We start from the raw sequence: 144179 nt of genomic DNA, 5'->3' as shown, positions 1-144179 counted from the left end.
TTCATGTGCATACAATGCTAGGGCACCCTTTATGTGTGGTACATCTTAATAACACCTCCCAGCTACTCCACTGAGCTAGTGTTAACATTTCCACTTACAAATGAAGAAATTGGGCTTGAAGAAGTCAAGCAGCTTACCCAAGTAAGTGGCCAGTTGGAACTTGAACCCAGGTTTGCTGATTCTCTGCCCCCGCTAATACCATTCTCCCAACTGCATATATCAGTAGGGTTTATTTTTTTAACTAATGATTTTTTTTTGCATGTAAAAATGATTGATGATCATTTTAAAGGATTTAAACAATATAGAGAGGTCCAAAAAAAAAAAGAAAAGAAAAGAAAAAGAAAGGAAAAACTCACTCTATATGCTCCTGTGCTCATACAACCATTAACATTGGAAAAACACCATTCCAGACACTTTTCTATGCATATATTCAGAGAGAAGGATAGATGTATTGATTTTCCCTTATTGAGCACTTACCGTGTGCCAGGAACTTAAACCCTGGGGAGACAGAGGATCAAAACAGTGTCTCCTTTTGTGGAGCTTGTTCTAAACATGGATATAGATTTTTAAGACTAGTTATATATGTATAATTTCAGACTGGAAAAAAGCTATGAAGAAAAATGAAAATTGCTAAGATAACAGAGTGGTGGTAGGAGAAATTTTAGATTGATTGGTCAGCAAAAGCTTCTCTGTAGGAGTCTTTTGTGCAGAAACCCAAGTGAAGTGAGGGAGAGAACCGTGAGAACATAAAGGGGAGGAGCCGTCCAGGCAGAGGGGAGATAATTGCAAAGCTGTGAGGTAGGAATGGGCTTGGAGGATTTGAGACGCTGCCAACTTCCCCCTCATCCTAGAAGGCAGAACCTTCCCCTAGCCCAGGGAGCGCTTACTCTTTTTTTTTTTTTTTAATAGATCTTTATTGGAGCATAATTGCTTCACAATACTGTGTTAGTTTCTGTTGTACACCAAAGTGAATCAGCTATATGTATACATATATCCCCATATCCCCTCCCTCTTGAGCCTCCCTCCCACCCTCCCTACCCCACCCCTCTAGGTCATCTCAAAGCACCGAGCTGATCTCCCTGTGCTATGCAGCAGCTTCCCACCCGCCAACTCCTTTACATTCGGTAGTGTATGTATGTCGACGCTACTCTCACTTTGCCCCAGCTTTGCCCTCCCACCCCGTGTCCTCAAGTCCATTCTCAATGTCTACCTCTTTATTCCTGCCCTGCAACTAGGTTCATCAGTACCATTTTTTTTTTAGATTCCATATATATGTGTTAGCATATGGTATTTGTTTTTCTCTTTCTGACTTACTTCACTCTGTATGACAGACTCTAGGTCCATCCAGCTCACTACAAATAACTCCATTTCGTTTCTTTTTATGGCTGAGTAATATTGTTAACACTAGCATTGATAGGATTGTTACAGTATCACTAGTTCACTTTAAGATGCTTTTGTTTATCAGATGGTATTATGTATGTGCCAGCCAGTTTATGCTTTAGCTGGGCGGGTGGTGTTCTAACATGCCATCAACATCGCCCAGTCTAGGGCTGGGTGGCCCAAAGCACTCTCCTTCTCGGGAGCTACTGCAAGCCTTCTGTTAACCGTATCGCCATCCATACGTGACATTATTTTACTGTGCTGAGTGTTAGGAAATCTAGTGACTTATTTCCATGATGACTGTTAAAGCTCTCATTGATGAAATTAAATGTATTGATGGTAAGTGGAGTCACCGAAAGAATTTAGAGTCACTCTCTACTCTAGCATGAAGAGCTGGCAAGTGTGCAGCTAAGTTTCTAACCTGTGCTTTCAAGCATGGTGCCCTAGACCTACTCTTTAATGATCCTCTACTTGGCCATTGGTTTAGGATGGGTTTTGACTGCAGCATGCAGACAAAAAAGGGCAGAGAACCTTGTTTCAGATGGTTGCCCTGTCTTCCTGAAATGGAAATTTCAAAACTTCTCTGACCTTACAGAACATTTGTAGGGATATTTTGTGTCTGCTTTGCTAATGAGTGTCTTGGTGAATAAATGTGGTTGAATTTGGTCTGAGGCTTTCTTTCTTTATAACCTGGTAGCAAGGGTATGAGGGAGTGGCTGACCCCCACCATCTCAGACTTCTTGGGTGGCTACGTTTGTCCACCAAAAAGAACCTAAGAGTTCAGTGCATGACTGAACTGAAGTCCATTTGCAATAAACGCTTAACTCAGATTTCACTGCCTCCAGGAAGCCCACCCTGACATCGCTTCATGCCTCTACCTATCAACCTTAGGCACCCTTTCCTCATGTTCCTGTAATACTCTGTGGATGTGTCTGTCAATGTACTTAGTTTTCTCCACTATACTGTGAGTTCCTTGAGGAAAAGTATTGTTATCTTATTCATCTTTGTATCCTCAGCACAGGGAACTATAAATAATATTGAAAGGGACAATATTTATTAGCTCTTATACTATGTGCCATGTACTGCAGTATACTCTGAAGATAACAAAACGAAAAGACATAGTTACCATTCTCCTGGAACCACAGTTTAGTGACAAGGCTAAAATCCAAAACTTTACAAGAGAAATTATTTAAATTAATGAAGTGTTAAGAAACAGATAATGCAGGTCACCAAGAGAGTATATAGCAGGTGGATAACTGAATAAAGAAATGAAAAGGAAAATTTACTAACAAAACATAAATTAAGGTATAGTTATTAATTATTATGTTTAATATCTAAGAGTCCCAGTCTCTGGAAAGTAGGCCAAAGAGCTGAACATCTTGTCTAAAATATAAGATAAAGGTCTGAAGAGCTTTGTCTTTTTAGTCATTAAGATATATCTCTTTATAATGCCTCAACAAAAGACTTAAAAAGTGACCAGTCTAGGCAGTGCTTACATGAAATCAAACCAAATAGACAGGAAGTACTTGCAGTCAGGCTTCTGGTATCATGCAGAGAGATTCTGTCCATCAAGTGTGTGTTTAGTCTGCAGATGCCGGGGAACCAATGTGAGAGAACATAAGTTGATATCAAAGTTATTGATGGACGAGGAGACAGAATAATAGAATGTCCCTTCTTGGGAAGGGATCCCAAGAATATGAATGACTTGGCCAACTTTAAACTTTTCTTATGTAAGTTTCTTAGGTTTCCTGACCAGGACTTTCCACCCTGTAGTTATCTCTCACCAGCACGTTGGAAGCCATAGCCATGAGATGGAGGAGAAGAAGTGCAACCCAGGATACAAAGAAGGATAGCAATACACACGGCTGGGCCTTGACAATGGTCACTGCCATCTTGGACAAAGGACCACAAAGCTGTATCTGTGCTGATCTATAGACATAGAACTACATGTGACTTTTTCCTCTATCTGTTTTCTATGTCTCCCAAGTTTTCTATAATGACAACATCATAATGATAACAGCTAAAGTTTCTTAAGGTTTCACAGTAGGCCAATACTGTGTTATTCATTTAATCCTCAAAACAGCCATATAAGATAAAATGATGTTATTGACCCAATTTAACAGATAAATCTTGCTGAAAGTTACGAAAGAGGAAAGCCCCATGCTATAGAACTCTTGAATAATAGAACTTGAATCTGAATCCATGTCTGTATTTAACCTTGAGCCACAACTACTATGTATTATTCTAAAAAATAAAATTAATTTAATTTTAAAATATTTGCATTACATTTTTTTTTAGCTAATAAAATTTACTTCAAACATAATTGTGGCACAGGTTTGGTCTCATTCAGTAGAATGACATCATAAGTTGTCACCACATTAGGCAAATGTTAGCACTATCCAAATTCAGTTGTTTAATCTTTTAAAGACAGAAGAGTTATATGATGCTAGAAATGAAGGAGAAATTGTAGAATTTCATCACGTTTAAAGTTATCAGCATAATAGAAAACACATCTGCATCTTAGGAAGCTATCAGATTCAAAGGGCTTTAGATTTAGACAGAAAATACCTGTATGTATCTTAAGAAACAAAGAAATGTAAAATGGAATCAAGTAATCTATCTAGTGGGAGTTAAAGACTGAGTTGAATGAGAATAGCTCATATGAGCAACAAGAATAATCTCCTTTCCAGATTGGAAGCCATGATGTAATAGCTATAAAAGGAAGCTCCATAAAGTTTCCCAGTCTGAAAAGACCCATGTATCTTTACTCATCCCATGAAATAATATTACCAGCAGCACAAACATCTCTCATGTCCCTTTCCAATCACTATCCCACCATAGATTAGTTTTGCCTGTTTTTGTACTTTATGTAAATAGAGTCATACAATATGTACTATTTTAATACTGACTATTTTCAATCAACATTATGATTGTGAGATTCATCCATGTTGTGGATGACTTTTCGTTCTCATTGCCTGAATTCCATTGTTAATATTCCACAGTTTATTTATTTATTCTATGGCCGATGGGCATTGCAGCAGTACTGATATGAACATTCTAACACTTGTCTTTCAGTGAATGTACATATGCGTTTCTGTTGACTATACATCAAATAGTGGACATGCCAAGTCATAGGATATGTACACAATTTATCTTTAATAGAAACTGCCAAACGCCTTTCCAAACTCCTGTACCAACTTACATTCCCACCAGCAATGTATGAGGGTTCCAATTCCTCCACTTACATTTTTGGCGTCGTCCATCTTTTTCTTTTTAATGATGCTGGTAGGTTTATTGCAGCACCCTGGAGCATTTGATTTACATATTTCTGAAGCCTAAGATTTTGAGCGTCTTTGAATATTTTTATTGATCATTTGGATATTCTCTTGTGTGAGGTGTCTGTTCAAGTCTTTTACCCATTTTAAGATTTTATTTTTTGACATTTAAAATCAGTCTCTCTCTCTTTCTTTCTCTCTCTCTCTCCCCCTCTTCCCCTATGTAGTCTGGGATACATTCTCTGTATATCCCTTTGCTGAGTATGTATATTGCAAAATATCTTTCCCCACTTTGTAGATTCCCTTCTCTCTTTGCTATTACATCTTTTAAGAACACAAATTCTTACCTTAGTTTTAATGTTTTCCATTGTATCAATATTTTTAGCATGTTTTGTGTCAATTTTGTATTATAAAAGTAAAAACTATTCCTCTTTAAAATGTGCAAGATTTAGAAAAAGTACAAAGAAGGAAATAAAAGTCAACAGCAATCTCACAACCAGGAAGATAGTTACTACTATCATTTTATATCACTTTAGTTTTAGTTTTGTGTGTGTGTGTGTGTGTGTGTGTGTGTGTGTGTTTTACATAATGGGGATCATGGTATGTATACACTTGTCTCATGCTTGTTTTTTTTTTCACCCATTTGCTCATATTACTTAAAATTCTTCAAAAGCCTCTTTTTTTCAGGATTATATGTCCTCCGAAAATCACATAACATATAAAGAGTCCTTATAAATACTGTATACATCAAGTATAATTCTTTATTATTATAATGAGATGAATATTTATGTACATGTATTTTAAACTACATAATAAATATTTATAACAAAATTACTAAGTCTGAAGTCTAAATATTTGTTCAGTTCCTTGATATCTATTTTAAAATGCATTTTAGAAAAGTTTTACCAATTTGCTATTCCGTCATTGTTATTAGAGCACCCACCTCACTATAATCTTGGCAATATTCGTATAACAGACCTGTGACAATTTGATGCCAAAAATAGTAACTTATTTTAATTTTTATTTTAAAAAGGTTGGCTATTTTTCATATGTTTATTCGTCATTTGTACTTCTTTTTTTGTGACTTATGTCCATACACTTTTTTCATTAACCTTTCAGAGCTACAGTTTGGTTTTATAAGACTCCAACTAATGTATGATAATAATGTACATTTCTTTGTGTATAAATGGATATATTTAGATACATAGAAAAAGACCCGGAAAAATAAGAAGCTGCTGAGATTACAGCGGTGGCTAAAGTGATTTCTAACCTCATGGGAAATATTTTAATTACCTATGTATTTAATTAATTAAAAAATTGATTTCTTAGAAAGAATATTCTAGTTCCTTGTATGACCTCAGCTGCTGACTTTGCTTCCATAAGATGTGAGCAGCTCTTTGTTCTTTGATGGCAACCCTTTCTGTGTATAATTGAAATGCTGTAGCTCAGGGAGGTCTGCACAGATGATACTTGTGGGTCGTTCACAAGATTTGTAGTGCCTGCCTATAAAGCAGAATCGACCAAGATTCTGCGGCTGATTGCTCAGTTATGCCCATCGTGGAGGTGGGAGGTGCACGAAGCAGATGGACAGCATGCATTTCAACCAGTGATCACCTCTGCGTTAGAAACTTAGATTTCATCATTGTGCTATAATATTTTACAGGAGCCCAGGAGGCAGGGAGAGTAGGGTGAAACACAGCAAATAAATTAGCACACAGGCACATTTTAAAATAAGAAACCCATTTAATGTTACCAAAAACAAAATAGGAAATATATGCATGGGTCCATAGCTATTTAATAATATTCATATTTGTCACTTGATTTAAGCAAACGGTTTTCGACTTTGTCTGAGTCATCCTGAGATATTCTCTCCTAGTTAAGTCAGTCTCTCCCTGAAACCCAAGATGACATTATTTTGTTATATGATGACAGTTGCTAAATTGTTTCTGTCAGTTAATGTGCCATTAGCTGAACTACTTCACAAGGGTGTTCTTTCTAAGATGAAGAGGGCGTATTTTACATGAGGATAGTCTTTTAAATCACTTCAAGGCTAACGCCTCTACCCAACCATGTAGGTGATAAGGAGACATCTGGAGACACAGGTCCTGAGCACTGGTGATTTGGATTTGCTCTTGAACTTCATTATGCATCTTGAGAGGCTGCCAGGGGATAGTGACCTTGAAGAATCAGGTAAGATGCTAGCAGTGGTCTTGAAGTTCTAAGGGGTAGGAAGAGTAGGGTAAGATACAGCAAATTTAGCTGTATCTAAAGATACAGGGCAAATTTTCCTTGGCTTTAACTGGAGCAAATGCCCTGTGGGTAGTTTGTAATGATTATTACTAAGATCACCACAGGCTCCAGTGCTTTGCTATATTAATCCTTTGGTTTCGGGACTTCCCTGGCTGTCCAATGGTTAAGACTTCGCTTTCCAATGCAAGGGATGCGGGTTCGATCCCTGGTCGGGGAGCTAAGATCCCACATGCCTCACAGCCAAAAAACCAAAACATAAAACAGAAGCAATATTGTAACAAATTCAATAAAGACTTTAAAAATGGTCCACATCAAAAAAAAAAATCCTTTGGTTTCATTCCCACTTGTTAGACTGCTGACTCGCCAAACTTCAGCTCAGACTGATTTTTTTCATCATCATCATCGTCATCATCATCAAAATAATACCTGCAATTTTACTGAGCACTTAGTAAGAGCTCAAAAATAGTAGGTACTATGACTGTTATTCTGATGTTTCAGGCTCTGTTGTTAGGGTACCGTTACTAAGGTACTTTACAGATGATAGAACTGAGCTCGTAGATGTGAAGTGACCTGCTGAATCCCATATGGCTGCAAGCAGTGAGGCTGAGATCTGAACTCAGTTCCCCCAGAGTGCAGAGGCCACGTGCTCAGTCGAGATGCAACACTCTCCATCCTTGCCCTGTTACCCACTCCTCATGACTCTATCCATCTATAGGACCACGTTCATGCTCTTCTATGGTAGGCAGAATAGAGGATGCCCAAAGATGTCCACATCCAAATCCCCAGAATCTGTGAATATAATAGGTTACATGGCAAAGGGGAATTAAGGCTGCAGATGGAAATCAGGTTGCTAATCAACTGACCTTAAGATACAGAGATTATCCTGGATTATCAGGGTTGGTCCAATGTGATCACAAGTGAGAGGGAGGCAGATGTGATGAGATGCAGCTTAGAGGGATGCAATGTGAGAAAACTCAACTGGCCATTGCTGGCTTTGAAGTAGGAGGGTGAGACCACAAGCCAAGGAGTACAGGCAGCCTCTAGAAACTAGAAAAGGCAAGGAAGTGGATTCTCCATGTGAAGGTTACTTTTATGGTCAATGTAACTGGTCCATGGGGTGCATAGATTAAACATTATTTCTAGGTATGCCCGTGAAGGTGTGTCCAGACGAGATTGAACTGATGGACTCAGTAAAGCATTTGAATTGAATTGATGGACTCAGTAAAGTAGGTCACCCTCCTTGAAACTGTGGGTGGGCATCAATCCACCCACATTGGTGGGTGAGGGTCTGAATGGAACAAAAACCACAGGAAGAGAGATTTTTTTTTTCTCTCTATTTGATTGCTTGAGCTCGGACATCAGTCTTTTCCTGCCCTTGGACTGAAGTTTTGCTTCCCTGGTTCTCAGGCCTTTGGACTCAGACTGAATTACACCTCCAGATTTCCTGGGTCGGCTTGTGGACAGCAGATTGTGAGACTTCTTAGCTGCCGTGATTGTGAGCCATAATAATCTTCATAATAAATCTCACCTATATCTACGTCTATATTTATATCTATATCTGTATACTACTGGTTCTGTTTCCCTGGAGAATCCTAACTAATACCCTCCCCTTGAGCATCCAAAAAAAAAAAAAAAAAAGGAACACAGGCTTTTTGATTCCTTAAATTTAGCCTAATGAAACCCATTTTTGAATTTCTGACCCCCAGTACTGAATGATAATAAATTTACATTGCTTAAGTGACTAAGCGCTTGGGAATTTCTACAGCAGCCATAGAAAATTATTACACCTGCCAATGACAGAATGAGGACCAACTAAGTTAGTAGTGACCTTGAACCTAACCAGGGAAGACTGGACATAGGAGCCGAGCAAGACACATGAGAAACAGACAAAGCCTGCAGCTAAACACAGGTGTAAAACCAGAGAGGACCTATTCCCACCCATGGACCGAGCTCTGTGGGGCTGGCAGTGTTTAAACACATTTAAGCATAAAAAAGGCTAAACAGGGGCACAGTGAGGGGTGAGACAGTCTGGCACATGCAGTGTAGAATAAAAAGCATATCTGTTATTTTGTCTCAATTATAAAAATGTTGGATGATATCTTTTCTTGACTTAATATTAACTTTTAGATATTTTTACAATTAACTAACTCAGAATTAATGAACAGCTTTGATAATTAGATATAGCCATAGTGATTAATTGATTGTTTTGCCATTATGACTCATTCATTCATCATCACAATTTTTCCAAACTCAGTTTTATTTCTTTCCAATTATATTCAAAGTGTTTCCTAATTTAGAAGGAGAGACAAGGATATACATTCAAATATATAGTGATGGGGTCACTCCTTATCCATGTGGATTTTTAAGACTAGATCATAAGAAGCCTATTAAAGAGACTTAAGTGAGAATTCTTGTTTTGCTCCTTAATATGTAAAGGAGCCAAGGTGAGTTACTTCTCAATGAAACTCAATTATTTTTAGCCATAAAATAAAAATAACAATGCCTGGTCTAGAGTGTTGTGAGGATTTAATGAGACAATATGTATATACAGAGCACAGAGAATTGGGTTATATTAAGTGGAGATAAGGAAGGCAACTTTGCAGTGTTGTTCAGGGATGAGGGATGTTGTTTGTGAAATGCCTGACATAATACCTGGCGCATAATTGGGTCTTAGCAGGTGCTTCTCTATCACCAGTAGGGCCATCTCCACTGTTGGTACTATCCAGCTCTGGGGGTCATTCAGGGCCAAATAGAGGCAAGATGGAGACACGTAGGGCCACTCTTTCGGGAGTAGAGTTTTTGAGAGAGAAGCTGAGGACTCAAGTTTTTTCTACTCCTTTGAGATCACTTTTGTCTCTTTATGCTGGGGTGTAAAATTGGGTTGGGTTTACTCTTTGATTGGAAGATGATCTTGCCCTTGAAGGACTGAGGTTTTAGGAGAAAGAGAGCAAACTTAAAGCTAATTACTTAGGCTTGATTTTCAGAGAAAATAAAGGGAGATCTGCGGGTTCACCAGGATTGGGAATAGAAGTAGGACATTCTCATAATTACTTCTCTTTCTAAGCACTGTGCCTGAGATGTGAAGTTTCCAACAGATCATGGGGATTCCTGGGCTATTGGCCTTATGGTTCAGCGGTGGTTTTCACGGGGAATCAGTTCACTAAGTGCTGGCTCAGTGTGCTTCCTGTAACTTTTAAAACATGGCATAGACATAAATTAGATTGGAAACAATGACTTAAGGGGATGGAAATTTTTAGATTAAAATATAAAGCAATTCACACCTTTCTCCTTATTCCTTCACTGTGAAAAGCTCTACTTCATCTGCCAGGGTCTTTCTCTGGCTTTGAGTAAAACAAATGCAAACCCTCCACCGCCCCAAATCATTCTTGGTTTTCTGGGGATGGTGTCTCTCATTGAGGCCTTAAGGCATCTCCACCAGCCCTTTTTCTGTTGCAGAATTTAGCCAAGAGTCCTTGGGTAGTGTGGGTTTTCTCAGTTTGAAGACCGACGCATCATGATTACTCACCTGCTCTAACCTCATATCTGTCTGCAGGGAGAGAGTGGACTCCTCCATGTGATTTGTCTTTAGAGAGAAATGATCAGCATAGTTAATTTTTTTTCCATCCTGAAGAAATTATATTCCATCACCAGTAGGCTTTTGGCTGTTGTTTGCTAATCCATTACTTGCATCTATATAAAATTGATCTTTTTACTAATAGTGCTAAAAGAAATCCCAGCCTAATCTCAAACCTGCTTTTAATGTTTTTAAAGTAACTTTATATGACATATTTCATTTATTGTTTCTCAATTATCTTTAAATGTTAATGTTTCCCAGGGTTTCATCCTTGGTCCACAGCAACTGACAGCAACTGAGCATTTTCTTAGTCATGCATTAGGTTATTTAAGAGAGGTCAACAGCCATATCACTCTCCTTGGGCAATTCCATGTGTTCTTCTAGTCTGAACTCCTACGTGTAACAGATCATTGACATACTATTCTTGTAGCCTCTATTTCAGACTCATATATCTATCTGCCTATCGGATTTCTCTACTGGAATGTTCCTCAGGCATTTGACATTTCTGTACCACTCAGGTTAGACTAAGTTATGCTCAGTGGCTTAAAAGGAGATGTGATTCTCTCTCGTGCTATATGTGCACCATGGATTGGTGTGACTCTGTTCCACATGGCCCTCACTTAGAGATCCAGGTTGACAGAGCGGGCACCGTACGGAGGATTGTCAGTTGTCAAGGCAGGGAGAGAGCGAGCTCCGAGGATCCCACACTGGCAGTTAAGTGACATGATTTTTTTTCACAATTTATTAGCCAGAGCTAGTCACATGTCCCCATTCAACCAGAAGTCAGTATAATCCCTCCATGTGCCTGGAAAATGGAAAACTGAACATATTTAGAAAAAAGCATTAATGACTACCACAATAGTCAAAACTAAATTCAGCCTAATTTTCCCCAGATGTATTTTTCTTCTCTTTTTAACATCTCAGAAGATGGTACTGCCATCTACCTAGTCACCCAATGACGGAAGCCTGGACTTGAGGAAAAGAACTAACAAACATCCATATTACTGGGACATTATGCCATAGTCACCTTTCTATATGCTATTGATATATTTGCAAATCCAATTAAAAATGAACTATAACATGATGAATCCTAGCGCATTCTGGAAATGTGATTACTTCTAAGTGTAAATATGATTGTTTTAACATTCATGAAGAAACCCTTAATAAACAAAATACTCAATTATATGTACATTTAAAAATGCCCGAACACAGCATGTGTTCTATATCACTTAGGTCATCATTTTCATTTATTTATTTATTTATTTAATTTATTTCTTTTTGGCTGCGTTGGGTCTTCGTTTCTTCGTGCAGGCTTTCTCTGGTTGCGGTGAGTGGGGTCTACTCTTCGTTGCGGTGTGCGGGCTTCTCATTGTCGTGGCTTCTCTTGTTGCAGAGCACACGGGCTCTAGGTGTGCAGGCTTCAGTTATTGTGGCCCATGGGCTCAGTAGTTGTGGCTCCTGGGCCCTAGAGCGCAGGCTCAGCAGTTGTGGTGCACAGGCTTAGTTGCTCCTCGGCATGTGGGATCTTCCCGGACCAGGGCTCGAACCCGTGTCCCCAGCACTGGCATGCGGACTCTTAACCACTGCACCACCAGCGAAGCCCTAGGTCATCTTTTCTAATTTAAGAACCCATGGTGGAAAAAATACTATTGCCAAGGTTAAATGAGACATTCCTTCCTTGGCTTGTATAGACATCAACTAAGGTCCATGAGCCTGAAGACCCTCCTATTCCAGATGCTACTTTAGCAAAGTCTTTGCCTATGGGTGGAGAATCTTCTTTGTGTACGAACTGCTAAAAGTTCTTCATTCACTCATTTATTTCCCCAAAATGATCACTTGGCAGGCACTGAGCTGAGCGTTGGAATCTCAGAAGGGAATTCCTTCTGTGTGCTCAAGGAGCTCACAGCTGCTGGGCAAGACACATGGCAGGATGACAAATGTCATACTGATACCCTCTTAGGACACACATAAATCTATAGGGACACAGAGGGAAGAGAGATGATCTCCTCCTGGAGGAACCTGGGAAAGCTTTACAAGGAGGTAACATTTAAATTGGGTCTTGAAGTTGGAGTAAGAGTTTGATGGACAGGAATCTCAGAAAAGTCACTCCAGGTAGAAGAAGAACACAAACAGAGGCTCTGCATCCAGGAAAGGCCAGCTCTGGTGGAGATACACTTTGAGGAGTCAGAACAATGATGATGAATGATGAGACAAAATTGGAATACTAGGAGGAGTTGGATTTTAAAGGACTCTGTATGTTATGCCAAGAAGTGTACACTTTCATCCTGCAGACATTTTGGGGAAATCAAAATGTCATAGGGGATCACAATTAAACTCAAAAGATGATGAAGTATGGGAAACCCATGATGGAAACCCTCATATGACTATTTGCTTGATAGATATTCATGGGAACTGAGAAGACTCCTGAGAAAAGATCTTAAATAGTATCAAAAGTTGGGTATTAGACATCTACAGGAATGCCTAACACACAAGAGGGAACCAAAAAGTTAACCATCAGAAAGGACAGATTCATCTGAGAGACAATTCGCCCCAAGGGAAGAAAGAACTTGGTTCTCTGAGTCCAGCTAACCATAGAATGAGACAATAAGAGAGGAGAAGTGGTTCCAGGTCCATTATAAAATGTATACCTGCTCTGGCCACTCTAAAGGGGTATGCATGCCCCTCTGGAGGTAGGAGATGGAGGAGAAAGAATTTATGAAAAACCAAAAGAATGCTAAGCCATCAGAAAACAAACAGTCTACTCTAGGATGCTATGAGAGAGCCCAACATGCATCATGGGAATTCATTTTCCAGTCCATCTCATAGGGAAGAAATGCACAAGTTATCCTGAGCAAGGGAGGGTAGCAGACCAGGCAATATGGCTGGTGGCCCAAGTTGGATGATGGAACAATGCCCAGATGATGGCCTGGGCACAGAGGGGGTCCGAGGCAGCAGAGGTAGGGCTGGGATTGTGAAGAAGTCCGGTGTTAAGTAGGCAGTAACACACAAAGTAAACCACACGACACATGCCTATAGTGTAACACCCCAGGGACCCTCCGAAAAATCAGAAGAGGAAGGGGCTTTTTAAACTTACAGAATTTGGGTGTATATTTTTGATCCAGCTTCCAACGGTTCAATAGATTGCTATGGTGGCAGGGAGATTACATCTTTTTATAAGAAAGGAAGTGACATGCTCAGATTTATATTTTAGAAGTGTCATTCCAATGGATGGAATAAAAGATGCCTCAAAGAGGGGAGAAATAATGGAAAATCACTTAGAAGATTGAAGCAAAAGTCCATATGAAAGATAATAAAGGATGGACTAATTAAAGGATTAACTAATAGCTGAAAGGGAAAGTGAATGGATGTAGAGAGAGGTTTTTGAGGCAGGATTCATAGAAATTGCTGACACAGAGGAAGTGAGAAGAGAGAGGTTGAAGAAATGCCCAGCCTGGCTGGAGATGCTGTTATCTGTCGACACGGAGTTCGGGAGAGGCAGCAGGTTCCCAGGGAGGTCTTGTCTCCCCAGAGATGGTGAGCCGTGAGCAGGCAGGGACAGGCCAGCATGAGGCCACATTTGAGGAGACGCTACCTGGAGCTGCTGACTTGGGCACCAAGCCCTCTTTTGTCTCAGTGGCTTAAGGATGCAGAGCGTACTCAAGCATTGTGGTGTATCTTTCACTGTGAAACCTTGAGAGACTCTCTTAACAGCTTTGTGTCTTAGTTCTTCCACCTTTGATAGCATAATGATGTTCTTGGGTAAAGATTTATGAGCTGAGGCTTGCAAAGCCCTTTGAAAACATTGGCTGAAGGCTCAATATAAATTACTTTATTAAGTATTAATGAAGGCTTCCAGTTTGCTGGTTAGCCTGAAGAGGAAGAAAGAGATAAAAAAAGTTCTTTGAAAGGCTATCTCCCTCATGTAATTTTTTTGGCGTGATTGGTGGGCAAGGAGATTGCGAGAGAAAAGGAGAAAAGAAGTAAGAGGAAATGAGCGTTGGTGGAAATGCTACAGGGGTGGGTGTCTCTTCAGGTGTGGGCTGCGGTTAGTGTAACGCAAAGACATCATCTGGGCTTGTTCTAGGGAAGCAGGGTTTAATTCCTCACCATCAAAGTGATTTATGGTTTCTGTGGGCTCTTGTCTATTTACTTCAAAGGGTTAAAGCAGGACCTTAGGATGGTAAGTTGATGAGGCCCAGGTTTTCAGCACCTTGTAGAGCTCACTCTCCTCTGCCAGGGCTGGCGTGCTAGGTAGTCATTGGAAGCCACGGCTAACTGTTTCTGGAGACAGAAGCAGGCAAACTCAGGCCACTGGAAGTGGCAGGCAATGGGGCTTCTTGTGCTGAGCACTTCTGAAAATGAGGTAAGAAGTGGATCAATGAATTGTTAAAGAATGGCACACACAAACATGGACAATTGGGGACCTGTAAGCCAAGGACTGGACCATTTACACCTCAAGCTGTTTAAACCTGCATGCTGTCGAGGCTTCATTTCTCTGCCATCAGTAACTCTAACAATGGCTAGGTCTGGTCCCCATGCATTTCAGCCTTTTCCCTTCATCTAGTGATAGCTCCTGGGGTTTTACAAGTAGGAACATCTCCCCAATACCGCCACCAAGTGTTTTGAAGGATACACAGTATCAAATGTATACTGACCTGGATTTAGGATCCCTGTAAGAAAGTTAACTCTGTGAGGTCATGCCAGGCCCCAGTGAGTCCCCACAGAGACCACCAGTTCCAACACACTGTTCGCTCTGCCATGTGGATAACGGGCTCCGCTCTCAGGGGTATGGGAAAGTGTGAATGGCAATCAAAGCACAGAGCAGGCTGTCAAGATTGCTCTAAATACAGGCCAGTCTATATGGGGCGCAAGGACAGCGAGATTTTTGCCATTTCTACTCTATATTTCTTTCCAAACAGCAGTGCTGATGTGTAAAACAGGTGAGACAATGTAGAACAGTGCCTTTGCCATTTATTGCTATACTAATGGCCAGAGTCAGTAGAAAATCTAATGTCAGCAGCACCCAGAAGCCCTGTAACAAGGTCTAACTGACCTGCACAGTTTCTCCTAGAACATACTAACCTAATTCCTCTTATTTCTACAGACAGCCCTTAGTAACTTTCTCTCTATCCAGTGAGCTTCCAAAATGGGCTACCGAATTTCAGGGGTACCGGAAGAAATTTTTAACACTTGTATTTATTTTTTAGCTGATTATTTTTAAAATTTTCTTTTACAGAACTTTTATAAAGTGCTTAAATATATAGCATAGCAGTACATACATACTGCTTATAAATAAATATACATTAATTGGGATGCGTGAACTCAATTTTTTAACTGATAGTGATGTGTGATCAAAAGCTGAAAAGTCATGGCTTTTTTTTTTTTTTAATTTTGTTTATTTATTTATTTTTGGCTGTGTTGGGTCTTCGTTTCTGTGCGAGGGCTTTCTCTAGTTGCGGCAAGCGGGGGCCACTCTTCATCGCAGTGCGCGGGCCTCTCACTGTCGCGGCCTCTCTTGTTGCGGAGCACAGGCTCCAGACGCGCAGGCTCAGCAATTGTGGCTCACGGGCCTAGTCGCTCCGCGGCATGTGGGATCTTCCCAGACCAGGGCTCGAACCCGTGTCCCCTGCATTAGCAGGCAGATTCTCACCCACTGCGCCACCAGGGAAGCCCCCAAGCCATGGCTTTAATCAGTCAACTCAATGTGTAGTCATTGTTTCTAAATTTTCGGAGCAGCATAATTTATTTTTAGTTTAAAAAAATGGTAATACAATCATGTTTCTTCTACCTATTGACTGAAAAAATATAATGAACAAAAAAAGTTATTATGAATTCAGCAACGCTTTAAACTGGCAATGCTTTTTATCACAGTAGCCCATACATATCTGGAAATTAATAGTACATATCTGTGTGTGAAATATATATTTTGTATGTATTATATTTTTAGATCCTTTGCAATTATCTTACGAATCCCCCAGGGACTGCGTAGCAATGGTTGGGAAGTACTACCCTCCTGGTTTTTTTGTGTGCCTTATAAGGTCTTAGGTTCCCAGCCTTAACTATACCTGGCAACTTATTTATCTAAAAACAGGTAGAGTAACTGTCTAAAAGGAAGTGGTGAGAGCTGATAAGACTGAATCCCTGTAGAGAACAAATACACTTTCAGAAAGTTCTCTTTAGTAGACCATTCATTAACCAAGGAATATCTCTCTGGTTTATGTGTTACTCCACCCTTTAGAAGATGAACTGTGCATTATAACTAGCTCAAGTACAGGACAATCATGTCTGTTGAGTTTTCTGGAATAGGGAAGTGCCTTTTAAATCTCCTACACTGAAAATACATACATTAACTTTGTGCTGCCTTTCTTGTACAAATAATAGCATGGATCTCTCTAAGTTAACCTTTAAATTGAAGATGTGACATTTATAATAATCACCTTAAATTAAGTGATGATAAGAAAACCATGACATCACCAGAGCTCCCCCTGGGCAATGATTAAATAGAATGAAGTTGACCACCAAAGGTTTTCATTTCATTTCCTTAGTTAAGGTGAGGAATGGGAATGAATACACAAATGAATCACCAGCTCTTTCTGGTTGTGAAGATTTGAAAGTGATCATGTGTGTGGTTCACCAGTAGTCTGAAGATATATTTATTGAATGGATGGATTTTTTTTCCTACATAATCTTAATAACCTATTTTAAAACATCGGAAATGAAATATACAAAATCATCCTTAATAGCTTTATTACAAAGTTATTACTCACTGTTATTCTCAAAGAGAAGCTAAAAACTTGCAATTACTTCAAGGTATTTGGGTTGAAATATCTCTTTCAAGATATTCTGTACATGATGGTCTGGTTTCCTAAAGGGTTAATATACATGGAGGGGAATTGGAGTTCACATCCTTGGTTTGGGAAAGAAAACACTTTAAAGCTGGATCACAGTCAAGGCTGAGGTGGTCACGGTATATCAGTAGTCTTTCCTCCAAGATTCTATTAAATAATAATGGGAGTACAGAAGTTGTTTTTAATATTTAAAAGAAACTCCCCGAAGCACCATACATTTATCCTCAGTAAGACTGCCCAGGATAACTGAAATGTCATATTCTTTCGATTTTCATTAGAATTAGATTAATCAAACATGATTACTCATGCTGATCAGTTACATTTTTTGGCTGAGAGCAAATGTTATACGAAATCAATTAAAAAATAGAAATTTATTTATTACTTTATAAATATAGCTCATTTGCTAGACAGTATCTTTCAAATATGTAAGGACTAGTGGGAAAATATTATACAAGGATCCCTGATGGTAAAGAATTTAGGAACCTTATAATCAACAGTTGCGAGGAGAGAGATGGACGTCTAGCTTTGCCAAATAACATGACAGTTTTCTTGCCGGAGAGCAGCATAAATTAGGAAATAAAGGATGAAAATTAGCACTTACAGTTGGCCTATTAAAAAACCTTAATTACTAACAGTTCCCGGGATGTCCTAAGGGTATGACATATGTTCCATAGAAATATAGAGTAAGAACTTCCAGGCAGCCTAGGAAATTAATTATTTTCCCTAATTCCCAGCAAATGCTCTTTCTCTCTGCTTTACAGAAAAATTAGGTATCATTAAATAGGAACTTCCTTAGCTTCCCTGCACCATATCTGCAAACTGGCACGCATCTAGCTGGCAGGGATGAGGGGCCCCTCCACTGTTTAAGGCTGATTCACTATCTGAACTCTGGACCCCATTCCCATGACCATATCTTAGAATTATCCTTCTTTTTCCTTATCTTCAGTCTTCATTTTCTAGCTCTCAGGCGTTCTGAGCTCACTGACTTTTTCTCATCAGCACTTAAACATTGTCAAATTGCTCAGATCTTAAAAAAATAAACATAAAAAAATGCTTTGGGGCTTCCCTGGTGGCGCAGTGGTTGAGAATCTGCCTACCAATGCAGGGGACCCGGGTTCGAGCCCTGGTCTGGGAAGATCCCACATGCCGTGGAGCAACTGGGCCCGTGAGCCACAATTACTGAGCCTGCGCGTCTGGAGCCTGTGCTCCGCAACAAGAGAGGCCACGATAGTGAGAGGCCCGCGCACCGCGATGAAGAGTGGCCCCCGCTTGCCACAACTAGAGAAAGCCCTCGCACAGAAACGAAGACCCAACACAGCCATAAATAAATAAATAAACAAATACTTTAAAAAAAAAAAAAAAAATGCTTTGATCTCACAATATCTTCCAGATACTGTTCTTTCTCTCTTTTCTCCAACTGAAAAAGTTCTCTACACTTTTCATCTTCACTGTGGCACTATTCTCTACCCCTCAACACACCTGCCGGCTGGACTCAACACCTGCCTTTCCACAGGAACAATTCCTGCCAAAGACACCAGAGAATTCAATGTACTTTTCTTAGTCCTCATCTTACTTGGCCTCTAGGAAGCCTCCAAAAACAGTGAGTCCTTTCTTCATTCACTCGTTTAACAAGTGTACCTTGATCACTTACTAATGTGCTGGGGATACAACACTGCAGAAAACAAAGTCTCCCCCCTCCCCTGCCCCAGCTTTATTGAGATATAGTTGACATATAACTCTGTGTAAGTTTAAGGTGTGCAACTTGATGATTTGATGCACATATATGTTGCAAAATAATTACCATAATAATGTTAGTAAAGACCTCTGTCACCTCACATAATTACCATTTCTTTGTGTGTGGTCAGAACATTTAACTCTCTCTCGGTAACTTTCAAGTGTATAATACAGTATTATTAACTAAAATCACCTTGCTGAATACTACGTCCCCAAAACTAATCAATCTCAGAACTGAAAGTTTGCACCCTTTGACCAACATCTCCCCATTTTACCCACCCCCTACCCCAAATACCATTATACTCTCTGTGTCGATGAGTTCAGCTTTTTTATATTCCACATATAAGTGAGATTATACAGTATTTATCTTTCTTTGTCTGACTTATTTTACTTAGCATAATAATGCCCTCAAAATCCATCCATGTTGTCACAGATGGCAGGATTTCCTTCTTTTTATGGTCAAATAATATTCTTTTTTATATATATATATATATAATATATATTATTATTATATATACGCCTTGGCTATTGTGAATGATGTTGCAATGAACATGGAAGTGCAGCTATCTCTTCAAGATAGTTATTGTATTTCCTTCGAGTATATAACCATAAGTGGGATTGCTGGATCACATGGTAGCTCTACTTTCAGTTTTTGAGAAAACTCTGTACTCTTTTCCATAGTGATTTACATTCACACCAACAGTGCGCTAAGGTTCCCTTTTCTCCACATTCTCAAAAACACTTGTTATCTCTTGTCTTCTTAATTTTAGCCATTCTAAGAAGGGTGAGGTGATATCTCATTATGGTTTTGGTTTGCATGTTCCTCATGATTAGTGATGTTAAGCATCTTTTCATGTGCTTGTTGACTATTTATATATCTTCTCTGGAAAAATGTCTGTTCTGTTATTTGTTTTTTGTTTGTTTTTTTCTGGCTTTTGAGTTGTATGAGCTCTTTATATACTTTGGATATTAACCCCTCATCAGAAATATGGTTTGCAAATATTATCTCCTGTTCTGTAGGTTGCCTTTTCATTTTGTTGACTATTTCTTTTGCTCTGCAGGGCTGTTTAGTTTAATGTAGTCTCTCACCTGTTGATTTTTATGCTTATCGCTGTGCTTTTGGTGTAATATCCAAAAAATTATTGCCAAGACATTGCATTTTTTATTTCATTCATTGTATTTTTTCCATTCCAGAATTTCTCTTTGGTTCTTTTGTATGATTTTTATCTCTTTGCTAAATGTCTTGTTTTGTTAGTGTATTGTTTTCCTGATATCACTGTATTGTCTCTCTGTGTTTTTTTTGTACCTCAATGGGCTGCCTTAAAACAACTGTTTTGGATTCTTTATTGGGAAAATCAAATAACTTCAATTCTTTGCCCTCGATACTGGAAAATGATTGTGTTTCTTTGGTGGTGTCATGTTTTCTGGATTTTTCATTATTCCTTGAAGTCTTGCATTGCTATCTTCACATTTGAAGAAGCAATCTCCTCCTCCAGTCTAAACTAACTGGCTTCAGGAAGAAATACTTTCTGTCAGCCCTGTTAGGGATGCTGAGACTTTCTCAGATCTTTTCTATGGATACACCTGTTCCACACTTCTTGTTTCCTCTTGGAGAGGAATTGTCAAGATTGTATGCCTTCTCTTGGTCCTGCAGAGCCAAGTCTGCAGGTGTCAGCCTCTTGTTTGCTTTCGCTATGGCAGTACGGACGGCTCAAGTTAGTGTGCTTCCTCCCAATCCCACAGAACTGGGCCAGTGCTCTGCACATTCTCACCAGGCATATGCTCTCCCTGCCCTCAGGGTGTGCACAGGGAGGTGGGGGTGTGAGTAAGGTGTGCAGAGTGCTGGGTGTGCCCGAGTACCAGTTGGGCAGATATACAGGTGAGGCATCCGCAGCGACTCATGGGTGGGCTTCCTGGTGGACCCTGCAAAGCAGTTAGTACGATAGGATCTGTATCACTTTGATGTCCTCCAAGAACCCCAGAGGCTATTCTCCCAGCTGCTCCCCACCCCCAATTATGCAGCACACCTCGGTATTCTGGATGGGGCAGGAAATAAGTGGGTTTCTTTGGCAATGTCCTGCACAGCTGGAGAAATTAGGCTCTTACACACTCTCACTTTCCCCCATGGGAGAAATCACAGGCTGTGAAGGTTTCTCTTTGCACTGAGCTCTGCCACCTTGGGGGAAGAGTGATGTGGGTAAACTGTTCCCTTTCCCCTCTTCACTGTGTCCCATCTTGGATTTTTTTTTCTCCCTCCAACAGTGTGCTGGAACTTCTCCACTGGACTCCTTGACTTCTACAAAGGCATTCTCACTCACAGATGATTATCATAATGAGGGGGGCAGGGAGAGCAGTAGAAAACTCTTATTTCCCCATTTTGATGATATCACTTATATTGAAAACAAAGCTTTAAAGCAATTTTTTCTGTTGGCTTCAGTTACATGAACTTTCTTGATTTGCTCCTATCCTTCTGACTGCCCAGTTTTTATATTATATACCAACAATGTTTTTAATGTCCATCTTGCAAAATCCATTTCTTGGAACTGTTTCTTGGTCTGTCCTAAGCCCATTTACTGTCCACTGTGTTGATCTTATTCACTTCCCTGACTTCAGTTACCATCTGTACCCAGTTATTCCCAGTATGGATTTGGGGGCCCACATCTCTCTTCTGAGCTGCTGGTCCATATATCAAGCTTTTCTCTAAGATGTCCTCGTAGAAGTCCTACAAGATGCTCTCGTTCAATGTAAGCTGAACTGGATTCCGATCTTTCTTACCACCGTTTACTTCACCGCCTGTGCCAGAAACCTGATCAGTGCTTGGGATTCCCCCCTTACTTCACTCGCTGTATCCAATCAACTCTACCTTCTATACAACTTGCCAATGTGTCTCCTCCCCTTTTGCCTCACTCCCACAGCCCACTTGAAGACCACCGGCATTTCTCACCTACCTTCTCAGAACACTCCTTATCTTTAATCTTGCCCCCTCTAATCCTTTCTCTATCTCTCAGCCCAGTGGCTTTTTCTAAAATGATAAATATTATTATTTGCATCCTCCTTAATACCCTTCAAGTGGATCTCGTTGTTTTTAGTACTACACTTACATTCTCTGGTATGACTTAGATGATTCTTTTATAAACTGGCACCTCTCTTTCTCTCCAGTCCAGTCAGCTACCCCTCTCTACCCTACTCCATGCACTCCAGCCATGAAGGATGAACTTCATTTTCTCTGGTTCTGTTCCTTTATAAATTCTGTTCTCTTTCCCAAAGATTTTGGTTATAGATGACTATATAAATACTGTTAATTTGCATAATCTCTGATTAACCTTAATAAACATTCTTAAATATTACTTCAGATAGTTATGCTATAGATTCTATTGGCTTTTATATTGGAGAATTGTAGCATTCTTAATTTTTCTTATCTTCCAATCCTTCTACCTTCTCTTTCTTAAAGATGGTTACCCCTAAAGAATGACAATTCAGCTGACAGAAAATTTCTCATCAGCAACAATAGATGCTCCCCAAAAGTAAAGTAATACCTTAATAGTGTTGAAGGAAAATAATTGTCCACCTAGATTTATGTAACTGATATTACTGTCGTTCAAGAACGAAGGTAAAACAAAGATATATTTATACAATTCAGCACCCAGAGAAATTATTGTTCACAGGCTTTCACCAAAGTAACTATTAAAGAATATGATTTAAGAAGAAGGCAGTTAAACCTAGAAAGAAGTGGTGGAATACGTAAGCAATAATAAGCTAAGCACAGTTTTTTCTAAGAACATTTTATTTTATTTTATTTTTTATTTTTTTTTGCACTGAAAAGTGCATTGGTTGTAAGCATACAACAATAAAAATGAGAGGTTTTGATGGCTTTTTAAAAAGCAAAATGAAAACAATAACTAAAAATAGCATGGAAGATGGAAATGTAAGATCACAGTTTAAAAATTCTAAGATCCCTGTACTATTTGAAAAAATAATGAGGAACTTTAAATAATGACTCTCTCTTACATATGACACCTCTTTCCCAGACCAACTCTGGGGGGGAGGCTGATCCCAAAGGCCTGAGCTGTCAGCAGAAGCCAATCATCTTCATCCCCTTAGATCTGTAGGTGGGAGTCAGACATCAGTCTACTTTGTCCCTCTAAGTTTAGATGATGCATAGCAAGCTCCACGACTGATCCTGTTGAACTCTTTCCACTAGTTTTAAAGAGAAGAGCAGAACTGTCCCAAACAGTTCCTCAGCTTGAAATAGAAAAGGGCAATCCTTCTTCTAGGTGAAGACCCTCCTGCTTCAGAACACACAGGCAAAACCCTTGGTGAGCACAGGGGATTTGGGGTCCTATGCATTCCCTCTGCCGTGTGTCCTTATGTGCTGAACAATAAGCACAGACTTATGCAGAAACCCTCTCCCAACACCACCCCTTGGGGTGATAGTAGGGGGTGGGTGGATGGCTCACACTACAACTTTTTACAGAAAAATGCTCTTCTAAATCCCCTTTTGAAACTCTGCCTCCAGAATCCCTTATACCCTTGATATAGGTGAAAGTTTTAATCATCTAACAAGCCTGCAGTCACCTCTTTTCCAAATTCTCCAGAGTAGTCTGTTTCAAGTTCACTGCTGTGTCTGATGGCTGTCATTTTAGAGTCTCAACCAGAACTTCCAGTTTTTCAGGCCTGTTGAAATAGCAAAGCAATTCCTGCTGTCAACTAATCAAATAAATCAAGCAACTAACAAACAGGACTACCTAGGGCTTATCCACGATGCAATGGCTGTTTGACCAAAAAAAATATGATTTTAATTCACTATCATAATTAACAGAGGAAAAAAACATGTGGTTATTTCATTAGATGTAGAAAAAACATTCAAAGATGTTCAAAATTCCTTTACGATTAAAAACTTCCAGCAATTTAGAATTGAAGGATACTTCATTTGCCTGATAAAGTATGTTTTCCCAAAACATACAATAAACATAATTCTTAATGATGGAACAATAGAAAGATTCTCACTTAAATAAGGAATGAGATGAGGATGTCCACTGTCATCCTTGTCATTCAACATTATACAGATGAGCCTAGTCAGTGTGAAAATACCAGGAAAAACAGAAGCTGTGTAGTGCTTGAAAGGGAGAGACAAAATTGACATTTTCTTCTGACAATATGATTGTGCACATAGAAAACCCAAGAGAATTTACAAACAATTAAAGCTAATGAAAGATTTCATTGAGGCCGGTTGATATATGATCAACATAAAAATTAACAACCCTGTACGCAGACAGTAAACAATAAGAAAATGTATTGGGTGGGCCAAAAAGTGTCTTCAGTTTTTTAAGTAAAAATAAAAGACACATTTTTCATTTTCACCAAGAACTTTATTGAACAACATATTCACCCTTTTGTTCCACTACCTTCTGCCATTTTTTAGGCAACTTCATAATTCCATCTTCCCAAAACTTTTTACGTTTTTGAGCAAAGAAGAGTTCCAGGTGCTTTGTACAGTCTTCCAGGGAATTGGAAATTTTTTCCATGAAGAGAATTTTGTAAAGGCTGAAATAAATGGAAATCTAAAGGTGCAATGTCTGGTGAATATAGTGGATGAATCGGAACTTCCCAGCCAAGCTGTAACAGTTTTTGCCTGGTCATCAAAGAAACATGCGGTCTTATGTTATCCTGATGGAAGATTATGCGTTTTCTGTTGACTAATTCTGGATGCTTTTCGTCGAGTGCTGCTTTCAGTTGGTCTAATTAGGAGCGGTACTTGTTGAAATTAATCATTTGGTTTTCCAGAAGGAGCTCATAATAGAGGACTCCCTTCCAATCCCACCATATACACAACATCACCTTCTTTGGATGAAGACCAGCTTTTGGTGTGGTTGGTGGTAGTTCATTTCACTTGCCCCACGATCTTTTCCATTCCACATTATTGTACCGTATCCACTTTTCATTGCCCATCAAAATTTGTTTTAAAAACGGAACGTTTTCATTACGTTTGAGTAGAGAGTTGCATGCAGAAATATGGTCAAGAAGGTTTTTTTCGCTTAACTTATGTGGAACCCAAGCATCAAAGCGATTCACATAACCTAGCTGGTGCAAATGATTTTCAGCGTTTGATTTGGATATTTTGAGCATGTCGGCTATCTCCCGCATGGTATAACGCTGATTGTTCTCAATTATTGTTTCAGTTTGATCGCTATCAACTGCAATTGGTCTACCCAACTACGGAGCATCGTCCAGCGACAAATCTCCAGCATGAAACTTCGCAAACCGCTTTTGACACGTTCGATCAGTCACAGCACCTTCTCCATACACTGCACAAATCTTTTTGTGCATTTCCGTTGCGTTTTTACCTTTCTCGAAATAATGAAGCATAATATGCTGAAAATGTTGCTTTCTTTCTTCCATCTTCAATATTAAAATGGCTACACAAAAATTCACCAATTTTGATGTCTTTTTTTAAATGCACGCTGATATGACAGCTATCACATACAATCTAACAAAATAGTTTCGAATGAAGTTAAAGACAGCTAAGTGCTACTAGAGCCATCTTATGGAAAAAACTGAATGAACCTTTTGGCTCACCCAGTAATAAGAAATACAAAAAATTTAACTATGAATAACTTTGTACTAGACGTACCAATTGTTTATAGAGAAAATTACAAGACATTATTGAAGGGCATAAAAGTAAATAAGAGATTTAAATAAGTAAAAGAATACACCACGTTCACAAAGAAGATTCAGTAATATACAGATAATTCTCCCCAACTTAATTGACAAAATAAATGCAATTCCAATAAAAATTCCCAATAGGTTTTTCATGGAATTGAACAAATTAAGATTCATATGAAAGAATAAAAGTCCAATGATAGCCAAGACAATTCCTTTTTTTTTTTAGTTTATTTATATTTATTTTGACTGCGCCTGGTCTTAGTTGCGGCATGCAGGATCTTTTTAGTTGCGGCATGCAGGCTTCTTAGTTGTGGCATGCATGGGGGATCTAGTTCCCCGACCAGGGATCGAACCTCGGCCTCCTGCTTTGGGAGTGTGGAGTCTTACCCACTGGACCACCAGGGAAGTCCCCAAGACAATTCTTTAAAAATGAGAGGCTTCTCCCATGGGCTAGTGGGAGGACTCCAAAATGCCGCTTGCCACCACCAGTGTTCTGGTGGAAGAAGGAGCTCCCCAAAATGGCCGCTGCCAATGTCTCTGTCCCAGAAGGAGTCCCAGTTGCCTCCTGCCTCTCCAGAAGGCTCTCCAAGATCAACAACTGGGTCTGACCCAGGCACCTTTCAAATTACTGCATCTGCGTTGGGTCTTGGAGCATGTGAGATTTTGCAGGTGCCTTTTAAGAGCAGAGTCTCTCTTCCCTACAGCCCTCCAGCTATCCCATATCCCACTGGCCTTCAAAACCAGGCATTCTGGGGACCTGTCTTCCCAATGAAGGACCCTCAGGCTGGAAAGCCTTATGTGAGGCTCAAACCCCTTTCTCCTCGGGGAGAACCTCTGCAGTTGTGATTATCCTCTTATTTGTGGGTTGCCTGTCTGAGGGTGTTGATCTTGACTATACTGCCTCTCCACCCCTTTTACCCTTGTCGTTGTGGTTCCTTCTTTACATATTTAGTTGTGGAAAATCTTCTCTGCTAGTCTTCATGTCATTCTCATCAATAGTTGCTCTATAAATAGTTATAATTTTGGTGTATCTGTGAGAGGAGGTGAGCTCAGGGTCTTCCTACTACACCATCTTGGTCACATCCTCACTTCTGCTCCATCTTGAAAGAGGAATTCTTCCGTACTTAGTTCTGGAGGATGGAAGTCTGAGATCAGAGTGCAGCAGATTTTGTTTCTGGTGAGAACTCTATCCCTGGCTTGCGGATGGTCACCTTCCAGCTGTGTTCTTACATGGTGGAGAGCAAAGTTATTATTTTTAATGATAGGAGACATATGAGTATACTTATGGCCAAGAGAAGGAGTAGTGGAAAGGAAAAAAAACTCCATAAATATTTTGTGAATAGAGTAGTATCCTGGAGTAAGAAACAGTGTATGAGATCAAGAAGCAGCTAAGAATTTGAGAGAAAAACCATGCTCTCTTCAGAAATAAGAACAAAGCAAGAAAAAGCAAGTGAAGATGCCCATAAATTTTGAGCTGGAGATGCAGAAATGCTAAAGTCCTGATATATGTTCTCAATTATTCAAAATGAGGAAAGGTCATCTCTTGAGAATGAGGAATGTGGAGGTGGGGCTGCAGTCTCAGAGAGGGTGGGGAAAATGTAGCATATTTGTTGGGGCAAATCCTAGGCAGACTGAAAGTTCTACATGGCTGTTGACATTTCTACTGGAGCTGAGATCCAAATGTTGAAAAAGAGTGGACACAAAATTATCTCAAGTGGAATCTCAATCACTTTAATTACCTAGGGATAAAAAGCACAAGTTGCTCTGTGAGAGTTTATCTCCCAAGAAAAGTTGGATTCCAAAAAGGCATTTATCCAAGGAAATATTTAGTCATCTAAGAAATATTAATATGTTAAAAGCATTCTAGTAATTTAGGCTAACATCCACCAATACTAATAACAAAAAAGAATGCTGATTTCTGAGCACTTGCAAAGTAACTAATGAGCCCAACAGTGTTCCTTTATAAGATCCAAAGGATGCCAGTATGGAAAAGACTAAAGGCACTGATGAAAATGTGGTTTCTGTTAAATAGGTTATGGAAGAAGCCCAAAAATATTGAAGTGGTAAACATCTCAAAGAGAAACAGTGGAGGGAGTCCAGATTCCCAGTAATTCCACTGGAGTAAGTCCAGTAAGTCCTGTGTGAGGTTTAACCCCCTCATGCCCTAAAATAAGTCACCAGGATATAACAACAAATGTTGTCAAGTTTCAATTAAGTTAGAAAAAGAACTCTTTAAAATTAGATTCCATGAGTGTTAAATTACTGAAGCTAAATCGCATGCAACGAAATCAGGGATCTTCCAACTATTGCCAGTGGGGCAGTTTCAGCTCTCTGCTTGTTTCTTTCTTTCTCTTTCTCCTTTCCTTCCCCCTCCCTCCCTCCCTCCTTTCTTTCTTCTTTCTTTCTCTCTCTCTTTATCTCTTTCTCTCTTCTCCCTTTCTCTCTTTCTCTCTTTCTTTCTTTCTCTTTAATAGCCCACAGACTAAGAATGCTTTTAATGGTTTCACTTTAAATTGTTACATAATTACCTTCATGAAATCTTTGCTTTTGCCTCTTGGCCAGCAAACCCTAAAATATTTACTACTTGGCCATTTACAGTAGAGGTTTGCCAACCCCTGAACTAAATGATCATAGTCTGGAGAAGAAAGGAAGTAAGCCTCAAGGGGGAGATAGAGTCGGAATATGATGATGCTGTTTATCTGCTCATTCTGGTCCGTTTGCACTAATTTTCCTCTAATAGTGAGGAGTTTGCCCCGCTTTTTATCACTTATCACTTGATTTTAAAAAAAAGCCATCCTATGCATTTGCAAATGGCTGGCATGGGCGCACATATTCTCTTTGTGACACTCTCTTGCTTGTAGTACAGATCACTGGTATTGACTGTGGCTAAGGTAATTGTAAAATGGATCTATCGAACACATGGTGGGTGGCAAGATCTATCAAGATCTATCAAACACATGGCCTTAAGGGGCATACCTGTGTTTGTGGAGTGACTGTGATTTACTGAAGGTGGCAGGTTATGGAGCTAAATTAACCATCTGTTGAAGGGACTATAGGTGAGTATGATGACTAACCCAGGGGGAGAGCAAAGATGGTGGGTCCTCTTGAGCTCACAAAGCCTTTTTGGATTAGCCATCCAAAGACATGCGGTGGCAATCCAAAGTCTGTGAAAGCAGAGACGCATGGGGCCATCTTGCCCCACGACTTAACAAAAAGGCAGGATGGGGGCGGGTGGGGAGCAGAACTTCCACCCAGCAAGATTCCTTGAACAAAGCACACCTGAAGATGCCAGAACCATAGTTCCTTATTTTACCTCCGAACAGGGTTTGACCACGTGAGCATTTCTGTAAGCAACGTTTGCCGATGAATGAACACCTCAGCATCTGGGTGGGTGGGTGTGGACGGTTAGTTCGACTATGGGAACTGTTGTTTCCATGACTATCCTTGGGCTGATTCACTTCTGTGTAACAAGAGTCCTGACAACAAAAGCACAATGCTAACAGGTGCTTTTTTCTCAATTTCTCTCATTTATGTGGTTAATAATCTCATTAGTTATTATTTTTAGATAATAGAGCAGTTGAGCAACTTGACCAAGGCCACCCACCTAGTAAAGGCAAGACAGGACCTAGAGTCAGACCAACTTCCCTCCAGCCAAGAACACTTTATCATTAAGCTTCTCTAAAGGCTTACCCACCATTAGTGAGCTCTTGAGTACGAGTCTTAACCAATTGAGTTAACCAGTAAGTCCATACTCTGAAATGCCCAGAGGCTTTCTGCCTGGTCCCTATACAAACTACACAAATTTAGGCATTAAAAAAATCATTTTGGCACTGAATTTTGAACGATGGGATTTTTTTTTATTGTTGGTTTGTTTGGTAATTTTTAAATTTAAATTTATTTTTAATAGTTTTATTGCAGTACAATTGATATAAAATGAGCTGCATATATTTAAAGTGTAGATTTGATGAATTTTTATATATGTACATAACTGTGAACCCCACCACCAGTCAAAATTATGAAAATATCCATCACCCCCAAAAGTTTCCTCCTGCCCCTTTCCTTATTCCCCTCCCCTGCACTGCCCTGGCCCTTATCCTATCTCCAAATCTGTTTTCTCTCACTATAGATTAATTTGCATTTACTAGAACTTTATATAAATGCGCTTATAATGAATGTGTTATTTCTTGTTTGGCTTTTTCCACTCAGAATTCAGATTTTTGCTTAAAAGTCACCTCTTCTGAGAGGCTTTCCCCATCCTACCTAAAATAGCAAATCCCTCCCAGTCCCATCATGGTACTACACGTACATGCTGTGCTCCATGCTCTCTATTTTATGTCAAAGTCACCCTTTGATGCAGGTATATTTTTTTCTCTCATGTGACAGATGAAGAAACTGCAATGCAGAAAGGGTAAGTAATACAAGGGTTGTACTGCTAATGAATGCAGAATTGGACTTCTGACACCAGCGCCCGATGAGCTCTTAACAGCTATAGTATATACAGCATAGTTCTTACTACTGTTGCATCATGAAGAGAGGCAATGGAAGAGACACATTTAAAACTGAGCAAAAGCAGGTTAGGAATGGTTATCACGTTGTAGAATTAAGAATGATTAATCACCCCCCCACAAGTTGTCCACTAAAATATGACATTATTAATCATCCTGATGTTATTTTTACTCACTTTGATATATGGCTAGAGTCTTGGGTTTCAGAGCAGGAGCATTAGATGCGCATTTCAATGTTATATAGGAATGGGCTTTGTTTGTGCCTCTCCTTGCACATGTTACCACCAGAAGTATGAAGACAGATTCACGTGTTGTCATTCCTTCCTTCTGTTGCAACCTTTATCATGATAATATGGCACAGTATTGGAATTTTAATGGCTCATAGATTCTGTGAAACATGATGGTAATAAACTGTAACGCTTTGACCTCAGCTTCTTACTATTTGATGCATTGTCCATTCCCTACCAACCTAGCTCCCTCCTTTCCTCATGCTATTTCAATGCGGATGAGGTGGCATGGACCATCACTCAAAGCAGGAAACATTTACCAACTGGAATACACCTGTGTATAAACCTCTTAAAAGTGTCTAGCCCTTTATGTTCTATTTCGAAAAGAACAAATCATCATTTCTCCTCATGACAGAGGATGTAAACTAGAAAAACATGAATCAGCTCTTATTAGAGAGGTTATAGCAATCACAGAAAATAACACATTCAGCATCCATTCTTGGGACAGTGGGTAAACCAAGAGCTTGGAAACACTGCAAATGTGCCTTCCTTCTTCCTGCAGTTGGCTGCATACACCTGTAGACAAAGTGAAAAATATTAGAAGGTGAATCCAAGACAAATTCAACATTAAAGAACAGCCTCATTATTTACTTAGAACCCACACCATGACTCAGGTATGACCCGGGAATAGGAGCCTTCATGGAACTAGACAAGAAACACCACTGCTAAAAGGAATCATTGAATTATATACTTCACTGCTTGATCTATCACTTGAGATCTCTCTACCTCTTTATCACAGGGCTCAAAAAGCAAAAACTACAATTATTCTTGCTGCAGCTTTCCATGAAAAATGAAGTGCTATGTTCTTCTGATACCAATTATGTGTCTGTCACTTATCTACAAAGTGGTGGTATCAAAATGAAAAAGCTTGACCCCCAAAAGTTGTTAAAGTTTAAAGGAAAGTCTGCAGGGAAGTAGAGGGGTCTGGCAGAGGAAAGTGTGTTGAATTACCTTGGAGTATTGACCATGCATTATGGCTTAACCCTCAGTTTACATAAATCCAGAAACTCAATTTTCAATCCTCCAGAGTTCATCAGGCTCAAGTTGACTTAATCATGCAAGATATGTCATGCTCCAGTATAAGCGGAATGCTAATTTATTAATTTATAAAGAGAAATATCGCTACATGCTGACTTCAAAGTTAATTAATGGGATAGCCTGAAGATGCATCCATCCCTACAGCAGGGAATTCCTTCCAGAGATTACCTAGGGAAAGTCCATGGGGAGGTCATCCTATTCTTTGCCTTAAGAATATTATTAACCATTATTATTTCATCTATGTTTCTATGCTTTATTGTTGACCAATGTGCTTCTCTTGATATAAATCTTTTTTTATGTTTGTTACTGCCATGTACACTGGGTAGATGTTCCTTGATTCTTTCTTTTTTCTTTTTAGTCCCAATATACATCTTGTATTTAAAATACTTTTGCAAATGTTTAATCTGTGGTTTCCAGTTGGTATTACAGAACATTTGTTCCAGAGGTATTCTGAAAAAAGTGGCCCATTGTTCAATAGGTTTTGGAAATGCAGCACACTATATGCCACTGAGGCAGGGGATAGATGGACCCCAGGCTGCACAGTTTCTCTCCTGTGGATGGATACTCCAAAATAGCAGGAAGGAGAAGAGCTGAGCCCTGCCCAGATAAGAGATAAAAGACCACATATTCCTCATTCTAGAAGTCAAGGAGACCTTCCCAACTACACATGCACAGAAAGGCTCCTTGGAGGTCAAAATGGGAGGGGGCACCACCCCATAGTAAGTGATGTCAACTTACCCATAGGCCTCTTCACTAGAATCCATCTTGGGTAAGAGATGCACGCGCACACAGGGGAGGACCCTGAGATATACCAAATTCACACTCAGAACCAGCCAAAGCAAGATGATTTGTCAAAGGAAACCCAGAAGAAATGCCCCATAAAAGTAATTCAAACTACCACGAGGACTTGACTCTCTCTCTCTCTGAGCCCGCCCATGTGTCTATCCACACACACTCTTTCCCTCCTAAAAAACACTTTCCTTGCTTCACTACTTTCCACCTCTTTTTGGAAATTCATTTCTACACAGCTGACGGGCCAGGGCCTTGTCACTGGTCACTGGTCCTGGTGGTCTAGTGGCTAGGATTCAGCACTCTCATTGCCGCGGCCCGACCTCAATCTCTGGCTGGAAACCTAAGCCTTGCTTCAAGCTGCTGCAGGCTGAGGCCACCTGAGATCACCGCTACTAGTGACTCACCGTTCACTTTAGTATATTAGACACTCTGAGAAACTCTATCCCATAAATATACCTATAGAAGCCTGTTAACCCGGAGTTTCCCAAACCTCCTGTCCAGGGAAATCTTTCATCTTGTACCATCAATTAACATATCATAGGAAACATTAATCTAATCGCATCTATTGTGAATCTCTGTAATCACTTAACTCCCAACTCAGTTCTCAGCATGATGTTCTGGAATTTTGATGTGTCTCCTATACAGATAGGTCCTTATAAGATAATTTAGAACAACAGTCCTGATAAATATCTACCCTTCCTCCCAAACTCCAAATCCATATATCCAACTTCAGAGTAGCATTTGTCATTATGTCTTATATATTTTTCATTTAAGTATGTCTTGAATTCAGTTCTTCCTCATGCTGCAGACACTGCTTCTTTTTAAACCTTCCTACTCTGTGATATAATTCACTCCTTGTTATGCACTGAAGGTCTGTGTTGTCCCAAAATTCATATGTAGAAGCTCTAATCCCCAATATGATGGTATTAGGAGGTGGGGTTTCGGGGAAGCAACTTTGACCTTCGGGGAAGGTCAAAAGGGAGGAACCCTCATGGTGGGATTAGTGTCCTTATAGGAAGAGGCACTAGAGAGATGATCTCTCTCTTGGGCAAGCGAGGATCCAAGAAAGCACCATCTCAAACCAAGAAGGGGATCCTCACCAAGAACTTGATCTTGGTCCAGACTTCGAGGTTCCAGAGCAGTGAGAAATAAGTTTCTGTTGTTTAAGCCACCCAGTCTGTGGTATTCTGTTACAACACCTTCATCTGACTCTCCTATAATTCATCCACATTTTTACTAGAGGATCTTTTAAATTATTTTCTTTACCATTACCAAATAATTTTAAAAGTAATATATAATCATTTCAAATAATTTGGAAAAGTGCAGATATAGATACAGAGAAAGTAAAAAATAACCCATTAATCCACCATATGGAGAAAACCATGGTTAATGTTTTCTTTTGTGAATTGTTAATATGTGTCCTTTGCCCACTATTGGAATGCTAGTGGTTTTCTTAACTGATTTTAAGAACTAATTATATACTAAGAATATTAAATCTATGTATTTTATTTGTTATAAATATTACCCTTACTTTTTACTTGCTTATCCAATATTTTAATCTCTCCCTTTAGGTAAATTATTATTACTGTATTTTATAGTTAGCTCTTTTATAGTAAAATAATATGCAACTGTGATCATGTCACCCCCTTAGCGATAAACCTTCAGTGGCTTCCCAAGTGACTCAGCATGGATTTGTCTTCCTTTCCAACCCTCTTGACAGCCTTTCCCTCTATATGTGTGGGTCATTAGCCTTTCCTAGCTACATGTAATTCTCTTTAAAAAGGCTGTCTCTGTTCAGACTGATTCCTCCCTATCAAAAAATGTCCATCCATGTCCCAACTGGGAAACACTCATTCATTCTTTAAGACTCAGTCAGAATGGATAGTCCCTATTCTCTTTGTTCAGCATCCTTTGCTTCCTCTGTCAAAGAAATTATGGCACTATATATATATATATTTTTTTTTAAATCTTTATTGGAGGTTAATTGCTTCACAATACTGTGTTAGTTTCTGTTGCACAACAAAGCGAATCAGCCACATGCATACATATGTCCCCATATCCCCTCCCTCTTGAGCCTCCCTCCCACCCTCCCTATCCCACCCCTCTAGGTCATCGCAAAGCACCGAGCCGATCTCCCTGTGCTATGCAGCTGCTTCCCACCATCCTACTATTTTACATTGAGTAGTGTATATATGTCGATGCTACTCTCACTTTGCCCCAGCTTCCCCCTCCCACTCCATGTCCTCAAGTCCTTTCTCTATGTCTACCTCTTTATACCTGTGTGGCACTATATTATAGTCACTGTTTATTTCTTTCTCTCTTTTACTGGTCCAAGAAAGCAGGGATTTTCCTATATCTATTTTCTGAATTCAGTACAATTTTTGACATGTAGTAGAGAGATAAAGAAAAGTTTTACAAGAGAAGGGAATATTTGCAATTCAAGGTATTGAAGCATGAGTTGAAAGTTGTTAAAAAGATAAAGAAAAGGCATTTAAAATATAGGCAAAAGTCAGAATCTACTACTTACTTTTTCACTAAATTGGAAGGAACATGGAAGAAAATTCTCTTAGGATAAATTTTTTTAATGCAGATATTTGTGCCATGGTGCCATTCCATGATGAGAACAGTTTTTTTTTTTTTTAAAGAGGCAGAAAACTCAAAAACTCCCTGCCCCCCCCCAAATGGGAAACTTATCCATACAGGTCAGAGGGTCTGAAGGAACTCATTGGAGGTAAGTTTAAAAGAATGAGAGACTTGACAGCCTGACTGAGTGATCTGATCAAGATTCTTTCTCATCCTTCTAAATAACCGCATGTAGTCTTTCAAGAACGCAGTTTACTATTAACATCAAAGGAAATTTCCCCTTGAAGCAAGATGAGATGAATCAAGCAAGACTGGAAACTGGTCCAAGATAAATATTTTAAGATGACATGAAAATAGTTGGGACATTTGGGTAGGAGAAAAAGAAATTAATGGATTGCTGCTGAACTAAAGGAAAGTCGGTAAAGATATTAAAGAAAATGTCCTCAAGGAGTTGATTCTAAAAGTGATGTGATAAAATATTCTTGAGCATGCTCAGAGAGCAACTGTACAATACCAAGGTACAACATCGAGTAATTTAAAGCAGTGACTACATATATGTGTATGACCTCTCATTGGCTGGCAGAAAATAAAGCACATTTTTCTGGTCTCTGTTTGATTTAGTTACATGGGGTGCCATGATCTGGGACGACCTGATCATGCAAAGAATGCATGACCTCATTGCTTCTTCTCACCCTCTCCTGAAAATTCCTTAGCTTCCCATTGTCATGATTTCAGCTCCCATCACCTTCTCCAATCCAGAGCCATCCAGACTCTGTAATAGAAATTGTAATGCATCACCCAGATCTTCACTACAGAAGTAATTCTGGGATTCATCCACCAAAACTTTTGGTAGTATTGGCTTCTGCAGTCCTCTCTGGTTTTCCCTCTGGGAGATGCTTCACCCAAGGTTATGCCCTCTGCTTGTGTTAATGCAAGAGTCAAAGACCTAGCTTACTATCTGAATTTGGGACCATTATAAATGGCTATCCCAGCTGTAGACTACCTCATGTTATTTGCCAAGGTCTAATTTGAATCTGTATCACAGTTCGACTTCTACCTTTACCCAATTTTGGCTCCATCATTTCCTTATATGTGTTATTTCTGAGTGCCATCCCCCATAAATACCCTGTACACAAATTCTCTTCTCAGACAATGCCCATCTCCAGAAACCTGTGACAAAAGGTGGTGGAGAGGTCCTAGAAAGCAGAATTTAAAGTGAGATTTTTTTGATGACAACGAAGGCCCCTTTACTAGTGGTAGGTGGTGTCCTCATAGCCCTTGGCATGCTATGTGCTATGGTTGTACAATTTGTTAAGACTTTCCTCAAAGCAGAACTGGGAAGAGATATCAGTGGAAAAGAAGATGCCAGCTGGTATAATATCTCACATGTTTGAAAGCTATAAGGGAATTAATAATTATAAAGACTACGAAACTGTATAGCAGTTACTAGGTGCTACCAGTGCACTACAGAAAGACAACAGACTGTTGCAAGTGATTGTCGTGGTATCTATTGCTCTGCAACAAGCCAACTTAAAACTTAGTGGCTTCCTTGATGGAGTAAATGTTAGTTCGTTTCCTTGGCCACTGATGTGGAAGGAGAAATCTAATAGTATCTTGAATCTGAGCCAAAGATATCATTTTTGCTCAAATGATGAGAAAATTACAAAATGGAAAAACATAGACTTTGGAACCAGGCGACCCTATTAGCTTTTTTGACCTTGAGTCAGTTTCCTCATCCATAAAATGAGGATCATTAAGATGCCTATTTTGCATGATTATTGGGAGAACCTGGGGTAATACATATAATCAAATCACATAGTAGTAACCACACAAAGTGCACAGAAGGCAATAAATAATGGTTCTTGTTATGGTCCAGATTAGGGCATTACGGTGACTTCCCTTCCTCGTTGGAACCACCTTTGTCTTTCAGGTTGTATCTTCATGTGCATAAAACATTTTCCAGTGTTTGGAGGGAAATCATTTAATAAATGTCTGGGGTCAAGAAGCAAAAAAAGAAAACAACTTAGTGTCAACAATGACAATATTTATTTTGTTCACAAATCCGCGGTTGGGCAGGACCCAGAGAAGATAGCATATCTTTCTTACTCTCAGCATCAGAGGGAGTGGCTGAAATGCTAGAGGCTGGAATCATCCAAGGGCTTGCTGAGTCTTAGGTCTTGCAGTTGATGCCAGCTGTCAGTGGAACAGCTACATGCGGCCCTTCCTTCCATTCAGCTTCTTGACTCTCTCACAGCGTGGTAGCTGGATTCCCAGGGCAAAAGCGCCAAGAGGGGAAACAGTAGGAGGAAGCTGTATTGCTTTTATGGCTTGGCTTCAGAGGTCATGCAGCGTCAGTTCGACCACATTTTATTTGTTAGAAGTGAGTCACAAAGACTGGCTGATATGTCAAAATTTGCTGATGTGTTTAAAACCACCAGAGTGATTAATCACTAATATAAGGTGAATTGTAAAAGTCAGAGGGCCTCATTTATTGCATATAAATAGACTCTCATCTCCTCTACAGCTAGAACACAGACAAAAAAAAAAAAAACCTGAGGAACAGTCTCAGGACTCCAGAGACTATTAAATTCCCAACCCCAGCAAGCCTGCTATGCCAAGGACAGGGTCCTGATTAGGAAGGAAGAGGAGGCTAAAATTTGGGATGGGGACGTCTGGGTCAATACACTCAAGAACCTGAAACCTCAGGCCATCGTGGACCCTCTGGGCCCGCAGAAGTGGCCCGTTCCCTGCTGTTAAAGGGTAGCACTCCTCCTCACCCTTTGAAGACAATGCAGAGACATCAGCCTTGCAGCACCCACCCAGCTAGCTAAGTGCTGATCCTCATAAGAGAGAAAACAGGCTATCCCTGAAGAAGCTCTAGGACCTAGTGAACAGAGACTACAGGTGCAGAGAGAGCACCGTGGGACTAGATCCCAGGAAGGCAGAATGTCAAATCGTGTAAGAGAGAGTTTATCAGTGTGGGCCTACTCTCCTGAGACACAGAATATGACACTCTGGCAAAGACCTCATGAGACAATGCTATTATGCTAGTAGGATGGCTCTTGAAAGCCTAGGATAAGTGATGGCTTCCGCTAAATGAAGTAGAAGTGCCAGAGTGGCTTTGGCAAATGGTGGAAGAAATGAAAAGGCTCACGAAAGTGGGTATGCTAGAGAGAATATACCACATGAGAGTGGAAACCCACAACTGACTATGGAGAGTGGGAGGGCCTGGAGGAAACCTGCCTCACTGAGAAGCTCAGTGGTGTCTTTCCCCTATAGGCCTGGCTGATGGTAGGAGATGCTGTTACAGAACTGTGTCTGTGACAGCAGTGAGAACGATAAGATGCTGATAATGGAGGCAGGTTGGTGGTGCTTAACATCCAAAAACAAGTGAATAAATTTACCATAATAAGTGCTCGGGTCAAGTGGCAACTAGGGATTCATGACCCACAGAGAGCTACAGAGTTGGTTAATAGGAAATGGAATCTCGAAGGACAAGATGGATGGACAACCAACAAATTTACTGCTCAAGCTATAAAACCAAAAGAAATCAAGGAGAAAGATCAAGAGGCTGAGGCAGCTGCCTCAATAAAAAGTTATGAGCCCTTGCCCAGTTTCTGGACATGAGCCAGAGCCAGAGGGTAGGAGTCAGAGCGCCGTGACCCCTGTGTCATTCCCTACTATTACATCACTGCCTCTCTTTCAATGTGCATCTATTGCTGCATATATGCGGCCCCAGCTGACAAAGGAGGAAGAAGGGCCAGGCTTGCTTTAAGAATGGGTAGTTTTGAGGGACTTCCTTGGTGGTTCAGTGGGTAAGACTCCACACTCCCAATACAGGGGCCCTGGGTTTAATCCCTGGTCGGGGAACTAAATCCCACATACATGCCCCAACTAAGAAGTCCGCATGCTGCCACTAAGATCTGGTGCAGCCAAAACAGAGAAAGGAAGAAAGGAAGGAAAGAAGGAAGGAAAGAAGGAAGGAGGGAAGGAAGGAAGGAAGAAAAGAAGAAGGGAAGAAAGGAAGAAAGAAAGAAAGGAAGGAAGAAAGGAAGGAAGGAAGGAAAGAAGGAAGGAAGGAAGAAAGAAAGAAAGAGAATGGGTAGTCTTGGTATGCAGGTGCAAGCCAAAAATAAACCTTTGGTCTCATATAACTCCACTCTCAAGTGGTGCTAAAAGACACAGGTGAAAGAAAATCTTTCCAGTTACCAGAGGTATATGGGAAGTATCCCTGATCACCTACTTTATAAATAAAGACAAATGATCTGCCATAAATACGTACTACAGTGGTGAATGGCTTGGCTTGTAAGTCAGTAGTCTAGAAGGAGAAAGGTAGAAAGGGGTCTGGGAAGAGGTACGTGGATGCACCTAAAAGTGGGCACAAAATATGAAGACCTGTGCATCGCAGGTTAGTATCCACCTGAGAGCATGCACTGCGGAAGGGGCACTAAACAACCAACTAGACAAACGGCTCAGTTGGTTGCTGTCATCCAGCCTCTGTCATCAGCCGTCCCAGCTCTGGCACAATACAGCCATGATGTCAGAGGAGAAGGCTATACATGGTTGCAATAGCATGAGCTCCCACACATAAGGTTGATCTATTTCTGCCACTCTGAACATCCAAACAGCCAGCAACATAAATCAACACTCAGTCCCTGATATCCTATCCCTAGAAGAAACTATCCCCTAGATAGAACCATCCCTAGAAGGAACAAATCAGCCATTTGGCAAACTGGCTACACTGAACCTCTTTCATCCTAGAGGGAAGCAGTGGTTCATTTTGACTGGAAGAGTAACATACTCAAGGTAAGAGTTTGCCTTTCCTCTTCTCGGAGCCCCAGTCAGCACCAGTCCCTGAAAGCTTACAGAATATTCGATCCACTCCTATGGTATCATGCATAGCAGCACGTCAGACCAAGAGACCCACTTTCTGCCAAAAGAGGTGCAGCTGTGGGCACAGGGTATCGACGGATGAAATCACAAACCACACCACCCAGAATCTCCCAAGTGGACAAGAATGATGGAATTCAATTATAAGTCAATAAAGATGTTAAAAAAAAAAAGCTGAAACGAACACACCATTGTAAAGCAATTATGCTCCATAAAAGATGTTAAAAAAAAAAAAAGAATGATGGAATTACCTTTCAAAGATAAAGATAAAGCACCAATTTGGAGGTGATACCCTGCAAGAATTGAGTGCTAGCCTTCTGGAAGATGAATATGCACTCAGTTAAAAGACCATTCTACAGTGCTCCATCCTCAATAAGTAGAAAATTGGGCCCAAGATCCAAGGAAGTTGAAGTGGGAGTGGGCTTGCCTATCAACAAGCCCCCTTTGGGACTTTGTGTTTACAATGTCCAGTGGATGAGGGAAGAATAGCTTTGCTCTCGGGAAGGTGTCTTGGAACACTCCCGTCCGCTTTTAACAGTACATGGACAAGTTCAGTAGTCCTGGCTTGAGAAGGGCAAGGTGACTGGGAGTTCAAACCCCTCAGGGAGGAAGATAAGAATCATGCTTTAAGGAAAACCACCTAGACCAGCAGAGCCACTAGCCAAGGATGAAAAGCATATTGAATGGGTAGTAGAAAAAGAGATGATGAGAATTAGTTGTGACCTTGAAGCCAGTTAGGGTGGTGGGGTCTGCAGCTCATCCCACTAACCTTCCTCTTGTGGGTTTACCCAGGAAATGAGACCAATTAGAGTCCCAGAGAAGCCGGTCCCAGATGGGGGTGAACTTACTATAAGAAGTGGTGCAAGGGATACATACCTCGGTGTGTTGCCCAGATTGGCCCCTTCAGACCAATGCGATAGTTTGTCCAGCTGCCAAGAGTGTTGACTGCTGATGTCTCATAGCTGGATCCATCTCTTGAGGTTGCTCTCCACAAAGGGAGCATCTTATCCAAATCTGTATCCTTCCCTAGGGCAGCTCACATCTAATGAACGATTGCTGCAGGGTACGGAGGCCTGGGCCCCCTGCTGCAATTTGGGACAACTCTGAAGGACCATCCAAGCTCAAGAACTCCCCGTAGCACTGACTGCCTCTGCTAAAACAGCATCACCATCCTGCCCAGCCCTGCTCCCCTCTCTTCCTTGCTGGTGACGATCCTAAGCACATCCCCTGGTAAAACTCCTACACAAAAATCTCCATCTCAGAACATGTCTCCAGGGAACCCACCTTAAGACAATTCTAAACTTCTTCACCCCTTAGTCAGAATGAAATGCTGGAGAGAAATAAACTAATTCACTGTACTCTTTGCAGACTCTAGGGTGGTTCCGGTTTAGTTCAGTGTAATATTTCCAGCCCCCAGTTCCTTGCCTGTTCTAGACCCAAGGCACACAGCCCTCCCTATTTTCATTTCTATATCCAAACAGGTCTTCCTGCTCCACACTCATATCTTTTTTGTTTACTTACAGTTATTAATTTTTTATTGAGAGGTAGTGCATAAGGTGAATTTATAATAAGAGTACAGGTTTAAGATTTTTACACATGCATGTATTTCTATGATCACCATGCAAATCAAGATATAGAACATGTCCAGCCCCCGATGACTTTCCCTCGTGCCCCTTTGCACTCTAGATCCATCTCCTACTTCCACAGAGAACCACAATTCTGAATTTTATTATCATTGGTTAGTTTTGACCCTTCTTGAACCTCGAGTGAATGGATGGCGTGTAGGAGGTAGTTTCTTTGTGTCTGGCTTTTTCCAATGAACCTAATTTCTGTGAGATACGTTCCTGCTGTTGTGTATTTCAGTACTTTGTTCTCTTGATCACTATGTAGTTTTCCAGTGTATGAATATGCTCCTATTAATTTTTCAGTGGGTGGGCACCCGGGTTATTTCTAATTTGAGTTTATTATGTATAAAACTGCTCTGAATATTCTCATGCATGCATTTTTGTGGACATACACATTTCTTTATCTCTGTGTGAATTGCTGGATCATAAGATGGGCCTGTGTTAGTTTTAGCAGAAATTGTCAAAGAGTTTTCCACCGTGTTTGTGTTATTTGACATTCTAGCCGGCAACATACGAGAGTTCCGGTTGCTTCACATCCCTGCTCATGCTTGGACTTGTTAGACTTTTAAATTTTTGCCATTCTGCTTTTGTGCAGAGATAATTCATTCTGGTTTTAGCTTGCATTCCCCTGATGACTAAAGAAGGTGTGCATCTTTTCTTACACTTAATGGCATTTGCATAATCTCTCTTTTTTTTTAATTTATTTATTGTCAAGGGCTGACTTTCAATAGAACGCAGCTGCACATAGTCTCTTTGGAGAGCTGTATTTGCCCACTTTTGTCATGCACTATTGTTCCCAGCTTGTTCCACATTCTGGTTGGAAGAAAAGGATTTAAATAATAATGAAAAGAATCAAGAAGAGGCAGGCTTTATCTCAACTAAAGAAGGAATTTTATAATGATTAGAGCCACCAGCAATGAATGGGTTATCTTGGAAAGCTATGGAGGTGGCCGAGGTATCAGACAGATGGAAAGAGAAATATGGCCCTTGCAGCATTGTAATCCTGTGACTTGAAAAGATCCAATAAATAGTAGGATCCCCAAATTTTATAATTTGACTTACTCTATGAGTATTTGTGTGTAAGTTTCCCAAGAGAAGTCTGTATTTCCACTTTCTCTTCTGCTTAGAAATGCCTTAAATGCTTCTCCATTCACTAACCTCTCACTTTACCCCCTCTTCATCTACAACTTCTTGGAGGAAAAAACTTATTATACGTGGATACTCCAACCCCGCTCATCCTGTGATGAAGAAGCTGAATCACAGTGTAAGTCTTCCAATTATTTCCGAGACAGCCACGACTAGAATGCATATTTCCTGCCTCCCAGCCTAGGTCCTCCCAAATAACCATGGGCTGGCATGGGCATGAACGTGTGTTTATGTGTGCCTGAAAGATGTATGTGTGAATGCGTATGTGAGTTTGGTTTAAGGGTGTGAAAATGGACTTGTACCACTTTATTCATGAATACGTGTGCCCAGGAAGAGGAGGGAATGGGCCAGGCTAAACTGGCACATCGTGGGGACTGCTTGTAGTAAGAATTGGGTAAATAAGTGAATAATATGTTTGCATAACAACTACTTACATGTCATCAAATCTATAAAAGAGACAGAGAAAGCTCCTGAAACCTGTTCTTTAATTCCTAGTATTCCCAGAACAAATCTCGATGATTCTTGATGATATTAAGAAAATAAATATTTCTTTTATACTTTCCCAAATCCAAGAAGTTTCTGGCTTACGATATTCCCAGAGTTGACTCTGAGATCATATGTTATGCTGATCCATTTATTCTTATATATTTCTATGTATTTCCATGTCTTCCAGATCCCACTGGCCACAGGAGTCAAGGATCTTGGGTCACAATCAGAGACACATTTAGCTGGAACCTCTAGCTTATTTTATTGGAGGTTTCACAGCATGGGTCCACCAATGGTTGCTTTGCTAACATGTGCCACCACCACGTCCTTGTCACAGGTACAATGATCTCCTCATTCCCTCCGAGAATCGGTGGCCCATTTCTTAATATTGTGCAGGAAAGCTAGGTGTCCTCAGATTGCAGGGTCTTTTTAAGTGCAGGTCTCACATCTCGGCTTCCATGAAAGGCAGTTTTTTCCTTTCAGGTTCAGAAACCTGGATCCAGTCTGTGTCCAGAAAGTTCCCCAGGATAACAGAGCTTCATCCTATATTCACAGGTCTCTTTTACCACCCCAGATCTTGTGTTCCAAAGTTAGGAGGATCCCCTGACTTCTCCCAATCTTGGAGTGACTGGCACCTTTGCAATTCGCCCTCCGCAAGCGGGTGGAACACAGCCTCTTTTTCTTCTTTTTGTCTGGATGCCTTTCACAGTGTATGTCAGGATCTTTCATGCAGATGCACTTCTAGATGTCCATAGGGTGGAGATGGGGAAACAGATTTCCATATCACTGCCTCAGGGAAGAAGTTAGAAAGCTAAATACAACAGGTTTAAAATCACCCCGCAATTCTCAAACTACTAGCTACAGGTAAAATACTACGGAGATATCAGATACAAGCACTGGCTTGAGCAGTGTTTTCCTAACAATGTATTAAAATATCTTTTTAAGATTTGGAGTTCTAGAAGAATCTGAGAGGGAGAACCTGCTTATTCTAGGCTGGAGCCTTATATTCCCTGGCACCCCCATTACACACGCAGGTCTTGCCTTTCTTAAGCTTCCTGTCAGCTTCTACTGTTTATTTCTGTTTACAAAAGCAGCCAGCTCCTTTTCCCCAAATGTTGGCAGGACAGAGGGAAATCATATCTGCAGCCATTGGCAGCCCAGGCCAGCATTGGCATGCCCCCATCCCCCTACTCTAATTCACGTTTGCTTCCCAGTATTCTCTGAAACTTTTGAGAGCTGACATTTCTTCCAAAATCTGTGCTCCAGATCCAATTTGAAATTTAACAAGTCAGCCTTGTCTTTTGACAGAAAAAGAAAAAAAAAAAAAAAAAAAAACAAAAGACCCTTAACTATTTACATTCATTTGCCATATCTCTCCTCCTCAGAGGAAAATTTAGAATGAAGGCAGATTCTTAAATCTCTTCCTAAGAGCAGATATGTCCAAATGTCTTTCTGGCATACACTGAAAAAAAAATCAAGTAAAAGGTTTGATGATTTTTTAAAAAGTGATCTATTTAGGTTCAAGAAATTCTCTTGCTTTTAAACTGATCGTCGCCCTGTTTTGACATCTACCAACCTGTCCAGCCAGAGAAATGAATGTTGTATTTCCAAAGTACATATCACTTGGGATGAAAACACCCAATGTTAATGCATCAATCTCTCCCTGCGTTGCTCTACCCTATCCCCACCCACACACCTCCTCATTCACAAGGGAAAACCCTGTAATTAGACAGATGTGCCTTGTGCAAGACATAATAATAGCTAACACTGAAGCTTGGCCGTGCGCCAGGTACTTTACATAGACTATTTCACTTAATGGATGGGGTAGGATCGTCGTTATTTCCATGTGATGGAGACAGTTGATCCAGAGTGGTTAGGTCACTCGTCCGAGGTTAGCCAGCTGTGAAGGGGTGAAGCTGATATTTAAACCCAAACAACCTACTTCTAAAAGCAGCACAAACACCCCCTTAGCTCTCCTGTTTCTTACCAATCAGTGTCAGTTAGCAGAGAGTGTTTTGTAATGCAACTCAGGGCAAAAACGGGGTAAGCATATTTTATTTATTTATTTATTTTTGGCTTAAAAAAATTTTTTTTTATTGAAGTATAGTTGATTTAAAATGGGTTAGTTTCTGCTGTACAGCAAAGTGAATCAGATATATATATATCTATCCACTCTTTTTTAGATTCTTTTCCCATATAGGTCATTACAGAGTATTGAATAGAGTTCCCTGTGCTATACAGTAGGTCCTTATTAGTGCAAGCATATTTCAGTATAATAAGTCCCAACTATTTAGTACTGGTTGTAAAAAAAAAAAAGGAGGGGTCAAAATGACATGATAGGCAGAATATGAATTTTTCTGCACGCTAGATGTTTTGGGCAGGAAATCAACGTGCACCGTGGTGAGATGTTTGACTGGATACCATAGGAGAGAAGTAGCTGCAGTCCAGGGTGAAAGCCTTCTCCTCGTAGCCCCATAAGCCTCCTACCCTCTGTCGGACTAAAACTCACTTTACTATTTTCCCCAGGCGTAGGAAATCACGTCAGCCAGAAACCACTCACACCTCTTTGTGGCACAGCTGTAATTGGATGGAGGAGAAACGTAACTGCAGTTCAACACACTAGGTAGTAAGATTTATTAAACATGAAGAGACTGTTGAATCAGGGGGACCCAGGTTAAAGAGGGAGGGGAGGGGATGCAGAGGTGGACAAAGGAGGGAACACAGGAGGGAGAACAGGTTAAAGGAGGAGTGATTTGCAAGATAAAGAAAGCAGAGAGTAAGGAATGAGAGAGGCAGGAGATCTAGAAGTATCCACGTGGGACTCTTGGCAAAAAGCCTAGACAGCAAACATTGTAGTTGTGCTACAAGAAAGCTAGACCAAGGGCACAAAACCCACATCCTCTCTCCTTGGACCTGCCACTCATTTCCCCCTCCGCAACGCTTTCAATAAACAGCTGCCAACCCTCAGGAGGGGCATTGGTACTCACTTAGGGAGAGGCATGTAAGGAAGCTGTCTCCAACACAACTCCAGGAGGGCGTCTACAAATACGCCCCGTGGGACAGAAAAAGTAAGCACTAACACACAGCTCAAAAATATGGTCATTCTTTCGAATACCACCACCACCATTCCCATTGCCTAATTAGCACTTCAATTTTTTTACTTGTGAAATTTAGGACACATTCCAAAGAGTGAATAAGCTTATGTGTATATATTAAAGGTAACACTAAAATGAACATCCATATAATCTCCAGACAACTCTTGAAAAATAAAAGACAACCGGTACTTTGGATGCTGTATTTGTGGTCCCCATGAATTCCTTTCCTCTCCTTTCCCATTCAAGCAACATTCTGAATTTTACTTAATCAGTGTGTTGTTCTTTTTTGTAGTTTAATCACTTGGATTATCCTTAACAATATATTGCTGAGTTTTTGAACTTTATATAAATAGAGTATATTGTAGCTTTTCATCTAGAATTACTTCTTTTATTCATTACCGTGTTTTGAGGGCCATGAATGATGATATGAGTAACCGCACGTCATTGATTTTTTTCACTAATATATAGTATTCCACTCCTACTGTTAATAAACATTTGGCTATTTGCAATTTACACCACAAACAACGTTGCTATATACTTACTAGGTCTTATCCCCATAAGCAACAGTTTCTTTGTGTTATATAGCCCTAGGTTCTGTCTAGCCCAGAACCCACATATTTGTTGAACTTTACTAACAAAAACCAAACTGTTTTCTAAAAGATTTACTTCCATTAAGGCTAACACCAGCAGCGTATGAGAAATCTTTGTTTTTACATCCTTACAAATACTCATTCTGGTCAGACTTTAATTTTTGCTAATTCGATGAATACAAAATTGTATCTTAATTTTTTTTTAATTTCCATTTTCCTTATTATATATAATATTAAAGATTTGTCATGTCTATAAGCTTTTAAAGTTTCTGTGAAATTCTTGCTATGTTTGCTCATTTCTCTATTTCTTCTTATGGATTCAGAGGAATGTGTTATGTATTCCAAATAAAAACCCTCTGTTGAATACACATGAAGTAAATATCTTCTTGTGGCTTTTGACTTGTTTTGAAATCTCTTGATGATGGTTTTTGATGAACAGAATCCTTGATTTTAATGTAGTTGAATGTATGCAATATAGTCTATCAATTCATGTGTTTGGTTGTGGTAGCTGTTTGTCATTTATTTTCGCTGTACAGCATCTGACATACCTGCCCTTGAATTTAACTTGGGAAGTAGAGATTCAGAAAGGCAAAGGGTTTTCTCACACAGTGATGAAAGTTAAAGTAAATGAAGTTTGCAGGGTAGCAGTGGCATAAGTACTCATAATGGTGTCCTCTGGCCACTGGTCAATCTCCAAGGCCAACAACATTGGTAGTACAAGCTGTATAGGCTAGCAACAAGCTTAGACGTGTGTTTGGGGACTTTTCTGTGTGTAGCTGAGTAGCCTCCAAGCCACATTCTCCAGCCTTGTTACTATCCTGTGAACTACCCAGTGTCTTTTTAATAAATTTCATTTGTGCTTGAATCAATCAGAGTAGATCTCTTTTGCTTGTAACAAAGAACTCTGGCTAACATGGTCAATATAGGACTATTTTGCATTATAAGGCATTTTTCTGTTTGGTATTCCCTTGCTCTATTCTCTGCAAAAGCTTAGGTACAACAGGCTCAGTGAATGAGATAAAATAACTAGGAAAGTGATCAATAAAAATTGCCATTCTCATTCTTGCTATCTAGTCTAGCCATTTTGTGCAGAAGCTTGGTTTCCTTCTTTACTTCTGAACGACTAAATGTTTTCCTTATTCTGTCCCCTGCAGTCTCTTAATCCTGCCACATGCCTGTCTGCATGGTGTTCTCAACAGGTCCCAACTTGGAGGCCTTCATGAGACCCACTCATCCTCACAGTTTTCCTCTCTCCCCAGGGGATCTTCAGGTTTCTGATAAGCATCGTTATCATATGTTTATCAACATTCATTCATTCAACAAAATCACTGTGTGAGTTCCATGACAATAATATTGGTACATGTGGGAACGGCTAGTGAAAATATTTTAAGGTGACAGATTGATGGCAGCTCTGCAGATAGATTCAGAAATTCTCTCTCAGACAGATTTCTCATGAAATGATCATGTTAAAGAACTTCAGCCACAGCTTTATTTCAATTCAAGCCTTATAAAGAACAGGCGTACAGAATATGGCATGGAATGAAAGGATTTTCATGGAGAGCTGTTTATGATCAGTTTAATGGATACAACAAATACGCTCAAAAATGAGGTGATCTTGAGATAAATCGAATCACTTTAGGTCATGATTTAAAGCAACTGTCAGCAAGCTTGAGTTAATCAATTTTACTGTTCAGAATATTGCTTAATACAATCAGCTATCCATTGAACAGACACTATGATAAGTACTGAAAGGGGCCAGGTATAGGATGCAAGACAGCGCCTGGAAGGGCATGGAGTCTTCCCAGAAGTGTAAATAAAGACAGGGAAGACGGTAAAAAAGTTTGAGAGGATGGAGAGAGTTTTCTTATGTAGAGGGAAAAGTGCTGAAAGGAGAGAAAATGGTGCCTTGGGTAGGTCAGTATAGCTGGAGTGTAGAGTGGCTATAAAGGGAAAGATGCAGGTGACAAGATACTGAAAGAGATAAGAAGAAAAAGAACTTAAAGGGCATTGTGTGATTAGTGTCATGTAACTCCTGGGTTAGGGTTAGTGTTTAGGCATCCTTAGGGTCAGATCTACAGGTGACTGTACCGCTGACTCAGAACCCATAGTCTCTGATCGTGCCTCTCTACTTGCTTGTTCTACTGAAGTCCCAGTATATCTTGAGGCCCAGCCCATTATCATTCTGCAGCAATAAGGTGCCTTAAAATTTAGTTTCTAGGAGTTTAGAGCAAGTAATTATATCGGTACTGTGTGAAATTAGAGTGACATCAGAATCACACATTCGCTGACTAGGTAACTTGGATACAATAGCTAGATCTATGGTGGTGCTGGAGAATCTGTATTTTTTAAAGTGCCATAGGTGAGCTCTCTGATGCGTACCCCAGCTTACACATCATTGTTTTTGGTGTGAGTTCTATGGACCAGCAGTTACAGAAGTAAAGTTGATTTAGGGCAAGAAGTCGGGGACCCAGGTTTCAGGCGAGCTAACCATTTGAAGGAAGCAATTTTTTTTATAAAATAAAAGCAATGAGCTTGGGATCATCAAAGTCCTTTCCGCCTTGGAAATTCTCAGGTGCAAGGTAGAACGCAGAGTTTTTCAAAAGCATCGGGATTCATGGTGAGGCAGGGAAAAACACAACTTTGGGGCCAGACAGGTATAAGTGTGAACTCTGTCTTAGTTATTTATTATCTGCGGGACCATGGCCAGATTATAAACTTCTCTGAAACACAGTGTCTCGTTTGAAAAATAAGGATAATATTGACTCTCTCTTACATTTGTTATAAGATTGAAAGCAATAATAACATTGGGATAAAAATGGTACTTACTCCTTGGGGTTGATGTGACATGTAAAGCAGTTAGAATTGTCCATACACAAGCGTTTGTTGTTATTATTATTTTATTTTATGATTATCTTAAAGACTGCACAATGTCAGGCACATATTCGATGCCCATAAATGTTAGTTCCTTTCTCTTTGCCAGCCCTCTGGATATTTAATCTACTGAAGGACTTTATGTAGAAAGGTCCTAAACTCAGTGAAGGTACTAAATTGGTTTTAACTGGCTGAGCGATTTTGAATTCTTCCTTTATCGCTTCCGGTTTATTTAAATGACTTATTTCTTCTCTCTGTTGCAAGTCCTCTTGACCTTGATAGGGAGAGCAATGAACTTCACGCCCCATTTAGTACATAAAGCTCATTCCCTGAGCCTTGTTCATCTGCTACCTTACAAGCTGGGTGCTCGCTGCTGCTTTTGTGGGTAGGATAATCAGCTCGCCTGTGGGAAGTGGCAGTCGTGGAAGACCAATGAGTATAATGTGGGATCTGAATTAATATCAGCTACTGCCAAATTAAGAGTAAAACCACAGAAACATTTTTCTAAGCACAAACAGGTTAGAGTCTTGACAATGGTGTTGGTAATTAACTCGTGGAGAGTTACAGATGGCCGATGACATTGATTTGAGCTGACTCAATTACCTCTAGGAATGTGCTACCCTGAACCTTAGAGCATATGAATGGATTTTCACCATCATTTCCTAGAGGACTGATTGCATGCTACTTCAGCAAAAATGAGGATATAACCGACAGATGTCAAATAGAAAAACCTGGATATAACTGACAGATGTAAAATAGAAAATCTTGACACTGGAAACCCATCTGGTCCAACACCCATTTTAAAGATGAGGAGACTGAGGTCCACAGAAGTTGGATGTTCTCATGCCAACGAATCATGGGTATAAACATTTTATTTGCACAAAGGTAGATAATGGAAAGTATAGAATAGTTTTTGCTGGAACATTTAAAATCAGAACATTTGGGAATTGGAAATTCTACATCCATACACAAATATATACAAACATTTGTTGTGTGTGACCGAAAATATCTGGGATACTGGAATTTATGCGGGTGCAATGAGCAGACTATTTGAAAACAGAATGCCCCAGAAAATCTAGAGTGTACTGTCATGATTGTCAAAGACTACACATCTTACACGTACTGAGAAGTAGGATAAGTAAGTAGTCAGGCAAGTGAACTTGGGATCCGTACCACTTGGGTTCAATTAGTAGGTCTGCCTCTTACCAGCTGTGTGTCCTTGAGCATGTTACTTTTGTACCCCCACACCTCAGTGTCCATATTTGTGTAATGGGATAATAAAAGTTGACATCTACCTCGTATAAGTAACATTAAATGAATTAATATAAAGTATTTAGAAGTGTGTCTATACACAATAAGCACTACAGAATACTAGCATTCTACTTATATTTCAGACCCACACAGTGGTGTTAACTGGGAGGCCCCAGTTTTCAGTTTCAAAGCACTCAACATCTTATGAGCTGGTGGAATGGAATTTCAGGGAATGGGGCTGCAGAGGCCGAGCCCAGTGATATGGCTTTCCATGGATTGTTCATGTTTTGGGAAAAAATTGTGCTTCCCTGGTGATCTTTTACATTCCTGATTTTATCCTTCTCTTTGAAAAACTCATTTCTAATATAGTTCTACTCAAATCTGTTTTTCACAGGAATCAAAATTATCATTAATGTTCCTTGTTAGGGTCATGGGGAAATTTTCCATTATAACACGTGGTAATTGAAACCAGCATTCTCATCTTTTGTTCTGAAGAATCCCTGTTCTAAACGTGCCCACTGTGTCTCTTTTTCTGTCGCACACACAGCTCCCGACCCCAGCCAGCCAGTCTAAATGCACCACCTTGCTCTTCCCATATCCCATGTACATTTTAAACATACCTTCTTTTTCTATAAGCAAAACTATAATTGTAATAGCTTTGGGGTTACCTATTTGATAATGACTCAAGGCATGGTCAGATTAAGACCTTTACCAGTCTCTAGCAAGACCGTGGGACCTTTCTAACCCACGCCACTCTTCAAAATATGTAATTCAAAAGAAAAAGAATATTACACCAGAAAACTCAAAGTGCAACTAAATTCTGATTTTTTTCCCCATGATGACAAGTTTAGTGGTATTTTAACATATCATGTAGAAGTTTTTTAAGTATAAATTTTCCCATTTTTGATATTCATGTCTTCTGGGAAATTCTTAGCCAAATTTCCCTTTATTGACCTCAAACTTCTTAACATTTACCAGGCTGGCATTAAATTTTCCCTTCCTGTGGGAAATAAAAGAAATCAGCAAATGGAGACTGCTTACTGTACTAAAATAAATCACACAATGAATTTCTATGAAAGATAAATTTCTCATTATTGCAACAAGTAGATTAGATCATACTTGCAAAGTTCCTATGAGAAATCACTGCACAAAACTGTGCTGGCTTGCTGTTTAATATTAGTTAAAAAAAAAAAATCCAGATAGGGATCTGTTCATTGTTCTAGCTTTAAAGGAGGTAATGAGGTGTTCGTTGGACTTTACCATGTCCAGTCATTTACACTCCAGGAGGGGTTAGAAGATGGGCCCAAATATGGACTTCATCTGCAAACAAATGTTTTGTTATGTCAGGCCATTTGCATATGCATCCTAAACATCTGGGGATACATTTCTCCTTGGACACTTGAAACAAAAGGAGAACTCCCCCCACTGGAGGGCTGAAACCAGTGAGGTAACACGTTGGTTACATGCTGGCATAAGGTTGTATAATAGTGTCTGGAGTGATTAGGACTGACATATATACACTACCACATGTAAAGCAGGTAGCTGGTGGGAACCTGCTGTATAGCACAGGGAGCTCAGCTCGGTGCTCTTTGGTGACCTAGATGAGTGGGATGGTGGGGTGGGAGGGAGGTCCAAGAGAGAGGGGATATATGTATACATATAGCTGATTCACTTTGTTGTACAGCAGAAACTGACACAACATTGTAAAGCAACTATACCCCAATTAAAAAAACAAAAACTAAATGGATGTGAACAATAGCTCTATGACTGGTGGCTGGGTCTCTGGGGGTCCAGAATCTCCTGCTTCATTTATTTTTTTAATTTTATTTTTCAGATAGGTACATACAGTTAGGCCTAGTCAACAGGCCTGGTCTAGTTTTGGCAGATTCCTAAATGGATGACTCACTGGTGCCTTGGCAGGGACTTAGGGTGCTTTTTGCTAGAACAGAGCCTGAGAGATGATTAAAGTGGGAGGAAGACTGTAAGACCGGACAAAGATGAAGGAGGAAGAGGAAGAGGACGAGGAGAGGGAAGGGGAGAGCGGGGGAAGGAGAAAGAGGGACAGAATCAGGAGGAGAAAAACTACAGAGAAGGAAGAAAATCTACTGAGTATAAATTAGGAGCCAGATACTTTTGTGACATAAACTCTTCCTGAAGTCTCTAAGAGGAATACATTGTTATTCCCAATTTTATAGAAGAGGCACCAAGGGCGGAAAGTTCATTAATTTTCCCTGGGTCAAGCAGTGGTTCTTTTCACAGTGATAATCTTTTTTTTTTTTTGTGGGGGTGGGGGGGGGTGGGTTATTGTTTTGGAGGGTTTTTTTGTAATTTTTTGAAATATAGTTAATTTACAATGTTGTGTTAGTTCAAGCGTACAGCAAAGTGATTCAGTTATACATATGTATATACATATATATATTCTTTTTGCAGATTATTTTCCATTATAGGTTATTACAAGATACTGAATATAGTTCCCTGTGCTATACAGTAGGTCCTTGTTGTTTACCTGTTTTATATACAGTAGTGTGTTTATATTCATCCCAATCTCCTAATTTATCTCTCCCTGCCCCCTCCATCCCCTTGGTAACCGTACGTTTGTTTTCTGTGAGTCTATTTCTGTTTTGTAAATAAGGTCATTTGTATCATTTTTTTTTTTTTTAGATTCCACATATAAGTGATACCATATGATATTTGTCTTTCTCTGACTTACTTCACTTAACATGATAATATCTAGGTCCATCCATGTTGCTGACAGTGATATTCTTTTTCTCTCTTCCAGTGAAGGATTCCCTGACTTCTTCAGGCAGATTTCTTGATTCTCCCTTCTCTATGCCCAGGAGCAACTTGTGCAGTGATTGCACTGCTGTAAGTGGTAAGTTACGTTCTTTCCTCATAAGGCCTTGGGCGGGAAGGGTCTCATTCATTCTCCAGGGCTGAGCAGAGAGGAAATAAGTGGCAATATCTAGGGTGGGAATGAAAGGTCTACAAAGTCAAGTAGTAATGTGATAACTTACTTGAAAAAGTTAGCAGTACTCTAATGAAGACTTAACTCAATCTTTATTACAAAAGACTTACCCATAGTAAATCCAAGAAATAGTTTTGACCATTTTAACTTTAAAATAAACTTTGTTAGAAAGCACTTTCCCCAAACTTTTAAAAATAGTATTTCTCCTTATTTTTTTTTAAAGTTACTTTTGCTGTTTCACGGAAACGTAAATCAATCTATGCGTCTATTGGACTAAATTGTTACAAATGTTCTGTGCACCCAATTCAATTAAAACCACTGAACTTATTTTGCACGTGGCCTAAGGCAAGGAAACGTTCTTGTCTCTTTCTCCTCTAGAGAAGTACACTGGTCACCAGCAGTCACCATCTGTTTAAATAACATATTTTTATAAGAGATTTTAGAAAATGCTTGCATTCATTTGCTAGGGCTTCCATAACAAAATACCTCGGATGGGGTGGCTTAAACAGCAGCAATTTATTTTTTCATAGTTCTGGAGGCTGGACGTCCAAGATCAAGCTCTAGATTCCAACCTCCAGGTGAGAGCAGGGTTGGTTTCTTCTGAGGCCTCTCTCCTTGGATTGTAGATGCCTGTCTTCTCCTACCTGTGTCCTCATATAGTCTTCCCTCTGTATCTTAATTAGGTCTGTGTCCTAATTTCCTCTTCTTATAAGGGCACCAATCATATTGGAGTAGGGCCCGCCCTCCTGACCTCATTTTTAATGAACCGCCTCTTTAAAAACCCTATCTCCAAACACCTTCTGAGGTACAAGGGGTGTGAATGAAAAATGTGGCCTGCCATATCAGCAAACTAAGGATGGTGCCGTCAAGCCATCAGTCACTACCGCTGCCCCTACAGGATGGAGACAAACGGGCTGCCCACTGCCAAGCCCTCAACCACTGCAGCCCCCCCAGAGCGGTGCACCCTCAGGGGACTCAGGATGGGCAAGCACAGGATGCTGACCCCAGACAGCTGAGGTGCACATCAAAGCAATTATCTCAGTGAGCCCAGACTCTTGCCTCTTCCCATACATAGAAAAAGCACTAAATTCATTGACTTGAGATGTCTCGTTTTCTTTAATTAGCAGTAATCTTTTGATGTTCCGACTGCCTGGTCTTTATTATAAAAACTCCTATATATCCTGGTTCCTCCCTGCCCTCTTTGGAGCCGTCCCTTGGAGCTGTCTGAGAGGCTGTGTCCTGGGCTTGAAATCCTCTGCAAGTTGGCCCAATAAAACATAATTCTTAACTTTTAGGTTGTGCGTTTTGTTTTTCAGTCGACGGAGGTTAGAGCTTCAACATACAAATCTGGGGGGGGGCGGGATTCAGCCCATAGCGGTGCTTAATGCCGTGTCCATTGCTGATATTCCTTCTGGTGGATGGCCCCTAAAAGAAGCTACTAGCTGGGGTGAATGTCTCCACCCAACAGGGCACGCCCAACCCCACCCCCAGTGCACCCTGTATTGGGTGCTTAGGTTGGCCGAAGCCTCACTACCCCAAATCTAGCTCTGTATTCTTACAAGGAACTCAGGGATTCTGTGCAGTAAGGGGTTAGGTTCTTTTGTGAGTTCTCCTCCAAACTTATCCCAATGGCTTGAGCTCCAGAGTTTGCATCTATGAATGTAATTAGCAAAATGGTACCTAATAAGCAGCTTTATCTCAGAACTATGAGACAGATATAGATATCTTCTGAGTAATGAGCCCTGTCCGGGAACTACTGGGCAGTGGTAATTGCTGTGGGGTTTGGCCTCTGCTAACACACGCAGAGCCCTGCATAACACATGCACACAGAGTGCAGTTCCCTGATGACAGCTGGTTCATGGTGTCAGTGGAGGAGAGTCTCTAATTAGCGATCAGAGGCAGCCTGCAGTATTCTGAATGCCCTGGAAGAGGCCTGCTGTGTAAAACTGTCCCCTGAGATGATGGCATTGTCCTCTGTCTATTTGTGGTGTCATGAACAAGTTAGAATAAAACTCTTTGACAGGTGTTTTTGTCTCATGGCTGAGAGCTGACAGCTTTGTGAACCGCACCATGTTTTTATGAGCACACATAACTCACAGCAAGATGCACTGCGGTGCTGCTTCTCCAACGAGGCCCAGACTGCAGAGGTCAGACAGAGACGGACACACAAGCACTCCTGCTTGCCTAAAGCCCTTGGGTCACTAAGATGCTCAAAGTGAAGGGAGAGAGGACAAACTTACTCCACCCAGCTTGCAACTGCTTTTAGCTGAGGAGGAGCGAGACGAGAAAACGCCCACACTGGGAGCTGCACAAGCTCTGACAACCTCTTGTCCCAGCTTTTGAAGAGTGAAATCGCTAATAAAATGATCCAAAGTGCTTTGGTATGTCTCTTTCTGGCTTCCACGGTTGACTTCTTTTACATTTGCCGAGATGGTTAGAGGCTGTATCTCTATTCGACTCCACGGAAATTGAATCTGAGAACTTTCTCAAATGTATTCCAAGTTTAAAAAACAATCAAGGTTTGGAAAAAAAAAATTGACTGGGAAAAACAATGAATCACCCTGAACACTGATTTTCTCCCCAAATTCGTTAGCACATTACTCGAATTTGTCATGGGATGATGGCAGAATTAGACTAATCTTCAAAAATGCATACATGGAAGCCTATTTCTCCCTCCTACTTATGCTGATTAAAGAGGGTGTCACTTACAGACAAACTAACTTCAATCGCTTCTGGGAGAATAGTTTTATCTTTTATGTTCAAAAAAAAGAAATGACTTGTATAGTTAAATCAATAATAAATAAGATGCACTTAGAATACGAGGCAAGCCAACAAACAGATTGGTTTATCAACAATTCTAAGTGGTGCTTCAGAATTATGAATGAAATTGAATTGAGCTTCCGTACATTCAGTACAGCAGTTGAAAACTGTAAAAATCTCTAAACCACTGGATACTGGAGTAGGGAGTAGCCAATGCTTCACTCACAGTAGTTCATGAATGATGTTCAAGAAGGCAGTACTTCCAGTTGGCCAGAATACCTGGTGTGAGTAACACTCAGAGAATGAAGGGCAGTAAGCAATGTCAGCCTTTTCTCTGCCCTTGTGACCTTAGGAAAGGTAACAACTATTCTGTCTCTCTTCCCCCTTCACAATATTTTTTCTTATTTTTTATGATTCCCTCTATATCCAGAACAATGAAGTAACTTGAGGGATAGATAACATCTCTCATATTTATATCTGGTGTAACCTTTCTCCTGACTTACAGACCTTTTTTTCTAGAACCTAGCAAGTCTATAAAAGAAACACAGGCGTCTCCAGACCTGCTTCTTCAGAACCAAACTCCTCCTTCGTTCTCCCCTATCATTCACTCTTCTTTTCTCTTAACCTAATAGCTCGATTAGACACTCCCAAAGGCATCCTGATTCTTTCTTCCCTGTCTCTTTCCTATATGCAGTCACTGCATTTTTCTCAAACCCTTTCCTCTCTCTCATACCTACTGCTGCTGACTTGGTTAAAGTCCTTAGTACTTTATTTTGTTTGTGTATTTATTTGTTGAGCTTTTGTGAGGGTCAGGCACTAATATTAATAGATTCACACCTTCATTTTATAAACTCTTAGTTGCCAGGTATTGCCACAACTGTGGCAAGAACTGTGCTAAGCAATGAGGATTCAGAGATTATAGATATTAGCCTCACCTTATAGATGTGGAGAAATAGTTAAACAAAGGGGGGGGGTGCAAAACAGTGCACCATATTGAGTCTAATTGGTAGAAGGCAAGTGGTGGGTCTGCAGAACCAGGGAGGAGACTTTGGTAATGTTGATGTCTGAGTAGGGTTCTGAAGGATAAGTAGATACTAGCAAGGTAAAAAAAGAAGGCTATTACAAGCAAAGAGAATGGCATGGGCAAAAGTCCAGCCACAGAGAAATCACAGTGGGTTTGTATAGCTGTGAGTAGTTCAGACCTGAAGGATAAGGATATGAAGGAAGTGGCATGAATATTGTAAAGGGCATCGAAAGATTTTATAAGGTATGATGGTCTTACAATGTGTCTTTGAATTTTTTTCATAGTCCTCGCCCCAAAAGATGAAGCATAATTTTCCTCCTTTCCCTTCTAATGAATAGAACGTGGCACAAAGTGACTTCTGAGGCTAGGTCACAAAATGGTTCGCTTCTGCATGGCTCTTCCTCTCCTGGATCACTTGCTGTAGGGGGAGCCAGCAGCCATGCTGTGAGGATGCTCAAGCAGCCTGTGGAGAAGACCATGTGAGGAGGAACTAGGGCCTCCTGTCAACAGCCAGCATCACCTAGCCAGACACAGGAGAGAACCACCTTGGAGATGGATCTGCCAGCCTCAATCAAGCCAACATTTTGACTGTCATCTTTTGAAAAACCTTAGAACAGAAACACCTAGCTAAGCCATGCCTGAATTCCTAACCCACAAAACAATGAGATTAATAAATGCTTATTACTGTTTTAAGCCATTATGTTTTAGGCTGATTTGTTACGCAGCAAGAGATAACTAATACAAAGGAGTGATGTGATAAGATTAACAAAACAAAAAGTGTAATGGCATTATGAATTACGGAGAAATAATTGGCAAGGAAACAGAATGAGACAGTTAAGTAAGTTAGGTGGTTATCGCAGTAATTAAGTAGAGATGTGATAAAGACCTGTATCAAGGTTTTGGCTTTAGGATTTAAGAGGAGGAAAAAAAGTTGAGAAATTTAGGGAGGAAAAAGCAACGAAACTTAGTGACTTATTAGCAGTGGGACACGAAGGAAAAGAAAGCATTAAAGATTTGATTCAGGTTCTTTGCTTAGCAGCCAAGGACATGGTGGCATCATTCATGAAAATGGGGAATAAAGGAGGAGAAATAGATTAGTTGAGGGAACAGAGCTTTCATTTTAAACATACTGAGTTCGAAGTGCCCATGGAAAATCAAGATGAAGATGTCTTGTTAGTTATTTGGACACAAGAATCTGGACCTCAGGAAAGGGAAGGAGACTGAAATTAAATTTGGAATCAAAGGAGAGTGAAGCGTGTAACAGAAGATGGGCAAAGATAGAACATTGGGTTATGTCAACATTTATTAATGGGGTAGGGATGTAAAAGATAAAACAACAGCAGCCAGAAAAACCTGGAGAGAAAGCACAGAAACCAAAAGAGAATAGACTTTTTTCAAAAACCATTTAAAAAAATTGAACTATAGTTAATTTACAATGTTGTGTTAGCTTCAGGTGTATAGCAAAGGGATAAAGAATACATATATATATTCTTTTTTAGATTCTTTTCCCTTATAGGTTATTACAAGACATTGAATATAGTTCACTGTGCTATACAGTGGGTCTTGTGTTGTTTATTTTATACATATGTTAATCCCAAACTCCCAATTTGTCTCCTACTGCTGCCCTCCCCATCCCCTCTGGGGACCATAAGTTTGTTTTCTGTCTGTGAGTCTATTTTTGATTTGAAAATAAGTTCATTTATATAATTATTTTTTAGATTCCACATACAAGTGATATCATATGATATTTGTCTTTCTCTGTCTGACTTACTTCAATTAATATGATAATATCTAAGTCCATCCATTTTGCTGTGAATGGCACTATTTCATTCTTTTTCATGGCTGAGTAGTATTCCACTGTATAAATATACCACATCTTCTTTATCCATTCATCTGTTGAGGGACACTTAGGTTGCTTCCATGTCTTGGCTATTGTAAATAGCGATGGTATGAACTTTGGGGTGTGTGTATCTTTTCGAATTACAGTTTTCTCCCGATATATGCCCAGGAGTAGGTTTGCTGGATCATATGGTAACTCTTTTTAGTTTTTTAAGGACCCTCCATACTGTTTTCCATAGAAGTTGTACCAATTTACATTCCTACCAACAGCGTTCCCTTTTCTCTACACCGTCTCCAGCATTTATTTGTAGACTTTTTAATGATGGCTATTCTGACTGGTATGAGGTGATACCTCATTGTAGTTTTGATTTGCATTTCTCTAATAATTAGTGATATTGAGCACCTTTGCATATGTCTCTTGGCCATCTATATGTCAAAAGAGGAGAGACTTTAAAGAAAAGTTTGCAGTGGACCAATTAAGAGAAAGACTACTAGGTGTCTACTAGATTTAGCAACGAGGAAATTCCTGGTAAGCTTGGCAAAAGCAGATTCACTTGGAGTGATGGTGACAGAAGCCACACTGAAGTAGATTAAAGAACACCCACAAGGGAAAATGTAGAGGCAGTAAATGCAGACTGTGTCGTCTAGAAGCTCACTGTGAATGGGGGAAGGGACAACCTCCCAGCTGTTCCTCCTGCCTTGACTCTGACTGTCTATTTCAGCTTCCACGGATACAAGGGTGATCTTGTCAGCATCCAAACCTGCACAGGCTCCTGCTTCACATGGTATACCCACCTCATGTGATGTTCTCCAAGCCTTCACAGGATTCCATTTAAATAAGGGTAAAGGAAAGAATGCATATATCATTCAAAATAACCAGAGACATCAGTGGATGAAAAATACCAGTGCATTTTTGGAAGAAAGAAAGGCAAAGAAGGAGTGACAATGACTTAGAGACAGGGGAGCTCAAGGGCTGGAAGAATCTGCCGGAGTTACCCTCATAGGACCTTGGAAATCCTCAGAACTTGCAGACATGAGGGGAGACAGAAGAGGTAGTGAAGCCCTTGGCTGAAGAATAAAGAATTAATTCAAAGGCTGCTTATGCACTGGCTGGGCATCCAGGTGTGTTGAAGTTTATTTTCTATATAAACAGATCATTGAAGTTCCAAAAGAGAATGCCTTCTAAACCAGAAGATTAAGAAAGCTCTTGAAAAAAATTGATAAGTCCTCAAATATTTTTGCAAACTGACCACCAAATGGCCCATAAATCCCAAATGGCTGAATATAATTTGAAGGAGAATTTTTATACCACTGTCTAAATGAATGCTTGTTTTATCACTGTTCATTTTGTGAATTAGTGTACAGAAGCAATTTTTACTAAATTTTGGCTAACTCTCAGAAATATATACATATTTTCCATTTTTGTGGATCGTTTTTCAAGATAAAGTCGTAATTCAAACTTTTTTCCACCATTTACCCTGAAATGTTGGTCGACTTTTAAGTTCTCTTCATCTGCTCTCTTCCTGATACCCAGGATTATGGAGAAAAATGACCTCCTAACTGCCTATTAACCTAAATCTTCCCATAGTACGGTCATTTCTGTACATGTTTATGGTTCCTGACAGACAAATTAGTCTGTTTGCTGGAACTGTGTCTTTCTCAGTCTTGCATTTCTAGAGTCTAGTACAATGCTTAGCACTTTAAATGTATATTTTAAAAAATAAAGAGAGGAGAGAAGGAGGGAGGAATGTGTCTTATTTAGCTGTAAGAATAAATACCATGATCACCCTGCTACTGAACAAGGATCTTCCCCATTGGGTGGTCTGCAGTGGTGGTCACAGGGCTATAACTGTGGCCAGAACTGAGTTTTTATTGTGAAGGGGCCTCAGACTTCCTGCTGTAAAGACCGCATCCCTAGGAGACCTTGTGCTCAGAAGCACGACCCCTCCCAGCTAAAATCTGTGCCTTGCTATCTCTTTCTCCCCCAGGGTCCTCACCTGGAACAGTCTCTGGAGAAATCAGTGTCCCACGCTTTTTCCTTTTATCAGAATGACTCTCGTGTGTGTTTGTGTGTGTGTGTGTGTGTGTGGCAGTGAGACAGAGATGAAGGAAATGATGGGGCTTGTACGGGAAGGGTAAGAACCGGAGACCAGGACTGCATGGAAAGTTTTGTTTGTAATCTCCACAATCAGAATTCTTTTACCTTTTAAGTGAGGCTATAATTTATAGTTTGTTTCTAGAGTGTTATCAGTACAGAGTTCAGCCCTCACATTTTGACAATTACAATCAGAGGGTAAGCTTGTTTTCTAGGAATTATGAGGCAATTATCACATTATTCTACTGATAGCCCATTCTGGATCTAAGCTTGGACAACATCACATTGAAACAGAACTTCACTCATAACCATTTGGAAAACACTTATTGATTCCCTATGATCTTGACTCCAAGACTTATTTTAAATATCTTCAAACTCCTGATAACACACACTTGCATTTGCTTAAGGCTAATTTTAGCATGTTCTTTGTAAAGAGGCTGCTAAACTTATTTCCCAGACACATCAAATCATTTTAGGATCTTATTTTCTCATATATTAAAAAAGTCCACATGTTTATGTTTGCATGACCCCCAACTGGTCTTTGAGAAGAGAGTAGGCAGGTCAGTTCTCAAAATCTCTCATTGCCAGAGCTCCAGGGGAAGGCTGCGGTGCATGAGATCTCTGTCAGGGCAATCTCAGTGGACAGGACTTACGCTGAAAGATTGCTAACTCAGCAGGTGCGGCGAGAGGCATAGACCCTGGCAGGTGCTAATAAAAAACCTGGAGGAGAACAAAGGGAGCATTCTCCACACTCCTCCGAAAACTGCACGCACAGGAAGTGAAGCTTTGTCTGGGAGGCACGCGGGCTTCATCACAGCCCACTAGGCAGAACAAGATCAATGCTATTGTCCGAAATGGGTTCAATGTGCACTACAGTGGCTGCTGAAATGACTTGAGTGACGGAGCAAGATAAACTCCACCTGGTTCTTACATCCTGAAACGCCCATGTCATCGAGTGGGACACCTTCCACCTTTCCCATTCCCGTGGCTAAGTCAGAGCCAACCTAAAATCTCCCAGGGTTATGCTGTCCTCTTTTACGGATAATCCACCTTCTACATTTCTTGTTTTTTCCAATATTCTGAAGTTGTATCTACACATAAATGTGTGAGGGTCTGGGAGTGCAAAAAAGAAACAGGCTGATTTCCAAAAGACTTACTGATTTAATTCTGTTCCCTCCTAACCCCCTTCCTGCCCCTAGCAGGTTTGTGTTTATAAATCAGGCCAGCTTGGGTTTTGGTGCTTCCCCATCTCCACAGGCACATAGGTTTTGCATGGCACATAGGCTTCTTAGGTTAAAAAGAAAATAAATCAGATAAATAAAGGCACACTAAGGAGAGAGTAATAAATCAGATGTTTTTTTCTTCCTATAATACATGATAAAAGAAAAACCTGGTGATTGCAGCAGAACAATTCATCCTTATATAAGACAGTCCTCCCCTCCACAGGAAATTTAGTCACCCTGCCTGCCTCATTTCTGCCCTTCCAATCCCCCTCCTCCAGCACCATGATACCCAAAAAGTGCTCCCACACATCTACAAATACTCTGTTAAGATCCACGACCTGAGAAGATCATACGTATAATAGAAAGAACAATGGCAGTGATACAGTGAATGCCTGCTAGATACTAAGCACTGCATTATTGCCTCATACTTAACCCGGGATACACCAGTCTCTAGTGGAGGAATTTCAGGCACTTGACTGGGTGAGTATTTAGAAGCAGATGAAACTCCCTGGTGCCACTCAAATCACAGGAAGATAAACTGTTCATGCTTAGGTCAACCTTGGCTGAGACCCACTGTGGAAATCTCCATGAACTTAAACACAAAGCAGTTCTGCTCCAGCTTCTTCAGCAGGGATGCCTGATCCACGGACTATAGGGTATTTCTTAGGGTCTGCTTGAGGACATAGCTCTACAGAACAGAGTATAACTATTTTATCTGCCATTGCCAACATTTACTTATTACAACACTGGTCTCGTGTGGTTATGCATTTATGTCGAGGAAATGTTTAAACAACTGTACTATAAATGGGGGAAAGTGAAGGGATATAAAGGGAGATAAGGTCCTACACGTCACTCGAACAGTTAAATGACAATACCAGTCATCATTTAACCACTGATAAGATAGACACACACACACACACACAACATACTCAAAGTACACTCAAAGATACTATAGATAAATCAAAATAAAATTCTAAAATGAAATAAAAAGCCTCTTGGATATTTCATGCTCTCATGGAGAAAAGATGGAGGGAGAGGGGATTTTTATTGATTGAATTTAACCCTCAAAATGATGGTATTTGCTTACAATTAACTAGATTAAGTTTTCTCTATATACAGAATGTGGGCTTGAAATAAATATATATACTTATTTGATACTTTTGAGTTAGTATCCTGAAAACGCATACCAGTTACATGTTTAATAGTGAAACAGCGGGATAATTGAGGTTTATTTTCTCCTGTGAATTTACACATTCCTATAAGCGGCACCGGGCAGATAGTACTTAGAATCATCTTATAGAAGCAAAAATTATGTCTTCAAGAAGTTCAGTGATTCAGAAAATTGTAGGGCTAAGATTAAAACCCAACTAATCTTATTTCAGGTACAGTAATCATGAATAAGCATTAGGTGCATGAAAGAATGGATGGTGTTAATTTCACTTTCCACTTAAATTTCAATAGCTTTCATTTCGATTATCTTTCTGTCACTGAGTCAGTGTAACTCAATTGTTTCACTTTTCCTCACCATTACCAGAAATATTACTTCTTTCTCTTCTGTTGCTTAGAGCTCAGTTGCTTTATTTTGTCTCTAAGATCCTAAACATTTGTCCTAAAATGTTTTTAGACATTTGTTCAGATGTATTGCAAGAAAGAAAATACTTTATTACATGATATTGAATGATATTTTTATCTAGAGCAGAATTCATCAACTAAATAATTTTCAAAATGACACAAACACACAAGCCAGGATGTTGTGGATCAAGAAGCTCATCAGAACCACGTGGACCCCCACCTATCCATCACTGTCAGCTCTGAGACTGATACAGTTCTTCTTCCTATGTAGTGTATTAAAAATAATACACAAGCATAGCGTATTAATGGAAGCAACCTAAATGTCCATCGACAGACGAATGGATAAAGAAGATGTGGCACATATATACAATGGAATGTTACTCAGCCATAAAAAGGAACGAAATTGAGTTATTTGTAGTGAGGTGGATGGACCTAGAGTCTCATACAGAGTGAAGTAAGTCAGAAAGAGAAAAACAAATACCGTATGCTAACACATATATATGGAATCTAAAAAAAAAGGTACTGATAAACCTAGTGGCAGGGCAGGAATAAAGACATAGACATAGAGAATGGACTTGAAGACACAAGTGGGGGTGAAGGGGAAGCTGGGATGAAGTAAGAGTAGCATCAACATATACACACTACCAAACGTAAAATAGCTAGTGGGAAGCAGCCGCATAGCACAGGGAGATCAGCTCGGTGCTTTGTGACCACCTAGAGGGGTGGGATAGGGAGGGTGGGAGGGAGGCTCAAGAGGGAGGGGATATGGGGATATATGTATGCATATGGCTGATTCATTTTGTTGTACAACAGAAACTAACACAGCATTGTGAAGAAATTATACTCCAATAAAGATGTATTTAAAAAAATGTTTTTTAATTAGAAAAAATAAAAGTAGCATTAAATTTGGAGTCAGAACGCCTGAGCTTGATATAGTGGGCAACTGTTGATTGCTCTAATGTTGTCCGTGTGGCAATTTAAAATATTTCAGTATAAAAACCATGAGATGACTGGGTACAAATTAATCCTAATCTACAGCATAACTAATTAGTATTTCGAGACTCTCTAATCAAGCCTCTACACTCCACTTTCAGAAATGGTTACTCACTTCACCTGTCCTTATGCAAAGTATACGCTAGAGGGTCTATTGAGTAGCATGAAAGACATTAGTAATAATTTTGTTGCTGGTGAAATGCATGATGCTCAAATTGGGTGAGGCTGATTAGAAATATTGTGCAGTCATTTTCAAGAATAAAGTGGTAAAAATCCAGCAGGCCAGCAGTCTTGCCATGTGCCAACCGGAAGACAAGAGCAGTAGTCTTCAAACTGGGCCACACACGCCCTTGAGGGTATGAGATTTTCCAAAAGGTGTTCAGGAAATCTGCTTCTAGATCCTCAAATTTCTTGTGCACTCTTTTCTAAAACCGTTTTGCCTGGGTGTGGGCCTGTTCCCACCACCCGTTTTACATTGCTCTTCTCCGCTGCATTACAAAAGAAAAGCAGACCTCTTGCCCAGGACCAGTGACATAATTTATGGGGCTCAGTGCAAACAAAAATATGGGGTCACTTGTTTCAAAAATATTAAGAATTTCAATTAATCAAGCTCAATTATATTATGTACAATTATATTTGTTGGTAAAAATTGGATAACCTAGAAGAAACAGATAAATTCCTAAAAACATACAATCTACCAAGACTGAATCATGAAGAAACAGGAACTCTGAATAGACCCCATAATGAGTAAGGAGAATAAATCAGTAAATTACCAACGGAAACAGCAATCAAAAACAAAGAAAAGTCCAGGACCAGATGGCTTCACTGGTGAATTCTACCAAAGATTTAAAGAAGAATTAATGCTAATCCTTCTCAAACTCTTCCAAAAAACTGAAAAGGAGAGAAAACTTCCAAACTTATTTTACAAGGCCAGAATTACCCTGATACCAAAGCCAAACAAGGATACTACAAGGAAAGAAAATTGCCGATCAATACCTCTGATGAATAGAGATGCAAAAATCCCAGCAAAATACTGGCAAACGAATTCAACAGCATATTGAAAGGCTCATACACCATGAGCAAGTGGATTTATTTCTGGGATACAAGTATGGTTCAACATATGCAGATCAATAAATGTGATATGCCACATTAACAGAATAAAGAATAGAAACCACATTATTGTCTCAATATATGCAGAAAAGCATTTGACAAAATTCAATATCCTTTCATGTTTAAAAAAAGACTCTTAGAAAATTAAGTATAGAAGGAATATACTTCAACATAATAAAGGCAGTATATGACAACCCCACAGCTAACAACATACTCAATGGTAAAAAGCTGAAAGTTTTTCCTGTAAGATCAGGAACAAGATAAGAATGCCCACACTCCCCACTTTCATTTAGCATAGTACAGGAAGTCCCAGCCAGAGCAATTAGGCAAGAAAAAGAACTAAAAGGTATCCAAATTGGAAAGTAAAAAGTAAAATCATTTACAGATGACATGATGTTATACATGCAAAATCCTAGAGACTCCACAAAAACCTTGTTAGAACTAATCAGTGAATTCAGTAAAATTGCAGGGTACAAGATCAATATACAAAAATTAGTCTCATTTCTATACATGAACAACAATCTATCTGAAAAAGAAATAAATAAAACAATCCCATTTATAATGGCATCAAAAACAATAAAATACTCAGGAATAAATTTAATGAAAGGGGTGAAAGATCTGTACAATAAAAACTACAAAACATTGATGAAAGTAATTGAAAAGGATACAAATAAATGAAAAGATATTCCATGTTCATGTACTGGAAGAATTAATATTTTTTAAATGTCCATACTACCCAAAATGATCTACAGAGTCAATGCAATCTCTCTCAAGATTCCAATGACATTTTTCACAGAAATATAAAAAACAATCCTAAAATTCATGTGAAACCACAAAAGATCTTGAATAGCCAAAACGATTTTGAGCAAGAAGAACAAAGCTGGAGACATCACACTTCCTGATTTCAAAATATATTATAAATCTACAGTAATCAAAACAGTATAATACTGGTATTAAAAAAGACACATGAAAATGTGTTCAACATCCCTAATCAAAACCACAATGAGCTATCATCTCATACCTGTTAGATGGCTATCATTAAAAAGACAAAAGACAGGTGTTGGTGAGGATGTGGAGAAAAGGGAATATAAATTAGTACAGACATGGTAAATGGTATAGAGGTTCCTCAAAAAATTAAAAATATAACTACCACATGACCCAGCAATCCCACTTCTGGGTATATATCCAAAGGAAATATAACCGGAACCTTGAAGAGACACCTGCAGTCCTATGTGCATTTCAGCATTACTCACAATAGTTAAGACAAGAAACAACCCAAGTGTCTATTGAAGATTGAATGGGTAAAGAAAATGTGGTATAAATATATACAGTGGAATATTACTCAGCCTTAAAAAAAAGAGAGAGAGAGAGAAGGAAATCCTGCCATTTGTGACAACGTGGATGACCCCGGAGGACATTATGTTAAGTGAAATAAGCCAGTCAGGGAACAACAAATACTGCATAATATCACATATGTGGAATCTCAAAATATTGAATTCACAGATGCAGAGAGTAGAAAGGTGGTTGCCTGTCCATCAACAGAGGAATGGATAAAGAAGATTTGGTACCTGTATATAATAGAATATTACTCAGCCAAAAAAAGAACCAAATAATGCCATTGCAGCAACATGGATGGACCTAGAGATTGTCATACTGAGTGAAGTAAGTCAGACAGAGACAGACAAATATCATATGATATCGCTTATATGTGGAATCTAAAAAAAGAGTACAAATGAACTTATCTACAAAACAGAAATACAGTTACAGATGTAGAAAGCAAACTTATGGTTACCAGGAGGTAAGGAAGGGGACGGAAAAATTGGGAGATTGGGACTGACATACATACTACTATGTATAAAATAGATAACTAATAAGGACCTACTGTATAGCACGGGGAACTCTACTCAATATACTATAATGGCCTATATGGGAAAAGAACCTAAAAAAGAGTGGGTATATATAAATGTATAACTGATTCACTTTACTGTACAGCAGAAATGAACACAACATTGTAAATCAACTATACTCCAATAAAAATTTTAAAAATAACTAAAACGCACACACACACACACACACACACAAAGAAAGAAAGGTGGTTGCCAGGGGCTGAGGGTGGGATAAATGGGGAGATGTTGGTCAAAGGGTACAGAGTTAATTATGCAGGATGAGTAAGTTCTGTAGATTTAATGTACACCATGGTGACTCTAGTTAATAATACTGTATTGTATGCTTGTAATTTGCCAAAAGAGTAGATCTTAAGTATTCTCACCACCCACACACACACACACACCCATCTCCCCCTACACACACACACACACACAAATGTTAACTCTGTGAAGTGATGAAAATGTTAATTAACTTGATTTTGGTAATCATTTCATGATTTATATATATATCAAAACATCAGGGCTTCCCTGGTGGCGCAGTGGTTGGGAGTCTGCCTGCTAATGCAGGGGACACGGGTTCGAGCCCTGGTCTGGGAAGATCCCACATGCCGCGGAGTGGCTGGGCCCGTGAGCCACAACTACTGAGCCTGCGCGTCTGGAGCCTGTGCCCCGCAACGGGAGGGGCCGCGATAGTGAGAGGCCCGCACACCGCGATGAAGAGTGGCCCCCGCTTGCCGCAACTGGAGAAAGCCCTCGCACGAACCGAAGACCCAACACAGCCAAAAATAAATAAATAAATAAATAAAGTAGCTATAAAAAAAAAAAAAAAAACAAAAAAAAACATCACGTTGTACACCATAAATATACACAATTTTTATTTGTCAATTATACCTCAAATCAAACTGGGATAAAAAAGAGACCAAATTCAATGTCAATTTCTGCATGATACCTGGAAATAATCTCCTGCTCCTGCCTCTGGGCTCACAAAGTAGTTGCTTGCATCTTTACTGTATTTCTTACCACATTAATTGTGTTTATGACTATACATCTCTCTACCCCTTGAGATGAGAGTTCCTCAAGGGCAAGGCCAAGGGGCTAAGGGTCTTTGGATCCCCAGTACCTGTCTGGCACATGATTAGATGTGATACATGTGTCTCCAGGCATGAGCAATGAATGGTCTCTAAACAGTGTAACACCTGGAAGAGAGAATGATACTGCTGTCTGATAGACCTATATCCAAAACCAGTCCAGACACTCATGTAACCTTTATAAGCTGTCTCTTCATTTGTAATAAAGGGTTACAGGCTTATGTCCTTACTGTGAGAACTAAATGAGATAATTTAAATAAAGTACCTAATATTACAAGTGGCAATTATTAACACGTGTACATGCACATGACTGGTTTGGACTAGTTTGTCTGCAATTCATACTTGAAAACCTGAGAAGAAATGGAGAAATGGAGAAATAATACTCTTAATCCAAACAGATAAATTGTCCATTTTTGACCCTGTCAATCTTAACCATGTAAAGTGAACTAAACTCATTGTTTAAAATTTCCTAGGTGCAGCATGGCTATCTCACAAGTGTGCACACAGGGACCAGAGACCCACAGGAAAAGCGTTTACGTATGAAAGAAGCTTCTAAATATAGACCCGTAAGAACCAAAGCACACCAACACTTATGAATTTTTATTTTTCTTAATCCTTATAATTTCCTACCTGTTTCTTTCATTTCAAAAGCAACATCTGTGAAAAGTAGAGATATTTTTTCCCTTCTTCTCTCAAGCCAATTGCCAGCTAGGAGGAGATGGGATTCCTGTTTCCTAAACTTTAAAACTCTGATGATGATTATTTCAGAGACTGTTTTAGGTCCAACAGACAGTTTTATCTACCTTGGAGAAACTATATAAATTTATGTAAAACTCAGCAACTGAAAGACTAGTCTTGTCATAACATATGAGAAATGAGCACAGAGAGACAAAGGAAAACCATCTCTGGAAGCTCACAAGTCAGACATTTTTAATTGAATAAGATTCAGAAGCGGTTGCTTTCAGAAGATATTAAACCCGACCCCTGATTTCATCAGGCCTGTGTTCGAAGGGATCTTTCCCACTAGAAAAGCTACATACCAAGTAAACATGACAAATTGTCATTCCCCTTGTCACTCAGAAAAGCCACCTGCTCCTGAGTTAAAGCCATTTTCTGTTAAATTCACCAGCATGCTAATTAAAGAATGACGGGAGGGACGGGGACGCTGCCAGATGCTATGAAGATACATCACTGCCTTTTTACATGGTTAGGCAAACGTTTAATTAAACCTGCAGCTGCTGTGTCTGCTCTACCCATCAACACAGCTAAATCTCATTTACCTGAGAAAATCATTTCATATTAGTGTCTTTCAAGAGGTGAAACAACTTAAAACAGACTTTGCTGAAATATTTAATGCCTTTGTACATGATTTAATTAAATGCATCAGTAATTACATCAGGCAACTTGAACCTGACTTTCCTTGGGCTTCCGGTCGTGTCTCGTGATAGCTAATCAGATGTCTCCTCAATGGTACCCTTCTTTGGAGGAATATAATTACAGAGAGTCTAAGTAGAGCTGTGGATGCTCAGCCTGTCTCTATTACGTTTGGTTTGGGTGTGTGAGTTCTCATGCATTTAAAAGGCCTCTTCTGGAAGAAAATGAGAGAAGTCCAAGAGGAGATGGCAACGAAATGCAGTGCCAGGGTTTTCTTGCTCTGGAACTCTTGCTAATGACTAACAGAGTCTTCAGTCAGTGCTGTGGGCCTGTCCTGACCACTCTCTTCAAGGAAATTTACAGCCATTTTCTTTCACCAACAAAATAAAATTTTGTTTGAAATGTGGACTTATGCACATTCTTCTCCTTTTTTTAAAAAAATTAATTTTGTAAGTGAAATAAGGAGCATTTTCTTTTCTTTTTTTTAAAAAATTTTATTTATTTATTTTATTTATGGCTGTGTTGGGTCTTCGTTTCTGTGCGAGGGCTTTCTCTAGTTGCGGCGAGCGGGGGCCACTCTTCATCGCGGTGCGCGGGCCTCTCACTATCGCGGCCTCTCTTGTTGCGGAGCACAGGCTCCAGACGCGCAGGCTCAGTAGTTGTGGCTCACGGGCTTAGTTGCTCCGCGGCATGTGGGATCTTCCCAGACCAGGGCTCGAACCCGTGTCTCCTGCATTGGCAGGCGGATTCTCAACCACTGCGCCACCAGGGAAGCCCCTCTTCTCCTTTTTAATTGAGCACAATATTTTGATCATCAGTGGATTTTAGCTGGAAATCATGCTACATATCACAAAATTCAAAACAAATCTTAACTCTTAACGGATGTTAACTTCGGGTCAAGATAAAGACCATTGTCTGAATTGAGGATCCTGAAGACTGGATATAGCCTCTTTTGTTGATGGGTTTTTAGATTAATGTCTTAAGGGTCGCATGCAGTGCAAAGTGGGAAGAAGAGGGTTTGAAGAGGTCTGCTGAGAGTCGAGCTTCAGCAGCAGTCAGCTTTGCCTCCTTGCTTGGTTGGCCCTACAGTGCTGGAACAGCAAAGCTGGTGAGAGAATTTGCCTGAAAGAAGCAGTGGCAGGATATGAGAGCCAAAGAGAACCATCATCTGCCTGCATTTGTGCTGCAAATTTAAGCCCACGAGTTTTGGATTCTATTGGCTCTCTCTTGCCAGTGTGCTTGGCCTCCTAGCAAGTACTTGCCAAAGCACAACCAAGCCATCAGTTTCTTTCAGACTTTCCAACACAGAGGCTGTTTCCCTCCCAGAAGAGCTGGGGCGAAATGCCCCAGTTACTATTTTGATGGGTCACATTCATGATGTACTACTGCTGGAGTGGCACATTGAACTTTGTGGTTTTCTTTCTTGCTGAGGAGCCTGAAGGGAACTTGCTTAGAGAAAACTGGTGACATTATCAGTTTGATGCAGTAAATATTTTATCACTCTGGTAATGAGACAGCTGGTGCCTCACCAACTAACCCTAGACTAATACTCCCCATCCCCCAAATAAAAGATCGCTTCTAAAGGCAAGAGCTCAGAAGGTCCAGGAAAGCAGTAGAGGAAGCACATAGGGCAGGCGTGAAACAGTGAGAGCTTAAAGGTAGAGCACTGTTTTGCGAGCCTGCACCCTGGTATGAGTTTTGCTCTGTTTCATTGTAATAGTGTCAGATGGCATAACTCTGAAGTCAGTGGAATTAGCCTTTCCTATTTTGAGTTTGTTGTTGTTTGCTTTTTTTTTTTTTTTTTTTTTGGCCACGGGAGTTCCCTGATCAGGGATCGAACCTGCACTCCCACCCCACAATAGAAGCGTAGTCTTAACCACTGGACCACCAGGGAAGTCCCTGCTTTTGTTTTTAAGAAGAACACTCACCATCCTACAACCACGCCACAGCTATGTTTTGACAGCATGGGCCACGACCCTTAACATACTGTTCTCCTACTTATTCTTTATTTAGAATAAACTAGTGCAGAAACTAAGAAGGCAAGACACACAGAATTGGTGTGCACTTCCCTTTAAGCAACTCAATGGGGAAGTGTTAGATAATCATTCCCTCCCTGGTCTAAGTCAGTCTTCAATCTTCTCCTTTCTGAATATTAAATTGAGTTGCCAAATTAAAAGAATCAGACAATCAATTAGGGGGTTACAACTTGACTTGGGCCTTTCTGGTTTCACATTTACAGTTTACTGCAACCTCTCCATTGGCAATAGTCCAAGAAAACTGGCACTGTGCATGCAGCTGCCCGGTGTCTCTGCCGTGGACGTATGCTGGACTTAACAATATTAACCCAAAGCTCTAAATACACCTGTTGTTCTTCCATGGGGATCAACTGATGCAGGTGAGTTCTCTCTGGAGAGAAGTTGAAAAGTGGAGGAAGGAAATATTCCTTCTAAAAACACACAAAGTAAACAGATTCTTTCAGATTCTTGAAAACCTAATTCAATATAAAAATTAAGTAACTGTGATGACATAAATGAAGAGCTATTCATTATCCTGTGAGTCAAGCAAAGAGGAAAAAAATTAGTGACCAATGGTAATAGTCAATTACAGGAAAGTAATTGAAAGTATATCGTAACAATATTCTGTTCTTAGTTTATAAACATGGCATTTATAAACACCTGCTTAGGAGGAAATGGGCTTTGGACTGATTTCCTAGCGGTGGGGTTATTCAGTTTCACTTTTCCTCAGATGACAGGTTGTGGCTAAGAATGTAATTTGTGACTTTGTACTATGACAGGCTGATTGATCTTGGCCTTATTCGTGCCATATACTAACCAGTTGAAACGTACAGTCAGGACAAGGCAATAATTTGTAGAGAAAGTGTTACGTGTATTTTCAGGGAGGTTCTCAGTCATTGTCGTCAACAATAGACAGAAGTAGCTAATTTAGATGGAATGTGTATTCATCTGCTCAGGCTGCCGTAACAAAATACCATAGACTGGTTGACTCCGACAATAGAAATTTATTTTCTCATGTTTCTAGAGGCTAGGAAGTCCAAGATCAGGGTCCCAGGATGATCAAGTTCTGATGAGATCACTCTTCCTGGTATTCAGACAGCTGATTCTAGCTGTGTTCTCACATAGAAAAGAGAGAGAGAATCTGGTGTCTCTTTGTATAAGGACAGTAATCCCATCATGACCACCCCCAACCCCATGACCTCATCTAAACCTGATTAACTCCCAAAGGCCTCATCTCCTAACAGCATCAAATTGAAGGTTAGGGCTTCAACATATGAAGATTAGGGCAACACAATTCAATTCATAGCAGTTAGCACAAAAGACTTATAAATGCACTCCCAACTCATCTGTGTTCTTATCCTTTTAGCAATTATTCTTGAACACTACTAGGAGCGTACAGAGAATGCGAAAATGATTAAGACACACGTTTCCTGACCTTGAATAGCTCATAACCTGGTGAGGAAGTTAGACATGAAAATCAAAAATCGCAATGGGATGTGATAATTATTATGATAAACGTTTGCAAGAGACAATATGGCAGGGCTCTATTACAGTGTGGTAGGTTAGTTCATCATCAGCGTCTCTGAATTTATTGAGAACAAACTACATGCCAGCGGTCAGAATATAAAGATAAATAAAAACGTAGAGTGTTAGCTCAGCCTGAGAGTCCAGGGAAGATTTCCTAGAGAGACAGAGGTATATGTGCATCTTAGATGACGAGAAAGAACTTCCAGATTGTTAAGTGAGGGCTGGGCATCCCTAGCATGAGAAGAGAGTGTGCATTCACGGTGGTGTAGTGTACTGGGGCACAGCTCACTGGACAGTGTGAGTGGAGCATGAGATACAGGTATGAGAGTAGCTTGTGCTGAATCAAGGTGGTAAGGACGGGTGAGAGGTGATAACAAATGGCCAGTTTCTGGATATATTCTGAAGATAGAGTTATCCAATTGGATGTGTATGAGATGAGTCAAGGACAACCAACCCAAAGATTTTTGTTCTGAGCAACTAGTAGAATAGACTTATTATCTCCACAAGCTTTTTTGAGTGGACTTGGGACTAAAAAAGAATAAAGATTGAGGAGCTCTTTAGGGAGTAGATGTGACAGAACCTGTGGACTAATTAGATGTGGGGGTGAGGAAGAAGGAAGAGAGTAGAGTCTAGGATGATGGTCAGACTGTGAATTGGACAGCAGGGTCTTTCACCAGGACAGGGAGTACGGGGGGAAAGAGCCTTGGGTGGAGAGATACCAAGCTCCATTTGGCACATGTGACATTTAAAGGACCTGTGAGACATCCAGGTGAAGATGCCATTAAGGTCTCTGGAGCTAAGGAGGAAAAGTGAGTCTTACTCATCAGTGGTGGAAACTGAAGCCATGGGGTGAATGAGAGAGCATGTAGAGATGGGAGAGAATGCAAAGAGAAGTGATATAAGGACAGAACTGTGTAGAACAATATTCAAGGAGAAGAAGAACCTAAAGAACATCAATCCTGACTTAGTCCAAACTTTCATGTTGAAGAAAAATACATATTATCTGTACAAAAGAGTCATTAGAGATTTAGAGATCAAATCGGATTTTTATAATAATAATAAGACAAAGAACTAGGCTTCAAAGATCAAAAGCAAGGTCAATTAAACTGATTATTCTAAGCTTCATATTTGAGAAATCTAAGCTATCTTGATTTGAGAAAATATTTTAAGACTTTTAATCAAACTATATTACAGAAAAGTGTACATATTATAAAAATAAAATTTGGTAATTTTTAATAAACTGAACATACTCACTTAACCAGAACCCAGAAAAAGAAATTGTAAATTTACTGACACCTCAGAAACCCCTCCTTGTGGTCCCATCCACTAATTACCCCTCAAGGTAACAATTACTCTGACTTCTAACTGCTCAGATTACTTTAGCCAGTTTATGTATTTTATATAAAAGGAATCATACATTATCTATTCTCTTGCATCTGTCTTCTATGCTCAACTTTATGTCTAAGAGATCCATCCATATGTATGTAGATATGTATATATCATTCATTTATCTCTGTATGGTATTCCATTAAGTGAATATTCCATGATACAGTCATCAATTTTTAAAGTCAATGGGCATTTGGGTAGCTTCCAGTTTGGGGCTACATAATGCTGCTGTTAATATTCTAGACGGTGCCTTTTGGTGACTAAATATAGGAGTGGACTTATTGGATTATAAGATATGCCTGTATTTAGTTTTACTTTTCCCAAATGGTAGTACCAGTTTACACTCAAGCAGCAATGTATGAGTTCCAGTTGGATTGAAAGTTTTCAAGCAGAGGAGAAAATGTTGCAAAGGAATTTCTTCATTGAGAAGAAACTCACTCAAATACACTCAAATCCCCAAACTAGTTAATGTAATACTTTTTTCTCATTTTAATTTTCCGAGGGCTAAATGACTAGTGATAAAAATAGAAATTATTCTACTACTACGTATATAATTTTTATTAATTCATTAGTAAACTACAACCCCCTTGTCTTATAACTAAACACTGACTTTCTCAAAGTCCAATTCAAATGCCACTGTTTCCATAAGGTTTATCCTCTCAATTAGCAATGATGTCATTCATTTAAAGTCTTTTTCACTTTATGCTGTTTATACTCCAGCTCATATTTTGATTACATTGTGTATCTTATCACCTCTGATTTATTACAGGCTTGAGGGCAGGGATTGTACTTTTAAAAAAAAAATTATTGTCTATTCCACATAGGCTTTTGCTCATAAAGGGAGATTTTCATATATTTGTTCAGTGAATAAATAATTTTCACATTTATTATGATGAGTCCCACTCATTTATTTCTAGCATCACCATGTGTCAGTGTCTGTTTGCCTTAGAGAACAAATGACTAAAGACTCGATTTCATAAAATTTTAGTTTGAAGCTCATCTCCAACTAGCCCCAGGGAGCAGGGTGTGGGAAAGAATGTAGAGGGAAGGCAGAAAGTCAAGCAATTCTTACTGTTCACAGGAATGCAGTGCAATATGCTCTCTTGGCGCTCTGGGGATTTAAGTAGCAGAGGGATTGCTGGCAGCTTGGGTTTACGTATGCAGCACTGTTTTGGAATGCTCATATGGTGTGTGATTGTGCTGTGCCTGGAACTGACAGTGCCATCTGCTCCTTGCTTTATTGAGCAATGAGACTTAGCTTCACTCTCCAAATGAGCACACTTGCATGTACACACACACACACACACACACACACACACACAGCCAACCTCCATCCCAGCCTAAACAGAAAACACTTGATGGACTTTCCATTTCAGGTTTTCATCTCAGCAGGAAATTCAGATGAGTTAGGTATCTGAATACAGCCAGACTGAGGTCCTCCTCTTTCATGGAGAACTGTGAGATCCAAGTGGCTAGGAAACCAGTAATCACCACGTGAAAATCCACTCAGCATGGAAGATGAGTTATAATGACAGATGGTACCAGTCAAAAAAAAAAAAAAAGCTACATAGAAAGAAGCAGGCTGGAAGGGTATCAGTGGTATCAGTAAAGAAGTCAGACATGGACGACGTAGTAAAATAGCAATGAGAGATGATCAAAACAATTTTTAAGAATTGTTAAGAAGAACTATTTTGTTAAGTAGACTGTATATTTATCTACTATTTAGAAACAATAGTCATTTGCTCATATCATCATCTTCATCAAACACAGAAAAACAACGGAGCTCAGTGCTCCGTAGACGCAGCTGTGTTGTAGGAGGTCACGTGCCCAGAACAGAAACAGAGAAGTTGAGCAACATGATTAGCGACCTATAGGTGCAGAGAACTATGTCCAGTATTTTCTACGTTTTAGGTAATCTTATTTTTTCAAAGAAAGACTGAAAGATTGACTAAATGTATGAGATAATTTAACGTTTACACAATTGTAAGTCTTTTCACATAAAAAATTTCACAAATCAAGAAAAGTCCTTTTTTCAGAAGAGGAATCTTGATTTTGGACTCAGAAAATACAGCCATCGGAATGATGGCCTTGAGAATATCGGTGTCAGTGCCTGTGTGTGGGTGGAGCAATGCTCACTTTCAGCAAGATGTTGACATCATCTGAAAAAAAAGTCTTTCATTATGAAACACTGAGAAATGTTGGATAAAATACAAGTATTCTTTCAAGTGTATTAACTGAGCTTGTTAGACAGTAAGAAGCAATTCCTTTGGGGCCAAAATGAAAAGGAAACTGCAAACCTGCAAGGTAAGCTTGTAAGCTGACCTGGTGAAAGACTCCTGTTTGAAGGAAGGAGGAAGTTTCAGTAGCCTGTGGGCTTCTACTTTATGCCCACAGAGGACTAGACCTTGGGTAGCCTGGCACAAAAAGTTCTCGTCCTAATAGGGTATTTGCATAGTCTCAAAGTGCCTCCCCCGCAATATGTAGTAACTTACAAAGGGAAAATAATAAATTGACAGAGGAGCTTCCTGGCAGACATTACCTTAGCCAAGCGATCACGGTTAACATGGGGATACCTCTATACTGATGTCAGGTACCCCCTGATAGGGTGCATTGAGGAAGGCACATCGCTTCTGTCGTGTCCTTCCCGACGATGCAGGACTTCAGCATAATCATGAGAAAACATCGACCAAACCCAAAGTGAGGGATATTCCACAAAATAACCGAGCAGAGAGAGTACCAAGGTCATGAAAGACAAGGGAAGAAAGAGGCACCGTCACAGATCGGAGGAGACGGAGGAGATGCAACCACTAAACGTAATGTGACATCCTGGATCGGATCCTAGAACAGAAAAAAGACATTCATTGAAAACCTGGTGAAATCTGTGTTTATCTTATTCATTTTATTAATTTCAGTTAATAGTACTGTAACAAGCTTAATTTCTCTCTTTTGATAAATGTACTGTGTTCATGGAAGATGTTCACATAGGACAAAAGTGTATATGGTTATGGAAGATGTTCACATAAAGATGAAGGGTGTGTGAGAACTCCAATTTGTTTTTGCAATTCTTTAAAGCTAAAATTATCTCCAAAAAATTTACTGTTAAAAAAAAAAAAAACAGATACCAGTGACCCAATGTCCTCCTTGTGGTTATAAAGGGGATCAAGAGAATAAAACGAAACAAGGAAGATGAAATGGGAAAAGAAGGCCATTAAATCATGACTAGGAGAATTTATTAAATTCGACTCATGTGATAGACTGGCAGGGCCTCTTTTTCTCCTTCTTCGACTATGACAGATTGTGTAAGAAGGTGTGCAGACACAGCGCCCATTCACTCCTTCCCACTTGCTGGAGTCACCAGCAAGTGACAAACCCCTACTAATGGAAATGCAAACCTCCAAAGGAAGCCATCAGACAAGCAGGCACCATCAGGTTCCAGGTGGCTTGAAATCTCCTGGAAGCAGCTCCTGTCTCTTTTCACAAAGCTCTGCCCTGGGCACGGTGACTGTAATGGAACCATAAAAGTAACAAGGCATTAAACGAGCCTCAGGCTAAAAAGCCTGGAAAAGTGAAAGTGGGGGGAATATTCAAATTAATCAAATCCAACTAATGATACATTCAATCAGTGGAAATCTATTACTCTAGGTTGTATGTTCTTTAATACTCCTGAGGGTTTTTTCTCTTTTATTCCAGAAAGAATATAAGAAAATATAAAGCAAAATTTGATAAAAATCCAAAGAAAATGAGAGAATCCATATTTCTCTCACTAATTAATAGCTCAAGGAGATGAAAATTTTTTAAAGAAAATTCAAATAGTGCAATTAGCAAGCTTTATATAATGACAACAGTTAGAGAATTCTCATTCTTTAGAAGCATAAATGGAGCTTAACAAAACTGACCATATGCGAAGTTATAAATCATGTCTAAATATACCAGATAGTCTGTATCAAACATATTACTTTCTCTGTCCATTATGCAATTAAGTTAGAAATCAGAAACACAAAGATAAATAAAGTTCTTCATAACTGTAAGCTTAAAAACAGACTTCAAAGAAGAATCATTATGGAAATAAAGTATTTGGAAATGAATTATAATTAAGATACTGCCTATGAAAATTTGGATGGAAGTTCGTGGCATTATGCAATAAAAGGAGAATTTTAAAAGAATGAGCTAAGTGTACACTTAAGAAGTTAGAAAAAGAACAGAATAAACCCAAAGAGAATAGAAAGAAAGAATAAGGGCCAAAATAGGAAAACCAAGGTATTATAGAAAGAATGAACAAAGACTAACATTGGTTCTTTGGAAAGAAAAATATAGCTCTAGCCATATTGATTTTTTTAAGAAGGAAATTGCAAATAAGCAAGATTAGGAATGAAAAGAGAACATGAATATAGTGTAACAGATGTTACAGAAAGAATAATGGAACACATGTTGGAGGTTGCAAGGATATTAGGAAGCCCCTATTTAGCCTCTCTGGGCTTTGGCTTTTCTTCACTGGCTGCTTCTTTTTTGTTTTACTTTATTTGATATTTTGCTCTTCAAAGCTGAATATTCCATTTTTTCGGTATAAGCTCACCTTCTAGTCTATAGAGGCTCGTGCCTGTGGGATCTGTACACCTCTTTAGCCAACAGGGTTGCAGAAAAAGAAAGACAAGTATTCAACCACAGAAGCTCAGAGGAAAGAAATCTCACCCAAGCACAGCGCTCATGTATAACTAGATAGGTGGTATTCCTTCCCCCTTTTCCACTCCTAAGCCTCTCATACTCTTATAGTCAGTTAGAAGTTACTTTTTTCCAGGTCTATCTCTGTACTCGTTTCTAGGGTACAAATAACAGACAACTTAATTTGGGCAGTTTGGGAGAAACTGGGGAAAATAGATTTTTCTTTCACTCTGTAGTTCTGATGAGAGCACAGCAACTGTAGCTATAAAACTATAAAATGAAATAGTGGGAATTCCCTGGTGGCGCAGTGGTTAAGAATCTGCCTGCCAATGCAGGGGACATGGATTCGAGCCCTGGTCTGGGAAGATCCCACATGCTGTGGAGCAACTAAGCCCGTGAGCCACAACTAGTGAGCCTGCGCTCTAGAGCCCAAGAGCCACAGCTATTGAGCCCGTGTGCCACAACTACTGAAGCCCACGCACCTAGAGCCCGTGCTCTGCAACAAGAGAAGCCACCGCAATGAGAAGCCCGCACACCGCAACAAAGACCCAACGCAACCAAAAATTTAAAAAAAAGCAAACCGAAATAGTTTCTGCAGAAATTCCTATCCAAATGAAGGGGCCTACCACATTTTACAGGGGGGTTTACAGAGGTAAGGGACACAGTTAGTAGACATCACAGTTGCAGTCTCAATCTAGGTCTGTTGGGTTCAAATACTGTCTCTTTTTCTGTTACTTCCTTTGAGATTAAAATATTGATTTCCTGTGATGCATCGTTTCTATTTTTATGTGCTATTTCTGTTTTCCATGCTTTGTATGACTGCCATTACAACTTCCAAAATGATACCAACAGAGGTGTCTCTGAATAATTTTACACTAAGGAAGGGGGTTTATTTTTCTTATGAAACCCTAAATGCACAGTGCCTTCATCGGGCTCTGCAGACACATAGAGTAAACTGCACAGTGAGAGCACATTTTTTCCATAGTGATCTGTCTCTTCAACTTGAAAAATGAGAGAAAAATGGAGAATTGGACCATGTATTAACCCTTTCAGCCTGAAATAGTACAGAGATAGACTTTACCCCCTTCGGAAGTACCTCAATTAATACTCTCCTGGATAACAGGAAAAAGTATGTTTGGGAACGATGACTGCCAATTTCTGTAATGCAGCAAAAAGTATAAAGGTGCACTTTAAGTTCACTGAATTAACAGTAACTTCAATTCTACCCTGTTTTTGAGGTCAAGTCAATGCAGTTTAGTGTGGTTTGAATGAGAAATTTATACTAAGCATCACCATATTTTTATTTATGATATTTTCATCGAACTACCACATAAAATGCCACAAAATCTCTGTGCCCATAAATGTATTTGTCTTCAAAGTCTTAAGATAGTGCAAGTGGGATGAAGTCATTGTAGAGAATACAGTGGGAAGGTACAGGTGGGGAGACGGGAAGAAAAAAATATTTCCCTTTCCTCTATGGTACGTTCTCTTAGTTTCCCAAATCAGTGGAAGGAGCTTAAAGCATAAGGAAAACTAGGGCAAGCCCCAGTCCCCATTCTGCAGACTCCCATCTCTTCCTGTATCAACTATCCTTTCATTGAAAATTTTAAACTCTATCTTCCTCTCAGCAAATATTTACTGTTCTCTCCAGTCTTAAACAGACACAGACATGCATTCAACACTGTATCCTTTCTAGCTAGCTACCACTGTATTTCTCTACTCTTCTTAAGCAAGCTTCTTAAAAAATTAAGCACTCTTTCCTTATCTATCCTTCCTCTCCTCCAGTGGATTTCTCAACCCACAGCACATTGGCTCCAGTTTTTCCTAATTGTTTAACTGAAATCGTTGTTACCGAAGTTGCCAAGAACCTTCTCTTGGCTCAACCAAACGGTCATTTCATTTGACCTGTCTTAAACATGTTTAAGGGCTGAGCACATCCTCTTCTTGAAATTATTCTTCTGGCTGCTGTAACTTCGGTCATGCTATTCTCTCCTGGATTTCCTCCAATCCGTCTGACTGATCTTTTTCAGTGTCCTTTGCTAACTCTTCTCTTACTTTCCTCCTGAAACTTGTTGCTCTTAGACTTTTGTTCTCAGTCTTCTGTTACTCTTTCCACTCTGAGTGATTTCACCTACTGGATTTGCTTCCACTTCTACCTAAGCAAAGGTATCCCCCAAATCCCTTTTCTCAGCCCAGACCTCTCTCTGGAACTCCAGCCTGGGATATCCAACTGCCTGTAAGACATCTGGTGTTAAATATACCACAAGCATCTCAAGTTGGAACAATGTCCCAAATTAAGTTCATTGCCGTCTTCTCCAAACCTGCTAAGAATCTTCCACTTCCTTTTCCATAAAACTCAAGCTGGAAATCTGGAGTCATTCTTAACCCCTTACTGTCTCTCTCTTTCCTCATCCAGGTCTACAGAATCCAAGTGCCATAGATTCTAAAGTTATAAGATTACTTATTTCTACTTTCCCTTGTACCTGACTGCCTTAGTTCAGATTCTCTTTATATCTGGCCTAAACTACTTCAATGATTTGGAGAATCCCTGCCATTGGTCATTTGTGCCCTTTACCTTCCTTCCCAAATATCCTCCCTAGAGTGACAGTGTGACCGTCCCCAAATAGTAAATATTACCTTAATGTTATACCTCTGTTTCACTCTTGTCAATGTCTCCCCACTTTGGTAGCCCCCAAACATGAGTTCAGGGATTGCTATCGAGCTGTGTTCAGTAAGTTGATTTGAGGGATGGCATGGAAGAGAAAGAGAAATACGTATTTTTTAAAAGCTACTACTAGAGGATTCTAATGCACAACCAAGTTTGAAATTCTTAGAGGAAGGAGCCAAACCAAAATCTGTGGGTGAAAGGAGATTAATCACTCTGTAGGAGCCACTCATACTAACGGGAACGTGACCCCAGTGGTACCCTGTATCTCTCAGGACTGTGAAGAGAGTCTGATTAAGAGGATCCAGTCAACACTCAGCAGATACAGAGTTCCCTATAACCTGGCCCCTGACAATTCTCTGTGCAATCCTCCACCCTCTCCAAAAATCCTTCGTACCAGCCATACTAAGCTATTTATAACTCCCTAAGTTTGTTATGCTATGTTGTACCTATATATTTTTGCAGATTCTTTTCCCTGGTTCTGGAATGTCTTTCTCTTCTTTTTCTACCTGGAAAACTCCTACTCATTCTTTAGACCACTTTCAAGCTTCTTCTTTGCTAAATATTCCTAGACTCAGGAAATCATAACCAAACATTTCCAATTTATGCCCATATATTTATGCCCATATGTTCCTACTATTGCGTTTAACTCTTTCCTTGCATGTCTCTATTACCCATTAGCCTGTGATATCCTTAAAGAGAGAGAGAATATCTTCAACACTTTTGAGTCCCTGGTATATGGGAAACAATATATTTGTTGAATGAACCAATTCCTCCAAAGAAGATCTTCCCCAAAGATTAGATGCTTAAATGTGAGAAAATGGAGCTAAATGGCAAGGCTTGGTCTTTGATCTAAATTTGTTCCAATAAGGCAAAACTTGATTAGGATCAACCACCAGTTTTTCTAGTTCCTAATCTGTCCTCTTCAATCTGATGCTCTATTTCAAGCATCATTTGCCAAAGGGTGTAGATATTTATCTGGGTGAAACTCTTGTGAGCCTAATGTTTACAGTGTTTATTTTTCCAAGGATAAAACAAACAAACAAAAACAACTACATAAGCGATAACCATCAAGGGTCAACTCCTATCTACAGAGGAACTTACTATCAGCCAGGCATGGCTCCTGGCTTTGGGCATACAAAGGTGAAAGACATACAATGGAATTGTGCCCCATCTCTTAAGGCACAAAAAGTTATTTGATTAATTCTGCCTGAAAGACTATGTCCAGTCTGATTCATTAGAATGTTAGTTTTTGGAAACCAAAAGGTGATTTCTTAGATAATAAATGGTTATCGTTCACAAAAGAACTTGTACAAACAAGATGACAACAATGCATTTATTCATAGCTGTCCTCTATTTATGGACAGGAGCCCAAGCCGTGATAGATCCCACAGTGGCTACCGCAGAAAGCAATAATGAAGTAATCACTGGAGTCAGACCTATACATAGTCATTTATCGATAGGTTTAGTCATTTTTTAGATCAGGAAGGGCCATATGCCTTATTTACATTTGGGAATTGGTAGAAGTATTGACTGAGCCTGGATTCCTGATGTGAAAGTTGAAATCACAATGTACTTTCTTCATCAGTGGGTCATGTGGACTTAAAAGAAGGCAGGATTTCATACAATCATATTTTCATGAAAAAAAGAAAACTTATTATTTTATACAAAAGGAAACTGAAACCCTAGAGAAATTCACAAATGATTCAAAGTCATATGTTGGCAGTCAACTTAATTTCTGACTCCAAGCCCACCCTCTTTTCACTACACCCAATATGGAATTACCATAAGTAATTGACTGGATTTATAACACAAGTGTAAATTGTCACTGAATTCACTTAACTGATTTTTTCTGTTCCAAATATGCTGTGGCCCAGCAAATGGTGCACTAATATAAAAATGGTGCATTCCATCAACACTCATCGTTGGAAGCGTCTGACTTGACGTAACATATGAGTAACTCAGGAAGAATAGTAATTTTTTCAAGAGTGTCAGGAAAGGAAAGCTAGGGTTTAAAATTGCAGGCAGCTTCAAGTGAAATTTCTCACTGTGATTTCTGTCTTCATGTGGTAGAGCTTCTGACCTGAAAGATGGAGAAAATGTCAAGAATTCTACTTATTAACTATTAGGCACGTACCAGCCATTAGTGGGAATAGCCAGGCTCTAGAGGCAGATAGACCTTGGCAGAAACCAGGCTCGGTTGCTTTCTACTCTTTTAGATTGGCACTCATTTCTTCGTTTCCTTAGGTAAATGATTGTGCTGATAGCTGCCTTGAGGGGTAGCTGTCAGGAGCAGAGGAAATGATGTATGGAAAGGAGCCCGGTCTGGGATGTTCTTAGTGAGGCTTCCTGCCCCTCTCTGTTCTTTTGTGAGGCCCCAGGATTATTCCTCAGGCTGCGATTGGCTTCCCGGTCTCCTTCTTCCCAAAATCCAGATCAGGGTGAGGTGAGTGAAGCCCTCTGCTTGGGCACAAAATTTAAGGGGGTGCCCAAGACACAGTAATCAAGGTAAATAGTATTTTAATACACTATTTATAAAATTTAAAATTAATGCAAAAAATGATGAAGACAATAGCAACATTTTCAATTAAAGTAGGATCTAGGGACTTCCCTGGAGGTCCAGCGGTTGGGACTCTGTGCTTTCACTGTTGAGGGCGCGGGTTCTATCCCTGGTTGGGGAACTGGGATCCCGCAGCCAGCATGGAACAGCGAAAAATAAAAAATAAAAATAAAGTAGGATCTAACCTTCCACTTGTACAACGTGGCCTCCATTGCCTCAACCTCATACAGACCTTGTCAGATCCTGTCTTTATTTAAAAGTTTGATATTTTCTTCATCAGAGATCTTTTTGCATTAATTTTGATTTTTTAAAATATTGCATTAAAGTATCATTTATCTTGATTACTGAGTGTTTTGGTGAACGTTAAATTTTACACCCAAGCCAAGCAGCTCATTCACCTCCTCCTAACACTGACCCTCTTCTTCTTTCTTCCTGGCCCCAGGTCTGAGCAGCCTTTCCGGTCCTCCTGGAAGCAGAGTTTCTAGCCTTAGGATTCCTCACCCCTAGATGGGTGGTGCAATGAGGGGCAGGCGCTCAAGGGCTCCCCTTCCCTGATGCTCCCAAAGGCAAAAATAAAGGCTCTTCTTGTCTAATGAACCACTTTGAAGAAATGAGCAATAAGACGAACGAAGAAGACCACGTTATCTGTTGGGAGCTCTTGCACAGACCCCAGCAGGTACTAGAGAAGAGAGTAAGAGCTGGTGCTGGACCACCTACCAGCTCCAACCTGCACGGGCTGAGTGACCTAGGGAAGGTACTTAAGCCCTGCCCCCCTTATTGCTTGTGCCATCCTGGGCAAGTTACATCTGCTCGCCCTTTACTAGTTTTGTCATTTTAGGCAACTTATTTAAATTCTACCCCTTACTAGCTGTGGCATCTTGGGAAGCGGCTTGAGATCTGCCACTTACCAGTTATGCCATATTAAACCTGTGCCTTTTGTGCTGCTCCTTACTGGTTTGTCATCTCTGTCAAGTAATTTGAGCTTTGCTCTGACTAGTTGTGCTATCTTGGGAAATTACTTAAGCTCTACTCATTACTAGTTGTGCCATGTCAGGACTTTACTTGAGCTCCGACTAGCTGTGCCATCTTGGGAAGTTACCTAAACTCTCTGTGCTTTCTCACCTGTAGAATGGAGACTATAAAAGTTATTGTGAGGATTAAATAAGTTAATGCATATGGTGCACCTAGGATGGTGTCTGATGGATATTAAGTACTCAATGCACAGTAGCAATTATATCATTTGAAAAATATTTCAGACCTAAAAAATAATTTCAAAATGAGAAAAGATGTTAGAAATAAAATTATATGTATTTTCAAAAATGTTATAACAACAATACTATTTGTTTGAGGATAGGAGAGTATTTTATTTTGTCTGAAATGATGTGTAGCAGGTCTTCCACATAAAAGACCCGTGTTCCATGAAGGTCTTAAATTCGAGAAGTTAGGAAGTTTGTGAGTCCTACAAAGTTCCTGCTGTCCTGACCGCTGGACCTGCTTAACTCTTTTCAATAACAATAATAATAGCTACTGATTATGGAGCTGTCTGTATGTGCCACACGCCGTTCCAAGCTCTTTAAGAGCAGTATTTCTCTGAATCTGCATAGCAATCTTACGGACTAGGCACCTGTGTTATGAGCACATTTTACAGAGGAGAAAGCAAGTCCGGCGAACTTAGGTGACTTGCCTGAGATCACGCTGCCAGGAGAGGTGGAGAGAGGGCCACCACTCACTGCTGCTCCAAATTCTCTCCTTTGCAAGTGAAGGACTCCATGAGACCACGTCGCTAAGCCCTACACAGAGATCTTTTGACTATTCTGTGGATGGACACAATTGAAATGAATGTGCCTTTGGGCCATTTCCTGCTCTCTACCTGCGTGTAAGCTGGCAATTTATTTCACAGGCATTGACATTATGAGGTCAAAATGTACAGAGGAAGTGCAACTCTGAGGGAGGCAGATGACAGACCCAGTGGGACACTCCACCTGGGGAGACTTTCCACCAGTTCTTCACCTGACGCTGGCATCCCCTGGCTAGTCATGCTACTCGATGGCGGCCTTCCAGGTTCGGGAAGTCCATTGATGGGGGAGGAGAGAACACAGGTGGCCTGGGTAGCTCATGCTATTATCAGACTTCTGTGTCCCCGTGTAATCTTCTGATGAGAGAGGTTAAGTCTATTTATCCTTGTATGTTAACTTGGGGGAAAATTAACCTGTTAAGGCTTTGTCTCTGACTTAGCAACAGAGGGCTCCTTTGGGTCTGAACAAGTGGCTTCTTGGGCTCCTTCTTCCTGTGTTTGCCCCAGCCACTTGTGAGAGCCTCCCCCTTGATACGTCATTGCTGCTCTTGACTCAGTTCCGAAAAGATGAGAAATCCTGCCCTATGGCTCTGCTATTCTCCACCATTGAAGGATCTTGGAATCTAGGTGTGATCGTACTGATTGAACATTTATTATGTGCCTCACACTGAGTGAGGCCTTTGGAAGATATCGACATTTTATTCTCTATTATTTTGCAAGCTGCTGGAGAATAAGACCTATAATTATGTGCACATCTGAGAAATAAACAATAAATAAGAATTGAGAAAGGGGAGAGGTCAGTACAAGAGGGGAGTCTTCAAGAAAGATTTCAAAAGCTATTGAAAAATAAGTCATGGTCTTGAGAGTTGATGTCATATCAAATGTCCCAGTAACACTTTTGTTTAAAACTTGCCTTTCACATGCTCCTAAACAGGAAAAGTGGTGATCTTTTCCTTCTATATTAATTATAAACTTGTTTCTACGTAGATGGTTGTTGGTCTGACATATCCAATTAGTGCAGGTAATAATCTTTATGTGTATTTAAAAAATTAATTTGAGATTGACTTTAAATTTAATCTGCAGCCATTTCTTGAGGAGTCAGACACTTCATGGATGAGCTGAAATCTCTGTCCTCTTTTTCTCAGGTAGAATCATCCATCATCAGCCCTATTAAGGGCTGAGAGGCTGAAGGCATTTTAGTCCATTTTTTTGTCTGCATTGAACTTGTCTTCTACCTCTAGGGTTATGCCCTAGAGTATTCCCTGCATTACAGACTGTAAGTCCCAAATGAATTGGGAGACTGGGCACAAAGTGACTCTTGAAAAAATTATGTCATTGAGAGCCATAAACTAAGGAGGATGTGACATACTTTACTGTCAGAGCTACAAGTTGATAAGGTTGATGTCTGTTGAGAGCATCCCCTACAGCAGGGGTGCCCAACCCCTGGACCACAGACTGGTACCAGTCCGTGACCCGTTAGGAACCGGGCCGCACAGCAGGAAGTGAGCAGTGGGTGGGCAAGCGAGATTGCATCTGTACTTACAGCCGCTCCGCATCACTCACATTACCGCCTGAGCTCCGCCTCCCGTCAGCATTATGGTGAGTGGTATAACTATTTCATTATATATTACAATGTAATAATAATAGAAATAGGACTTCCCTGGTGGCGCAGCGGTTAAGAATCCGCCTGCCAATGCAGGGGACATGGGTTCGAGCCCTGGTCCGGGAAGACCCCACGTGCTGCGGAGCAACAAAGCCCGTGCGCCACAACTACTGAGCCCATGCGCCACAACTACTGAGCCCGCGTGCCAGAACTACTGAAGCCCGCGTGCCTGGAGCCCGTGCTCTGCAACAAGAGAAGCCACCACCATGAGAAGCCGGTGCACCGCAACCAAGAGTAGCCCCCGCTCGCCACAAATAGAGAAAGCCCGTGCGCAGCAACGAAGACCCAATGCAGCCAAAAATAAATAAATAAATAAATTTTTAAAAAATAGAAATAAAGTGCACAATAAACGGAATGTGCTTGAATCATCCCCAAACCATCCCCCCACATCCTTGGAAAAAAATTGTCTTCCACGAAACTGGTCCCTGGTGCCAAAAACGTTGGGAACCGCTGCCCTACAGAAAGGAGAGGGACTTTTTCTAAGTCTGTGCCTGATAGAAGTGTTTTATATTTTCGGCCTTATCTGCCTGCCATTACTATATTTATTTGGTAAATTCATGTTGTGTAATATGTCAACTGATCATAGAAAGTAATTTTTCTTAGTCCAAATCATTCTTCCTCATCACCTTTCCTCTTTCATACATGCTCAACTCTTCTTCACTCTAACCAAGGTTTACCACTTCTACCCCTTCCCACCCACTAACTTTTCCGTTCAAACTGTTCAGCCATATCTGCATTGCTTTTCCTAACACTATACATTTCTCACCAGCCATATGTGCTCTCTAGTCTCTAATCCTTAGTCATGCTTACTCACTGCTTTCTCTAGGCTACAAATCATGGCTAAGGAAGGTAAAGGAAATGAGAACACTTGACAAATTCAATATCCTTGCTCCCTGATTTCAGTTGGCAAGGAATTCATTCATTGTGTTTCCTAGCATCCGCTATACAACAGCTGTCCAAACTGTCTTGACTTCCTTTTTACACTCAACCACTTTCTCTCACTCACCAGATGTATGTGCAGTTCAAGATTATCAAGAAAGTGTTCTCCACCTGAAAGTCTTTTTTGTTGTTGTTTTCATTCTCCATTTTCCAATCATCTGTTTTGTCCATTCTCCAATCTTCTGTTTCATTTTAAAATAAAATCTATTGAGGTTAATTGGCATGCAACAAAACACACCCCACTTTATGTGTACAGTTTGATGAGCTTTGACAGATGTATATACCCAGGAAACTCACCCAAAAGAAGATATAGAGTTTTTCCATAATGTGGAAAAAGTTGCCCTATTACTATTCACAGTTAGTCACCCACACCCCTCATGGCTCGAAACAGTGATGTGCTTTCTGTCACTATAGATTTCTTTTGCCTTTTCTAGGATTTCATGTAAATGAAGCCACACAGTCTGTATTCTTTTATTTCTGGCTTCTTGAGCTCAGTATCATATGTTTGAGATTCATCCACATCCATGGATGTGTCAGTAATATTTCTAAGTAAACTTTTGTTTGGACACACCCACAGCCCTTCATTTACACATTGTGTATGGTTGCGTTCACGCTCCAGCGGCAGAGCTGAGTAGTAGGGACAGATCGCATGGCCCAAAAAGCCTAAGATATTTACTATCTGGCCCTTCACAGAAAAAGGTTGCCAACTTCTGACCTAAGTGGTCAAATTTTATGGTATAAAGTTTTTGTATTTCTTTATTCTTTTGATGTCTGTAGTAATAAAACTACTTTCATTCCCGATATTGGTAATTTTGCTTTTTTCTTGATTGGTACGGCTAAGAGGTTTATAAATTTCATTGATCTTTTCTAATACCTAGCTTTTTTTTCATTAATTTGTCTGTTTTCTACTTGATTCCCATTTGTTTCTCATTTTCTTCGTAATCTTTGGTTTAATTTGCTCCTCTGTGTCTTTTTAAGGTGAAATCATAGACCATTGATTTTAGATTTTCTTCTTTCCTACATATTTACAGCTATAAATATCTTTCTAAGCACTGCTTTAAATACATTTCCCATATTTTGACTTGTATTTTCATTTACTTCACAATATATTCCTAATCCTGCTGTGATTTTTTTCTGTGACACATGTTATTTACAAATGTAATATTTAATTTCTAAATATTTGGTGATTTTTCAGATATTATATGGTTTTTGATTTCTAATTTAATTCTAATGTGGTCAGAAAAAAGATATTCTGTACGAGTCCAAACCTTCAAAATTTACTGACTGATCTATGGCATAACATGCGGTTTAACTTAGTGACTGTTCCTTGTGCACGTAGAATGTATATCCAACAGTTGTACATAGTGTTCTCTTGGGTTGGCCAAAAAGTTCATTCGGGTTTTTCCATAACATCTTATCCATGTGGTCAAAGTTGAGAGCATTATTCAGATAACCTACAACTTTACTGATTTTGTGTGTGTGTGCTATTAATTGCTGAGAGATAAGTGTTAAAATTTCCAACTCTGATTGTGGATTTATTTTTATTTTATTGTCAATTTTTCCTTTGATGTATTTCTAAAATGCTATTAATCATATATTCATTTTGATTTTTAGCTATTTCTGATATATTGATCCTTTTATCATTATAAGCTTTCTCTCTTTATCCCTTGTAATATTTCTTGCTCTGAAGTATGCTTTGATTGACAGTAACATAGCTACTCCAGCTTTCTTATAATTACTGTTTGTAATGGAATATCTTTTTTCATCCTTTCACTTTAAACTATCCTGTCTTTATATACAAAGTTCATCTCTTGTATATCTTTTTTATCCAGTCTGCTGCTCACTGAATTTTAACTGGGCTATTTAAATCATTTACATATAATGTCACATTTAATATGACTGGGTTTAAGTGTACGGTCATGCCATTTTCTATTTGTCCTTTGCTTTGTTCTTTTTCCCTCTTTTCCCGGCTTCTTTTGGAACTATTTGTACAGCATTTTACCTTCTTCTATTGGTTTATTACCTATACACTTTGTTTCATTTGTGGTTACACTAGAATTTACAATATTCCTTTTTAAGTTATCAGAGTCTGCTTTCAAATGATATCACTTCTCATGTTCTTACAACAGTATATTTTCCTCTCTCCTGTGTCATCCTTGGTGATATCTCTGTCATACGTACTTCTGCATGTTATATAAACACATCAATATATTATTACTAGTTTTGCTTTAAACAGTCATATATCTTTTATTTTTTATTTTTATTTATTTTTATTTTTAACATCTGTATTGGAGTATAATTGCTTTACAATGGTGTGTTAGTTTCTGCTTTATAACAAAGTGAATCAGCTATACATATACATATATCCCCATATCTCCTCCCTCTTGCATCTCCCTCCCTTCCACCCTCCCTATCCCACCCCTCTAGGTGGACACAAAGCACCGAGCTGGTCTCCCTGTGCTATGCGGCTGCTTCCCACTAGCTATCTATTTTGCATTTGGTAGTGTATATATGTCCATGACACTCTCTCACTTCGTCCCAGCTTACCCTTCCCCCTCCCAATGTCCTGAAGTCCATTCTCTACATCTGCATCTTTATTCCTGTTCTGCCCCTAGGTTCTTCAGAACCATTTTTTTTTTTTTTTTAGATTCCATATATATGTGTTAGCATATGGTATTTGTTTTTCTCTTTCTGACTTACTTCACTCTGTATGACAGACTCTAGGTCCGTCCACCTCACTACAAATAACTCAATTTCATTTCTTTTTATGGCTGAGTAATATTCCATTGTATATATGTGCCACATCTTCTTTATCCATTCGTCTGTCGATGGACACTTAGGTTGCTTCCATGTCTTGGCTATTGTAAATAGAGCTGCAATGAACATCGTGGTACATGACTCTTTTTGAATTATGGTTTTCTCAGGGTATACGCCCAGTAGTGGGATTTCTGGGTTCTATGGTAGTTCTATTTTTAGTTTTTTAAGGAACCTCCATACTGTTCTCCATAGTGGCTGCATCAATTTACATTCCCACCAACAGTGCAGGAGGGTTCCCTTTCCTCCACACCCTCTCCAGCATTTATTGTTTGTAGATTTTTGATGATGGCCATTCTGACTGGTGTGAGGTGATATGTCATTGTAGTTTTGATTTGCATTTCTCTAATGATTAGAGATGTTGAGCATCCTTTCATGTGTTTGTTGGCAATCTGTATATCTTCTTTGGAGAAATGTCTGTTTAGGTCTTCTGCCCATCTTTGGTTTGGGTTGTTTGTTTTTTTGATATTGAGCTGCTTGTAAATTTTGGAGATTAATCTTTTGTCAGTTGCTTCATTTGCAAATATTTTCTCCCATTCTGAGGGTTGTCTCTTCATCTTGTTTATGGCTTCCTTTGCTGTGCAAATCTTTTAAGTTTCATTAGGTCCTATTTGTTTATTTTTGTTTTTAGTTCCATTTCTCTAGGACGTGGGTCAAAAAGGATCTTGCTGTGATTTATGTCATAGAGTGTTCTGCCTATGTTTTCCTCTAAGAGTTTTATAGTGTCTGGCCTTACATTTAGGTCTTTAATCCATTTTGAGTTTATTTTTGTGTATGGTGTTAGGGAGTGTTCTAATTTCATTCTTTTACATGTAGCTGTCCAGTTTTCCCAGCACCGCTTATTGAAGGGACTGTCTTTTCTCCATTGTATATTCTTGCCTCCTTTATCAAAAATAAGGTGACCATATGTGCATGGGTTTATCTCTGGGCTTTCTATCCTGTTCCATTGATCTATATTTCTAAACAGTCCTTTATCTTTTAATAGAAATTTTTTTAAAATGTCTTTTATGTTTAGCCACAGATTTGCCATTTCAGGCCCTTTTTATTCATTTGTGTAGATCCAAGTTTCCGACTGGTACCCTTTTCTTTCAGACTATAGATCTTCATTTAACATTTCTTACAGTACAGATTTGACGGCAATGAGCATTTTCACCTCTTACTAGCTTGAAATGTCTTTATTTTTCCTCACTTTTGAAAGAAACATTCGTTGGATATAGAATTCTAAAGTGACTTTTTTTTCCAGCAATTTAAAGACATTCCATTGTCTGATGATTTGCAGTCATTCTTATATTTGTTCCCACTATATAATAACTATCCCATTTCCTCCAGTTTTCAAAAACACTTTCCTCTTTTCCTTCTGAGCTCTTACTAGCATCACCTTTAAAATTCAAAATTGTTTTTACTAACAATCTGTTTATAATGATACATATATTCTCTAAGATGATATAGGCTTTCGCACTGTGCTGACTTACTTCTGGGCCCTCACCATTTGTGTGTTTAATGTCATACTTCTACCAACAGTCTGTTTAAGACAATCTAAGGGTTTTAAAAAATTATTATTATCATGTTCTTCAAAAATTTTCCAGTCTCTGCCCATCATCCAATTCCAAAGATCCCTACACATTTTTAGGTATATGTTACAGCAGTACTCCACTTCCAGGTAGCAAATCTGTATTAGTTTCCTGCAGCAACTGTAACAAATCATCACAAACTTAGAGGCTTATACAACAGAAATTTATTCTTTCACAATACTCAGGGCCAAGAAATCCAAAATCGGTAGCACTGGGCCACAGCTGAGGCCCAGACAGGGCCACGTCCCCTCTGGAGGTGCTAGAAAAGAATCCATTTGCCTCTCCCAGCTTTTGGTGGCTGTTGGCATTCCTTGGCTCGTGGTTGCATCACTCCAAGCTCTGCCTTTATGGTCACACTGACATACTTTCTTCTGTGCATCAAATCTCCTCCTGCCTCCCTCTTACAAGGACACATGAAATTGTGTTAGGATCCACCCAGATAATCCAGGATAATCTCGTCTCAAAAACCTTACTGTAGTCACATCCGCACCATCTTTTTTCATATAAGGTAACATTCACGGGTTTTGGAAACCAGGACCCAAATATATTTGGACGGAGACATTATTCAAACTACCACAACCACGTACTTACTTTCTTCAGATGAAATGGTTGCTGTCATCCTGGCCTCACTGAATGTCAGCTGGACACACAAAATTCAGCCTTTGTGAAAAAATTGTATTTATGGAGAGAAACAATAGGAAAGCAAGTCGGAGATATCTGTGTAAAATGTGATGTAGGTTACGGAATATTTTTTAAGTTTCTTTGACAATTCAAACAAACAAAAGTACATACCACCACCTAGAGTAATTTTGCCAAAAATAAAAACATAAAATAAAATCTTAATGTGATGAAGCCTCAGCACTAACTACCAATTTACAGGAACTATAGGAGACAATGTAACATGTTAAACAAGCCCAGATAAAATCTACAAAATCTAGACTCTAGAAAACTATGAAACAGAGGCTCACTTCTTTCAATAAATACATATAAGGTAAAACAAAGTGAGATTCAGAGCTGGAACTGGACAGAGCAAGAAAAAGAGGAGAAAGAGGAAGAACCTACAAATTAAAGAAAATGTAAGAAACAAATCAATATATAGAATTTATTTCAACCCTGGCAAACAATTTTAAAAATACATAAGATGAGGCAAAATTAGAACACTGAAAATATTTACTAATATTAAGGAACTAAATTTTGAAGTCAATAGTGTTGTTTCAAAAAAAATTACTGTTACACTTTAGAAAACATGCTCAAATATTTGAAGATGAAATAATATGATGTTGGAGACAATGCAAAGTAGCCAATGGCCAGGGGTAAGTATGCAGGGGTATCAATAGAATGACACTGTTTATTGGTTGACAATTATTGAAATATTTCACAGCATAGAAGAAAATTGGAAGTAGTATTATTTGGAATAAGTTTTTTGATCTAGGCTTTAAAATACAAATAAAGATGAAAACCAATGTAATCATCAGCAAAGATGTAATAATTAAACATTAACAGTATGAAGCTTGGATTGCATTTTATTGCCTTCCACCTTGATTTCTAGGATGTTTGAAACAATTAATGTAAGTACCTCTGTGGGCTGCATAATCTATGAGAAATAAGTTTGCATTGAAACCTGAGTTGTTTCATGTGAAAAATGATTTCTTCTCCCAGGAAAGAAAATGATACAACAGGTATGTCCCCAGAGGTGAGCTGATAAAATAAATACGCATAGAAATAAATACTTAAAAGCTTCTTGGGAACTATTTTCCTTAGTTTTTCACAGACTGGCTTCATGTTCATTTGGAAAATATTTAACAGAAGGTTCAACAATGAAATATTTCAATGTGAATGTTAATTTTTCATTTTTGAGGTTGGTTTGAAACATTACCGACATTGCCAAAACATCATGCTGGATAATCCATGAATTTAAGGGGTTGGCAGAAAATGCAAATTTTACAAATGAACAAGGAAACTGAGCGAAAACAAATTATTTGTCATTATTATGAGAATCCAGAATCACCTGATGTGCTGATCAATACAGTAGCCAATAGCCATTTGTGACAATTGAAATTTAACTTAATTAAAAATAAAGTTGAAAATTCAGTTCCTCAGACACACAAGCTACATTTCAAGTGCTCAACGGCCATAAGTGCCAAAGGCTACCACGTTGGACAGCAGAAAAACAGAACACTTCCACCATCATTTCTACTGGACAGTGCCAGACAGCATCCAATCAGTAGTGTGTACACCAAGTACCAGTGCTTATTATTTATTGAGTTACTGGCTTAAAGACCCTGTCCCCTTCTCACACCTTCCTTGATTTTTCATCATATAAAAAAGTATGAAGTTTTATGTTACATTAAATTTTTGTTGAAGTATGTTGTTTTTTCCACCTATAAAAATCCATGCATGGACTTCCCTGGTGGTGCAGTGGTTGAGAATCTGCCTGCCAATGCAGGGGACACGGGTTCGAGCGCTGGTCTGGGAAGATCCCACATGCCGCGGAGCAACTGGGCCCGTGAGCCACAGTTACTGAGCCTGCGCGTCTGGAGCCTGTGCTCCGCAACAAGAGAGGCCGCAATAGTGAGAGGCCCGCGCACCGCGATGAAGAGTGGCCCCGGCTTGCCACAACAAGAGAAAGCCCTCGCACAGAAACGAAGACCCAACACAGCCAAAAATAAATAAATTAATAAAAAAAAAAAATACACCTGCCAATGCAGGGGACACGGGTTCGAGCCCTGGTCCAGGAAGATCCCACATGCCGCGGAGCAACTAAGCCCGTGTGCCACAACTACTGAGCCCGCGCACCTAGAGCCCGTGCTCCGCAACAAGAGAAGCCACAGCAATGAGAAGCCCTCACACTGCAACGAAGAGTAGCCCCTGCTCACCGCTACTAGAGAAAGCCTGCGCAGCAACGAAGACCCAACGCAGCCAAAAATAAATAAATAAAATAAATAAATTTATTAGAAAAAAATCCATGCAATAAAAAATGGGAAAAAAGTTTTTGTTTCCTAAAAACAAATCTATTTCCTTTTATCATATGAAAATTACATATCCGTATTTCCTTCTCTGCTATGGCTACAAGAAAACTCAGAATTAACTTAATGCTTAATTGCTGTACCTGTTATTAATCCAGGTTTTGAATAAATGTACTTTTCTCCCCTCATACAATTTTTTGACATTATTTTAATGTATTTAAAATATTTTATTGTGAAGAAACTCAAAATTCCTTTTGGAGATGGGCAGCACATAATGAAGTGTATATAAATGGAACTCTACTGCCCTCTTTGTTTCAAGAATAAAATTCCCAAGCAAGAAATTATGACCAAGTAAGGGTTTTTCCTAATAATAAACATTAAAAAAACTATAACTTTCATTAATCAACATATTGTATACATCAATGCCAAAAACCATTTTATAAAACTAAGTAATTATTTTTAATAAAATTCCAAGATGGAAATTCCCTGGTGGTCCAGTGGTTGAGACTTAGCACTTTCACTGCAGTGGCCCGGGATCAATCCCTGATTGGGGAGCTAAGATCCTGCAAGCCATGTGGCGTGGCCAAAAAAGACGAAAAAAAGAAAAAAAATCCCAGAGATTGAAAAACTACTTAAATATTAAAATTACCAAAACTAATAGCAAACATCATATTAATTAGTGAAGTACTAACATTTCCATTAAAATCAGAAATAAGGATATTCCATATCATGACTATCATTCAACATTGTTTTGAACAGTGTATCTAATGCAGTAAAATTTTAAAAATCAAACAAGCAATAAAAATATTGAAGATGTATACTTATCTTTATTTTCAGAGTGGTATACCTAGCATATGTGAATATCTATAATAGCTAATTAAAATTAGTAAGAGTTTATAAAGGTGAGTAGATATATGTAAAAAGATTTGATACTTTTTCTCTATACCATCAAAACTAATTAGAAATGGGGGGAAAATCCTACTATAGTAGCTACAATTAACAAATACATAGGATAAATTTGACATAGGAATCAAAATGTGTGTCAAAAAGAAATGTACAGGATGTATATTTTTTAAAAAAACACCAATACAATCTTATTAAAGGACATAAGACATAAGAGCAGAGTGAATTATTTTCTTGGATACAGACTCTTAAAACCATAAAAAATATCCATCCTTCCCAAATTAATACAGGTTAATTCAATATTGAATTTCTTAGGAATAATTTAATCTGCAAGAAAATATCCAACTAACAGTGGCTTAAGTAACTCAAACATTTAATTATCTCACATGAAAAGAAGTGTGCAGAAAGGAACTACAAGGCCAGTTCAGTGATTCCCCAATCATAAAAACCCAGGCTCCTTCTAGCTTTCTGTCTTCCTTAAGAATGTTGGTTTGTTGCTTTATAGTTCCAAGAAGGCTGCTGCAACTCCAGGCATCACATTCAAGTTCAATTCAAGGGAGAAGATGGTGGTGCCAAATATACCTTTTTTTTAAATCAAAAAACCAAATGATTTTCCACAAGTGCCAGGACCACATTGGCCAGACCGTATCACATCACATGGCTATCTCTAGATGCTGTTTAGCTGAGGAAGCAAGCACCAGTCTCTAAGGTGGTGGAAGGTAAGGGAGGAAGTTGGGAATGGGTGTTTATTTAGCCAATCAAGTGTTAATATGTACCACATATTCTAATCAGAATCTCTTTTTTCCATTCAAACTGTTCTGTCTCCCCATGTAGAATGTAAATTCCAGAAAATTTACCTTGCTCGTCACTGTATTCCTGGTACCTGGCATGTAGGTACCTGTTGGATGGATAAATAGTTTTAATGCAAAGTGAAAAATCTGTCTTTAAAAAATGGCCATTTCTAAATGACAGATAACTTAGGTTATTACAACTATACCTTCGGTTTTCAATACTGCGACTAAATACAGAATCATACGATAGGGAAGGTCGTCTGGCGTCACCATCTTCCCAGTGTAAGAATCTCTGCCCACAGGTGGCATGGCTGCCCATCTGTGGCTTAAATACTGCAAGTGAATCTCTTAAGGTTTGGTGAGTGCTTCCTGTGTGTCAGAGAATGGGTGTAATGCTCTACATGCATGATCTTATTTGTATTCACAAGAATCCTATGAGGAAAATACTATTATTTCCATTTCACGAACGAGAAAAATGAAGCAGAGAATCTCAAAACAATACAGAAAGTGAAGTGGCAGGGCCTGGATCAGAACCCAGGTCGACCTAACTCCAGGTTTCAAGTTCTGAACCACTGAGCTTTACCACTCCCAGCATTAACACAATCCATTCCACTGGAAGGTTTTTTTCACTGGGCTGGGCCAATTGGCCACTCTGTTATTTCTGCTCATTGTCTTAATTCTAGAGGAAAGCTCACTCTACTACTACATAATCACCCTGTCAAGGTCTCAGAATTATTTCCAAACACCGTGTTATTTTGGTCATCTGCTTTGGGATTAGAGTCTATTTGTGGCATTCTCCCTTAAAATGCTGCATCCCAAAGGAAACTTCAAGATCTCAGCTCTGCTTACCAGGATCACAGACTATCCTATCTATAAACTTGCCATTATATTTACATCAATGTTACCTGAGATTGCAACAAGTTTTTCTTAACATGGCTGTAATATTTTTGGTCAACCAACTTTCTAAATCTTTTTCAGACAATTTGTTGCCAAATCAGGTATTTTCCATGACTCTTTAAATGTATATAACTTACATTTAGCCATGGTAAGTTGCAGTTAATTTTTTTGATACAGTTGTTCTGAACTATTTGGGCATAATGCCCTTTACACACACACTTGAACACACACACACACACACACACACACACACCCCACAAAGAAAAAAACTGGATAAATTTTTTAGTGTTGATTAAAAACAAATGTATACTTAATTAGCTCCTAAATCCCTTTAGTTAAGTAAAAATTAGTATTTAGTTAAACATAGTAAACATCAAAACATTAAAATATTCCTGTACATATACTATGAAGAAAAATGTTATAAAAATTTGGTGATTGTGACCATTTGTAATACATAAAAGTCCTATGGGAAAAAATTTGCATAACACATTATAGTAATCGATTCTGGTAAAGAATAAATCTGAGATATGCACCATGCTACTAACATTTTCTTTCTTGAGAATGAAGTGGCTGAAAACTGAGAAGCAAGTTTAGGATATGAACCTGGTGTGACACATACAATTTGATCTACCTTTTAAAAGATTTTATTCAAAAGACTCAACCTACCTAAAACATGCTCATTTCAAAGCATGCTTGTTTCATGCCTGACATGGTGTCTTTTCCTTACAAATTGCATTGAAGCAGAATTAAATCATAACAATATGATTTTGTTATTTACATGGAAGAAACAAAAGTTTCAAAGAGTGCTGTTTTTCATTGTTCAAATTCCACTCAGTTCTTACATACAAAGAGTATCTACATGTCATTAAATGTTCAGAGGATTAATTTACTTAATAAACTCAGGGATTCTATGGGTAAGTGCATGGTAGAGAAATGACTTGGTCTCTTTGTAAATAATCCATTTTGCTCATCTGTAAAAGAGTCAGTAACCACAGAGCAAAATGTTAAAACAACAACAAAAAGCTAGTAGGGAGAAAAGGAATAATTCCCTGCTAACACAAATAGATTTTCTATTGCACTAAATACACCTTTCAGGTTACAGTTTTAAATGTTTAAAAAGAGTTATTCACTTCTGGCTGTTAGTTTGAATTACTGAAAAGATTTCACCTTTCTTTTTCTTAAACATGGCCATGTCCAATGAAAACAGTAGAAAGTTCCAACAACCCTTGGAAAATATGTCACCTATAAATCGATTTCCTCAAGACGTAAGCAAACTGAAGGAAAAGAAGAAAAATTAAGTGTGGTTAACAGTATAGCCTCAGATTTTAAGCAAAGTATAAAGAAAGTCAACAGATGTCCACATTTGATTTCAAGAAACGCTTATCATAAGCTGGACTTTGCTGCCCTCTTTTGTATCAGGAATGTAACACAAGTACCAAAGGGCACCTCCCAGAAACAGCCTGAGAAGTAAGGGGGGTTTGTGTGGCTTGTTTACCCACCTAGGTAGTGAACTGCTAGGGCAGAAGATGCTTGCCTAATTGTCTTCATACATTTGTTGTTTCGTACATTTTTGTTGTATAAATACATGTGATTTATTCTGACTTTTTAAAAAAGACTTGATTGATTTACTTTGGTGAGTCTGAAGAGCAAAAATCTGAGTTTCCAGTTTTATTTATTTACTTATTTTTACATCTTTATGGAGTATAATTGCTTTACAATGGTGTGTTAGTTTCTGCTTTAAAACAAAGTGAATCAGTTATACATATACATATGTTCCCATATCTCTTCCCTCTTGCATCTCCCTCCCTCCCACCCTCCCTATCCCACCCCTCTAGGTGGACACAAAGCACCGAGCTGATCTCCCTGTGCTATGCGGCTGCTTCCCACTAGCTATCTATTTTACATTTGGTAGTGTATATATGTCCATGCCACTCTCTCACTTCGTCCCAGCTTACCCTTCCCCCTCCCTGTGTCCTCAAGTCCATTCTCTACGTCTGCATCTTTATTTCTGTCCTTGGATGGTCCTCGAGTCTGTCATACAGAGTGAAGTAAGTCAAAAAGAGTTCCGTTCCAATGTTAGCTATCCAATCTATCCTGCCCTAAAATCCAATGTTTTAAAACCAACGAAGGCAAAACAAGTTAGGCCTTGATTGCTTTTAGCTTAACAGCCACATTGCTTGAAGTTGTCTTTTAATCTGTTATATGACCTGAGCACAAAGTATAGAGGTCTCCTTCGCTTATCGTCGCACTGCATACATGGTTTCTTTGATGGACAAATATTCCATTTTAAAGACCCGATGTTGTAGTGGAGGTTAAGAAAGATACCTATAGCCTTCGGTTTTCTAACTTAGAACACCCTACTCCTTCCCCCCCCAGAATAAATCTACAAAGTAGAGATGTAAAGAGATTCCATTTCTAATGCAAAAATATAGAGTTAGCTAGCTATTACTATCATTTGTACCCATCAACCATCTTAAAAGCCACATTAAGGGGGCTTCCCTGATGGCACAGTGGTTGGGAATCCGCCTGCCAAAACAGGGGACACGGGTTTGAGCCCTGGTCCAGGAAGATCCCACATGCTGCGGAGCAACTCAGCCCGTGCGCCACAACTACTGAGTCTGCGTTCCAGAGCCCGCGAACCACAACTACTGAAGCCTGCACGCCTAGAGCCTGCGCTCCGCAGCAAGAGAAGCCACCACAGAGAGGGGCCCGCGCACCACAACTAGAGAAAGCCCATGCACAGCAACGAGGACCCAACGCAGCAAAAAAAAAAAAAAAAAAAGCCACATTAAGTCTTCTAAGCAACCTCTAGCAATATTTACACACTTCAGCCCTCACTTCAACTGTGAATGAAGAGGATATACTCTCAACCTGTGATTTCATGATTGTTGAAATTCTTCAATGGAAAAGAAATTATAGACTGCTTTTATAACAATAAAATCAAACTTTAATTGGAAAATCAGACAATATTGCATTCTTTCCAAAACTTTTATCTTTATTTTTTAATAGAAAATACAACACATTTCTCATTCAATTAATTTAACCAATTAATCCAAAGGAAAAAAGTGAGATACCATAATTACAAGTATGCTAATAAAATAAACACTTTTAGCAGGACACATGGAAACAATACTTTCAGCAAGTTTTATAAAAATCTGGTATAAAACAAAGTTAAATACAACATTTTTGAAATGACAAAATCTAACCTATATTCTTTCAAAGAGACATTTGCACTTCTTGTCCTGGCTTGGAAACAAAACAAATAAAACCTCAAATTACTTCCTTTCATCCAAGTCGATTTGGCTAAACTGCATAAAGTTTGTGAGGATACGTTTTGAAAAAAAGCAATAAATGCAAAATTAAGGCAAAACTGATAGCTGGTATCAGGTAAAGAGCACATTTAGTAGGACCCTTGCTAATAAGATGACTTTAATGTACTTGGAGCTACAGATTTCAAAGGGCACATTTGTACCTATTGCACATCTGATGCTCACAGCCTTCCTGAAGGAGGAAAGGCAATGATGTCCCCATTTCACTGAAGAGAAAACTAAGGCAACTCACTTAGATCACACGGCTTGACCAGTGGCACAAACACATATCAATGGCCTTGGAACACAGGAGGGAGTTTCCTGCTGGTAGATTTACCTTCCTCACTGCATCAAGATATGACAGAAGTGTAAGTTCCTCGAGGTCTGGAAAACAGACGCCAGTCGTAACAGGTAACGAGGACAGTCAGCTCAGATTTCTCACTTGCCATTCAATTTACAGGAAAACACTGAGATAAAGAGGGAGGCTGATACGAGAAAAGGCGAAGAATGATCTGAAAGGTTGTAATATGGCAAGGTTCCTTCCAAACCTAGAATGAACTAGAACAAACTGAACAAATGGTCTTAGTTGGGAGGCCAATATTCAAAGGGGCAAAAAAGAGACAGAGAAATAGAAAGGGGGGAAATTCTTCATCTTAATAGCTCCAAGTGTTTGGCACACATTCTCCCATAAATAATTCTAAAACTTCCTTGAGGTAGACAAATGTTAGAAATGGACAGAGTTCATGTAAAAAAAAGATGGACGGATGGATGGATGGAAGGATGGAAGGAAGGAAGGAAGGAAGGAAGGAAAGAAGGAAGGAAAGAAGGAAGGTGGCGACACTGAGAGGAACTATTTTTAACGCTACCTTTAAAAACCATTCCAGTTATTTGTAAAAACCCCTTTGGGTAAAGTGTGTAGACGCTAGCCATTTTATTCCTATACTTAAAGGATGAAACTACGTATCCTACAGCTAAAGGACCAAAGCCAAGTTGGGCCTGTAAAAGAAAGTCTACCAAAGTTCCCAACAGGCGTGCACTTTTCTTAACATCTGTACCTGGACGTCGTCCTCTCCTCCTCAGTTTTTCAAGTCAGAGCTCAAGCAGACCCCCTGCAAGGTCTCTCCATGCTTCGGACATAACACCCCTCCTTCTGAAAGTCCTGCTTCCCTGGCGCGTTGCTGTTGCCGTGTTTTGTGGACTCAAAGCTACTCAAAGGCACACAAACAGCCCGGCCTCCTCATTCCTGAACCTTCAGGACCTGGCACCCTGTGGGTTCTCGTTAATCAACACCCCATCTGACCCCATCTCTCAAGGAGTTCATTTTTTTACTAAGTGAATAAAGTGAAGGTTTGTGTTGTTTATGTGAAATTCAATAAATTATCCTGCAAACCCATTTTTATTCCTGTGTTTCCCCCCCACCAGGGAGAATGAGTCTATAGGGCAAATTACTGGGTTACCACCTTAGTCCCGCTTCCCCATCCCATTTTTCATTAGAGTTACGTTTCTTTCATTAAAATATCCTCAGGCACTCATGTGTGGAACAAAGTCACAAGAATGCCCCAAAGTTGCAAATCTGAACTTCCACGTGAAAGACCTTCAGGGAAAGAAACAGTTACGAACCGAATGAAGAGAAATAGCTATTCACAGGGACGTATTTTTGTACTTGTTTTGCTCCCATTTCTGCTACGTAGATGGCTCCAGTCTTCCCACTGACGTCTAAGAGATGAGGTGAGACCTGATCCGCCAGCTGGGTCGTGCTGGTCACCGAACAGTCGCCAATGCTTCCTACCGGGGGCGCCGCCAAGAGTAAGAGCCGGCTCAGGTGCAGCTGGGCTACGATCAAGTGCTTCCCGTCGGGAGTAAATCTAAGGAGGAAGACATGTCGCATAATCAACCGGGGCAAAGTTAACATAAATATTTATTTTTTCAACATGTGCATCCCCTACAGTGCTACACGACAGTGAGGACCTGCTTGCTGAAGGGTTCTTTCAAGGGGGCTTGAAAATTGATCTGATTCTGCTTCGCAGGGAACAAGAGATTTGTGATGACAGACTTAACCAAAGATTCGTTTACCTTTTTTTTTTTTTTTGAAATTAACAATATTGGAATATTACACAAAGATGAAACTAATGGAGAATCGGTGTCAGGCTAGGTCTGAAACTACAGACTCAAGATTTTTATTTTCATTCTCTGTTTAAAAATAAACTGCATCTCGAGGGCAGAGGATGTAGGAAGGTCCAGCCTTTATTATCTCTGATACTTGGATCCCACAGCGTGCTGGGAGTTTAACCGCACTCACGCTGCCTGGGATTTGAAATATGATTACATGTTCTCTGAAAACTTCTTTCCTTCTCCTTTTTCCCTGATTAAAATTAACAGTAAATGTTTTAAACTTTCAGCTAGCTCTTCAGAGAAACTTAACATAAACCAAATCAAACAAGCATTTTAAAACAAAAAGAAACGATTACCTGACTGCAGAAGGTCCCTCTTCTGCGAAACAATTATTCCAAGCTCCTAACCACTCCCCCGTGTCTTTATCAAACACCTGAATTCTTTTATTGCCTCGGTCCGCCACCCACACCTGGGAACCCAAAAAAAGAAAAAGAAGAGGGGGAGAGAATGAATGTTTATTTTCATTAGTTTCATAAACACTCCCATTGAGGACTTAGAGGACCTCAAAGAAGAGAATATTAAAAACCCCATTTTCAGATAAGAAACTCAAATGCAGAAAGGTTAAATACTTTGTTTTAAGCAGAGCTTACAAGAAGCCAGAGAGCCACGTATGGCCATCTGTCTTAACCCGAAGCCTAGAATGCTCTACTATACTAAACATCTGGCTAACTAAAAAGCTGGAGTACTCCACTATAACGCAGAGGATCAGGAGACACCGAGAAGTGACAGCATTCATTCATTCCCTCCTCTAACCGCTGTCACTGAGCCCTGTTGACTTGCTGGTTCCTGGGCCAGCTAACAAGACAAAGACATAGAAAAGCAGCCCTGCTCTTTAGGAGCCCAGGCCAGTGGGAAGCCAGCTGTTCACTCGTATCGCATCTTTAAACCTCTACCTGCTATTTACCAGGGTATGTCCAATGTGCCAAACCGAAGTGCCAAACTAAAGAGGAAGCTTGGGAGATTTTAGTGACATATAAAGCATGATAATGGGCTAACAGTAGGTTTAATTTAGGTTTGCTATAGGCTGTCATGAGTTCTTAAGGAAACTGTTGTTATCAACGGGAAGGCAGATTGGACCTAAATGACATTTTGTGTACTGTATTTGACGTATGCAACCTGTGGCATGTGTACAGGGTGGGTCAAACATGCTGACCTCTACTTCCCCCTTTTGAGGGTCCCTGGAGTTCCGGGATTTGTGGATTCAGGACTATTTCTTCAGGGTAACCCTGACTAAATCTTTGTCAATGCGTGTGAGTTTTGGTAGCCACTGAATTCATCTCTAGTCAGAAACAAATAAAGACTCAGTGTATCACTTTAGAAAGGCTGTTGATCCCTAAGTAAGGTAATTTCTTAGATCTTTTCCTGATCTATGATTCTTCACTAAAGAGGAGTTTCCTTAAGGATTTTGGGATTACTGTCTTAGATAAGTGGCCAAGGAGGAAATACAGTTTAGACCCTTGGATTGAACGACACTATAGGTTGTTAGCATTATCTTTCCTACTCAACAGATTTTTATTATGAGAAACCTGGTTTAAGAAACAACAAATCTAACTCTGGAACTAATAAACTTTTCACACAGGGTTGAGGTGATGATTAAATGAGTTAATCATGTTAAATGCCACAATAGCATTGCTGCTGTTGTTATAAAAACACAAGCATCCAGAAATGAACACGCCCGTTTTTCATCACTTGGTATCCCCATCAAATGACCTCCAAGGACATTCCTCACCATGGTGAACTGACCTGGGTCTAGGTCTTGCCGACTCAGGAACTTGACCTTGTTCTTACCCCATGAGGGGAGTGGCTCATCAGGTTCAGGAGGGTAATGTGCAAAACCAGAATTCCAACTTTCTAGCTCCCAATTTACAGACAAGTTCATATGTTCAGTTATCTTCCTATCTACAACGGGAAATACTTGAAGATTTTATGATCAAAACATTCTCACTCTGTTAACATAGGAAGCCATATGTCATAAGTCATAATCAGAAGGTTGCTTGCTGAGCACAGAATCAGAAGTGGAAATGAATTAAATTTCTAATGGCGTGAAGCCAAGATAGTCTGATGCATCCACTGCGCACCAAGGCATTCAGTCATTTAACAAATATGTAAGACGACTACTACGGGCTAGGCACTAACATAGAAAGCAGAAGGGATGCAGTTCCAGCCCTCATACTGCCTACACTCTTATTAGGGGAGACAATTTAACCATCATCTTACAGTGTGATAATTACTATAATGGGAAAGTAAGGGCTGCTACAGGAAAACAGGTGGAGAAACTAATATAAAACATTTTAGGTGGGTTTGGTTACAGGAAGGTGACTCCCCAAAAGAGACATGTATGCTTAAAGGTGTGTAAAAGCAAAAGAAGTGGTAGTGGACAGACAGAGGTGGGAAAAAAAGAAATTGAAATTTGTTGGTTAAAGCTTTCTGTTCCTCAGACAGAGTGGAGCTAGGTCACTTGGAGAACTAGAGTGTGCCTGGTCACTCCCTTTTTCAAGCTTCCAAGATTAACCTCTTCCATCTCCCTTTTGATCAACACGTTCTCAACACAACTCTTTTTTTTCAGGCAACTTCACTTATATCCTGTTCCATTATTTGCTTCTTCTATCCTTTAAGTGACAGAGGTGATCTATTTTGCTCATTTCTAAATATTTGGGGAACTTCATTACAGGACCCAAACATTTATAAGAGGGTATGTGGATATACCCAGAGGAATTGCTCAGACGTACCCAGATACACACGTATCCAAATGTCTAGACACTCCCGTGTGCCCATATATCCATGCTCTGCACCACCCCCATATATTCAGACAGTCCACAGCGACGCTGTATATTTACCCGACCATCAGAATCAACTGTAACACTGTGAGGAATGCTGAACTTAGCAGGTCCTGTCCCATTTTCTCCATGTAGCCAAAGGATCATGAAATCTATAAATGGTACACATATATGGTCAGAACAACATATAGAATACCTTATGCATTTACATGTTATATTTTATGTCACAAGTTACAAACTATTCAGTTATACCACCAGCTGCTTATGTTTTCCTAGGTTTCTGTTTATACACCCATTGGAGTAATCTGTATGCTTAAAAAAATTCTTTCCCTGTTTCAAGCAATTAATCTGCTTCTTTAATGACTGTTTCCACCTGAATTTTTCATAACTCAAAACCATTGTTCAGGGTTCATGTCAACCTCGTCCTGAAACTGGTTCCCCTTATAACCAACCTGTTATTTGGTATTACCATTCCTCTGAGCTTAAAAATTATGTTTCTATAGGCCGTCTTATTTAATTCCCCTGTACTGAGTTGAAGGTGTCCCTCTCCCCAGCCCCACCAGAAAAAGATATGTCCAAGTCTCAATCTCCAGAGCTGTGAATGTGACCTTAATTGTATCTGCAAAGGCCCTATTTCCAATAAGTTAGGGATCTTGAGATGAGGTGATTCTGGATTTAGAGAAGACCCTGAATCCAACGGCTAGTGCCCTTATAAGAAAAAGGAGAGGAGATCTGAGACAAAGAGACACACAGAGAAGAAGGAAATGTGAAGGTAGAGGCAAAGACAGAAGTTATACTGAGTATCAGACAAATTAAATCCAACTTATTAAGTAACGTTCTTATATTGGATTGGCCAAAAAGTTCCTTCAGTTTTAAAGTATTGCAATAATACCATACAAAACTAAGCCACGTACCTTGGGACAATTTGATCAACCTGTTATTCAGTCCTCCATCTCCATCCACAATGTAAATATCCCCTGTGTCTTCTACATATAATTCTGCAGGGTTATCAAACTGCAGGGGATTTAAACCAGTGCCTTTTTTGCCTGGGGTACCCAAAACTTGAACAAGATCACCAAAGGAATTGTATTTTTTAATAGTATGACCGTAGAGTCCTACAAAGATAGACATGCACATTTCAAAAATATAACCATTGTACAAACATTCACATTTTTCAAGTAAGCTGAGAGCAGAAATGTAACAGAATTAAATAGCAATAAAAAGTTAAAAGGCTCAGATAATTAAATGTTATATTTGACAAGCAATAGAGCTTCATTAGTTATAGCCAAATCTGTTCATGAATAAAAACCTCAGGTACTCCAAAATAAGATTCTAAATCCAAATAAAGAAAACTGAAAAAAAAAAAAAAAAATTGACTCCTTAAACAGAAGGCTCATGATGTAAAAGTACTGGTACACCATTTTCTTTTTCTAATCTTATGACCTTGAATAAGCATTACTTGTATAAGAAAATTAAGAAGGATCTGGAAAACGAACAACTTATATTTGAAAACTGTTATTCCAGTCATTCACAGGCAGATCTCCAATTTCAGTGGCTGACTGAAAAAGTTCTTTAAAATACAAACTTCTGTTTATTTGTTTATAAAAGTCATTTATATCTATTCTTGTGTTAAGTTTTTTTTTTTTTTTTATTGCGGTAACATTGGTTTATAACAATACCGACTTTTTTAAGTTACATTTCTCCTAGTGGAAACAAATACAAAATTCAACCCATTAGCTTTTCTTTCCTAAGAAAGGAATAGATCTTTCCAAATCACCAGTATCTTATCTTCTCACACTGAAACTTCTTTGAGTTATAATTATCTTACAAGCAAAAGTATAAAGTGGAATATTAACAAATAGGGAAAAACTATAAAGCAGTTAACAGAAACCAACTTGAAGGCATACCAAGACCAACTAACTGGTAGGCATTCAAACGATAAATTGGAAACAACGGGCTCTCTGGAAATAAAGTGAATCAGCTTGCATTACAATCCTATCTTGACAATTGCATTTATTATTATACTTGTTCTGGAGACTTGAGCTAAAGTCTGTAGCAATAATAAGAAAACAAAACATTAAAGAAAGCACACTAGGGGCTTCCCTGGTGGCACAGTGGTTGAGAGTCTGCCTGCCAATGCAGGGGACACGGGTTCGAGCCCTGGTCTGGGAGGATCCCACGTGCCGCGGAGCAACTGGGCCCGTGAGCCACAACTGCTGAGCCTGCGCGTCTGGAGCCTGTGCTCCGCAACAAGAGAGGCCGCGATAGTGAGAGGCCCGCGCACGGCGATGAAGAGTGGCCCCCGCTTGCCACAACTAGAGAAAGCCCTCGCACAGAAACGAAGACCCAACACAGCCAAAAATAAATAAATAAATAAAATTAAAAAAAAAAAAAAAAAAGAAAGCACACTACAAAGTCTCTAAGGAACTGGAAAAGAAATAGAATACCAGTAAATAATTTTGTTTTTAATGGCTATGATATGCAGCCATGTTTTTGCTGAAGAGAATTTATTCTCTGAAATACAGGAAGGAATAGAAAAACTGTCTCCAGATCTGTGTGTGGAAAAACAAGCTATAATGGAAAGAATGAAGAGACCATGTGTGTTCTTTTTATTTCTGGGAACCAGTGAAGTATTTTATAAAAAAGGATCACATGAATGGAACGAATTAAAAAGTAATGGCCTCTTTTAACAGTGATTCCGAAAAGAAAAAGAAAAAAAAAAAAAGTGAAAATAATCAAGTTTCATAGAGTCTAACAATGAACTCAGAGATAACTTAGATTTTGGGGGGTTAACCAAAATCTTACCACCCAAAATACAGCTTTAAATAAATGGGTCACGGGGCTGAGGCTCAGAAATCTTTTGGGTTCTGAGAACAGATGTGGTAAGGGCACTTCTTAAAAAAACTGAGACCTCTTTAATTCCAAAACGGTATCTGAATTAGCCAGAAGTGGGGAAACAGAAGGACCTTCAGAATAACTGGGACAAGTAAGACTAGAAATATTTTAAGATCTCTTTCCTTCCTGAGATCCTAAGATAATACCAGGTTATCTCTTATACCATCTTGTCTTAAGCCACAAGCACAAGCAAACAGTTATCTCTGAAAACTTATCTCACAGTTTTAAGTTCAACGGTGCTTACTTTGTTTTGCAGCACATTCTACTAAAAATATTCGACAGAAGGAAGGTTTCAGACATGCTGAAGTCAGTGGGATTTCAGAAACATTAACACCAGCAGTTTCTGCAGATCTCGTACTTTGGGCAAGAAAGCAGTTCTGGTTTCTCAGCATAATCTCACTCTCTCTCTTTTGTTTCACCTGGAATAATTTTTTTTTCACTTTTTAAAGCATGTGGTTCAATAGCAAGAATTGAAGTCAAAGATTTTTCATTGTATTGTCACATGAGATCTGTTTAAAACTATTAGGCATTTAGCCTATTATAACTTCTGTTATCAGCATAATTTCTTTTGAAGGAGAAATGGTAAAGGAAAACTAAAGGCAAGGACTCCATTCATTAGCTTTTAGAGATCGCCATTTTATTTTGCTTCACAGAAGAAGTTTAGAATTATCTAATCTAGGAAGAGCAACTGATATTTTAAAAGGCAAAAGCCCTGTGACAACTTGAAGGAAAGATCATAATAATCATAGCTTCCTTGTTAAATGTCTTGATTCTACAGAAGTACAATATAAAGATTTAGAAACAAGCGATTTCACGAATCATTAAAGGAATTACAATTAGATTCGGCCACTCTGATTTTAAAATGGACAAGCAAGAACATAGGCAAAGCTGTGATTTCTAGCAAGATAATTTAATAAGTATTACTACACATACCACTTCCTACATCCGTGATCCAGACGGATTGTTCATGTGGTGTACTGGCTGCAAATATACCATGAGGTGTGTCAACTGTGTAATTCCAGGCTCGTAGGAAATATCCATCCTCTGTGAACACTAATACCTTTGGGATGTTATCCCCTCTCTGAAGGTATACAAAAATAACTGCTTAGATAGTATCACTTTTAAGGAAGCAATCTTTATTTTGGCAGAGAGAAACAAAAATTATAGGTTAACCGAGGAATTTAGTAACGTTTAAAAAACCATCTACAAAACCTTACACTATTAATCTCTACCGCGTTCAAAACCAAAGTATTAACTTTAACTCAAAAAACGAATTCCACAATTGGCGTAACATAAACGTATACAGTTACTGAGTTCGGTGAGACAGGAAAACTGTTTTCTTTGTATTCATAACTTGAAAACAAAATCCCAATTTTACTTACTTGGGCTACGTACACCAATCCGTTGAGGGAGTCAACGGCAACACAAAATGTTGCTCCGGTAAAGTATTCTGAATACTTAGGCCAATCCACATCCAGCCGGTAAAGGACTTCCTCAGCTCTCCCGGAAATTTTAAAAGCTAAGTGAAGATGTAGCGGGAGCTGGGAAAGAAGAGGAAAATAAGGAAAATGGCGATGTACCGTATTACAAACGTTTTAACGCTAAGAAACAGGCAACGCGTCGGCGGTTCGGCCCCCGGTGCAGGTTTTTTTTTTTTTTTTTTTTTTTTTTAATTTTTATTTATTTATTTATTTAATTTATTTATGGCTGTGTTGGGTCTTCGTTTCTGTGCCAGGGCTCTCTCCAGTTGCGGCAAGCGGGGGCCACTCTTCATCGCGGTGCGCGGGCCTCTCACTATCGCGGCCTCTCTTGTTGCGGAGCACAGGCTCCAGACGCGCAGGCTCAGCAATTGTGGCTCACGGGCCTAGTTGCTCCGCGGCATGTGGGATCCTCCCAGACCAGGGCTCGAACCCGTGTCCCCTGCATTGGCAGGCAGACTCTCAACCACTGCGCCACCAGGGAAGCCCCCGGTGCAGGTTTTGAGATGAACTAGTGAGAGAACCAGCTCCACCTCCATCCCAAGACCGTCTCCCCACCCTGCTATCCACACACCCGACAGCCATTTCCTCACTATCCAACTCACCCGAGAGGCACAAAAACGCGAATGGAAAACCAGAAACGCAAGAAAGAAGCCAGCGCCGGCTACGCACACCCAGAATCTCGCCATGACTAGACAGGAATCCAGGCAAGGGAGAAAGATCGGCAGGTGGCTGGGGGCCGCCCGGACAGCCTCAGGTCCACGCGGTTCGTCGCTGCACTGAGCTCCTGGCTCCAATGCGCCTAGGAGAGAACCAGAAGGCAGCAAAGACCAGGGCGAAAGAAAATCAGAACTGGGGTTCCGGATTCCCAGCGCGTTCCCGCCGCCCGCCTCCCCCTACCCTTCCCCCTCCTCATCCCCATGTCGCGTGCCCCGGGTTTACCCCGTGACCACCCTTCGGGCGGTCCACGCTGTGGACCTCTCCAGTCCGCCAAAATCGGGGCGCCCGTAGATATGCCTTAACCACTCGACGTTCATTCTTTTAAATTCAGACCTAACAACCAAAAATTAGCACAATCAAACCTTAGAATTAAGGTTTGATTAATAACTTTCAGGCTCTGGGAAAGACTTCAACTTCATCCAATTCCGAGACATCCAGGCATCCGCTATGGACACCTACATTCCCACATCAGGACCCCTCCATAGGCTCTCCGCGAAGAGTGGCTTCAGCTGGCGGCGCAGAGTTGAGTTTACTCTGGCGCGACGGGCTCCGTTGAAGGCCCCCGCGAGCCGGGGGAAGCTCTGGGGGTAACCAGGAAGGGCTCTTGGCGCCGTTGGCGCTGCGGTCTTCGGGAGTCCCCCTACCTGAGACCGTGCCCCCTTCGCCCGGCTCCCGGTGCTAGCCGGCCGCCCGCTCGCTCCCGGAAGCGGTGGCAGCTGGTAACAAAGAGCTGCCAGGCCGCTGCTGCCCGGGCTACGGGACCCAGGAGTCCGGCGGAGCTGCTGGGAGTGAGCGCGAGGCGGGCCATGAGGCCAGATTCGCGGCGGTGAGGGGCGGCCGGCGGCGGCCGAGGTGCAAGTGCGGGCCGAGAAACCGGTGTTTCCCTCCTCGCCGCCCGCGGGATTCGGGGCGCGGGTGCCTCTGCTCTCCGGGCCGGTCCACTCGGGAAGGCGGCTTCCGGACCTTCCCCCGGCGGCGCCTGCCTTTGAGCTGCGGGGACCGACGCTCTGCCTCCGGCTACCGAACCTCGGGTTTCTCTTCCCCGAGGGGGTCCTGAAGCTTTGTGTAAAGAAGCTGGGGAAGCCTGACGGGGTTTGTTTTTAATAAAAAGTTTTTATAAGTCTCCATTTTTAGAAATTTTTGCAGAGTTTGAAGTACTCTACCTCTTCGCATCTTTTCTCCTGCTCCTTGAGTCTTTTTTTCTTCTCAGCTGTAAACGTTTTTACTATCGGAGCGGACCAGGGATGAACGTTTTGTAATTGAAACTGTAACTCTTCTCGTCGAGATAGTAGTCAAGATGGACAAAAAGTCCTTTGAAACGGTGCTGGATGAAATTAGAAAGGTAATTGCACTTAATTCCTTAAATCTGTGAGCTACGAATTCTCGTGATTTTATTCTCTGTGAGGGACTGCGTGCAGATTGTGTAAAATACGGGTTTAAGGATTGCAAAACTGGTTGGAATTTTAACGTATAGAGTAGGAGTTTCTATCTTGATATATTTCACGATACAAATAGAAATTATGTTAACGCTAAACTTCTTGAGAATCAGTGCGGTGTTGCGGATGTTATATTCAGAGCCCCTGGTTCCGAAACCCGCTCTACAAATCTTTAATAGCTCTGTAGTTTCGGATAAGTGATTTTAATATTTCTGAACCGATTTCCTCATCTTTCAGTAACGTAAGAGTGAGTGAAAACTAGAGATAATAGCGTAGGGAGTTTCTTTAACGGTAGTTATTATTACAGGTTTTTAAAATCTGAGTATAAGCGGACTATATTTGTTGCCTGTGCCGGACAAAATTAGTGTCCTAATAAGTGTGGCATTAAGTTTAAAGTCATTCTTAGGAATGGGCTTCAAACACGCGCATTTCAAAACTTTTTTCTCCTGCTTTCAAGTTTTTGCTTCATTTTGAGGCTATTGTGCATAGCCTACCTCCCAGAATGAACCAGACAGCAAAAAATTTGGCATGTACCCTTGAGCCTAACACTATTTCAAGCGCAAAAAGTAAGACTTTACAAAGTTAAACCTAGAAGGACTGACTAACCATTCTTATGCTAATACAGGGTCCTTTGCTTAGAATTTCCGGGCAATTATCTCGCCATTTTCATATCTTTAAGACCCTTGATTGACGCGAAAAGACTTGTTACCTTGTGCTCTGGTGATTATTATTTATTTCAGCTTACAAAGTTATTAATAAAATTGCTTGTGGACTTGCTGGTTTTCTTCATTCTCTGTAAAGCAAAATGTTGTTTTCCTTCATGCTTTTTAAAGCTCTTTTTTCTTCGTCAAATTTGTGTGTTAGGTTAAATTTACATTTGTAAGGATATTGAGTGTTCTTTTTTTGAATGAAATTTCTGCTTTTGCAAACCCAATTTGTCCAACGAAAATTTGCAATAAAACATTAGCTTGCTAACTATATACTTAGAATTTGCCACAATTTGTTCATGAGCTGATGTTAAACTACTATTTATGAGAAAATAATTTGTTCGGGTAAACCAGTCGATTTCTACTTTTGGAAGCTATAGAGTGTCGGTTTGCATATTCTCTCCCTTCTAAACTCTGGGAAGATGACATAGTAATTACTAATGAGGGGAATAGGAAATTTTCCAGAGATTAAAATCAAATTCATAGCAACTTAAGTCCTTATTTCTGGTTTGAAATCAAAATATATCTTTTGCTGTCTATGCCAAATAATTAGATACATCAACACAGTATTAGGCTATTAAAATGGGGTAAATATATAAGCATATTTAAGTGTGTGAATCACTGTTGGCTTTTTAAAAATTGCTCTTAGACTTTGTAAATGTAAGTCAGTTTAAACCAGGTAATATCTTCCTGAGTGTCACCGTTACGTCTGTAGGTAATACTGGCTGTCACTACTGTGATTTAAAACAAAGCCATGTAAGAAGACACTAGAAAAAGAAATAGGAGGGGAAAAACCAATATTTAATTTGCTTTTTAAGAAGGGGGTAATAATAATAATAGTCATTTATTATTGAGCACTTAACTGAGTGTGTCTATTCTAAGCACTTTCTCCATGCGTTATTTGATTAGATCCTCCTAACAACCCTCATTTTTTTTTTTTTTTTTTAAATTTATTTTATTTATGGCTGTGTTGGGTCTTCGTTTCTGTGCGAGGGCTTTCTCCAGTTGTGGCAAGCGGGGGCCACTCTTCATCGCGGTGCGCGGGCCTCTCGCTATCGCGGCCTCTCCTGTTGCGGAGCACAGGCTCCAGACACGCAGGCTCAGCAATTGTGGCTCACGGGCCCAGCCGCTCCGCGGCATGTGGGATCTTCCCAGACCAGGGCTCGAACCCGTGTCCCCTGCATTGGCAGGCGGATTCTCAACCACTGCGCCACCAGGGAAGCCCACAACCCTCATTTTACAGAGGGCGAATCTAGTATCTGAGGTTAACCAGCCAGCTCAAAGTTACCCACCTGGTGAGGGAGGAGACCACTGTTGAAAGCTGGGTAGTCTGACTCCTGAGTGCCATGGCGTTGTGCCTGGGGATACAGCCGGGCCTCTCAGGTGCTGATCAAAGAATTAAGACATGACTTGGTATCAGCACAATCCAGGATTTGGGCCAGAAACTTGCTTTTGATTGTGTCCAATAATGGCAATAATACTCAAACTCCCAAGAGTACTTTATCCAGAATGCCATTCCCTCCCCTTTTTCAGTGAAAATTCAGCTACTGAGCTCCCTGGATGTGTTTCTCTGTTGACTGGTCATAGTATTTTCTCCTAGCAGAATGATGCATGTGAAAAGTACAAATATGATTGTTTTGTAGTGAATGCAAAGGGATTAGTTGATTTTTCTTTTTCTGGAGTGTAACTGACCTACAACACTGTCCGTGTTTCTGTATACTAGAAAATGACCACTACAATATGTCTGGTTACCACCTGTCACCATACAAAGGGGATTAGTGGATTTTTAATGAGTAGTTGTTACCAAATTTTGATAGTCTGGTGTTTCCATCTGTAAGCTTAGCATATAGTTGCAAGGAGATCATACATGATTTCGTTCTGCTCTAGGTAGTGCTGGGTCAAGGCCATCGACTTCTCTCTGAACTTCCCTATTATGTGTCACATCTACTCTTGACTATTTTAATCCTCACAGTAACAGGTGGGTAGTGATTGGTGAGGAGGCTCTCAGGGCAATTAAAATACCTTTCAGAGGCCGCGCTGCCAGCTAGTGTCATTCGCTCCTGGGTTCATATCCCTGTAGAAATACTGAGAGCCTGGACGAGACCATGTCTTATCCATGTTTCTCTATCACTTAGCACATATAGGTGTGCAATAAATAATTATCTGATGAATGAGTAATGGGTAGTACGTTTAACCTTAAAAATGACGGCTTGTTGAATTTTGGATGCTTTAAAACTGCAATTAGTTTTCCAGGAATACTTAATTTCTATTAATGTCGAATCATATCTCTTACAATTCTGTTCCCTTCCTTTGTAGGAGTGAGTAGGGAGGCCCAGGGGCTTTTCCTGCTGTCTCAGTGTATCCCTTACAGCATGGAACTTGGGAAGGTAGAATGTCACATCACCATGGTGACTTTATCGGCCTCCTTGTGCCAGGGCTGTTTGAGTTGCTTAGGCAGTTTTGATATATGCATATGATTACATACATTCATTCTGTTTTTCTATGTTTTTTAGGCTGTTTTGACAGAGTACAAATTAAAAGCAATTGAATATGTGCATGGATATTTCTCCAGTGAACAGGTATTCCTTTATTTGTTTAAGCAACAGCATTTTTTTTTCTTTTTTTTTTTTTTACACTGATGTTCTAATTAATGTCTTTATTTACCTGCTGGTCAAGTTCAGAATTGCTTTTACTTTGTTGCTGTGTTTATTCAGGAACTTTAGAAGCTTTCAGTTTTAGCAGAAAACTTTACATGATTTATAGTTGGGGTATTTTATAAACATACCCACTTTCACCACGATATCATATGCTAACATGATTTTAAAATGCAGTGTCTGAAGAAAGCAGTTCAAAGTGTTTATATTCTGGGCACAGTATCATATGTTGTAAACTTCTAATGGTAAACATACCCAAAATTGTACAGTATGAGTCAGTAATTGCAAAATTCACTACATTTTATAAAACTTGAACAAATGGTGATATATGTTCTTATATGAAGCCACTAAGTAAACATTTTAGCAAATAAGAAAAAAATTAGTGTCTAATAAGTAGTTTCTGTAACTGCCAGAAGACTAATATTTTCAGTGTGGTAGTTTAGTGGGGGCTTTCACCCAACTTTAGGGGGAGTTTGCTGATTTTGAAAAACAGGTTTGCAAGTATATACACACACACATATGCAGAGAAAGCTGGATTTCCAAGAGATACTTGGAAAATACTTGGTAGAGAAATAGACCAGAAATGGAAATGTACATCTGAAGAACAGAAAGGGTTGGGAATGTGAATAGGGTAGACAGTGGATGAATCTATAGATTGAGTTAGTAAATGTTCCAACTTTTCATCTGTTTCTCAAGACTTTCAAAACTTGAATAACTTTAAGCCTGTAGTTCTGCCTACTAAATTCCTCAAAGCTGCTTTGTGACTTGCACATGTTGCTGCCTATTTAATGAGGGTTTTTCAGCTATCCCATTACTTTTCAAAATCGCCTTATGCTTTTTTAAAAATTTAAATGTTTCAGAGAAAGATTTATAATTTCACATAGCTGATAGCTTTTCTTTCCTTCTCTTGTGTTTCTGTGTATATATGTGAAATTTTGTAGATAACTTCCTATTGTGGAAATTTAATGACTTTTCTAAAAATTTAATGACTTTGCTAAAGTCATTAAAAATTTTATCAAGCTACTTTCTAAGTGTGACCTTCTAAGCTTATTATATTGATTATTATATTATAATAATCATACCTGATAATTTATAAAGTTTTATGGTTGGTAGAGTCCCAGGTAGCATTTACTGTATATAGTAAAAACATTATCTTCATAAAAGTAAGGGCATACACTCTTAGAAAATTGTATAGAAGGTACCCACAATACTTGTTTGCTATTTATGTATCTCTCATTAAGGAGTGAAAAGTATTTTTATTCTTCTTCACAGACCACACCAGTTCCTAAGATTAACCTCGCTTTGTGGAATAATTGAAGCCTTAACACGTTTTTAGGAACTCACAGTAAAATAATTCATTAACCCAGATTTTATTACCCTCTCGTCTTGAGTCTTTTTTTCCCCTTTTGGGGTGTCCTTGGAGGCAGTGAACCCAGGTGATGGTGACCACGCAGAGACTTCAGTGTTGTGGGCGTGGTGTCTGCTCACCTCTTCTTGGCCGTTGCACAGTATCTCCCTCATTCACTTGAACTTCGCTGGTGGTGGTGGGAGAGAGCCTGGCTGGCTGTGCTCTCAAAATGACTTACCATGTAGACGCTGCTGGCGTGATTCTGGGTGATTCTTACATTTTTAGGGAATAGATCTGTGGTCTGAGTAAGGGTAGTATGCCCTCCAGATGTGAGTTAAAGAGTAGAAGTTAGTGGACCTACACTAAACCACACCACTGAACACCCTTTTGCGATTGATTAAAACTTATTCTCCACTAAATGTTTTAAAACTTTCCATTCATACTATATATTCCTACGTGACGTTTTTATCTCCATCTAGCACTTTTCCAGCTTTCCTTTTCTTCAGGTACTTTCTTCTTCCTGTACCTTATACTTTCCTTTATTCTAGATCAATGCTGTCCAAGACTTTCTGTGATGGTGGAAATGCTCTCTCTCTCTGCAGTAACCATCATGGTAGCTACCAGCTTCATATGGCCGTTGAGCCCTTAAAATGTGGCTTGTGCCAGTAAGGAACTGAGTTTTTGATTTGATTTGATTTCAGTTGATTTAAATTTCAGTAGCTGCACTTGGCTACTGCATCAGCCCAGTCTGAGCTCTGGTGCCGTGCTTACGCCTCATCACCGGGGCCCAGGCAGCACACTTCGAATAGTAATTCAAAGTGCTGAAATACATCTTGGAGAAATGTTTGCAAACACACTGTCGTTAGAGCTAAATTAGTTCTTTGCTTTCAGGTGGTTGATTTACTGAGATATTTCTCCTGGGCTGAGCCTCAGTTGAAGGCAATGAAAGCATTGCAGCATGTAAGTAATTTATTTTTCCTCAGAATGTAGAATTTAAGTATTTTGAATTCTCCCCTAGTTTTCTCTAATTCATCTCAAGTTGTAATTTGTTTGCATTAGGTCCTGACACTAAATTTCATTATACTTTGATTATTCAAAATAACTTTGTTAAAAAATTAAAACTTGTAAATTTAAATCAGATGTACTGTACTATTAAATTGTACAGGGTCCTAATTGGCAGATTGGAGTAGAAAATATTTATAGGCAAGCAAAACATAGGATTTGAATTCTTAAGTATTTTTATTTACTTTTATTTTTGTATATCTTCACCCTCTTGTATTTAGTCTTAGAAGAATATTCAGACTGGTTTATACTTACATTTTTTAGACCAACACTGTCCAAATTAACTTTCAGCGATGATGGAAATGTTTTATATCGGCTGTAACCACTATGGTAACCACTGGCTACATGTGGCTTTTGTGTACTTAAAACATGTCATCTGTCTGAGGAAGGATATTTTTAAGGTATTATTTGATTTCAATTTAAACAGGCACACGTGTCTAGTGGCGACTTTCTATATGGATAGCATAGCTCTAGAGCCTAGATTAACAGAGGCACCAAAGTCAAACAGGATCTGGCTGTATAGGAAGATTTTCCTGGGAGTATCAGGCATTGATAGCTTTAAGGAAATCTACAATCCTTAGCTTCCTAAACTTATTTGCCTAAGAAAGTGCTGGGTCTGTTAGTGCTTCTTCTCTTAAACAATTGCTTTTTTTCTGCTTTACCAAAAAAAAAAAAAAAAAAAAAAAAAAAAGGTTGTCTCACCCATCAGCTGGGGGTGAAAATCTTTCTCTAAGGACCAAAGAGACAATGCACTATCCTGAGAGGGAGAGCAAAACAGAGCTTCCGTAAGAAATACTGATGGGGACCTTGCCTTATTTTATCAGGACAACAAACTCATGACGAAGCTCTTAGGCTGGCTGGCCTATCCACCTACCTTAGAATTAAAAATCAGAGGTGAGAAGGCTGCACAGGCACACCGTAGTGCACTTACAGACAAAGTAAGTCTGATTTGACTGTTTTCCTACTGAAGACGGACTGACAGTTAGGTTCTGTTATGGACATTTTCATAAAGTAAATGAACTAGATCAGTAGTCCAAGGTTTTCAGAAATATGTAATAAACTTACATATAAGGAAATCTATCTTTTGCAGATACGTAAAACTTCCGGTAAAATTTTTAGATGTCAATTTAAAAACACGCAGTGGGGTATATGGTTTTACCAGTTCTTCTGGTGGTACAGGAGTTAAAGTGTTTGAAAACACTTTTGTTGATCAGTTGATTCTAACTGATCTCCTTATCCTGACTTTGCTTTTGAATTTCCTGCACTGTTAACATACATTTATAAATTGACCTGCTTTTCAAAGATACAGGCATCCTAGGCAAATAAATGATGCAACAGTCCACACAGTCCTGGATTGTCACGGTGCACGTTAACAAGGCTCTTAAGAAAGTTCAGTAAGAAACCTGTTTAACCCATCTTTCCTCTAATGATGTGATTGGAGTACCTTTCTTTAATAACACTATTCAATGCCATGGACTTCATTAGGAAGCTCTGATTGTGGCGTACCTAGCACTCTAACTGAGGAATATAATTTTTTTCTAACTTCTCGAGCAATGTATCTCCCATATTTGTAAATATCCCTTTTTATATAGCCTTTCTGAGGAAAGCAGAACATGTAAGTTTTTTTTCCGTAGATGAACATATTGAGAAATGTGGATAAGAAGGAGCACATAGGAGAACTTAGCTCTTCAATTAAAGTAGGTACATTGAAAAGCCTAACTTTAATGCACACAGTTGTTAGGACTTACTTTTGATTTAGCAGCTTTCATCTCAAATATTTATATTAAGAACATTTAATTACACTCCCCCCCAAAAGACAATTTCTTGCATGAAAATTTCTCATGTTGAAAAAATTTCTCATTATTTTTTATATTAATAGAAAATGGTGGCTGTTCACCCAGCAGAAGTGGTCAATATACTCAATTGTTTCACCTTCAGTAAAGACAAACTAGTTGCTCTTGAACTGTTAGCTTCGTAAGTATTTCTTTCTTTTTACTTCATTGGAGAAAAATTTGGAAGACTTTTGAAACGCTTTTTAACTCATTAGTGTATGTTAATGTGTCAGAATTATATTAGTAAATGGAACTCTAATAAAATCTATGCAAGCATAGAGCTGAATTCTTATATCTAAGTATCTAGTGTGCTTATTACACATGGTTATAACTTATAAAATAGTGGGGCTTATCGAGTTCAATTATTTCAATTTGTCTGCATTTCGGTGACTTGCTTTGCATTCCCACTCTGAATAACTTGAAAGGCTTGGTGATAAAGCCAGAGGACTTATAGTTAGATGGGTTCTTCCACGTTCTGACAACGTGTATTTTTTTGACTTAATGTATACTTACTCTTTCTGGATCTTATTTTCCTCAATTGTGAAAATAAGGATCTCATCTACTTAGTAGGGATGTGAACTTTAAATACTGTAAGATGTGTGAAAGCACCCAGCACGACATTTGAGAAAAGATTGTGATGAATGTAAGAGAAAAGGAACCTACTCTCCTATAATGTAAGAGTCTAGAAGTTGCTGTTTATTTACAGCATATGCATTTTTAAGTCCCTTATATATTTGTAAATGACCACAAAAAGCACAAAATTAAAATGAAGCATAAGGTTAAACTTCATTTTTAGATCAACCATGATTTTTAGGCATTTAGCACATGGGTTTGTTTTATGGCCAGTAGCTCTCCTGACACTCATTGAGAGGGTGTATTTGCAGGAATCTCAAAATAGTGATTTTTATTTGAAGTATTACTTTGTTACTTTCAGGTAGCCAGATAAATGTCAGTTCAGTTATATTTACCATCTTCATATAAACATGTTATTTCCATTCACCAATTAAAACGAAATAATCATACTTTCCTCATTATGTCATGGGGAAAAGCTTACTCAGATATATCTATGTATTAAATATGTGTGTCCAGCTTCTTAAATGAAAAGCTAAATTGTATTTGCTTGGTAGAAACATTGTTGATGCACAGAATTCTCGTCCCATTGAAGATCTGTTCAGGATAAATATGTCTGAGAAGAAACGGTGCAAGAGAGTGCTTGAACAGGTAATTTCCTCGAGATTGCTATATAAGTGGTATGTTGGTTTTTCTGAATGCTGATGAAGAAAACAGTACAGTCTTATTCCTATGTTAACTTTGTTGAATAACCTGACTGCTGTTATGTGATGGGTTAAGAATGGCACCCCAGCAGTCTTTGGAGGGGGGACACTGGTGAATGAAGAGACGGCTTGAGAGTGAGAAGCCAGCCCTCAGCATGAGCCTCATGGGGTGTTTATTCTCGGTCCCTTGGTAGCTCTGCCATGGCTCCAAGCTTTTGTCTTTCATTTTATGTATTTAGAAACTTGACTGTTTAAATTTGCTTTGTCATTGGGCTTATTTTCATCAAATTCATAAAAGATGAGTAATAAAGCAAGATTGCAGTTTTTTAATTTAAAATCTGTAAGAGTGGGGGAAGTAGTACTTGTTCAAGCCTAGAAAACTTGGTTCGTCATCTAAGGTAGCTATTTCTTAGGATTGTGATGGTTGGAAACTGAATTAGTGATTAGAAACCTGCTTGAGGAAGGCATGGACTGCTGCCCTAGGAGCTGCAGCTCAGTCGTATTTAACCCTCACGCCCTCCACCAAGCTCAGGAGAGTGGAGAACTTGCCTTAGTCATAAGTTACTGTAGCAAAAGCAAGATCTGAGCCCATGTTTCTTTACTTTAATAACTTCATTGAGTTTTTTGACTAAATTCTTTAAGGCATTAGGCATTTACTACTGTAGTTTCTTCCTTATGAAGCATTCTGATCATGTGACTTTCCCATCTCAGAAATAATCTGGGTCTGAGTCTTCTGTGGAATAGGTCCTTTAATCAATGTAAATTAGTACAACTTTTCTGAAAGGCAAACTTGAAGAGCCTTTAAAATTTCATACCTTTTGACCCAAAAATTCTATTTCTAGGAATTTATACTAAGGAAATAAATAGAAATATACACATTCATGTATAAGGGCACTCACCCTGGTACTATTTATAATAGCTAAAAATTGAGATGATTTTTAGGGTTGGAATGTTTAGTACGGGGCTGGATTATATAGCTAATAATATCATATATATCTGTAAAATACAGCATATATATATTTAACTTGATATTCTTATACAGTATAGATCCATTAGAATATATGTCACCTATTACAGTGTTTTTCATTCCTTTAATAAATATTTATTGAGCACTAATTCAGTATGTGTTAGGCACCATTTCAGAAGCTGGGGACACAATAATAAATAAGCTAGACCAAGATCTCATCCTTCAGTATATCTCATAATTATGTAACATTATGTTGAACACTAGTACCCAGAGAACTCTTACTTTTTCATCAGTATAGCTCTTTGGACACCCAGTGTCCCATGTTATTGTTTGTGTTTTATCCACTAAGTTATGTAAACCTCTTCAGAGTGGAGACCGTGTCTCTTTCATGGCTGTGCTCTCTTTTCCTTACCTGTAATGTGAGCTTGGTGTTTATTGAGTTGGACAGTGTTATTTCTTGGTCGTTGGAGAAATGAGACATATCAAATAGTAAATGGACTTCTTTGCACACAATTTACAAAATCTATTGTGAAGATATCTTTGTATAGGAGTTTATTATCTGTGACATTAAAAACATTATTACCATTTAAATAATTCCATTAAATGAAGTGATTTTACTTATTAATTTTAGTCATGTTCACCAGTGGAAGTGCTGATTGATGTATGAACAGATTGAATGTGATGCTATTCCTTAATTCATGTTATTTAGCAGGGCTTCCCAACATCCAGAATACTTAATTTGTGAGTTTATTTGATTTTTTTTTTTTTTAACCACCCTCTTCTTTGTTATTTCACAGGCTTTCAAGGCAGGCTGCAAAGCTCCTCATGCTATGATATCTTCTTGTGGAACAATCCCAGGAAATCCATATCCCAAAGGAAAACCTAGTCGCATAAATGGAATTTTCCCAGTAAGTATACTTTTGTGGCTATATATGAAACTTCTTCATATGAAATTGAGCATAGTTAATGATATTTAAAGAAAATGCCAGTTGATGATGTGTCTACAAAGGAAAGGGATTTTGCTATGTCAGCAACGTAATTCATAGATTCACTACTGAATGAAAGTTCATACATAAACTGTATTAAACTATTTGCATAAAATGTACAGAAGAACAAGCCAAATGGAAAAGAGGATGATTTGGTTTTATTTTTCCAAGTATTTTAGAAGCACTGATTTACATGTAGTAAAGGAGTATTTCTCAAATTCTCGGTATTCTGCAGACAGTTTCACAGTTAAGTGTGTTTGGGAAACTCTGAATGCAGAGTCTCCTTCCTGGAGAATCATGTTGCATAATAAAGGCTCTGAGAAGTCCTGTAAGAAAGACACTTGTTTTTGTATCACCCAGTGTTCCTCAGACTTCTTTGTGGAATAATTTTTTCGTAGAATGGTATATATATATATTTTTAATATTTTTATTCATTGCAAGCAATTCCTGGTAGTTATTTATTTATTTAATTTATTTATTTTTGGCTGCATTGGGTCTTCGTTGCTGTGCGCGGGCTTTCTCTAGTTGCGGCGAGTGGGGGCTACTCTTCGTTGCGGTGCATGGGCTTCTCATTGCGGTGGCTTCTCTTGTTGCGGAGCACGGGCTCTAGGCGCGTGGCTTCCGTAGTTGTGGCTTGTGGACTCTAGAGCACAGGCTCAGTAGTTGTGGCATGTGGGCTCAGTAGTTGTGGCTCACAGGCTCAGTAGTTGTGGTGCACGGGCCCAGTTGCTCCGCGGCATGTGGGATCTTCCCAGACCAGGGCTCGAACCCGTGTCCCCTGCATTGGCAGGCGGATTCTTAACCACTGCGCCACCAGGGAAGCCCAGAATGGTATATTTTTATTGCAGTGTGACAAATAACCTTAAAACTTAGTGGACTGAGACAGTAAACATTTAGTATCTCATGCAGTTTCTATGTATCAGGAATCTAGGAAAGGCTTAGCTTGGTTCTGGCTCAGCATTTCTCATGAGGCTGTAGTCACCTGACGGCTTGACTGAAACACAGGCCTAGCTTCCGAGGTGGCTCACTTACATGCCTGGCAAATTAGTGTTGTTGTTGGCAGGGGGTCTTTGTTCCTTGCCATAAGGACTTTTCCTTAGTGCTGCTTGAGTACCTCCTGACATGGCAGCCGACTTCCACCAGAGCAGATAGTCCTGGAGAAGGCCAGCGGAAGCTGTGTTTTCTCTTATCACTCAGATTTGGGAGTCAACGGCCATCATTTCTGGAATATCCTATTTGTTTTACAGGTCAGTCCTACTCATTTGGAGGGCTGCACAAGGGCAGTAGGAGCTGAGGGTCACTGGGGGCCACCTTGGAAGCTGGCTTCCATACTAGTATGTACCATTTAGAACACATGCTATCAGGGGGACATGTTGTAACAGGGTGTCAACTTATTTTGATCTGTTCATTATAGCAGTCTTGAATGAAGTCAGTATAAGCTATCACACTTACTGCTTATAGAAAACACCATTTTTTATTACCCATTTTCAACTGTAATACAAGAACTCTTTTTGATTCTTTGAGCATTATACACTGTAACACTGGAGGTCTGTCTCTGGCTGTTCCTGTTGCGCAGAGAAAAAATTAGAACGTCCTTTTTTTTTTTAATAAAATTATTTATTTTTATTTGTTTATTTTTGGCTGTGTTGGGTCTTCATTGCTGCACGCGGGCTTTCTCTAGTTGCAGCGAGCGGGGGCTACCCTTCGTTGCGATGCACAGGCGTCTCATTGTGGTGGCTTCTCTTTGCTGCGGAGCACGGGCTCTAGGTGCACGGGCTTCAGTACTCGTGGCACACGGGCTCAGTAGTTGTGGCTCGCGGGCTCTAGAGCGCAGGCTCAGTAGTCGTGGCTCATGGGCTTAGTTGCTCCGTGGTATGTGGGATCTTCCCGGACCAGGGCTCGAACCCGTGTCCCCTGCATTGGCAAGCAGATTCTTAACCACTGCACCACCAGGGAAGCCGAAACAAATTAGAACATACTTTATCCTCTTCTGTCATCTCCATGTGTGTTGCGTGTTTCCTTCTACCTCTATACGTGTTATGAGGGTTCTGTGGCAGAGGAGGGTCGAGGACTTGGTCGGCATCAGGCAGCCAGGGCAGGATTGGGTTTGCAAGCCAAGGCCTTGATCTCCTACCAAGTTACGTCCTTTTCTGTGTAATACAGTGGACGTCTTGTTTTGTTCTGTTCTGTTTTTGCTTTTGGGTTTGTTTGGGTTTTTTTAAGTCTCAATTATCTTTCCTTTTTCTTTTTTTTAATAGGGGACCCCTTTGAAGAAAGATGGTGAAGAGTGTACCAACGAAGGCAAAGGAATAGCTGCACGGATTCTCGGACCGTCCAAACCAGTATGTTTAGAAAATAAATGATGGAACAAGTCTTAACTCTTACGTTTAGTTTTCTGTCTATTCAAGGCATAAGTTTCATTTTTGTGTTGTGAAGCTTAAAGTATACTAGAAACTCTAGGAAAGTGAATGGCCTAGGGAAATATAGTATAATTAGTTAACAGTGTTAAGGGCCCTATTGAGGTTTAATATCTTATTTTAAAGGTAGACCAGATGAACTGTTTTTACTTTTTTCTGCAGCCACATTCAGCTGTTTGCTTGGAGATGTGGAGTGCGGAGAGTTCACTTTAACGAAGGTTGTGGTTTGGTGGCTGAATTAGCATTAGTGTTAGTGAAGTAAGAATGGAGCTAGGAGGTGGAGAGTATTTTCAAGGGAGTGATTAGAATGATTGATTGGAGTATGAACTGAACAGGAGAAGGCAAGCCCGTGGGTTGAAGGATTGTTGGAGTTGACGTACTGGAGGCCTCCACACAGCCACTTTGCAGTCCTGCCTGCCCGCCTGACAAGAACTCCAGTGGCAGTTGTTTATAGCAGGGTAGTCACAGACCATAGTCCTTGTGCAGGACTAGTACATCATCCAGGGCTGCCGTTATGAGCACTAGAGAGAGTCTGGGTCCCTTACCACCAGTGGAGCCCCTCTGCTGCAGGGGCGTGAGTGCCAACCCCCTCGAGTGGGTGTGCGTGCTCTAGCATCCTCTCTCTCTGTCTCTGTCTTTCTCTCTCTCTCTCTCTCTCTGTAGTTAAAAGTACAGCATGTGGCCTATCTTTGGATACCTCCGGTTCTCTGGAGATCAACCCTTTGAATGTTCCTTGTTACTTACATAAGTTCTATCAACTCTAAAATGAAAGATTTGTGGATTTCAAAAGGCAAAAAGACTAAGTTACTGAATTCGTAATTCCAGTCTACGTTCTACTAGAGTTGTCAGAACGCCAGATGCTAAAGGAAATAGTGCTTTTTTCTTCCAAAAGGAGAAAAGAGGGTAAGAATGATAAGATGAATTCTCAGGAGGATGTTGGAAGTTCTTGAGTAGCTGTTCCATAGGAGGAGATAGGAATTCTTGGATTAATTTAGACTGGGTCAGAGAAGAATCTGCTGTTCAGGATAAGGTTTGGCCCTTCGTTGGAGACGATTTACAACTGAAATAAAAAAATAAACACCTCCACAGCCGTCTTTGGCAGGATCTATCTTTGGAATTTAATAGGAACCACATTTATTAAAGCCATTTTCCTCATTTGTACCATGTATTAGTGCAGTGGCGTTTGATATGCTGGGGCATTTTTGGCCTCTTAGGCCTAAATGTTTTGAAAGACAAGCTGTAGTTTGTTTTGCCAGGAGACGACTTACTTGATTTTCTCCTAACTGCTGTTCTTTCCCCCTCATTTAGCCTCCTTCAACATACAATCCACATAAACCCGTTCCTTATCCGATACCTCCATGCCGGCCACATGCAACTATTGCACCAAGTAAGGCGCTCTTTCAGATTTTACTTTTTTTTCTTTTTGCTCTTTATTTATTAAGTTGAAAGTAAATGTTGATACATGTACTTGCAAATCTGGAGCACTTATGAAATATGCTGTCATGAGCTTTATTTTGCCGTGTGTCTTGGTCTACAACAATGCAGAAGACAGTTTAGGATATTTTCCTTTTGATAATTGTATATTACTTCTCATCATTAATTATTTTTATGGGTTTTTGCTTATGGGTAAATCATCTTGGATCCCTTTTTGATAGTTGGTATTCAAAGGCATCATTAATGCATTTAACTTAAAAAGGCCGAGTGTGTGTGCTTGACAGAAAAGGCAGATAATTTAAATCTGGCCGGTTCTGCCCACCATGCCCTTCGGTGAGTTATGTCTGGGGCGAGCCTGCAGTGGGAAATAGGAGTCTCTGGTTGTCTCATTCGATCTCACTTTTCACTCAACCGTAGACCCAAACCTCTGTGTAAAATGCAACTGTACTATATAACAGTTTTAGAAATGAATTAGATAGCTGCGTCAATACAGTTTGAACTCAGAATGATGCTAGATTTTATATATTTTTTTCTATTATATTTTTATTTTAGGTGCTTATAACAATGCAGGTCTGGTACCATTAGCCAATGTCATAGCTCCAGGTGTGCCCCCTCCACCTCCATATACTCCTAATCCAGTAGCAGCAGGTAAAATCATGTTGTTACGGGGTATTAAAAGTCAATAGCTTGTACGTGGTACACTTGGAGGGGGCGGTTGTGGGATGTGGTGGTGTCCTAACAGGGAGCACAGCCCCGGAGCATGATGATGGATCTGAGTACGACATACAGGTTCCACTAGAGCAGCCGTGGCCCACATGTGTGAACACGAGCAGGTTGTAGAAACAAGAACCATTCTTCATGAGCACGAAGCTGACAGGCTGTGGAAAAGCATCACCGACTTAATGCGTGTCGCCATTTGGGCACATTCTGTCTGCCGCGGGGAGGAAAGGCTTTTAAGAAGGTGCTCAGAAGGGCTGAACCTCCCCAGCATATTCCAGTTCAGCCTTTTTCTTTGGGCCCATTGGGAATACGGGATATGAAGTGTAAATATTTTTCTCTATCTTGTCAAATTGTTTTCCAAAAAGACTGCACCTGTTTATACCTGCCACTGAGGGTATGTGAGCATAGGGTCTCTTCATACCCTTTCAAAATGGGATATTATCAGTTTGGGGCTTTTTTTTTTTCTTTTTTACTTTTGCCAGTCTGATAAGGCTGATTTAGCTGCTTTCTCCTTTTGTCTGTCTTTTACAAAAGTTTAATTTTTATTTTGATCAGTTATTGTTTATTTCATTCTCCTGAATTTTATGTCTTGTTTAGGAAACCCTTTCCCATTTCAACATTGTGACATCTACATTCTCTAATTACTATTGTAGTGATTCTTTTTAAATGTAGAGCTTTTCATTCACTTGCCATTTATTTCTGTATATGTGTAAGGTAGGGATAGAACTTAAAGTAAGTTCTGTCTTAATTTAATTCTGCCCTTCCCAGAGACTCAAAGTTACTTTCTAGTGTTTAATAAATTCTTTTTTTCTAGCCAGAGTGGCTCCGTTGTTTGTAGCTGAGTACTCTGACTAAAGTTGCAAAACATTTTTTCTAAAATTTGTCATTTTATTTCTTGCCCTTGTTTATGATACCTCTTGCCCTTAGAGTTTTACATTTTTGCATAGACAGATAGAGGCTGTGAAAGAAAAGCTGGAACCAAGTTACCTTAGTTTAGAAATTCTTAACCCTAGGTAGTCCAGGTAATTTAGGCCTTGTAAGATTCCTACTCCCTCTGGAATCTATTTTCACATAGGGGTGAAATATAGGTTCATCTTAATTTTTTTTGCAGATGGTAGTCAGTCCATTCATGCCAGCAGTCTTTATTAACTAATCTGTTTTCCCTGGTGATTTGAAATAATACATTTATCTTAAGTTTTCATTTACACACATGGCTCTATTCTGGGTTCCTTATTCTGTTCCAATCTAGTGACTTTATGTTGTGATGATACCATATTGATTTGATTAGCAGATTTATAGTATATTCTGACATCTGATAAAGTTAGCTTTCTCTCACTATATTTTCATACTTTTCTTATCCATTTTTGGAAATTGATTCTTCCATCTGAACTTTAAGGTCATTTTATGCAGTTAAAAAGAGCTGAATTTATGTATTTATAGTTACATAGTAATCTGGGGATACTTGACATTTTTACGATATTAAGTTTTACCATTCAATCATATGTATATGTCTTTAAATCCTGTCAAATGGTAGTGTTTTTCACCCAGGCCTTGTAAGAAGTTTTTTTTTTGTTTTTGCTTTTTAATTGAGTTATAGTTGATTTACAATGTTGTGTTAATTTCTGCTTCTTTCAAGAAGATTTTGTAGTTTTCTTCATACAGGTTCTTTGCCTTAGGTTTGTGTCTCAGGATTTTAGAGGGTTTGTTTTTGTTTTTTGTTACAATTATAAATGGAAATTTCATTTCTAGGTACTTACTACTGATTCCCTATTATAGTTTTTTTTTTCTTGAAAGTCTCTTGAATTTTCTGGGTATAAAATGTCAGCTGACTTACACTTTACTATAACTTTTTTCCCTCTGGCCTTATTGGGTATTGACCCTTATTGGGTCCTCACTCCTTTTCATTTTCATTTTTCAAGTGTTTTGCCTGTATATTTTTAAATTCCTTTTTTTTAGGGTTTTGTTTATTTGGTTTTATTTGTTTAGTTGTTTTGTAAATTATATATAGCTGGAATCTGAGTTTTTAAACCAGTGGGGAAGAGACTTAATAGGAATTTCTGATAATCATAAAAATTACATATTTGTTCTTAGTCCTTCCATTTTATTTTTGTACTCATTATTATTCTTTTATCCTAGTTTTTTATTTTCTTTATTTTTGTTTACTTGGATTAAATTGCTTTTTAATTTTTTTAACAACTTTTGTTTCCTTGCCCCTACCCAAGCTTAGAATTTCTGTCTTTAATATCACTAGTGATTGCCTTCATATTCTTAATGGTTGTCAGTGTACAGAAATTAAAAACAGCTGTCCTACGTTCCACCATTGACTTCCTTGCTCCCTCTCCTTTTTCATCAATTTGTGTATTTTGATGGACTACTATAACATTTTTCTTTCTGTGCCTCTGAACTCATGGCTTCTTAACTGTTTCTTCTATGATGCCCTGTCCTCATATACTCATTCTAATTTTCATCTGGTAGAAAATTTCTCTAAGTAGCTTTTTCAAAAAGGGTGCATGTGTAGGGTTGTAGATAAGAAACCCAATTCCTGTTTTCTTTTCTTTATTAGAAAAGTAGTCTCTTTCTATAAGCTTACAAAGAAAATATTCCTTATCTTCAGAGTTCATAAATGTCTTTAATCTTGGAGTTCAGATATTTCGCCAGGATGTCTAGGTATGGATCTTATTGTTGATCTTTCCTGGAACTCTCTAAGCCCTGTGGATATGAAAACTCAAGTCTTTAAAGCTTAGGAAAATTTTGTTCTTATATTTCTTTAATTAATGCTTTTTCATCTGTTCTTTTTTTTCTCCTAATACTCTTCTTTTGCACTGTATTTATTTTAAGTCTCTCAGCTATTCATTTATGATACCCTTTTTTTTTGTATTTTTGCCATTTTAAATGGAATTTTTTATTTTCAACTAAGTAATTTGGCTTTCAGCAATGTTATTTCTTTTTTTTTTTTTTTAATTTATTTATTTATTTTTGGCTGTGTTGGGTCTTCATTTCTGTGCGAGGGCTTTCTCTAGTTGTGGCGAGCGGGGGGGCCACTCTTCATCGCGGTGCGCGGGCCTCTCACTATCGTGGCCTCTCTTGTTGCGGAGCACAGGCTCCAGACACGCAGGCTCAGTAGTTGTGGCTCACGGGCCTAGTTGCTCCGCGGCATGTGGGATCTTCCCAGACCAGGGCTCAAACCCGTGTCCCCTGCATTGGCAGGCAGATTCTCAACCACTGCGCCACCAGGGAAGCCCAGCAATGTTATTTCTAATCTTCATCATTCTTTGCATTTATTAATTTGGAGTTAGATTTTTATATCTAAAGTCTTCACCTTCTCTGCTTGCAGTATTTTCTTGCAGTGTTTTGTGTATATATATTCTTAATCTGCATTACAGGATTTTAAAGTTCTTTTTCTTTCTTTCATGGACTCTCCATTGATAGACACCATCTGTTCAGTCGTTTATTTATACTAAGTCCCTTAAACAAGCTGTGATCGTTTTTGCTCACCATGTCAGGGCTTGTGGGTTCCCTTTGCACCTTATGCCTGTCACACTGTTGGTTTCTTGGGCAGTTATTGTCAAGCCATGCGAGGTCATTTTTTTCCATTGGTATCTTTGACCTGTTCAGTTAGACAGGTCCTTTCCCATGGGGGTGGGGAGGTGTGTGCTTTAGGTTGTCGGTCTCACAGGATTCAAGTCAGCCTGAACTAGGGTAGTTCTCCCTGACCCCTCCTAGCATAGGGTCTTTTCTGGAACTGAGTACAGCAAGTAGGCAGAGCCACTTTCTTTCAGTTTGCTTTGTGATCCACGTGGCTCGTAGATTGGCTCCTCGGACGGCAGTAGATTCTGCCCTCAGCATCCACCTTCCACTTCCCGGTCTCCTCCCTGTTGTAGGCACTGGTGCCCAGCAGTGACTGTCGGCCTAGCCAGTGACACTGGCTCCTCACTGCCCTCTTGCTGCACTTTCTCCTAGTTGGCACACTCAGGCCATCATCTTTCCCAAAAGCTTTCTTAAATATATCTATAAAATAACAATGTTTGCTTAAAGCCTGGTAAGTTAAGGAGAAATGGTGGGAATCAGTTGCTCATAATCCTAGCAATCTTCATATAGTTACTACTGTGATTTTTGTTTATTTCCTTCCTTTCTCTATAGGCATATATTGTTTTTCCTAACACAGTATACATACATATCCTGGATTTTTCTTTTTTTGACCCCAGTCTCTGATTATTATGGTGGTGAATAATTTGTTTAAAGCTTGAAATCAACTTTTATTTATTTATTTATTTTCACATAGAGAATGAAGACCTTTCCAATCAGTCAAAACCTACACAGAATCCAGGTAAGTACCAAATTTGATCCAGAGATAACTGATGTCTGTCCTGGCTCCCTGCTCTGTTATTCACTGAGATCAGTTTGAGTTGAGTGTATTTGTAATCTTATGCTTTAGGGAAAGTTCCTGGTTAAAAAATTTAACTAATCGATACTTGCTGAAAGTGGCTTAATAGCGGTACATTTTATACATACAACATGAAATGCACATACTAACTGGATTTAAAAGTAACCATGTGCCTTTGTATCCTGTTTGTAAAACTTTCAAGCAATCAAAGTGCTAGGTGGCATTATATCTGCATTCACTTTATATTATGTGATATTTGAAGCCTCATTTTTTTAAATATATAAACAATTTCTTTTTGATAAAAACCCTTTTTGACAAATGCTACGTCAGATATATCTTTTAGACTTGATTATTTCAGTAAGTATTTGGGGTAGTGTAATTTAATGTAAGAAAAGAAGAAAGAATTTAATTTAAGAAAAGAAGACAGGGCACCAGAGCAGAAAGTGGAATTGGAAGAGGAAGGTGAGACGTGGTCCATGGCGCCTGCAGGTGGCAGCAGCGCTGTAACAGTTCATTCTCCCCCTAGTTGAAGATGTGCGTGGTCAGGAAAGAGATGCCTTCTGGTGTGAGACAAACCCTGGACCAGTTCTTGTGTAGCAAAGTAGCACATGAATCTAATCGTTATGGTGCACGGTTAGGAGTCTCGGTGGGAGAATTCCATTCCCTAAGAATGTGCCGAAACAGTGCTTTTTAGCTGGTAGATTCTAAGGAGGTAGCATAGCAGGGTGGCAAGGACACTGAGATGTCAGGACATATAGTTTTTGATCCTGGGTCTGGCACCACCCAGCTTTGTAACCTTGAGCAGCTTATTTAGCTTCTATGAAAAAGAGATTAAGGAAACTTCAGCCTTTATGCTCAGCTTCATTAAAAGATTTGTTTCTGAGGAGAAGCAGCAGATTAAGTGTCATAAGTTATTCCTTTGTCATTCCTTTGTTATGAATAGCACACTTTGTTTTCCTTTGCTATGTTAGGTTAGCATGATTAAGTTTTTTTTTTTCCTTTTTGAACCATATTAAGAAACAAAAATAAATACAAACTAGTATAATGCTTAAGAACGAGGGTCTCATAGACGTGGGTTCAGATCTTGGTTCTCCCACTTCATAGCTGCATGACCTTTTCATCATCATCATCATCATTACTGTACTAAGGTCTCACTTAATGAGATCTACCCTCTTAACAAATTGTTAAGTACACAATACAGTATTGTTAACTGTAGGCACAATGTTGTACAGCTGATCTCTAGAACTTATTCATCTTGCATAACTGAAACTTTATATCCTTTGAACACCACTTAATAGCTGCATGATCTTTTAACAGGTTGCTTAATCACATCAAGGCTGAGATTGCCCGTCTATAAAATGGGGGTGTTAGTGCCTATCTCGCGGGGTTATGTGAGGACAAATGAAATGACGAGTGTAAAGTACTTAGCACAGGACCTAACACATAGTGTTTTATGGTTAACAACCAAATTAGATGACAGGAAAGTGATATTTCTCCTGGTATGGTTCTCAGGGTTTCATTTTTGTTGTGTTCCATTGTAACTGCAGGCACTGTGATTAATAGTACATCGCTTTTGTGTTATTATATGAAAAGATCTCCAACAGAGGCTGCTATAAAGAACACTGTGGGACAGCTTGGTTTTACCTTGCCATCTGTCATTAACTACATGGTCCTCAGCATGAAGTTAATAAGTAAGACAGTGAATTCTCAAATGCTTCCCAACCAAATGTTTCCCAACCAGTGTTAACCTAAATAATTTTTTGATACATTATTTACATACACAAAACTGGGCATATATTCCTTGTGCTTCTAATTCTTGTAAAACAATTTGAATACAAAGATACAAGTCCATTTTCATATATACTCTAAATTGATAGCTATCTTTGATACTAAATTAACTGCTTATGACATGACTATGGTATGAACTATAGATCTTTTGAGTTTGACGTTTATATATTTATATATTACTATTTGTCAATTCTCCTATCATATTTATTTTCTAAAACAGCTGTAAAATTTGTTCAGCCCAAGGCGGCACCCTTTGGCCATCACTTAGTACAAATGAATTATGTAGATGCGGGTTTCCTCTGTTCTTTTCCTATGGTCCCTTCTCCACCCGCGATTAACACAGTGCACTACTTCATTGACCATGTCAGCTTCCTTATGTCCAGAGTCTTTATTTTGCATAGATTTAAACATTTAAGTCTCAGTCCATGAAAATGTCTTTCAGTTGATGATCCCTGGAAAAGGAATATTCTCTGTTTACAGCTGAACAGACTTCAATGTGAGTATAGCAGTATAGCACTCCATTTGGCACCAACAAGATCATCAGAGGCCAATGCTTTCATTAAACTGATTCAGGGAGGAAACCCAGATCATCCCCAAAATGCTTATATGATTTGTAGAGTTTATCAGAATGAAAGTATTGTAGCAAACTCTAGAAGTCTCGAGAATAAGTCTTTGGGTGGGTTTGAGGACTGTAGTTGAGGTAATCATGATGTATCTAGTGCAGCAAACACTTATTAAACTCACAGATGCCATGCACTGGGCTAGGCGTGAAGACTCTAAAGATGAATTAGACGAGGCTTTTGCTGCTAAAGGAGCTCCTAGGACCAGCCAAGTGAAGTTAGAGGTTAAAATATGTAGAGGAGTCAATATGAGAGAATGCTTGGGGGGAAAACTGGATAGATTGATAATCTGGAATATTAAGTTCAACTCACAGAGTGGCAACCAGGCATACTGGAGAGATGGCCTGAATCCTAGATGGCCTTGTATGCCTCTAAAAATGATGAAATGATGTCCTGAAAGCTCTTAAGAGGGGAAATGACTTGTATTATTACTCTAGACAAGTGGTTTGAGAGAATTAAAAGTACACCAACACTAATCACAATTAAATTCTTTGAATTTTTTAAAGAAAAAATGGGAAACTATGAAAGGAAAGTTTATTTGCTCACTTGTCAAGGCTGCCTCACTGTGAATTGGAAGGCTATTCTGAGCAGAGTCTAGAACTCAGCTGGATCTAACTGAGGCTCCCTGGTGAAAATCAGGGTGGTGGAATCCAGCAATGTAGACATTGCAATAGCCTATTGTACCTGTCATTGATTTTCTTTGACATGTGTTAAATATTACAAATTCTTTTGAGTTAAAAGTTGACATTTCAGCGTGATGGTAAATTCTTGCCTCTCTTTCTCCCGCCACAGCATTTTCTACCCCAGCGAGTCAGCTCTTTTCTCCTCGTGGCTCTAACCCTTCAACACCCGCGGCAACTCCTGTTCCTGCGGCTTCCCCGGTCAAGGCAGTAAATCATCCGTCGGCGCCGGCCACTGCCTCCCTCTCCGGGGCGGGCCTGCTGAACGCTGTCCTTCCTGTGCTCCCGGCGCAGGTCTCGGCTGTTCACGCACCTCAGCCAACGACGCCCAATCCGACAGTCATCAGAACCCTCTCCTTGCTGGCTGCACCGGTGACTTCTGTTCACAGCACCACGTCTGCTCCCGTTCCTTCCGTTTTTTCTGGCCTCGTTCCACTGCCAGGTCCTTCTGCCACCCCTGCCCCAGCCCCTCAGGCCGCCTCTACACCTCGCGCCACCCCTGCTTCCAGCGAAACATTTGCGTCTACTTCTGTCCCTTGCACTAGCCTCCCCTTTGCTGCCACCTCTGCTGCCGCTTCTGCCAGCAGCCTCGATTCCTCCTCGTTGTCCTCGGTTCTTGCTGGTCTCCCCTTGACCTTAACACCGGCCTCCCAAGGTGTGTCCAACCCGACTCCTTCCGTAATCGCCTGCGGTTCTGCTCCCACTGTTGCCTGTCCGCTGGGTGTGAATAATCCCCTTCTGTCTGCTTTAAAAGGCTTTCTGACATCAAATGATACCAGCCTGATCAACTCTGCCACGTTACCCTGCGCCGTTACTAGTGGGCTGGCTTCCCTCGCCTCCCTCGCTAACCAGAGCTCCGACTCTCCGGCGGCCGCCCCTAACAAGGGCTACGGGCCGCAGCGCGCCTCCACGCCGGGCCTGGCCCTGTTCCCGGGCCTGCCCTCTCCGGCGGCCAACGCGGCTTCCACGCCGCCGGCTCTGCCTGCGCCCGCCGCTGCCGCCGCCTCGGGGCCCGCGGGCTGCGGCTCCTCGGCCGCCCTGCTGCACGGCCCGCTCGCGAGTCACGCAGACGCGCCCGGTTCGTCGACGCCCGCCGCCACCAGCCTGACGGTGGTGATCAAGACCGAGCCCGCGAGCCCCACTCCCTCCGCCTTCAGGGGCCCGGCGCCCCCGCCGCCCCCCGGCCCCGCTCCGGGCGCGCTGGGCCTGTCGGGGGCGCTGGGGCGGGCGTACACGGCGGCCTCGGTGCCCGTCACTTTACCGTCCTGCCTCGCCCCGGCGCTGCCCGGCCTGCCGGGCCTGAGCGCGCCCCCGAGCGGCTCGAGCCCCCTGCCCGCCCTCCCGCTGCCCGCGCACGGCTCCTCCGCGCCCATCGCCCCCGTCTTCAGCGCCCTGCCGCCTTTCACTTCGCTGAGCAGCGGCTTCGCCCAGGCTGCCCACCCGCCCCTCGGCGCCGCCGCCTCGTCCGCCCCCGCCTGCGCTCCCGGCCCCTCGGCGCCCGCCTCGGCGGCGGCCTTCCCGCTTAGCCTGCCCGCCGCCGTGCCCTCGCTCTTCTCCGTGGCGCAGGGACCTCTACCGGCCTCGGCTCCCTCCTACCCCGGCTTCTCCGTCTCCGGCGCCACGGCCGCGCTGCCCTCGTTCCCGGGGCTGCAGCCGCCCGCCACCGGCGCCGCCACCGCCCCGTCGCCCGCTCCCGTCCTCCCCGGGTTCGCCTCCGCCTTTAGTTCCAGTTTCAACTCCGCTCTGGTTGCGCAAGCCGGGTAGGTGGATGGTCTGGAGGGGAAAGCATCCTTCACCTAACTCGTTCATGCTCTTGTTTTGAAGTCGTTCAAATGAAAATCGGCATCCAGTTGTTTGGTGGCGCGAAACTCTGTTTTTCTGGGTCGGCACTTAGGTGCTCGAAAAATGTTTTATGTTAAGATAAATATATAAAATAACAATGCCTGCTCAGATAATTTTAGGATTTGTATTTGGTAATTTATCTTGATTTTGAAACAGCAAACATGAACACACTGAATTCAGAATAATACACTTTATAACGGAAAGTTTTATATCAGTGAGTGGCTGACTTTTATGGTTCCTTCCAACAGGGAACAGATTTTTTTTTTTTAACATCTTAAGATAGTATTTGACAAATATAGACGCACTAGCTTTTATGTCTTATCTGCATTTTTTGTTTAATTTATTTATTTGACTGTATTGGGTCTTTGTTGCTGCACGCAGGCTTTCTCTAGTTGTGGCGAGCGGGGGCTACTCTTCGTTGCGGTGCACGGGCTTCTCATTGCGGTGGCTTCTCTTGTTGAGGAGCACGGGCTCTAGGCGCACGGGCTTCAGTAGTTGTGGCTCGCAGGCTCAGTAGTTGTGGCTCACGGGCTTAGTTGCGCTGAGGCGTGTGGGATCGTCCTGGACCAGGGCTCGAACCCGTGTCCCCTGCATTGGCAGGTGGATTCTTAACCACTGGGCCACCAGGGAAGTCCCCTTATTTGCGTTTTGACCTGTTCTTCTATCATTTTAGCTTATCATCTGGACTTCAAGCTGCAGGCAGTTCTGTTTTTCCAGGCCTCTTGTCCCTCCCCGGTATCCCCGGGTTTTCCCAGAATCCTTCACAATCATCCTTGCAGGAATTGCAGCATAATGCAGCCGCACAGTCAGCACTGTTACAGCAGGTAAGTAGGCAACGCCTGGTGGAAATAGAACGGTAACGTGTAACATAGCTTCTGTAGTGATAACTTTGCAATACAGATAAATAGTGATATTTCGGCACTGGCCAAAAAAATGGCACTGAGCAGAACATCTGGAGATTTGATGATTAATTTTCCCAGAATCTGCAAATTATTCTTGTTTTCCTTCAGAAGGGTAACAAAGGTGGTAGAATATCTTCATCTGTAAGAATTGTTTTTCCTGCTTATAGACTTTTAAATCTCAGTTTGGAGATTTTACAGATGGAATCTTTAGATGTGACAGTGAAATTTTAGCTGGTCTTCTACAGTTTAAGCTAAAATAATGGACCATTAAGGCGAATTTTCTCTAGAAAACCTGCTAATTTTTTTAAAAGGATATTAAACATTTTAAAGACATTTCTACGCACCTCTACATCTGAAGAAGTTTGAACGTTTCTTACAAATTTCAGGAGACTGAACAGACTTCCCTTGCCCCAACATTTTTTCTTTCTTTCCTGGTTTAAATATCTGTAGTGTGGGACAGGCCAAAGCAAGTACAGGCCTGGTTGAATTTGGCACTCTCCTAACCTGTGTGTTCATCTCTCCATCAGGTCCACTCAGCTTCAGCTCTGGAAAGCTACCCAGCTCAGCCAGATGGGTTTCCTAGTTATCCTTCAACACCAGGAACCCCGTTTTCTTTGCAACCAGGCCTGTCCCAGAGTGGGTGGCAGTGAACACATTTAAATGCATCTTCTCCTCCAGAGCAACATCAGAATTGCCTGAGGACTGCAGTGAACGATCTGACAAATGTGCAGTTGGCCAGAAGTCAGGAAATGAGGATGAGGATACTCCTGGGGAAATTGGGATAAGAGCTGAAAAAATATGGTTGCATTTTTTAAGAATGGTTTTAAGTATGAACATTCCCCTATGTAAATATGCTGACAATAAATTGTATGGAGAATAGTATTTTAAAAAGTATTTGGGGGCTTTTCACCTCCCACCCAATGAAATTTTGAATCGTGTGTATGATCTATGTAAGAAGAATACTAAAGAGGAGGTTGAACTCTTTATAGCCGAATACAGCCTTAAATCTGCTTGTACAGCATCCACTGACAGAAGTAATAGTCGTGCCTCAGACTTACGGGTTGCATGTGGCCTTGGGGGAGTTACTACCCTTGGTATGCAAGAGTGGTTCCTGTTAGCGTCACTGGAACTCAGTGTCCGTACTCCATATGTATCCACAAAAGGGAACTTGAGACCCACCGTTATTTTTAACTTCTGACATTAATGATCACACATGTACTGCTGAATTTAACTCAGTGTATTTCAGGTAAGTGAAAATGGTGCTTAATATAGTCTTTAGAATGACTTTCAGGTGTTTTCAACTAAAAACATATATCCAGAACTACTTTCTTACAGAAATACAAGTAAGGCTTGTGATAATTTGCCTTCCAAACTTACTTCTTAATCTCAGCAGTATCCAAATGAGTGAGGAACATTTGACTGACCCTTGGGCCACCTCTATTACTCATTGTACTCTGGAAGCTCTTGGTGAATGTTTACAATCATGGGATGTAGTATTTCTATTTGTACTTAGAATCACATGCTTACCTAGAATAATTATGTGACAACAGATAGAAAGACTTGCTCTGTTAGTAAATATGCAGTGTGTACTCTATTTAAGGTTCTGTGCTAGTATAACACGATTGAATGTCATTAAGTATAACAACTGCCACATTTGGGGGACAGGGCAGTAGGGAGAATGATTTCCAATCCTGTGATTAAAAGTATAAACTATAGAATCTACTGTAGTACATTTCATCATCTAGAAGTTTTACTTTTATAAAGACGTTGTCTAGAAGATGTTGCTAATGTATTTTCCTTCAACCTGGGGAAAAAACTTTCTAAGTATATTAATATTCCTGTATGGTTAGTTTTTAACAATTTTTTAAAATAAACCTTATGGATACAACATATTTTATGTGTTTTATTCAATGCTTGGATAAGTGTTTTAAGTTTCTGTGCTGGAGCTAATATATAGAACATTTTTGTCTGAATTTAGTTGAAAGTCAGTATCTACTACTGATGCTCATTCCTTTAAATAATATCTCATGTGAAAGTTATATTATAACCAACACTTGACACAGACTATTTATGCCTTTAATTATCTTCGAACACAGACTATAACCTCATAGTTAATCTTACGCCACTTCTTAGAAGTTGTCATTTGTTCTTTTTTAGTCTACATTCATAAAACATTTTAAAGATTATATTGTATATTGTACATATATTGCTTATATATGTTGACCGTTCGTTTAGAAAAAGGTTATTGAATGAGTAATCTTTCTGTAGTGCTGCTACTACAAGGTTTATTTCTACTGTTCTGTAAGCCCCTTCTCATCATAGCAAAAGAATGACATCCTGCTCATCTTGTAGATGTATTCCTGGCATCTTCCACATATTCAGCACTTAAAAATGAAGAGAGCATTTTTGGAGCACTTGCAGTCATTACTGGGGCCTGGTTTTATGTGTCTCACAACCCTATGAGATAAGTACTAGCAACCTAACTAACCAGATAAGGAAGCCAAGATGTAAGTCACAGTGAGTAAAGGGTAAATTTGAACCAAGCATTTACTACCCATACCAGGTTACTTGTACTACCAAGTGCTGTGAACATACATAGGAGGGAGGGGGGTGACCTTACTGCCTGAGGGAATCTAGAAAGATTTCTCAGTGACGTTCACGTCTTAAAGGGTGAATAAGAATGAGCATACTTTATAAAGGCACAAAGTGGGACAGGCTGTTAAAGTAAGATAATCATACAACTGGATAGAGTTGAATGAAGTTTGTGGTTTGAATGAATCTAAAAAGCAAGGGAGGGACCTGATGGTGAATTACCTTGTAAGCCATGCTGAGGAGCAGGGCGTTGGCTCTATGGTCAACAGCTTGGAAATTTATTAGAAAGCACTTTGCAAAAACCAGGCTGCAGCATACAGGTTGGATTAGAGATAGTAAACTGTATTATTACTGCAGAGATTCCAATATGCAGACGATGAGGATTGGCATTATGAAAAGGCAATAGAAATGTACCTCTCTGGCCTCTTTCCATAAAGGCCTGTAGTCTACATAGAATTTGGAAACACAGTCAATTCATATAATTGATTAACCTTAACTTTAAGCTTTACCACTTGATTTGCTAGATGGGTCTAGTCTGTGCATTTATAAAATATAGTTAGTGTCACCGAATATTAGAAAAGACTTTACACCAAATTAGATTTAATAAGACTTTGTTGTTTTTAAAGGTGACACAATAGTAGTAAACAATGTCTAATTTGATTCAGTTAAAAGATGAAATATTGGACAATATCAGCAGGTAAGTTGGGGAGAATGATCAAAATTAACATCTCCGCAAGGTCCTAGTACTCAGGAGGGGCATTATGATAATGATAAGTTTTTAATTTAAATTTAAAATTTAATTTATGCCCAATAAAAGTTTATGGTAAGAGTTAAAAGTCATCAGTGTTTTTAACTCCTAATTGGTGAGGAGGGAAAAATGGAATAAGAAAAACCATCCAGAGAAAAAGCACAGAAAAGTGGAAGAAATAAGCACACAGTAAGATGTTAGTTAGCTCTACTTGCCTGTGTATTAGTATCACAACAGTGTGAATGGAAAGGAAGCAGCAGCCTCAGACGGTTTTTCAGGCTAGTTTAGCTGAACAGACTCTCCCGAGAGAATAGAAAAAGAGACACTCCTCAACTCATTCCTAAAGACCATCATAATCTTGATACCAAAACTGAGGCAAGAATAGTATGAGAAAGAAAAAATGTAAGTCAACCTTATTCAAGAAAACAGTGGGACTTCCCTGGTGGCGCAGTGGTTAAGAATCTGCCTGCTAA

General features: G+C 39.8%; 2 protein-coding genes across 7 annotated transcripts; one reads left to right on the top strand and one right to left on the bottom strand.

The window, feature by feature from the left end:
• Positions 1-102937: 102937 nt before the first annotated feature.
• Positions 102938-113585, bottom strand: NHLRC3 (NHL repeat containing 3). Its single transcript, XM_036831401.1, has 8 exons — positions 113536-113585; positions 113199-113395; positions 112498-112656; positions 112049-112196; positions 109135-109335; positions 108281-108372; positions 105740-105852; positions 102938-105136 (listed from the first exon to the last, which is right to left on the bottom strand). The coding sequence occupies exons 2-8, from the start codon at positions 113280-113282 to the stop codon at positions 104884-104886; spliced, it is 1050 nt and encodes a 349-aa protein (XP_036687296.1). The 5' UTR covers positions 113283-113395; positions 113536-113585; the 3' UTR covers positions 102938-104883.
• An 826-nt stretch (positions 113586-114411) lies between these two features.
• Positions 114412-142252, top strand: PROSER1 (proline and serine rich 1). 6 transcript variants are annotated; one of them, XM_036831400.1, is made up of 15 exons: positions 114412-114655; positions 117970-118035; positions 120350-120418; positions 122400-122494; positions 123480-123573; positions 125391-125501; positions 127838-127921; positions 129305-129383; positions 129983-130078; positions 134433-134477; positions 136765-136818; positions 137735-138064; positions 138377-139382; positions 140138-140288; positions 140894-142252. In XM_036831400.1, the coding sequence occupies exons 1-15, from the start codon at positions 114611-114613 to the stop codon at positions 141014-141016; spliced, it is 2448 nt and encodes an 815-aa protein (XP_036687295.1). In that variant the 5' UTR covers positions 114412-114610; the 3' UTR covers positions 141017-142252. The 6 variants fall into 6 exon arrangements, with proteins under 6 accessions (XP_036687295.1, XP_036687292.1, XP_036687289.1 ...); XM_036831397.1 differs by having other exon boundaries at positions 137735-138277; XM_036831394.1 differs by having other exon boundaries at positions 137735-139382.
• The last annotated feature ends 1927 nt before the right edge of the window (positions 142253-144179 follow it).

Source organism: Balaenoptera musculus, chromosome 18 (assembly GCF_009873245.2).
Source record: "Balaenoptera musculus isolate JJ_BM4_2016_0621 chromosome 18, mBalMus1.pri.v3, whole genome shotgun sequence".
In the NCBI taxonomy this organism is placed as follows: domain Eukaryota; kingdom Metazoa; phylum Chordata; class Mammalia; order Artiodactyla; family Balaenopteridae; genus Balaenoptera; species Balaenoptera musculus.
This window is presented reverse-complemented; position numbering and strand designations above follow the sequence as displayed.

Coding starts and splice junctions, on each gene's coding strand:
- PROSER1 (XM_036831394.1), top strand. CDS start 114,611: ATGGACAAAAAGTCCTTTGAAACGGTGCTGGATGAAATTAGAAAG. Junction 129,384..129,982: donor ACATGCAACTATTGCACCAA/GTAAGGCGCTCT, acceptor TTTTTATTTTAG/GTGCTTATAACAATGCAGGT. Junction 136,819..137,734: donor ACAGCTGAACAGACTTCAAT/GTGAGTATAGCA, acceptor CTCCCGCCACAG/CATTTTCTACCCCAGCGAGT.
- NHLRC3 (XM_036831401.1), bottom strand. CDS start 113,282: ATGGCGAGATTCTGGGTGTGCGTAGCCGGCGCTGGCTTCTTTCTTGCG. Junction 105,853..108,280: donor CAGTTGATTCTGATGGTCGG/GTAAATATACAG, acceptor TTGGGTTCCCAG/GTGTGGGTGGCGGACCGAGG. Junction 105,137..105,739: donor GAGGGACCTTCTGCAGTCAG/GTAATCGTTTCT, acceptor CTTCCTCCTTAG/ATTTACTCCCGACGGGAAGC.